The sequence below is a fragment of the Saccopteryx bilineata genome, chromosome 9 (assembly GCF_036850765.1).
Source record: "Saccopteryx bilineata isolate mSacBil1 chromosome 9, mSacBil1_pri_phased_curated, whole genome shotgun sequence".
Lineage (NCBI taxonomy): Eukaryota > Metazoa > Chordata > Mammalia > Chiroptera > Emballonuridae > Saccopteryx > Saccopteryx bilineata.
This window is the reverse complement of record NC_089498.1, coordinates 40,536,546-40,641,246: the sequence shown is the minus strand read 5'-3', so window position 1 is coordinate 40,641,246 and position 104,701 is coordinate 40,536,546. Positions and strand designations below refer to the sequence as shown.

General features: G+C 44.5%; 1 protein-coding gene and 1 non-coding gene across 3 annotated transcripts; one reads left to right on the top strand and one right to left on the bottom strand.

Annotated features, from left to right (window-relative positions):
- Positions 1-3,131: 3,131 nt before the first annotated feature.
- ZCCHC14 (zinc finger CCHC-type containing 14) lies at positions 3,132-85,519 on the bottom strand. Of its 2 annotated transcripts, XM_066243055.1 has the most exons (13): positions 84,312-85,519; positions 46,563-46,686; positions 34,319-34,392; positions 21,460-21,531; positions 18,599-18,708; positions 16,440-16,534; positions 16,306-16,357; positions 14,635-14,914; positions 11,454-11,545; positions 10,671-10,798; positions 9,094-9,234; positions 7,545-9,011; positions 3,132-5,935 (listed from the first exon to the last, which is right to left on the bottom strand). In XM_066243055.1, exons 1-13 carry the CDS (start codon positions 84,870-84,872, stop codon positions 5,880-5,882), a joined length of 3,252 nt encoding a protein of 1,083 aa, XP_066099152.1. In that variant the 5' UTR covers positions 84,873-85,519; the 3' UTR covers positions 3,132-5,879. The 2 variants fall into 2 exon arrangements, with proteins under 2 accessions (XP_066099152.1, XP_066099153.1); XM_066243056.1 differs by lacking the exon at positions 21,460-21,531.
- TRNAV-GAC (transfer RNA valine (anticodon GAC)) lies at positions 74,477-74,554 on the top strand. The gene has a single exon. It is a non-coding gene; the product is annotated as a tRNA-Val (tRNA).
- Positions 85,520-104,701: the final 19,182 nt, after the last annotated feature.

The window sequence follows — 104,701 nt, the reverse complement described above, 5'->3', positions numbered from 1 at the left end:
TTTAAAAAGTTACCATATTTCTAAGAGTATTTCAGTTATCACTATTAGGTCAAATAACCATCAAAATTTCCCCAGTTAAGTGCATGTCAGTTGTAAAAAGAACAGTAAAAGGAGATATATTCCCTTCACAGATATTAATGTCAGAAGTTAAAACATTTTCCAACTACAACTAGAATAACCAATGCTTCCTACTACCTGCATGGGGTTCATTATTTATTATATTCATGGGAGTATAACAAAAAGATCACATACCACTTTATAAATTACATGTAGCAGGTCATGGATTTTCCTTTCTGTATTTAGATGTGTATGGAATACTTGTATCAGTTAGTGGAAATTATTTACTGTAATGGAGGGATAATGCAATATTACTGCACATGGGTCCTTAATTTCTCACCTCCAATCTCCCGTCACCTACTCCTGCCGCTGCATGTGTCTTGTCTCCGTGGCTAACTTGTAATATGTATATTTTTAATTATGTACATTCTTAATCAGCCGGTTTTGTTTAGATTGTACGTCATTATATCTGACATTCTTGTAACTACTGTGTGATCAATAAGATTCCTATAAGAAATTTTTTTAAAAACAAAAAGACCATGCTGAAAGGGGTGGGTGGCTTTTATCCCATGTTAGTGGGTGGTCACTCTATATTTATAGGATCTTGAAAACAAGTACATTTTTAATGAACTACGGTGAATAAAGGCACAACTAAAAACTGTCATCGAAGCTCAATTTAATGGATCCATTTGAGACATGCAATCCTGCATACTTTCTGTACTAGCCAAAGCCAAACAAGTAATGTCCTTCCTAACAAGAAGCACCCAGGCTGTCTTTTCTGTGCGGGAAAGCAGTTGAAGGAACACCCACCTTTGAGGGTCTCTGCCTTGTCATGGGCACTTTCTTCCCCTTGATCAAGGTTCTGCCATCTGGTCTCATCCTTACAAAACTAAATTCTCCTGAGAACTTACAAATATGCCACGAAGTATGAGAAGGATAGATGTGGACCTAGGTGTTTTGTGGGAATAAATACTTGAAAACTTATTGCTCTGAATGAACACCCAAGTAAAACAAACACAAGGGTACAGTGTGTGAGATGTATGGTCAGGAAGGCATTACATGGCTTATAATACCTCAGTTGACTGTGGGGAGCTGCATCAGGTGAAGCTATAGTACAAACACCTGGCAAGTAGTGGCCAGCATTCCTCATTTGGAAAACTAGACCTGGACTCAAACCCAACTGAAATTGAAGTAGGCACTGTAATATTTGTGGAAGAGTACAGGGGTGAGCTGAGGAAATGCTCTGCTTCCCCAAGTTCATCACATGTACACGTCACCCATCTCCAGAGGCCTGACCCAGAGGCCCTGGAAATAACCAACCCGAGCAAGATGTTCCATGTCAGGGCTACCAGCAGGTTCCAGGAAGGGCTAGCTGTGTCTCCTGATGTTATTTACCCAACAGTAGCCTTGACCATGCCTGAAGAGACCAGAGATCTTGGGGACCTCTATGGAGAAAGGCACCAGGATTCTCCCTGCAGTGCTTGGCACTGCCAAAAAATGCTAACCCTGGGCATACTCAGACTGCTACCCTCCCAAATCCAGTGGACAGCTTTAGATGGAAAGATGCTTAGGTCTATTAATACCAACCTTGATTATTATGAAACCTAGAGTTGTATGTAACATTTTTAACCTCTAGTCTAGAATTCACACTTCTGTCCATACCATGGACATTTTTTTGAAAACCTGGAAAAACTTGATAGAAAACATTTAAGATCAAGTATCCCTTTTGTGAAGCTAAAAGTTAAGAACTGTGATTTATCTGAAAAGATGTATGTTTCATATTTTGAGACAAAGACCTAATAAAATGAAACGGGATTTTTTTTCAATTTTTATTTTCAGTACATTAAATTTACTCATAAAAACATTCTAAAAATGTACAATTTTTCCTTTTTAACAAAGTATAATAAAACATAAAAACCCCAAAAACAGAATACTTGACATTTACAATTCAAAATCAAATTAGCAGAATATTAAATATTTACAAAACTATATTTTTAAAAAATATTTATAAAGTTACATGCAAATTTTGAATTGACATAAAAGAATGGCTCAAAAATGGGAGACTTTTCCTTCATTCCTAAAAAGAAAGTATGTCTGAGTATACGAGGTCTTCAGTTTCAGTACCAAAGCCTTTGTCTTTGTGCACAGAACTTACGCATGTGAGGGGCTTGTTACAATACCCAAGACTGAGAACAGGCACTCTCCTCCCTCCATTAACAGTGTAGTAACATTGACCTTTGGCCTCAACCAGCACAGTATGTAGTTGTGTGAATGTTGATTAAAGATCCTTTCAGAATCTTGAGACTTTTCTATAATTGAGCCTCTTCAAAACCCGTGGCTTTAAATGTCACCTGACTCATTCTTTGGGAGTCATCTGCACTTTGGAAAGGATGGCCAACAGGATCAGGTTCCACAGGCCCATCCTCTGAGACGGGTGGTCAAGCTGAGCAGGGACATGGTTTCCCTTATAACCTTTAAGACTCTTCAACATGTAACACCATCAGCTATCAGTATGTAAAACTAGCAAGGCATTAAATAAACCACCACAAAAGCAGGAAGAGTGACAAAATGATAGGGAGTGAGGAGGGTAGGGCGCAACCAAATCCCTGCTTGGTAAGTGCTCACTAGAAACACTGGAGTGAGTGGATGAGTGCAAGCCTCGGTCAGCCTGTGCTCCGACAGGAAACATGTCATTAGGCAAAGTTACTACCACTGCTACTGCACCTCCATACAAAATGTGTAGCGTAAACTAACTATGCTGACTTCTTGCGATAAAGGACCTATAGAATTCTAAATATAGTGAACTAAAATACTCAACCTACTAACTACTATATTAACAAGCTGACTCCTGTAATCTTTTAGAGATTATAGACGATGCCGGTTTTTTTAATACCCAATCACATATCTGCTTTCAAACAATAAATCTATTTTTATTAGAAGTGCTACCTCCCATTTCCTCAGTGCTCTTTAACAATTAGAAGTTTTAACATTTAAACACTTTACAATTTTCAGTATTACCATTAAAAGTAAAAATGAAAAAATAGGTAGAAAATTGAGTGTTTTGCTTTAAAAAAAAAATTAAATAGTTGTTTCATCCCAACATTGTATTCTACTTTGATCTGTACATTCCACTTTCCCCATTCTTGGAGATAAAAATGGGCTTAGAAACCTTGATATGACAGACTACACAAGGCAAAGTGGCTGGTGCCACACGTAGCTGGTTGCCACAGCACTTGGAAATAGCCACGATTTCAGGAAAACGACTAAGTAGTTGAAAAGATCAGTCTGATCTGTGTTTTTAAATGGTGAGGACATATTCTGAGGAAATGCAAAATACTCTTTTAGGTTTACTGACTTTGGTTGCTTTTGGGGAGAAATTCACCAGAGATAATGTTGTTAGCAAACAGTCCCAAGTCTGAGTATATGATTCACTTGGGAAGAGATGTGGCATAGCAGCTTTGTGTCCTATGTATCTCATATTTACATTTTACAATTCTCAACTTGGAATGACCTCAGTGGAAATGTCACACCATACACACACTTTCAAAGAAACGGAATTTTTCTAAGACCTTTCATGACTGGAACACAGCCACACAATGTCTGAACTTATTTACCTCAATTTGAATGTCATTCTTCAAATCAAAGTTGGTTTTAATTTCTTATTGTATTTAATGCTAACCTCTAATACTTATCAAAATAGTTATAAGGGTAGTAACAGACACTTATTCCCCAATACTGACCATTAAAACAAAAAACCTAAATATCATTTTTTTCTTTTGTTATGAGACAGTTTTCAACAATTTCACTATGTTGAAATAGGATTTATTTAAAATATTTCTTTGCTTAAAAAACCCAAAAATTTAAAAGTTTGGCTTTCAGCACATATCCAGGCCACTATAAAGGCCTTCAGAAATATTAAAATCGTAAACATCAATAAACACTCTAAGTCTTCCTTTAACATGACAAGTTCCAGTCTAATATTCTTTAAGGCAAAGTTGTATCAGTTCTCATTATTTTGACATTTCTGTAGTGTTTATAATTTAAGAGATCAATGTAACATTCCCCAGAAAAGCTATTGTAAGCATCCCTGTTGCTTAAAAACTATGTAATAATACTGTGTGCCAGGGAGAGAATACAGAGGTCTGTCAATTCTGCATTGCATAGAAATAAAACTCTACTAAAATAAAATTCTAAACTCTACTAAAAGCCTTTCATTAAAAAAAAATGTAACAACTTCCTGTTTTAGTTTCCATGAAGCCAGGAGACTGATTCAAAATTCCAAGCCTCACATCATAATGCCTCAAATTCTAGGGTATTCTTTTGATTTAATCAATTTTGCTTGAGGCTGATTGTCCCATTTTAAGAATAGTCTAAATATTGTGATTTCCTTTTTTAAAATAACTATCAAATGGAAAATCCCTGGGTGAGAGGCCTTAGCAATCAATATTTTAATACTGAAGGCTTTAGCATTTAAAATATTATTTAAGTGGAAAATTCCCTTTAGTCTTGAAGATTTACATCCCTAAATTTTAGACCAGAAAGCTCCCACTGCAATGGGGTGAAAACTGAGAGCTACATGGTGAGGATTTTTATTGATTTCTGACCGCAGTAAAACTAGACTTCTGCAGATCCTGTAGATCTGTCCTGTTGGTGTGGTCTCTTTCAGAGTCTTAACACTTTCTATTGTAGTCTTCTAGGTTATTTTTAACAGAACTATTAATACACAGCCTAATACAAAAGAAGTTGACAAAAAAATTTCAAGTCTTTTGCTGATAAATTATAGAACTGTATTGTTGTTGAAATGCATGTCTCCAGTGTGAATCCATTAGCAGTAAGCCTTAGGGTCCTTGAGAAATCTATGAGATTTCAAAAACTTGCAAACTTTTCTAAGGATATATAGCATCTGTCAGAGCCAACTCACAAAGGCTGTGCTGCTAGTGTGTGTCTGCAAGATTTCCTTCGTGGTAGAAGATGACATGACTAAAAGCTATGGAAGGGCCGATAAAGAACATCTTCTCAAAGCTTTGACAACTAGGAATCTCTGGGACTTGGACCCTTAAAAATTAAGTTGTTGCAAATAACTATTTCTACCTAATAATGTAGTTTATCTACCGAAAAAAAAAATTTAAAAACCTGAAACTGCTATAAAGTGTTTTAAGGAGGGAAGTAAATACTAAAATCTCTGTTGTGTACTAAGTCACGTAGCCTGCTGGTGCCAACTCTTTAAAAACAGATTCTCTGAATGTCTTGCACTGACTGGTCTCGGAGTTTGTCTCCCAGAACTGCAGAGATTGACGTCAGTTTACATTCTTCTGTAGTGCAATCCTTAAAAAGCCCAGAAATTAGTGCCTAACCACTTTAGGAACAAAACAAAACAAAAACAAAGGTGACATTTCCCCTCACCCGGGGGATGTCAAGAGTCCGACTGGTGGAACTCCACTTGGAGAACTCCAACCTTCAGTTTTCCATTCCGATCTCGCGTAGCTGCCCTGGAATTACGTATGAGCCTAGAAGGACCAATTACAGCAATGCTCTTCCAGAGACAGGAGGTCTCTGCATTGTAACCAAGGGTGGTGGTGGCCCATTTCACCTGCTGTGGAGATACCCACTAGGCAAGTCCTGACATCAAGCTCCAATCTAAAATTTTGGCAATAAAACTGAGTTTGATGCACTCCTACACTAGGTTTTCTATCCAGTCTAATAAAGTAAAGCACCTTTGGATTAAAAATATTAAGCTCAACAGCAACTAGACTTCTCAGTTTTGTATTTAATTTTCCTTATGTCTCCATGGCTTAATAGTGTTCTGTTGCCAGAGAAAAATATCAATCTGTAGAGTCCAGACTTTCTGCTGGAGGGGCATATTTCAACCTAAAAGTACCTAGAAAGAGGGAAAAAAAGAGATCAAATTTGAATCACTGTAGAATTACCACAAACAACCGATCTGTCCAAAGTTATTTCCAGAGTCACTATCAAGACTCAGGTGCTGGAAATCTAGATCACCTGTTCTAACCACTGCCAACCCCTCTCCCACCCCAAAACTGGATGCTATTTTAATAGTTTATAAAATCAGACAAGGGGTGATCAGCCTGGCCAAGTAGCTTAGTTGGTTAGATCATTGTCTTGATACACCAAGGTTGCAGGTTTGATCCCTGGTCAAGGCACATATAAGAATCAACCAATGAACGAATAAATAGAAAAACAAATCGGAAAAACTGGTATTTCTCTCTCTCTCCTTCCTCTCTAAAAGTCAAGTAAAAAGTTAAAAAAAAAAATCAGATAAGGGGAAGAGTTACCAATCCATTCCTTTACTCTTTTAGGAGCTCTTTTTCTGGGACTGACAACACACAGCTGGTGGGCCATCCAAGCATGCACCCTCCAAGGGCTGCGTGATCTGGGCTCGCTGCTTCAGGAGATGCAACATCATCTCTATCGACAGGGTTGGCAACAGTCCACAGTCACCCCCACCTGCCACCAGACCTAAAGAGTCTGAGCTGTTTGTCTTTTTATTTTTTAGATTTTAATGATTTTGAGAGAGAGAGAGAGCAGGGAAAGGGAGGAAGAAAGAGAGAAGAAGAACTCATACTTGCTTCATTTTAATTGTGCATTGCTTACTTCTCATATGTGTCTTGACAGGGCAAGCCTAGGGTTCTGAACTGGCAACCTCAGTGTTCTAGGTCAATTCTCTATCTACTGTGCCACCACAGGTCAGGCTGAGTTGTCTGTCTTGAAAACTCTCCAGGTGACTAAGATACACAGGCAGTTCTGGGAATCACAGGTTTAGAGCAACCCTCACACCTACAGATATCAAGCAACTTTGCAAGGCTGCACAGTGAATAGTTACAGAGCTGGGACCAATTTTCCCAATGCCCAGTTTAATCATCTTTCTAAGACCAACAGAAAGAACAAACCCATTATAATAAATACATCAGACATACACTTGAATTTGACTAAAGGAGACAAAAGAGAATGAGTGGGAAAAGGGGGAGATGGTAGCACAGTGAGGATGCTATCACCCATGGGCACCCTAGAGCGGGGAGAGCAGAAGTGGGGACACTGACTTCCAACTGCAGTGTGTGGACTAATGTGCTATGCCCTAGGCTTTCAGTTAAAGGTTGGAGGGTGGCATAGTCAATCACCCATACCTGCTCCCCTGCCATATGGCAGGAAGTAACAGACCAAGGAGCCATCAGGCCAGATCCCCTCTCCACTGCCAGCTCATTATGTTCTAGAATAAGGAGCAGGCTGAAATCATGAAGACAGTCGTAGAACAAAAGTAACCCTCCTTTTTAGGGACTTCACAGCCTACCAAAAATTTCATGCTTTTTCAAAGAGCATTTGAAAAATAACTTTTTCCTTTAAAAAGAAGAAACTTGACTATTATTTCCATGAACAGTAAACCTTGCCTGCACCTCTCTGGGCAGCGCTGCACTGCTAACCAGTGTAGCCCGTCTGCCTCCGCAGCGTCGCCGGCCGCGGCCCGCCTTTACCTTGCCGGTTGAAGTCCATGGATGGCTGCTTGCAGTCCTGAGCACGGTGACCGGTGGCCCCACAGTTGTAACATGAGAGATTGCCGCTCTTTTTGTGACTGGAACCATTGCTACTGCCCACCAAGCCCTGGGCCTGGTACACACCGGCCGCCCCTGCCATGAAGCTCTGCATGGGTGGGACAGCAAAGGTAGACTGTCCGCCCAGCACGGGCTCAGCAGGCACGCTGCTGCCATAGGGCGAGTGCATGACCGGGAAGGCGCCACTGCCATACTGCTGGGTGCCCACATAGCCACTGCCGCACACAGGACTGAAGGGCAGGAAGGGGAAGGGGAAGACGGATGGGCCCGAGAACGGGTGCTGGAAATAGTTGGGATAGCTGACGGTCAGGCCTCCAGAGCCACAGCTCCCGCTGCAGCCACAGGACGTGCACACAACGCAGCCAGGTGGCGGCCCGGGGGAGGGTTGCTGGGGCGCTGGCGGTTGCTGATGATGGTGATGGTGGTGGTGGTTCTGGGCAGAGGCAGGAATGTTCCCAGGGGAGCCGCTGCCACTGCTGCTGCTGCTGCTGCTGTAGAAACTGCTCTCAGGGACTGAGGAGAGCGCAGGGCTGGAGCTGGGGGCTGGGCAGCTGGGCACAGCAGCCATGTTTGGGAAGGGTGGGGAAGGGTGGCTACTGGAGGAGGCAGTGTTGCTGTTCCCACAGAAGCTGCCCTGCAGGGGGCCCACAGGCACACTGCTCATCGCAGAGAAGGCAGCTTTGGTGTTGGCTGTGTACAGAGCAGTCCGCGGGTTTATTATTGCAGGGGGCACACTGATCTGCACATTAGAACAGGAAGTTTGCCCAGAAATGGCAGAATCCGCAGGGACAGAGGAAGACACCAGAAGTTTGATTGGTGGCCGAGCCACATGGAAGACCGTGCTGGATGTCCCCACAGCAGCAGTGCTCGTCTCCACCACCAGGGCCGGCTGCTGGGCCGGCTTCATCACCCTGTCCAGTGCAGATGCATGGACAACTTTGGTGCGGGGACCAAAGGAGACAGTGGGTGACACGGAGCTGCTCTCAGCAATCCCAGAGAGGATCGGCATGGACTGATGGGGGGCAGACGTGGGTAACACATCCATCATGGCACTGCCAAAGCTCTTGTCTACTTTGATGCCACTTCTTGGTCCAGAGACTTTATTCCTTTCTTCTAGAGACAGCAACGAGTGCACAGAAGACGAGAGGAGCTTCATCTCCGTGCTTCCCCTTTCCGATTTGTGCACAGAATTCAGCATTCGGATGGGTGCTATGTGCGGGGTTGCAGCCATCATCTGCGGAGGCAGGGGGTGGTGGCCTGACGGGTTGGAGCCTGCCTCATTCTGCACAGGGAGAACCTGGGCCGTGGGTCTGGCAGAGCTTGAAGTGAAATGATTCAGTAGCATGACAGGCTTCTCTTTATCGGAACCCTCCAAGTGCACCTCCACACCTACAGATGGAAACAGAGGTCAGCACAGCTCCACAGGCCAGGGCAGAGGAAGCACTACGCCAGCCACACCAGGCCTCCTTACGTCTGTCGTTCTCCTCAGCACTGTCTGAGCTCTCTTCCCGGGCCTGCACTCCCATCGGGCTTGGTGAAGAGCTGGAACACTCTGAGGAGCTGCCTTCCCGGGCTGTCTGGTGAGAGGGCTGCTCCACTTCCACCCGCAGCGCTGTGAAGCAGGAACAGGTAATAGTTTCAAGATGCACCCGAGTCCATGCGCTGCAGGACTCCAACAGGGCTCCCTCTTCACCCATCTCCGTGAAAATCTACAGCACCCTAATTTCTTTACATCAGCCCCAAGAAGGCAGGTAATGATTATTTCCATGTTTAGACAAGGCTCTAACAACATTCTGAGAGAACAAACTGCCCACAGTCACACACCTAAGTTACACAGCAGTACAAACACAGTAATGCTCTAACGTCTCCTTGTTCAAACACTAGGAAGTAAGAAGAAACCGCTCCCAAACCAGTACGTTGCTACAAAAATAGTCATCCACAAATGCCTCATTTCATGAGATTGAGGGACCTAAGATCTTTTTAGTCAAACGGCACTTAAAAGATACACTGGCAGCCCTGGCCCGTTGGCTCAGTGGTAGAGCGTCAGCCTGGCGTGCAGAAGTCCCGGGTTTGATTTCTGGCCAAGGCACACAGGAGAAGCGCCCATCTGCTTCTCCACCCCTCCCCCTCTCCTTCCTCTCTGTCTCTTTCTTCCCCTCCCTCAGCGAGGCTCCATTGGAGCAAAGATGGCTCCTTGGCCTCTGCCCCAGGCGCTAGAGTGGCTCTGGTCACAACAGAGCGAAGCCTCGGAGGGGCAGAGCATCGCCCCCTGGTGGGCGTGCCGGGTGGATCCCGGTCGGGCGCATGCAGGAGTCTGTCTCTCCCCGTTTCCAGCTTCAGAAAAATACAAAAAAAAAAAAAAAAAAAAAAGATACACTGGCATTTTTTTCTTTCTCAGTTTACTTACTCTTGCTTGGTATTTCCACTATATAAAGAAAACAACACAAAAACTCATAAACTCAAAAGGGGTCTTCAACCTTTTTCTGAGAGGGAGAAACAGAGAGGTGGCGGTTGAAAAATTACGTCCCCAGGCCCCAGCTGGATAGTTTGGCTGGTTAGAGCATTGTCCCAAAGCACAGAGGTTGATAGTTCGATACCCAGTCAGGGCACATACAGGAACAGATTGATGTTCCTGTCTCTTCCTCTCTCTAAAATCAGTAAAATAGAAACAAAGAAGAAAAGAAAAATCAAGTCCCCAGAGCAGGAAGTCTGGTGGTTAGACATTAAGAGGAATTTCAAAATAGGCCTGCTAGGCAATGACCTAAACACGATCCCTGTGCCCCATCTATTTTATATATTTCCTGCTCCTTCCCTCTCACTGTCATAGTTTTTTTGCCTAACCAACTCTTCACGTGAGCCACCAGTCTCCCAACTTCTATGCCAAACACCCTTCTAATTTCCTACAGTAGAGACTATAAAAACTAAAATACTGAATAGTAATTATAAATACTAAAAAATGTATATAGCAAAGGGTATGTTATGAAGTCTAACAATTATCAAAACAAAGATGACAATCCACGTGTCAAGGCTGACCCAGCTCTCACCCACCTGCAGCGTGGGTGCTTCGCACATTCTGTATGGGCCCCACATGGCTAGTGGGGGGGACACGGGCCACTCCACTGCTGGTGACTGGGTGTGGAGCTGAGGGGTTCAAGCATCGCTTCTCTGACTTCTCCCTGTGCAATAAGAAAGCATGCAAACAAGTTTTTTTTTTGTTTTGTTTTGAAAGTCCATTTATTACAGCTGGGGACAGTGAAAAAGGAGGGCTTAGGATAGGAGAAGCAACAGGAGAATCTAGGCGGGGCTGCTTTGGCTCTCTAGAAATGTTATAGAAAAGAAATGAGCGAAGGTGGGGCTGCTAGTGACTCACTGCAAAGTCAGAGAAAAAAGGGCCTTGGAGACAGGTTCAGGGGGTTTGCTGCCCACTGTTCCCCTGGGGGTTTGCAAGTCCCATGGGGGCCCCTAGAGTTTAAAAAATTTTTAGAAGTACGTGCCTGACAAGGACATGGGTGTGCTCCAACGAGGGCTGCAAACAAGTGAGTTTTAAATTCTGCTATAAAACTTTTCATTTCACATACTCTGCGCTTAAGTACTTATATTCCAAATAAAGGTTATTTTTATCAAAATAATCTCTAGGGTGGAAATGAATATGTTCTCACTACAAAGGGTCTTTCCTAGCAAACTAGAGCCACATTCATAGAATTCAAAAGTATTAAGGTTTGATAAGCAATCGCCAGTCACTGATATGTAACAAAACTCCAAGTCCTAGTATCTACCTGCTCAGCATGTCAGAAACTAACATGAACTGATATTTCACAATTTCAAACTTACTTCTCCAGCTCCAGTTGAGTCTTGAGTTTTTTCTTTGCTCCCATGGTGAGGGATTCAAATTTGTTTAGATCTTCTTCGGTAAGACTCAGAAACTTCCATAGAAGAAAGAAATGACAAAGTTACTGAGAATTAGGATTCTAAAAATACAGAACTTCAATTCTACCTCTAAGATATGTAAAGAGACCAAACTTAACTATACTGCTCACAAAAATTAGGGGATATTTAAAAATGAATATAAAGTGATTAAATACCCCCTAATTTTTGTGAGCAGATAATAAAAGACTTGGGAACACTAAAACATTTACTTGCTGAATGTTTTGGTATCCATTGTTCAAAATACAGTGTGTCCGTAAAGTCATGGTGCACTTTTGACTGGTCACAGGAGAACAACAAAAGACGATAGAAATGTGAAATCTGCACCAAATAAAAGGAAAACTCTCCCAGTTTCATACCTATTCAGTGCAGTTTGATGTCGGCTCATGCACAGATTTTTTAGGGCTCCTTAGGTAGCTATCCCGTATAGCCTCTACAGACTCGTCACTGACTGATGGCCTACCAGAATGGGGTTTCTCCACCAAACTGCCGGTTTGTTTCCTTCAACTGCTTATCCCACCGAGTAATGTTATTCCTAAGTGGTGACGCTTCATTATAAATGCGCCAATGTTCACATTGCACTTTGGTCATGGATTCAAATTTAGCAAGCCACAGAACACACTGAACTTTCCTCTGTACCGTCCACATGTCGACTAGCATGGTCGTGGGCTGCTCCGCTGTATACACGGTGTTACGTCATCATCTGCGCATGCGCACATGCTGCCACATCATCCTACGGAAACTGGGAGGGTTTTCCTTTTATTTGGTGCAGACTTCACATTTCTATCGTCTTTTGTTGCTTTCCTGTGACCGGTCAAAAGTGCACCATGACTTTACGGACACACTGTACAAGACGCTCACTTTGCGTCTAAGGGACACAGATGGCTTGCTGAAGACCAGGTCCCTGAAAGGTCCATGCTGTCTGTGCAGGCAAGGTGACAACAGGGATGCAATTTGTGGAAGTGCCCCCTTCTTCCCTGAGATGCCCCCCTCAAATGCAAGCATTTATCCTCCTACAGACAGGAGGACAGTTTCTTTTAACAGCTCTTTCCTTGAAATCTAGGACAACAACTCTATCAGGTAGCAAGCGATCCAGAAAAGCAGAGGCCATCGGAACTAACCTGGTCTTATACTACACAAACAAACAATACTCTGGTTCTCAAGACAATCCATGGCATGATTTGTGACTATAGCCATTTTAATCAACAGATTAAAACTTTTAAAACTGAGCATGACCAGTGTTAGTAAAATATGTTATTTTTAAAATCTATGAATCCTGTCTGTCCTGTGATGACACAGTGCATAGCATGTCGACTAGAATGCTGAGGTCACTGGTTTGAAACCCTGGGCTTGCCCAGCCAAGGCACATACAACAAGCAATGAACAATAAAGTAGAGCAACTAGGGAGTTGATACTTCTCGCTCCCCACCCCCACCTCTCCTCTCTCTCTAAAATTAATTTTTTTTTTAATTTTAGTGAAAGGAGGGGAGGCAGAGAAATAAATTCCCACACGCAATCCAACCTGGATCCACCTGGCAAGTCCACCACGGGGCAATGCTCTACCTCTCTGGGGCCTCTGCAATTGGAGCCATTTTTTAGAGCCTGAGGTAGAGGCCCATGGAGCCATCCTCAGAGCCCAAGACCAGAACCAATCGAACTATTGCTGTGGGAGAGGAAGAGAGAGAGAACGAAAGAAGGGGCGGGGGAGAAGCAGTTGTTAGCTTCTCCTGTATGTCCTGACCTACGGTAATCAAACCTGAGACTTCCACATACTGGGCCAATGCTCTAGCACCGAGCCAACCAACCAGGGCCTGTAAATAAAATCTTTAAAAAAAAAAAATTTATGAATCCTAAACTGAGACTATTACAAATATACTTAAATTTCATTTTTTATTATGTTGTAAAAACTGGATTTCTAAAAGGAAATTTTTACCTCGATAAAAGCCACCAAGTCATTTTATCCAACAGGGGGAGCTCAGGGTTCAAACACCAGATACAGGTCTGATTTAGTTGTTTGTTTGTTTGAAGATTTTATTTATTAATTTTACAGAAAGTTGGAGAGGTAGAGGTACAAGAAGTATCAACGCTTAGTTACTTCACTTTAGTTGTTCACTGCTTGCTTGTCACATGTGCCTTGACCAGGCAAACCCAGGGTTTTAAACTGGCGAATTCAGCATTCCAGGTCAACACTCTATCCACTACACCAGGAAAGGCCAGGAAGGTCTAATTTAGTTTTATCAGTGATACCAAGACAGGAAATTTCAGAATTTAACAGTGAAAACAATACTCATCAGAACTTTCTATTGTAAAAAAAATAGTAATTTCTATGTAAAACTGCTTGAAAGGCCTAAAATTCACCTATTCCTTTAGCTACATGACCCTAATTCAAGCAAGATCGTCAGAGAACTACTTACTGGGACCAAAGTGTTTGGGCCTTTTATGGAACTAGCGTTCTGGAGCTAAGCCTCAGCACAAGCACAGGCCTTTATGTTGAAGGCCATCTCAGACATGCAGCAGTGTAGGCCCAGAACTCGCTATTTCTACCTGACCAAGAGAGACTTAAGGTCCTTTACATCACAGTTTGAAAATCCCCAAACTATCTTTTTTTTTTTTTTTTTTTTTTTTATTCATTTTAGAGAGGAGAGGGAAAGACAGAGAGAGAGAGAGAGGAGAGACAGAGAGAGAGAAGGGGGAGGAGGAGCTGGAAGCATTAACTCCCATATGTGCCTTGACCAGGCAAGCCCAGGGTTTCGAACCGGCGACCTCAGCATTTCCAGGTCGACGCTTTATCCACTGCGCCACCACAGGTCAGGCCCCAAACTATCTTAAAAAGCTGTCTGTTTACAACCAATCCTGTTCCACTTTTCACTTCAGCCGTTGGCAGCCTTCAAATTCCAACCCACTGGGTCCCATGCAGCAAGCACGTGGGACCTGGGGCATGCATCTGTAGGTGTTAATACCAAACACTGTGATATCCCCATCACATACAGGTTAGAAACCCAACTCAATTTCTCTAAGAATGAGATCAGAGGAAAGACAGGTTACCTCAGAAGCAAACTCTACACTGCCTGCTTAGTAACCAACATACCTTCTCCATTGTGAGCTGTTTAAAGACAGGGTAGTATTTGTGCAAACGCAGTTTCCTCAGCCAATCTAAAATCCCATTTTGCTCCTGGGTTTGAGGGGTCTGCAGACTGGAAGGCATTAAGATAGTGGGTGAGGTCTCCATCTGGGTCCGGTAGGCCAGCGCTGAGCCCCCGCCCCCTGCATGGGAGCAGTGGGGCAAGGTGGCTGCCCCAGCTGAGTGCTGCACATGATGCTGAGTGCCGCTCTGAGAGGACGGGATGCCAGCCACTCCACACACCGGCCTGCAAGGACAGTGGACAGGTGGTTTCAAGAGACTGTACCCTCCACTGAAGATCACTGTTAGAGGTCTGCATGAGCCAGTCTCTACGTCCTGGACTGCATGTGCACTCATATCTACTCCTAACTTTAGGGCCTGTTCTGCTACCTCCCCACCCCTGCCCGCACAACCACACTGAAGTCTCATGTCTGTAGGTGTGCCTGTGTGTATGTGTTTATACACACATGCTTAAGAATATGTATATCTATCTGTGTATACATGTATACATACATATGTGTGTGTGCCACAACCAGACTTCTGGCTGTGCTGCTTATTTTTTTCCTGTTAACTTTTACACAGGATGACAGTGACAATCACAAATTAAAACTCCTAAATTTTTAATAGTTAAGTTCTTTAAAAAAAATAATAAATCCTAGAGGCCCTGGCCAATTGGCTCAGTGGTAGAGCGTCGGCCTGGCATGTAGAAGTCCCAGGTTCGATTCCCGGTCAGGTAACATAGGAGAAGTACCCATCTGCTTCTCCACCCCACCCCCTCTCCTTCCTCTCTGTCTCTCTCTTCCCCTCCTGCAGCCAAGGCTCCACTGGAGCAAAGTTGGCCCGGGCACTGAGGATGGCTCCATGGCCTCCACTTCAGGCACTAGAATGGCTCTGGTTGCAGCAGAGCAACACCCCAGATGGACAAAGCATCACTCTCTAGTGGGCATGCTGGGTGGATGTCAGTTGCGTATGCAGGAGTCTGTCTGACTGCCTCCCCGCTTCTAACTTTGGAAACAACAAAAAAAGTAAATCCTAGAAGCTAGAACAAAACACATTCTGCTTTCTGCCTTTGCCCCTTACACCGTAAACTATAAAACCAGATAAATTTGCTATGCGCTATGTGATACGCAGTCAAGAAAGCACTTTCAAAGACCTCATTAAATGCCTAGCTCTTGACACACTGAGTGTGCTCATACTGTGACATTTGCCCATTAAAGTGTCAGCTGTCAGACAGGCAGGCAGCCTGTTTGTCACCTGAGCACTCCTACAATTGCTATCAGACCTCATAGAACAGAGCCCCCTAAAGCAGCACTATGGAATCATAGGCATACTCACTTGCTAAGAGCTTATAAAAAAGAAGATTCTCAGAAATTCTGGCTTCCAAGAATGTACAGGGCCCAGAAACTGACATGCGCAATAGGTGTCCTTGGGAATCCCAATTCCAGTAGCTCAAAAAACAACTTTGTCTTCTTTTTTTTTCGAGAAATCTTAAATTGGATTATCTCTATACAATTCCTCTCTCAACATTATTCAAGACTAATATCGAGAATAACTTAACTCTAGAAAACAATTACTTACACACAAATAAAAGTAACAATGCTGATTTGAAAGGTGTTGGTTACATGGTAGAAGTCTCACCTTCCAGACACGCCCATCAGGGTACTGACTTTGAGGGAAATGCTGCCGGGACCTGTGAGTTAAAATAAATCTCATAAAATTTACAGACAATAAAAGTGTTCTTCTTGTTATTTAATCACATTTTACAAACTCACTTGGACTTTGAAGCTGTTGAGTGGGAGATGAAGTGCTGAAAAATTTCTTAACATGGTCATTTTTCAGTACATGAGAAGGTAATGAAGCCAAGTACCTAAAAACCAAACAAAGGGGTTTGTCAACATTACAACGGTATGATCAAAAACTGACTGGGAGGCTCTGGCCAGTTAGCTCAGTCAATTAGAGCATCTCTTTGAAACGACAAGATTCCAGGTTTGATCCCTGGCCAGGGCACACATGATAAGAAACCAATGAATGCACAACTGAGTGGAACAACAAATGAATGTTTCCCTTCTCCTTTTCCCTCTCTCCTTTCCTCTCTCTCTAAAAATCAATCAATAAAAAAAAAATTTAGGCCCTGGCCGGTTGGCTCAGTGGTAGAGCATCGACCTGGCATGTGGGAGTCCCGGGTTCGATTCCCGGCCAGGGCACACAGGAGAAGTGTCCATCTGCTTCTCCACCCCTCCCCCTCTCCTTCCTCTCTGTCTCTCTCTTCCCCTCCCGCAGCCAAGGCCGCACTGAAGTAAAGTTGGCCGGGCGCTGAGGATGGCTCTGTGGCCTCTGCCTCAGGTGCTAGAATGGCTCTGGTTGCAACAGAGCAATGCCCCAGATGGGCAGAGCATCGCCCCCTGGTGGGCATGCCGGGTGGATCCTGGTCGGGCGCATGTGGGAGTCTGTTTGACTGCCTCTCTGTTTCCAACTTCAGAAAAATACAAAAAAAAAAAAAAATTTAAGCCCTGGCCAGACAGCTTGGTCAGTTGGAGCATCGTTTCCGAGTGAGGAGGTTTGCTGGTTCAACTACCTGGTCTGGGCACAAACAGGAACAGCTCTATGTTCTTGTCTTTCTCTCCCTGCCTCTCCCAAAAAAAAAGGAAAAAAAATGACTGGGAAAGAAATTGTTTTTTCTTTTTTTAGCGTGTGCATGCACAAGAAAGAGAGAGAGAGAGAGAGGAAGAAAGGAAGAGAGAGAGAGAGAGAGAGAGAGAGAGAGAAGGCAGGAAGAGAGAGGCAAAAAGGGAGAGGCAGGAAATGAGATGAGAAGCATCAAGTCGTAGTTGCTTCACTTTAGTTGTTCATTGATTGCTTCTAATACATGCCTTGACCTGGGGGCTCAAGCCAAGCCAGTGACCCCTTGCTCAAGCCAGCAACCCTGGACTTCAAACCAGTGACTTCTGGGGTTAGGCCAGCAACCATGGGGTCATGCGGATAACTCTATGCTCAAGCTGGCAACTCCACTCAAGCTGGTGAGCCCGCACTCAAGCCAGTGACCATGGAGGTTCAAACCTGGTACCTGAGCATCTAAGGTCAATGCTTTATCCACTGCAGCACCACCAGTCAGGCAAAAAATTTTCATTTTCAATTAAGAGAAACATATATTAGAGAAAAAAATAAACAGAAATGTATTAATCTCCATTTGTCCTGATTTAATTCAATTAACCCTTATGGTTCATATTGTTTCCCCATACCCTTTCCCTTACTTCTACTGTTAATACAATGTAATGTTATATGAATCAAGCTTTTCAGAGTCCACAATACGGTCAGTGAGCTAATGTGACCACAATCAATGCCATAATAATCACAGGCACTTGTAGCCACTGTACTGCAACTAGGTCTCAGATGCTACTATGCCAGTGCCCATCCTGGAGCACAGGCGGCAGGGGGTCCCTCCCTGCACATTTACAACACCAGGATCCAGGGTCCAGAGACACCTCACCTAGAAGACTTTTTATTAGGCCTTGGAACAGTCTTAACTTTCAACTATAGGGAAGAAATATACTGCTCACAAAAATTAGGGGATATTCCAAAATGAACATGAAGCGATAAAATATCCCCTAATTTTTGTGAGCAGTGTATATAGATACAATTTTATAAGTACATTAAAATTGCATTAAATGATAGCATATATTTTGAAATTCCTTTGCTCATATCCTCAAAATCTCACCTAGGTCAAGTCTTCATAACTGATGAAAATCACTAGAAACAAAGTATAGACTCAAACCATCAAGAGTAACGTGTAACCTCAAAGAGCTCCTCAGACAACCAGGCAGCTCGTGTCTGACCCTACGGGCCCTGCCCACACCGCAGATGGCCATTAGTCACCACCGTGCCACCGGCAGGGCTGCTCCATATGGCCCCAGGGTGGGGGAAAGAGCTTTACCTCAGGTCTGCTTCCAGATCCATGTGGTTTCGCTCTACATAAAACGAATCTGAGCCAGCTAAGCAAGGAATGAATTTCTCCATATTTTCTTCAGGATATAGCTGAGATAACTGAAAGAAACGAAAAAGCACAGGATGTATGTCAAAATTCATTTCATAAAACCAGAACTCCTCCGAGAAAAACTTGGGCAGGTATTAGATGGTGACCTCTGCTGGTATGATACAAAGTACATTCTATTAGCAGCTGTGGGGTTCTATATCCACTTAGGATGTAGAAAGCTACAAAACATCACACTTCCATGTAATATCAATAAAAGGCTTGATATTCTACATAATCGTACTTTTCCTTGAGCCCATCAGAGAGCTGAATTGCAAGGCCACCACCTGAACTGAATTTCAAGAGAGGCCCGTCCCTCTGAGGAAAGACAGGACACATGAACTGTCCCAGCTGTGGCACAGCATCAGGTGGCTGCCATATGAACAGGTAGAAGATATTGGCCAAGACGGACACATTCCCACAGGCTGAGTGTGGTCCACGCACCTGTCAGGCAGGAGTCCCAGACACAGGGGGAGTGTATACTCATTCCCAAGCTTTCCTTCACAGGGAGGACACTGGAGAGAACCTCCCCAGGTGGCATGGGTGTGGGCTTGGCTCCACCTGGGGGCCAGGCAGGAAACTGTGCCTTTCCCTGGAGCCTTCACTCAATCCAAGACAAAAGCCCTTAAGTTGCTGGGGGTGGAGGGAAAGACAGCTCCTGCTCCCAGAGCCCAAGCAAAGACCCCAGGTTTCTGGGGATGAGGCAGAAACAATACTTTCCTGCCTCTGGGGGTGGCGTAGAAAGTCCTTCTAGCACCAGGCCATGGGGAAAGATACCCTGCCTTGGAGAAAGGTAAAAGCAAAAAGCCCTCTGGCCCTGAGGCAGGGACAAGAAGCCCACCTGGGTTGAGGATCCTGCACCATCACAAAGTGGAGGTCAGCTGCTGCTGGGGAACAAAGGGGCAGGGATACTGAGAAAGCCTCTGCCAAAGGCCTTGGGCCTGGGCCTAAGGCTGGACCAGGAAAAGGGGAATCCCTCTCATTCCTACCCCAAGTCTATCACCAGGCAACAAGTAACAGCTGTCTCCTGAGGTGGAGGGGTGTTGAGGGGTCAACAGACACCCCCCCCCCCCCGCCCCGTGCCACAGCCACATAGGACTGCTGAAAGCTTAATGTGAAGCAAAACCATTGAGAAGCATCTTCCTATACTCCAGGCCCTGCTTAGGGCTCAAGGTACCAGCAGTTCTTTGCTGGAGAAACTTGAAACCTGTGGTACACTGAAGATAACCACAGTAACAACAAAACCCAAACCCAACTCAACTCCTGAATGGATCACCTCAAGAACTCCACCAATGGCCTGATGGAGCAGCAGCATGCCCATCCAGTATAAGACTATTTCCTGTGGACTCTCATTTCTAACATTCCATCAAAAGTTGTAAGGAATATTCTAAGAAAAAGGGAGAATAAAAAGCTTGTGAAGATCATCATCAGAACCTGACTCAAAACCCACCCAGCTGCTAGAATTATCTCTCAGACAGGGACTTTAAAATAACTATGATTAATATAATAAAAGATTTATTTTTTTTAAAAAAGAACAACATACATGAACAATGGAAAAATTTCAGGAGAGAGATGGAAAATTGATTAAAAGTCATGTCAAATGGAAAAGCTAGCAAAAAAAAAAAAAAAAAGGAAAAAATCCAAGAAAACCATGGTATCAGAGATGAATAATTCCGCAAATTCAACAGGCCAATCAGCAGCCCGGACAGAGCTGAGAAGCAACATCAATCAACTGGGAGGGAGGGCAATAGGAACTATATGCACTGAAAGAATGAAGAGTGAGAAACACAATAAGCACCTGAAAGCTATGGAGACTGTCAAAGATCCAAGTACATGTAACTGAAGTCCAAGAGAAATGCAAGCAAGCAGGGCAGGAGAAATATCTGAACATATTATGGACAAGATTTTTCCAAAATTAATCAAAGACAGCAAACTAAATATCCAAGAATTCAAGAGAACCCAAAGCGGGGTAAATATGAGCCACTGTAAACACCCAGACAAAAGACCAGAGCATGGGTCAAAGTTTCTGCCAGCATCTGGGAATCCAGGAAACACAAGAGGCTAGGCACAAAGGAGAAGAAATTTCCTGTTCTAAACGTGACAGAGGAAAAGTGGACTCCAATGAGCATCAGCAATCCTAGAGAGCATAGCACTGTGGTGTTCTTCTGTGCTTGACAGTCCAAAAGGACAAGCAGAATCAAACAATTTCCTGTCCAAGCTTCTAAAATAGGACCCATAAACAGTATTATATCCTTATTTTATAATGAAAATGTCAGACTCACTTTGGAGACACTTTATATACATATAAGTATGTATGTATACATGCATGCATGTACATGTGGTATGTAGGTAAAGAAGTGTTTATTTGTAGTGGAATCTTTCGTTTAAATATTTGTGAAGTCAACTTAAAAAGGAAGAGGAAAACCCAGTGCGTAAAGCAGGAAAGGTGGGATGAGCTGAAGTCTCTGACCACTGAGCAACCAGAGCAAACCAAATCCTCTCAGTCATCTGTGCAATCACACCTTCTGCCTCATCTCATTTGCAACAACTGCAAGGCGTACATATTGTAGCAATGAAGACCACATGTTTACTACTGTGCACCGTGCCACACGCAGACCTTGGACTTCCTGCGGACAGGCATGAATTCCAGGCACTGCACGCACTACGCTAGCTGAAGAAAGCCATCCACTGAAATTACTCTGCAGTATTACCAACGACAGGGGAACGAGCCTTCTCATTTTTAAAAGAGCCCTTAATCACCTTACCTTTGAAATAAATTCAGTCACTTCAGAGGAAGATTTGGTTACTGATGTTACTGAAGAGTCAGACCACAAGACCTTAAAAATAAACAAACAAACAAACCTTAAAAACAGACACCACATATGTAATTCTCAGCACACTTGTCCAGGCATTCTTGCTGGCGCAGGTGCCATGAACACAACAGGCCCTAGTGCACCCTGTGAATGGAGCTTTTACACATCCCTTGACTTATTAGAGAAAGAGCACTCACTGAGGTCCAAAGCTTAACTTTGTGTTTTGTGCAATTATTCAAATATCACCAAATTACTCAAGCACAGAGTCTAAGGCTTACTCCTCAAACTTCTAACAAGTCACTGACAATTATAACAACCTGATACCAGTATACATCATCCTCAAGTGGACCTCTACTTCTTAGGTCAGTGCAGTACATGACTTTGAATATAAATCAAGAAGTTACCAGAAATCAGCTCATGCATCCACACAGTAAGTGCTTATATGCACTCCTACCCTCAGGAATCTCATAGAATTAGGGGCCCCATGGGAACAAATCCATGGCAACAGGCCAGGTCATCAGTACTAAACAGCAGAGAAACTCTTCCAAGGTCAGGGAGTGTAGGAAGAATGTGGAGAGAAAACATCAGAAGAGCTTTCTGGAAGAAGTTCTACAATGCCTGGTGTGTCAAAGACTTGACTATACACATGCCTGTTTTTTCTTGCCTACATGTATGACAATGGGTAGTTTTATTTTGTTACTTCATAAATGCAAGTCTCTCCAAATGGACTGTAAGTTCCCTGGGGCAGAGGATTGGGTCTCTTTCCAGTTTTCTCTTAGTGCATCTCACAATGTATCCACCTGACATGCTAAATGAGCATGAGGGGCGAGGGAGATGGCACCTGTGAACATCATCAGAGGCCTTTCTGCATGAGAAAAGCATGAGCTGAATTCAGAGGGGAAAATAAGAAGTCTGCTAAAAGAATGAGACAGACAAAAAGGACAGAATGAGATGAGGAGGAAGGGGCCAGAACAAGGACTAAACCATGAAATAGGAACTTAACCATAAGTCCAGAAGAAGCCATTGGAAGAGTTCAAGCCAGGGAATACACTGCTCACAAAAATTAGGGGATATTTCAAAATGAATATGAAGCAATTACAAAAAGTATTTTTTTAATTAAACAAGAACATCAGAAAAGCAAATGACAAGTCAAAGAAAGTTGTTTGATTATGCAAATGAGATGCAAAACCTACTTTTACTTCATTGGTGAAAATGCACTATACAAAAGGCTGAAAGTACCGGGGTATCTGCACGTTCCCTGACCCCTTAATTTTTGTGAGCAGTGTAAAATGACAAATGTATTTTGTCACCAAAAAGAAAGCATTATATTACCACTGATTTAAAGCAAAGCTTGGAGATATTAAAAACTCTTTTTGCACCCCCTACCCACCCTCACAGTGTGTGTGCTGTGGGTCTCCTTTGGCCTGGAAGCCTTGAAGAACTTCCATCTCCCCTCATGTCTGCTGAAATTCAGTCCCTTCTACTTTAGTAGTTGTCATACCACACAAAAATTACTAAGGTGCCTGTTTCATCAAGCACCCATTAAATACAAGCTCACTGAGGAAAAGGACCTTCTTTTATCTTTGGAGTCCCAACACCTACAGGAATTCACCAACAAGGCAAGCACTGGCATTCTTTGAACAAATGTGCCCTGCCATCTAAAATCTACCTACACTAACATGAAAATACCCAAACTGTTTTTGTCTAAAATAACCAAATGTTATAACAACATTAAAAAGAAGTTTGGTGGTGGGAGGGAAACAAGCTGCTACCCACATAAAACACAAGTAACATCTATGATTAAAGGTGAAAACTTTCTAGTCATTAGATGTTTGGCTCAAAGCACTGTTGACATCTTGTCGTTTTCAAAGGAAAAGATGTGGAAAACTTATCTTTTCCTTACAACTCTTACACTACAAGAACAATCTGTTTCTAGTTTGAATCTTTTTTCTTTTCCATCCACAGTCGTATCACATGAATGCATCCTAAGCCAGCTAAAACAGGAAATCCATCAACCAAAGAGTAAGGGTAATGTGGACAGACTATTTTATATTGAAACAGACAGTCTGCATCCCCAACAATTACATACTTCAAATAGGTACAAATAGCCTAAATTGTCTGCTCCTGATGTTTTTCATTTAGTTCTAAATGGAGCTGATAGTACAACAGAAGGCAGACAGGAAGCAAGGACAGAAAATACGAGCTCACTTCCAGGCTGAATCCAGCACCAACATGCTATGCAGATGATGCAGGACTATGTCACCCTCATACTCTCTGCCTCTGCCTCACCTGCGAACTCATTCCCTACCACCAGATGAAGGGACAGGCTACAGAGGGTCTTGGATAGGAGAGAAAAGCCTTGTGTCATGTTACATGCTAGAGACATCCATAACCCATCAAATCTAAGGTGGCATTAATGGTAGGCTACCCCATTATTTTACATACCAGGAAAACATGCTGCCAATCAAATTATGGCACAGTACTTCCCTACCACTGACTCAAAGAGCTACTTGGCCTTAGTGAAACAGATTTCCCACATCTTAAGCATACACAAAAAGCAAAATATGTACAAAATAGATATATACTTAAGATTTCTTCACACTCAAGAGTCTTATTCTGACTTACTTTCCACCTCAGTTGTCAACAATTGTGTTTTTCCACTCCAAAGCATGTGGAGTGTCATTTTCTTCATCCTACTCAGGAATGTGCCCAGCCAGAGGCCCTGCCACTGCTCATGCCACATCCCTAAGGTGAACAGGAGACCCAGTGCCACACCTACCACCAGACCTCTGAGAAATCCCAAGCCAACCACAAAGATGGGCAAAGCAGTCACATAGAACAAGGCAGCCTAGAGGAAGTACAGACCATGCATGGAGAAGGAAACTTTTAAAAAATGAAACAATGAATATTCTCAATGTACTAAGAGAAGAAAGCATAGCCAAGAACAAGATGCTACATAAAGGGCTGTCGCATAACAAATGTTCTTTGAAATTAAAAATAGGACAGCAAAAGTGAAAAATTCAGTCAAAAAGATGGAAGATGGGGTATCATCCATAAAGCAATTTTTTAAAAAAATCCAAAGGGAAATAAAATAGAAAGGGGAAAAATAAACAAACAAAAATCCCCAGAGGACCAGTCTTAAGACCAACATGTAGATAACAGATGTTCCAAAACAAGAAAACAAAAAATAGAGCAGAGGAAATCAAAAGGAATGATTCAAGAAATAGTCCCCAAATTAAAAAATGTGAGGGCTTTTTAAATGTTTATTTTAGAGAGAGAAAGGGAGAGAGCAAGAGACAGGAACATCGATTTGTTCCTATATGTAGCCTGACCAGAGATCAAACCAGCAATCTCTGTGCTTCATGATGATGCTCTAACCAACTGAGCTATCCAGCCAGGGCCAATAGATGTGAGTTTTTAAATTAAAGGGCCCACTGAATCTCAGCATATGATAACCACAGACCTAGACCCAAGCATGTTCGAGAAATGTGCAAAAACTTGGAACTAAGAAAATCTGAGACTATTAGACTGTAAAACAGGTCATAGCCCAGGATCAGGAACCAAAACAGATCCCTGATTCCTAGCAGCAACACGGCAAGACAGTCAATAAGCAGTGTTTTCAAAGTCCTCAGGGAAAAAATGCCCAACCTTAGAACTGTATTCTCAATGTCAGGGTGAACAGATAAAAGCCCTTTCAGACATGAACAGTCTCATGAACTGTACCTCCCAAGTACCCTTTCTAAGAAGAGACCAGAGTACTAAACCAAGACTAAGTTAAGACAAAAGGTGACCTAAGACCCAAGAACAGGGGACCAGAGCTGGGAGAGAGGAAGAACTTCCAGGTTATGAAAGGGGACCCCACGATGAGAGTTCCGTATGGGGCTGAAGACCTTGAGTCCAGATCAAAGCAGAGCATAGCTCCAAAGATGCTGGACTCGGAGGGGAGTTTAGACAACCAGGAAAAACCTCAGGGGTAAAGCCTTTTTGTAAGTACTTGTCCCTAAGCACAACAAACAAAAACACACAACTCCAGGGAAAACACAATGTTGGAATGGAAAAGCACTAAGCCCATATCATATGGCTCCAATATTAACAATCTTCACATTGGCACACTAATTATACAGTCACTAAGGCATATCCCAAAAGAAAACAGTTCCCTGTGACTCCTGGCAATGACTGCAGAATTGCTTGACTCTCTAAACTCTGCATATGTATATATGGTGACTACATATATATATGTATGTATGTATAACAAAAACAATAAAATAGTCACCAAGTTTCATCCTTTGCTAACAGTGATAAAATATTCAGAGCAGTTAAGATTGTTCTGAGATGAAAAATGTCTAGGTTCTTAAGGAAGAATGGCATAATAAGAATGTTTTATTATTCATAGTGTTCTATAGTTCTTTTTAAGTCAGTCAAGCTTTACAATCTAGTGGATGTTTAAAGGATTTAAGTAATCTCTGATTTTTTTCTCCCTCTCTTTCCTTCATGTGTAATAAGACACCATTTTTTTAGTTTTTTAGTTATTCTAGTTTCTCAATAGTGAATCTGGAAAAGCTGGTAAAATCTGGACATTTCACATGCACACAGTTACATGTCATTTATTCTGTCACTTGCTTCCTGTATACTGATTTGGTTTCTACAGTAACTAATAACTAGCAATTACAACTTCAGCAAAAATAAAACCATTTCCATGGAAAAGAACAGGAAACAAACTCCTATGTGTAGTACATTTGAGTATCTTGAAATCATCTTGATCAAGAGTTAGGTCTTCCTATAAAAGAGCAATCTTTAATTTGTATCCTGGAAAACAGTGATACACAAAAATTAAAACTAGAGATAAACAAGGCTAAGAAAATTGGTGGGCAGAGTCACTGATTTCTCTCTAAATAACTGAAGGCTTTCAAAAAAAAGTATTACATTGAGTCTTTCTATACTATTAGCAACAGACTGTCACATCTCATTGAGGTATAGCAGACACAACTAGTAAGATTTTTTTTTATTGTTCTGGTCACAGTATAATAGCTATTTATCTCCATAATAAAAAGGACTACTTAATCTTTATTAGCTAGGGTTCTATAGGCAAAAGGGAAGGTTTGTATCTTAGGCAGGTTCATTTTTTTTTTTAGGTTTTGTTAACTTATAACTGGATTGAACTGCACATATTCAAGGACACAATTTGATGTTCTGACATAGTATATACCCATGATGAAATCATCATGTCAATCAATATAATGAACATATCCTTCACCCCAAAACTTCCCTCTTGCTTCTACCCAAGAAGCCACTGATCTGCTGTCACTGTGGTTTGAATTTGCTAGAATTTTGTGTAAATGGACTCTTTTTATATGCTCTTTTTTTTGGTGGTGGTGGGGGTCTGGTTTCTTTAACACAGCATAATTGAGTTTCATCCATATTGCTGAGTACCTACCATTTTTCCCTACGTATAAGACGCTCCCATGTTAAGACACACCCTAATTTTGGGACCCGAAATATGAAGAAAAAAAAAAGTATTACATCAAGTTACTGAACTCAAGTTTTACTCATCAGAAAATCCATACAACTCATCACTGTCAAAACTCCCATCCATTAGCTTGTCCTCATCTGTGTCTGATGACAAATCACTGTCTTCATACACTGCCTCATCCTCAGTTCCATCTATGGTATTTGAAATGCCACAACCACTGTATAAAATGCACCCAATTTTTAGACCCCAAATTTTTCATAAAAGGGTGCATCTTATACATGGGGAAATACGGTAAATAGTTCACTCCTTTTTACTTTGTGTGCTTCACTGTATGAATACGGTACCATAGTTTGTTTATCCATTCTACTGTGGAGGGATATTTGGGATGTTATAAACAAGGCTGTTATGAATATTTATGTATAAGTCTTTGTATGAACATATACTTTTGTTTTCTTTGGTTAAATACCTAGCAGTGGAACTGATAGGTCCTATTTCAGGGTTATGTGTAACTTTTTTAAAAACTGCCATGCTGTTTTCCAAAGTACTTATACCATTTTATATTCCCACCTGCAGTGTAGTAGGAGAGTTTCAATATTCCACATACCTGCCAACACTTGCTATAGTCAGTCTTTTTTATTTTAGCCATTCTGATATAGGTACCCAGTATTATCTCACTGTAGTTTTAATTGGTATTTTCCTAACAACTAATGATGTTGAATATCAGTTCATATGTGCTCTTTGCCATATTCCTTAAAGTATCTGTTCAAATCTTTGGCTCATTTTTTATTGGGTTGTTTTCTTATTATTGAATTTGAAAGTTCTTTTATGTATTCTGAATACAAATCATTTCTCATATATATAAATTGCAACTATTTTCTCCTAGTCTGTGCCTTGGCTTTTTGTTTTCTTACTAGTACCTTTTTTTTTTTTTTTTTTTTTGTATTTTTCTGAAGCTAGAAACGGGGAGAGAGACAGTCAGACAGACTCCCGCATGCGCCCAACCAGGATCCACCCAGCACGCCCACCAGGGGGCGATGCTCTGCCCCTCCGGGGCGTTGCTCTGTTGCGACCAGGGCCACTCTAGTGCCTGGGGCAGAGACCAAGGAGCTATCCCCAGCGTCCGGGCCTTCTTTGCTCCAATGGAGCCTCGGCTGTGGGAGGGGAAGAGAGAGACAGAGAGGGAGGAGAGGGGGAGGGGTGGAGAAGCAGATGGGCGCTTCTCCTGTGTGCCCTGGCCGGGAATCGAACCCGGGACTTCTGCATGCCAGGCCGACGCTCTACCACTGAGCCAACCGGCCAGGGCCCTTACTAGTACCTTTTGAAGAGCAAATTTTAAATTTTGATAGAAAGTCATATAATATATGTCTTTTATGCATATTTTTGGTACTGTATCCAAAATAATCTTTGCCTTAAGTCACAAAGTTTCCTTCTATGCTTTCTTCTAGAAGTTTTGTAGTTTTAGGTTCTATATTTAGGTCTAGAATCAATTTTAAGTTAATTTCTGTATAAGAGGTGAGATCTGGCCAAGGTTCATTTTTGTGTGTGTACAGATGTCTGTTCCAGAATCATTTGTTGAAAAAAATCCTCTTTTCATTGAACTGCTTTTGAATCTTCATCAAAAATCAAGGGCCATTTACATCTGAGTCGACTTCTGGACTCTGTTCTGCTCGATGTCTCTACCCTTTCAGCAACGCCAGTGTCAGGATTCCTACAGTCTTAAAACCAGGTAGTATGAGTCTTTTAACTTTTTTCTTCTTTTCCAAATCGTTCTGACTACTCTGTAGTTCTTTCTGTATCAATTTTAGAATCAACTTGCTGATTTCTATTGATAAAACAGAAAAATCCTACAGCCTGACTAGGCAGTGGCACAGCAGATAGGAGCCTCGGCCTGAAATACTGAGAACCCAGGTTTGAAACCCTGAGGTCACCGGCTTGAGTGCGGGCTCACCAGCTTGAGCACAGGGTCATCAGATTGAGCGTGGGATCATAGACATGATCCCATGGTTGCTGGCTTGAGCCCAAAGGTCGCTGGCTTGAGCAAGAGGTCACTGGCTCGGCTGGAGCCCCCTAACCCCTCTTGTCAAGGCACATATGAGAAAGCAATCAATGAACAACTAACATGCCACAACTATGAGCTGACGCTTCTCATCTCTTTCCCTTCCTGTCTGTCCCTCCCTTTCTTTCTCTCTCTCTCTCGCTTAAGAAAAAATGCTATGGGACCTTGTTTTTGGGGGGGAGGTCATTAAAACGACAGAAACCTTAAAGATATGTTGTCATCCTCTTGTCCCGCAGCACACCAGTTCTCCCTCATCATATAGCTGTTGGATCTGATAACACAGAGTGAATGTGGTCTAAGGCCAGAGCTACAAAACCATAAGGTGGTTCCACTTTCTTTACATATCAGTAATACAGACCCATATCCTATAAGCAGCCACTTAATTTAAGAGTAAAAGACTACAACTCATCAGCACATAAGCACACAGTTTAACAGTGTGTTTTATAAATAAGATAATTTTTCTTTAAATGTTGTTATACCTTGCCTTTGAGCCTTGAATACTATCCAACAAATGCAGTTTGGACTGTAAATTCCTTTAGTCATATTTAAGTTTACACCTCAAAAGAATAGTTAGTTGGACAGATGGATAGTGAAGGACTATCACTTTTCTAAACGCAATACTTTTTATCAGTTATCACCTCAGGAAAAGTCAGCTTTCAGACCCTTCAACTTAACCATTGGGGTAAAAACATTTTCTTCTGTTTACTTATTTTTACTTGAATTTATTAGGGTAACGGCAGTTAACATAATTATACAGGTTTCAGGTGCCCAATTCTACAACACATCTCTGTACACTGTATTGTGTGTTCAGATCTTCAAGTTAAGTCTTCATCCATTACCATTTATGACTCCATGTGTTCCTTCCTCACCCCTACTCCACACTGTTATCTACATCCAGGAGAGGTTTTTTTGGTCCTTTTTAGCTCTATCCCTTTGCCTGCCACCCCCATCCCTCATAGCTGTCAGCCTGCTCTCTATGTATGTATGAATCTGTCTCTATTTTGCTTGTTAGTTCATTTTGTTCATTAGATTCTACATACAAGTGAAATCATGTTACTTGTTTTTTCTCTAACTTATTTCACTTAGCATGATGTTCTCCAGGTCCATCCATGCTGTCACAAAAAGATTTCCTTCTTTTTTATGGTCATGTAGTATCCCACTGTGTAAATGTACCATGACTTTTTAATCCACTCATCTATTGATGGACACTTGTGCTCTTTCCAGATCTTGGCTATTGTAAATAGTGTTGCAATTAACATAGAGATACATATATTCTTTGAAATTATTAGTGTTTCAGGCTTCTTAGAGTCAAAAAGCAGTTCCATTTTCAATTTTTTGAGATAACTTCATACTGCTTTCCACAGTGGCTGTACCAATCTGCATTCTCACCAACAGTGCATAAGGGTTCCCTTTTCTCCACACTCTTGCCAACACTTGTTGTGTGCTGATATATTGATGATAGCCATCCTGACAGATGTGAGGTGATATCTCATTGGGGTTTTAATTTGCATTTCTCTGAGGATTAGTGACATTGAGCATCTCTTCATATGTCTATTGGACATCTGTATTTCTTCCTTAGAAAAGTATCTATTCAGGTCCTGGCCAGTTGGCTCAGTAGTAGTGCATTGGCCCAGTGTGTGGCAGTCCTGGGTTCGATTCTCGGTCAGGGCAAATAGGAGAAGCACCCATCTGCTTCTACACCCTTCCCCCTCTCCTTCTTCTCTCTTCCCCTCCTGCAGCCAAGGCTCCACTGGAGCAAAGTTGGCCTGGGCGCTGAGGACAGCTCCATGGCCTCCGTGCCAGGAGCTAGAATGACTCCGGCCACAATGGAGCAAAAACCCAGATGGGCAGAGCATCGCTCCACTCCCTGGTGGGCATACCAGGTGGATACTAGTTGGGCGCATGCAGGTGTCTGACTGCCTCCCCACTTCTAACTTTGGGAAAAGAAAGAAAGAAGGGAAAGAAGAGGAAGGGAAAGAAGGGGAGGGGAGGGGAGGGGAGGGGAGGGGAGGGGAGGGGAGGGGAGGGGAGGGGAGGGGAGGGGAGGGGAGGGGAGGGGAGGGGAGGGGAGGGGAGGGGAGGGGAGGGGAGGGGAGGGGAGGGGAGGGGAGGGGAGGGGAGGGGAGGGGAGGAAGAAAAAGAAAGGAAAGAAAGGAAAGAGGGAGGGAGGGAGGGAAGGAAGGAAGGAAGGAAAAAGAAAGGGAGGGAGGAAGAGAGAAAGAGAGAGAGAGAGAGAGAGAGAGAAAGAAAGAAAGAAAGAAAGAGAAAGAAAGAAAGAAAGAAAGAAAGAAAGAAAGAAAGAAAGAAAGAAAGAAAGAAAGAAAGAAAGAAAGAAAGAAAGAAAGAAAGAAAGAGTCTATTCAGGTCTTTTGCCCCTTTTTTAATTGGATTGTTTGGTGTTGAGTTTTATAAGTTCTTTATAAATTTTGGATATTAACCCCTTATCAGATGTATTGGTTAATACGTTCTCCCATTCAGTGGACTGTTTTTCCATTTTGTTGATTGCTGTGCAAAAACTTTTTGATTTGATGAAGTCCCATTTCTTTATCTTTTTCCTGGTTTCTCTTGCCTGAAGCGATATAGCTTTAAAAATATTGCTATAAGAAATGTCTAAGAATTTACTGCCTATGTTTTCTTCTATAATTTTTATAGTTTTATATTTAAGTCTTTAATCCATTTTGAGTTTGTTCTTGTGTATGGTGTATGGTGTATGGTGGTGGTCTAGTTTAATTTTTTTCTTTTTTTTATTTATTTATTCATTTTAGAGATGAGAGAGAGAGAGAGAAGAGGGGGGGGAGCAAGAAGCATCAACTCTCACATGCGCCCCGACCAGTCAAACCCAGGGTCCCAAACCAGCGACCCCAGCGTTCCAGGTTGATGCTTGATCCACTGCACCACCACCAATTGGGCTAGTTTAATTTTTTTGAAGGTTATCTGTCCAATTTTCCCAACATCATTTATCGAATAGATTGTCTTGGAGTAAAAGCATCTTAAATCTAACGCCATGTGACAGTCATCAGTGTCCACACCAAGCAATAATCCCTAGTTTAGTGTGGCAACCTCAGAACTGTGAACTGCCTGAAAGGCCAATGGCTCTAGGCTCCTTTTGGAGTTGTCCAGTTTGCTTTCAGAGGACTCAGGGCACAAGTCCCCACCTCACCAGTCTGCTGCTGCCTCTCTCTCCTGGTCATAATCCCCTCCTCCTCCAAGAGGCTGTGAAAGGCCAGGTATCTATTTTGCCAAAGCTCATTTCTTTAGCCAGTAGCTACAGGCAGTTGTGTTGTATATAGTTTCTGCATATCATGCTGCACAAGCCCAATTCCCTCCAACAAGTAACAGGATTGAAGATGGGTAAATCAAGGGCCATGAGGAGTCAACCACCCCAGACACATTCCACGCTCAGCAGTTTCTTGAATGAGCAGTCCCTATGAAGGCAAATGAAGCCTCCAGGAGCCCCTCAGGGAACACTTAACAGCAAAAGGCAGAAAGTGGAGTGGACTAGACGACATGTCCAGGGTCTGAGGACTTGCTGAGCTCCCAATGCCAACTAGGCCTAGAAGACACTGGGATTCTGAAGTTCTCTGGTAGCTGAAGTTTGGGTTCTAGTCTCAAGATTTAACAACCTCCAAAACCTAACATAAGTCTTCCCATGTATTTTGAAAAGGTATCTATAGCTTAACAACTGATACTCAGAATGCAGAACCACCCAAATCAAATGAAGATTTTATTCTTTTAGTAGAAGTATTTAAAGTATTCTGATGTAGCTACACTTTTTGAAAAACTAGTAAAATGACACAGTATATATACTAGATACTAACTAGTAAATTGACATAGTATATTTATACTAGACACTAACTAGTAAACTATGCTTAGTATACATGCTAGATACTAAGCAGAAGCTTTTATTCCTGAAAACATTCCCCAGTAATACAGAAGGCAGGCTGTCCTTATCAATCAGTATTAAGGCACATGGTCAAAGAAGAACCTCACATTAACATGCTGGGCAAGTAACAGAACCTCAGGGGTATGGCCACACAAATTAACTTCCCAGCAACTTCCACAGCTAAGTGGGACCTAGAAACTAAGTTCTGGTCAATAAAACATAAAAAATGTCTAGTAGCTGCTTTAGGTATATCCTTTACAAGAAAAAGAAAGCTTTCCTTTCTTTTCATCCTGCCTCTTGTTACATGGAATGAACAAGGAGCCTTAGCTGCCATATTGGGCCATGAGGCTAAGGTTTCCCTCCTAAAGATATCAAAGTAGTCAACTGGAGGGAGCATGGACCTTGAGAATTCTAGAGAACATAAGCGCCATACCCACACTAGGTCGCCTCCCTGTATACTCCAATGTTGTTCAAGCCACCGTTACTGAGGATGTCTAACCTTAATATATAGTATGTCTCAATTTTCATGATTCTCCACTTTAGCCAACTTAAGTAACCAACTACCAGCAGCTGAGCATGTCAGTCTGGAGAATGTTCACCATACAGACCAAGAAACTTGTCATCTATTGCAGTGGTCCCCAACCTTTTTTGGGCCACGGACCGGTTTAATGTCAGAAAATAATTTCATGAACCAGCCTTTAGGGTGGGACAGATAAATGTATCACGTGACCGAGACAAGTGTCAAGAGTGAGTCTTAGACGGATGTAACAGAGGGAATCTGGTCATTTTTTAAAAATAAAACATCGTTCAGACTTAAATATAAATAAAATGGAAATAATGTAAGTTATTTATTCTTTCTCTGCGGACCAGTACCAAATGGCCCATGGACCGGTACCGGCACATGGCCCGGGGGTTAGGGACCACTGATCTATTGGGTAGAGGAGAACAGCTTTTATCTGCAGGCTTTCACTATATCCAGATCATGTGCCAAGTGCTCTGATGAGGCTGTCCATTTAATTCTCCTCCAAACCCTCGTCTCCTTTATTGCCTGGAGGTGCGGGGGCAAGAAGTTCAGCATTTGTCTTCAGTCATATGGCTAACAAGGACAGAACTGGACTTTAAACTGTAGGCCGTTCCAGAGCCCAGATCCCTCCCCCTCGTAGAAGCCACTGAGTTCAGGGAGTGAGCACCCCACAGGCCGAAGCCCAACAAGCTCAGTCCTGGGAGTGGCCCACCCACGGCCTAGTCTTAGCTTTCTATCTATATCCCACAGCAATGGCAGTGCTTTGCAAAAAAAACCCCATCTTTTATTTAGGTAAATAAAACTATCAATTCATGGTAAGTACTATATTTCCTTCCTATCCCTTAGAGGAGAAAAGGGAAAAAAAACTTAGCATCTTACCTCAAAGGAACATTCAACATTTCTTTCATTTTTTTTGTGTGATAATCCCTTCAGGTCTATCTTTTCAACACTCACTGTAAAAGTAAAAAAAAAAAAACACACAAAAACAACAAACAACAAACAAAATTATAAAAATGAAATAAAACCTTGAAGTACATATCATTTTAGCATTTTATAGTTTAGCAATTTTCAAAATAAGGCTTTCAATGCCCAATGCTGCTCAGTATCTTCTGCGGTGTGTTCACCTGGAATGAGAAACTTAAGAGGAAGGCAAAAAGCTGTCATGCTCAGGAATGGAGGGTGAATTTAAAAGTAAAGCAATAAAAACAGGCAAAAATAAATACAAATCATAGAAAAGGAAGAGAGCAGTGCTTGAAAAGAGAACATAAGTTTATTTGAATTCACAAGAGTATGAACTCTAATCATTACTGAAAATTAGTTATGTGATCTGTTCCAATTTCTGAAAAACTAATGTTCAACGTTTTCCACTGTTACTGTTTTAGACACAGCTGCGCAGAGCCTCTTATTGGATCTTCTCGTCAACAGAGCACGGTCTCATCCTTCTCTGACAGGGCAAGGCTGGCAGTGAATAGGGCAGCAGTTAAAAAAGAAATTCCTAATACTGCCTCTAAAAAAACATAGTGATGATTTTCAGACTGGCTGTACAGATGGACAATGACAAAAAAAGGACAAACTACCAGTACAGATAGAGTTCTAAAGTCATCAGTCTCTTTATACCACCCTTCTCATATACATGGGCACATTTTTTTCCTCCTCAAAAATAAAATGATACATTAGACATACCTTCTTCCATTACTTTTCACTAGTTTTACAAGACACATAGCAGTATTCTATGAAGACTTCTACAGAACTTATCAAAACTACTGTTACAAATCCTGCATTCTCATTCTCCTGGGCTGCCACACAATGTTTCCCAAAGTCTTCTCCAAGGAACACCAGTTCTGTAACATGTTCAGGGCCACTCCCAAAAACCTTCACGATCAAAAAGTTTGAAGGAAAATATGGAAAACTCCTTCTTGTAGACTGTCCATGCACATCAGAATACTAAGGCTCTGAGAAGTCCCGCAACAAAATAAGTCTTTTTATTAACAAGTCCCCAATCCTTCTGACCACAGATCTCTTTCTTACAGTAACATGTATGAACATCCCAGAGAAAATGCACTGCTCCATGCAACATGCTTTGGGGAAGGTTCTAGCCCTGCACCACCAATACTGTAGCCACTAACCACATGCGACTAGTTAAATTTTTATTAATTATAATTGAGTAAAATTAAAATCTAATTGCTCAGTTGCACTAACCACATTCTAAATGCTCAATAGCCACATGGGGCTAGTAGCCACCACACTGGACAGCATAGACACAGAACATTCAGTCATCACAGACAGTTCTACTGGGCAGTGCTGTTCTAAGCTAGGGGCTGGCAAACTACAGGCTGTCCTCCACCTGTTTGTGTAAATGGTTTTATTGGCACACAGCCACACCATTTGCTTACATATCATAAATGGCTGCTTTCCACCCCACAACAGTAGAGCTGCCGTATGCCTCCCAAAGCCCGAAATATTTACTCTCTGGATCCTTGCAGAAAAAAATTTTGCTAAGCCCTGCTCTAAACCAACAATCGTTCATTCACCAACATGATTTATGAAGTTCCTGTTGTCGACCAGGTCTTATATTAGGGGTTGGGAATATAGCAATGAACAGAACAGGTGGGTTTTTGTACTCACACAAGTTATGGTCTAATAGAGAAAAGACCCTTCACTTGCTAAATTATCATCTCATAAACCTCCCTAATTTTGTAGAGTTGCATCATGGTCAATATGCAGTTGGTTTAGAGTATTTTAAGTTTAAAACAGCACGTTACAAAAAGGAATTACTCTAAAAAATAAGGACGTTTCCTTCCTTTCTAGCAAAACAAAGGAAACACCACATTTAGAGGTTGTACATCTCCTTATTTTCACTCAAACTACTCACTGTTCCTGTCTGACTTCCTTAGACTGTTAGCAAATACAGTTTTGTTTCCCTGACCAATATTTTTAAAACCCTACCCACAATGACATCACACTAATTTAGATATTTAACCTTTTTAAACATTAGATTATATAAAGTCAATGCATCCAGAAAAATGTAGTCAACATTTTCCATGGCCACAGAACACCAATGTTTACCTAAATGTCCCAGAACTGAGTGCTATTAGGATTTAGGGGGAAAAAAAGGAAAAACAAAAACAAAAACAAAAAACCTCATCTGGCCTGAAAGCAGGAAGTGACTCATATCTGGACAGGAAAATGTGAAAATCAGATGAACATTATTCAGCTGTTTTCAAATAAAAGAGGCATTTGAATTCCAAAACTGAAATGTTTGTGAGGACTCTTCAAAAGCATCAGGCCAACCGACATGGTGCTTTGTGCCAGCTCCCTCAGTCAGTGCCTCCATCCCATACAAGGAGCTGTTGCAGTGGATTTTGTCACAAGTGCAGCTCCAGACCAAATAAATGGTTTAAAAGTTCTGCGAGTTTACTCCCAGTGACATCCTCTCCATTTTGCCCTCTCTCAAAACACCACCCGCCATCACACAGGACTCTGAAAATGAGAGAAAGGGAGCTTGCTGGAATGGAATGATTTTCTGTGTATCAGTAGTGGCGATGGCTAATGTGGAGGGCGAGGTTAATGTGGGATGTTTAATGAGGTTTCAAAGATGTTTAAGAATGCTCTCCATTTTGGAGCTATATTCAAGACCATAATTATAAAAACAAAACCATAATAAAATAAAACACTGATAATATCAACTGAAAGATTATAAATTGTATGTGAAACATGATTATAGTTGTTTAAAATGTAAAAGAAGAACAGACTAAAAACAAATGATCAAAACTGATAGGAATAATTGACTGGTGGTGAAATTATGGGTAGCTTCCCCCAAATTTCCGTAATGTGGTTTCATAATTTTAAAGTATAAATCTATATGCATACAAATATTTATTTGCAATCTATTTAAAGTCTACTGGTAGATAAAATGAGCTCCTTTCCCTCTCACCCCCGGCCAGTCCTGCAGACTGTGCCATCTATCACACAGCAGTCCCACTACTTTCTGAAGGGGACAGCAAATGTGTGAATTTTAGGAGCTAAGATATCAATCCATTACCAGAAGGAACAGAACAGAGTGAAAGGCAACTCTGAAGACAACATTTGTATTAACTAGAAAGACTTAAAAGACTGAAAGGGCACATTTCTATGTGGTTGGGGACAGTCAGTCACAGCCCTCTGGTGGACTGGGAAGGACAGGAACACCATCTGGGAGATACCTGGAGAATGAGGAGAAACAGGGTTGGGGTCTAGACTGTGCATAGGCATGTCTACATAGGACAGATGCAGCTGGGACAAAAGAATATGAGGCTAGACCATGAGATGAGAAAGAAAAGGGCAACATACTTTTTCCTTTTAAAATTTTGTTTTTTCAAACTTTTTTTCTTTTCTTCATTCAAGATGCACATTAGAAATGCTCAAATCTTACTAACATGTTAGATCATACAGTCTTTAATAAGTGTATAATTGCATTAAACTGTTTTTATAATTAAATCAACATTTAATTTTTAAAGCCAATACACTAATAAATATAACTGAAACAAGAGGGAGAGAAGTTTGTATAGAAGAGAAAGAACAAATGTGAAGTACTAAAAACCCAGGCAAACGGCTATAAGACCTGAAGCAGAACCAGGCAACTACATGGGGACGGAGGCTGGTGAAAAGTCACAGACGGTTTAGGACAGTGACTGACCAAGAGCCCACAGCAAGCAGGTGCCAAAGCCAGGACCAGGAACACATCAGCCTAGGGAGCTCCTGGATAAAACTGCCACAGCCTGAGGGCCACCTTCACTACCCAGTGTCTTCAAACAATTTACAAGAGCCAACTGTCATATCAGTGCTTACAAGACACCTATAGATGATGGTTTTAATATGTTCCAAGAATGAGCCACTCTTTTGAACCATTTTCCCTTTCTTAAGTCTTCCGGAAAAAACTGGGTGGCTGGTAGTTTTCTGCCAAAGGTGTCTTTTACTTGATGTATCTTTATTAAGTAGTTTAATTCTATATGCCCCAAAACAAGAAACAACTTCAAAAGTCACCAAAACTACACTAAAATAAATCATAGTAAAGAGGGTATTATTTATGATTGAGGGAAAAGACTTTAAAAATTACTTTCTAGCACAAACTCCTACTTCTCCTAAGTTCTATACAGTAAAACTCAAGTCCTTGATACTTGAAATAAACTAAATCAGAATAACATTTAAGATGCTTACTACTTTAAAGTTTTATTACTGAAATCTAGTTTTCATTTAAAAATTGAAAAGCTGTATTCTTAAAAATTGCAGTAGAAGAATAATGTTCCTAACGTATCAACTTCCTTTCTCACCCTCACTTACCTGGCTGTGTGAATGGGGTAATTTTTAGAAGCATTTCTTCTTTCAGGGGCTGTTATACTATGAACAGTCACTACTACACTGATTAAGCTGATCCTTCTTGTCTACATCTTTTTAGGATCTATATCATGTTATAGTTAAGAACCCCATCATATATTTTCCTGATCTTTTTTTTTTTTTATCATCTAGCTACCTTTCAATGTTTGATTTGTTAGTTCTCCAGAAACAGATAGAAACAATAGTGCATAATTGAGAAAACACAACAACACTAAAAAAAAGATATTTCTAAAATAGTAAAAACAGAAAACATTTTTCATTTGAGTGGTTAGGGATAAGACCCTTGAATTTTGGAGCCTGCGGAACTTCACTTATTTATGTATCAAGGCAAACGTTTTCTTTAGCATTGATCTGTATTTTGCACAGTACCAGCCATAAGTGATAGATAAACTACCAGCTCAAGTGGTAATGCTTGAGCTAGGCTACAAAGGAAAGAGTTCATCTGGGTAGAGCAACATGGTGACCCAGGCCCAGGAATGACAGCACACAGTGTTTGAGGAGGTTCAGTCACAGCAGAAGCCAGGACACAAAGAAAGGGGCTACAGGAGACCTATGCAGAGAGGGGAAGACAGTCACAAAGAGGCAAGGGACCAGCCCACCAACTCCACAATAGGCACACAGAGAAACTTGAACCTCCCTGCAGGTCAAGGTATATCCACAGGCTCACAGCAGTCAAATGGGCTCAGTCTGAAACGTGACATTTTCCAGCTCAGTGACCTTGAGCAGCTATTTAATCTGTGAACAAAAAAATAATAATAGTTCCTACTTCATGGGGCTGTGGCATCAAGTAGGTAAACATATGCAAATTGTAGGGTGGCACCTGGTGGTGGTCAGTGCTGTATGACATAAGTTGGTGCCATCAGTGCTGCTGACAGGCTTCCTAAATAGGGGACCATCATTCAACATGATGCACAGGTCCCTGCTCAGAGAACGAGCTGGAGAGGTGAACCCAGAGGTGGCAGAGAAGATGGAGGCCTGAACCAGCATGGAGGTCCAGTGATAAGAAACCAGGACAGCTTTACAGGGCAAGACCTGCCAGGACTGTGAGGGCGGAGGCCCCTCAAAGAGGGAAAGAGAACTCTCATGGACTTCCAGATTTTGCCCAAGATTGATACCTAAACACTGTTATCAATTATGAATTTTGGAAACTCACTTTAGCGAGTGGCAAATAAAAGTAGTGGTTGCATTCTAGGCATACTGACTGAGGTACCAATGAACCATCTAGGTGGAAATAGCCCACGACTGGTGGGTTCATAAGGATTTGAGGTTCAGGAGAAGGGTCTTAGCTGGACTCACAGATCTGAGGTCATCAAAAGATGGACAGTGGCTTCAGCACAGGCTCAGAAAGGACTACTCGGACAGTGTTAACTGGGGGACCAGAAAAGAGCCTAGACAACACTGTTGTTTAAGGAGCATAAGAAAGAATTGCAAAGAAAACAAAAGCGAACAGAAAGGCAGGAGAAAAACCAGGCCAGTGTGGTGTCAGACCTGTGGAGCATGCCACACCAATGCTGTGTATGTCTGATATTCCACAATTTAAAAAATGAAAAGACACCAGGGGAGGACAAAGTCTAGAGGGGGGTGATCACAAATGCTAGATGAAGATAAAAGCCCACCTGTCACCCAAGGAGTCATTTGTGACCTTCTATGAGAGCAGCTTCAGAGCAGAGGATACTGAGTCAGGATGCAGGGCTCAGGAGTCACAGAGAACCTGCTTTTCTTCCAGGAACTAGACTGTGGGTGTACAGCACACATGATCATACATGACAACTATGTCAGGTTGGAATAACTACTCCAATGGTTAACAACTCACTTGGAAATGCATCAAAAAATGGAATGTCTTGATGAAAGGAGAGATGCACAGATAAGGGAGTGGCAAGTAAAGTAAAATGAAATTGTGAAATCTAGGTGGTAGTGATTCACTGTAAAATTCTTTGAACTTGGCCCTGGCCAGTTGGTTCAGTGGTAGAGCGTCGGCCTGGCATGCGGGAGTCCCAGGTTCGATTCCCGGCCAGGGCACACAGGAGAAGTGTCCATCTACTTCTCCACCCCTCCCCCTCTCCTTCCTCTCTGTCTCTCTCTTCCCCTCCCACAGCCAAGGCTCCATTGGAGCAAAGTTGGCCCGGGCGCTGAGGATGGCTCTGTGGCCTCTGCCTCAGGCACTAGAATGGCTCTGGTTGCAACAGAGCAACGCCCCAGATGGGCAGAGCATCGCCCCCTGGTGGGCGTGCCGGGTGGATCCCGGTGGGACGCATGCGGGAGTCTGACTGCCTCCCCGTTTCCAACTTCAGAAAAATACAAAAAAAAAAAAAATTCTTTGAACTTTACTTTGTCTGAAAGTCTTCATAACAAAATGTTGAATAAAGAGGCAATAGGGAAATTAAAATTATCAAGTCTTCTCAATTCCAAATGTACACTAGAATTCCCAATACAACCCAAGGAAAAAAGATATTACTAGTATTTTAAAATTTAGGTTTTATTGTAATTCTTATCTTATTAGAATTCATGTTCTAGTACTCTGGGTTGAGCTTTGTTTTACCAAAAGTACATGACTTTTAGTGTAGTTTTTAAGTTACCTTTTATCAGAAAAATGCTGCATGACAAAAAACCTCAGTGGCACACACAAAAAAGCATTTCTTTAGGTTAAAAAATCTGTTTTAAACTATAATATGCTAAAATATCTATAGATATAACCTACATAAACAAAAGCTTTTTGGAATCAATTTTTAATACAGCAAAAGGGTTCTGAGACCAAAAGGTTTTAGAACTTCTGGTAAACGATTTCCTGTTAAATTCAATGAAATTCTTTCAACTGTCTTATAAAACGATAATTTTAAAAATAACTACTCAGCCCTGGCCGGTTGGCTCAGTGGTAGAGCGTCGGCCTGGCGTGCGGGGGACCCGGGTTCGATTCCCGGCCAGGGCACACAGGAGAGGCGCCCATTTGCTTCTCCACCCTTCCCCCCCCTTCCTCTCTGTCTCTCTCTTCCCCTCCCGCAGCCGGGGCTCCATTGGAGCAAAGATGGCCCTGGCGCTAGGGATGGCTCCTTGGCCTCTGCCCCAGGCGCTAGAGTGGCTCTGGTCGTGGCGGAGCGACCCCCCGGAGGGGCAGAGCATCGCCCCCTGCTGGGCAGAGCCTCGCCCCTGGTGGGCGTGCCGGGTGGATCCCGGTCGGGCGCATGTGGGAGTCTGTCTGACTGTCTCTCCCCGTTTCCAGCTTCAGAAAAATACCAAAAAAAAAAAAATAACTACTCAAAGGCCAGAGAAAAAAGTTACAGAACTTCTTTCACTTAGAATATTATTAAAAGTAATTTCTACCTCACCATATACATTATAACCGTCCCCCTAAGTTGTAATAATAAAAAATATGAGTGTGTGGCTTTAGGAAGACTCAGAGCTTTCCCAATGTGTGTGCAACAGTCCTGCACAACATTCCTGAGAAACTCAAGGCCTCAAAAAAAAATACACAGTCAACTACTTGTTGTTGAAGCCAGAAGTGGGCAACTACTATAGTGTTCTCTTTACACCAGTACTTGAAAATCTTTACAATAGCCTGACCAGACTATGGTGCAGGAGATAAGAGCATTGGCCTGGGACACTGAGGACCAAGGTTCAAAACCCTGAGGTCGCCAGCTCACAAGCTTGACTGTGGGGTCGCAGGTTTTAGCATGGGATCATGGACGTGACCCCATGATTGTTGGTTTGAGCAAAGGTCACTGGCTTGAAGCCCAAGGTTGCTGGCTTGAGCAAGGGGTCACTAACTCAGCTGGAGCCTCCCGGTCAAGGCACATATGAGAAAGCAATCTGGCCCTGGCCGGTTGGCTCAGTGGTAGAGCGTCGGCCTGGCGTGCAGGAGTCCCGGGTTCGATTCCCAGCCAGGGCACACAGGAGAAGCGCTCATCTGTTTCTCCATCCCTCCCCCTCTCCTTCCTCTCTGTCTCTCTCTTCCCCTCCCGCAGCCAAGGCTCCACTGGAGCAAAGTTGGCCCGGGCGCTGGGGATGACTCTATAGCTTCTGCCTCAGGTGCTAGAATGACCCTGGTTGCAACAGAGCAACGCCCTAGCTGGGCAGAGCATCGCTCCCTGGTGGGCGTGCCGGGTGGATCCCGGTCGGGTGCATGCGAGAGTCTGTCTGACTGCCTCCCCATTTCCAACTTCAAAAAAATACAAAAAAAAAAAAAAAAGAAAGCAATCAATGAACAACTAAGGCAATAACAAGGTGATGTTTCTCATCTCTCTCCTTTCCTATCTGTCCATCTCCCTCTCTCTCTCTCAAAAGTCTTTACAATAAATAGTGTAGAAAACAGTAATACTTTCACTTTTTAGTATGTCCTTTTAAGCACCACCACCTTGATTTTCATCTTCTGCCTTATTCAGTCTAACATAAGTAGTGAAAGCATTAGCTCTGGGTTGAAATCCCAGCTTTACCTATCTGTTACTTATCTGTGACTCAGTTCTTCCATTGGTAAAATGGGAATTATTTTTAGAATTAAAATAATTTTTAATTTGTGGAATTATTTTTAGAATTAATTAGGTATAACGGAGACACCACAAAGCTCTAAGGAAGATTGTGGGTTAGTCTATGCCAGAGGTCCCCAAACTACAGCCCGCGGGCCGCATGCGGCCCCCTGAGGCCATTTATCTAGCCCCTGCTGCACTTCCGGAAAGGGCACCTCTTTCACTGGTGGTCAGTGAGTACTGTATGTGGAGTACTGTATGTGGTGGCGCCGCAAAGCGCAGCATCGCTCACGTACAGTACTACTTCCAGTGACGCAGGACGCACATGTCACAGCTCCGGAAGCATGTCACATCACTTGTTACAGCTAGCAGTGACAAATATGGAACCGGACAGTGACCATCACATTAGCCAAAAGCAGGCCGATAGTTCCCATTGAAATACTGGTCAGTTTGTTGATTTAAATTTACTTGTTCTTTATTTTAAATACTGTATTTGTTCCCGTTTTGTTTTTTTACTTTAAAATAAGATATGTGCAGTGTGCATAGGGATTTGTTCATAGTTTTTTTTTATAGTCCGGCCCTCCAACGGTCTGAGGAAGAGTGAACTGGCCCCCTATGTAAAAAGTTTGGGGACCCCTGGTCTATGCAGTAAGTCTGACCAGAGCAGTCAGGGTTTCAGACTGTCCTAACTACTAACCCCTAAGCTTTTACACAAAAGAAATGGAAAAGTTTGAACTTTTTATAAGCTCTATCAGTGAAGACTTCCAAATAAGCAAAGAAAAACCAAAACACAGGTGGGTGACCAGACAATGAGAAAACTTTATAATAATACTTCAAGTGACTTCAGACTTCTAGAATAGCAATAACCTAGGGACCCCAAAGAATATTGTGAGAAGTGTGACTAATAAAACCAAGTTAACTTGCTTGCCAATTTCTGGATGAAAGAAACTATAACCTGCAGATAATTAATGATGTTCTGGCACAGGTGCTACTAAAGCTGGCTCACCATCTCTCTGGACACCAACACACACAAACAAAAGAGTGACAGAGAAAATAACCACATATTGTGCAATTATATTTTTTAAAAGAATGAGGGGGCCCTCAGTGGATAAGAGTGTTGGCCCTGTATATGGACCTCCCAGGTTCATCAGAGCACACAGGAGAAGCAACCATCTGCTTCTCCCTCCTCCCTCTCACCCTTCTATCCCTCTCCAGTGGCTTGACTGGTTCAAGCGTGACCTGAGATGCTGAGGATAGCTCCATTGGAGTGCATCAGCCTCAGGTGCTAAAAATACCTCACTACTGGAGCATCAGCCACAGATGGGGTTGCCAGGTAGATCCTGGGTAGATTCCATGCAGAAGTGTGCCTCACAATATCCCCCCCTTCTCACTTAAAAAATAAGGGGGGTAAGGGGTTCTTGATAATTATGTCTTGAGAAAAAAATACTGTGGTGAAGAAGAGGCAAGGCCTTCTGATCAGGAGGGTACAGGGCACAGGTTCTATGCTGGACGGTCGGAAGAAAAAGGGAGCAACACCCTGCCAGAGACACTGCTCCCCAGATGATACACAGGATGGAAAAGGACAAGAGTACTTTTAGGGGAGAAAGTGTCTATGACTGAGTTGAGGCCCAGCTGCATCCTGAAAATGATGGTCCCCGGAGTGGAGTATATAAAACAAGCTGACTGCATTCCCAGGGCTGCTATAAGGATTTCATTTTAATACCAGGCCCTGGCCAGAAGCAGTGGATACAGTTTCAGCCCCACATATGGACGTTCTAAGTTCGATTCCAAGTCAGGACAGCCATAAGAAACGACCATCTGCTTCTCCCCTCCTCCCTTTTCCCCTTCCGCAGACAGTGGTTTGACTGGTTCGAGTGTGGCCCCAGGTGCTGAGGAAAAACTCAGCTGGTCTGAACCGGTCAGCCTCAGGTGCTAAAAATAGCTTGGTATCCAAGCACTGACCCCAGATGGGGTTGCCAGGTGGATCCCGGTTGGACTGCCTGTAGAAATATGCCTCACTATCTCCCCTCCTCTCACCTAAAAAGAAAAATACCATAACATGGTGACATATACATAAACACTATGTAGGATTAGAACACAGACATATCCAGCATATGACCCAAGTCAAGGATAAGTGGCTTGGCTCACTATGGTCTTGTCAAAATGGGGCTTTATTTTTTAACATTTTATTTATTGATTTTACAGAGAAGTATCAACTCATAGTTGTTTCACTTTAGTTGTTCATTGATTGCTTGTTGCATGTGCCTTGACCGGGCAAGCCCAGGGTTTCAAACTGACAACCTCAGCACTCCAGGTCAATGCTCTATCCACTGCACCACCACAGGCCAAGATAAAAATGGGGCTCTATTTTAAAAACAAAGTCTTTACTAAGCATCTGTGAGGTACAAAGCTCTGTGCCTGAGACAGGAGTTAGATGAAGAACAAAAAACACAAACCAAGCAAGCATGACTCCCACCTTAGCACAACTCAGTTCTAGGAGACACACAAACAAAAGGGGGAAGGAACAAAGACAGCTGAGTGAGGGAGGGAATGCTCTCTAGGGCCTCATGATGACCATCCAAGTCGGGGTCATCCTGACCATTCCGACAACTCTGCAGACTTGAGCTTCACTGTCGAGCCACCTAGTCCTACACATCAGCTTCACTCTCCTGGGAAGTCTCTCCCACCTTCACACAGTTAATCAACTGTACTGCAAACCAATTCTGTGCCTGTCCAGTTGGCTGCAAAAGTCAGGCATGTGAGAATCAAGGCTCACAGCTTCATCTGACATGTGCCCAACATCAAGTCCAAAACTGCATTGCCCAATAATGGCATCTGTGGGCCACACTAAACTACTGCAAATGCCATTACAACCGCAATGGGGAAAAAATAAAATTTCAGGTCTTTAGTTGCGTAAACCACGTTTCAAAAGTGCTCAAAAGGTACATGTGGCTGGTGGTGACTGAGTTAGTGCAGTTACAGAACATTCTATTATATGAAGTTCTTGAGGATAGTGCAGCTCTAGAATTTAGGACTCATTTTGGTGTGTGGTGGGGAGGAGGGTGTAACAACTTTTGTTTTTCCCCCCCTAAATAAACATCAATATTTGAGATTTTAACAGCCAAGATACATTCAGGTATTAACTTACAGAATTTAGAAAAATAATATACCTTACTATGACTACTAGTGTTTATGAAAGATCTGAAAGCATTTAACAAAAGACCATAGCAAGATCTTCCTTCTAAGCTCTAGTACAACTCCTTCCCTTCAACCCTGCAGGTGGACCGACTCACCTTTGGAGTGTTTTCCTACAGTCCTCTTGGGCAGTGACTCCTCAGTGGAATGTGCTGATGTACGCAGTGCATGCTCCAAGCTATTACTGACACTGGTGACAGGGGTTTCGGTTCTTGGAGTGACCTAAAAGGGACAAAAATATAATCATCTTACTATTTTCTTCCATTTGATTCATATGGAATGATATTCATGGTTATTTAAGTCATTTATGTTTAGTATAGTTTCAAATTTTTCTATAAAACATGTCATAAAAGCACCTCCTGTGAAAGACAAAACTTTCACCAATCTACTACTCACTGAAATTTAAAAACAGCCCAGAGAGGCCCTGGCCGGTTGGCTCAGTGGTAGAGTGTTGGCCTGGCGTGCGGAAGTCCCAGGTTCGATTCTCGGCCAGGGCATACAGGAGAGGCGCCCATCTGCTTCTCCACCGCTCCCCCTCTCCTTCCTCTCTGTCTCTCTCTTCCCCTCCCGCAGCCGAGGCTCCATTGGAGCAAAAAAAGATGGCCCGGGCGCTGGGGATAGCTCCTTGGCCTCTGCCCCAGGCACTAGAGTGGCTCTGGTCGCGACAGAGCGATGCCCCGGATGGGCAGAGCATCACCCCCTGGTGGGCGTGCCGGTGGATCCCGGTCGGGCGCATGCGGGAGTCTGTCTGACTGCCTCCCCGTTTCTAGCTTCAGAAAAATACAAAAAAAAAAAAAAAAAAAACAGCCCAGAGAACCTTAAGCAAACATGGGATTAAGCAAACACAGAGCCACTCTAGTGCCTGGGGCAGAGGCCAAGGAGCTATCCCCAGCGCCCGGGCCATCTTTTTTTGCTCCAATGGAGCCTCGGCTGCGGGAGGGGAAGAGAGAGACAGAGAGGAAGGAGAGGGGGAGCGGTGGAACCACAGACACTACTCTCTTGCTGTAGTAGCCTTTCTCTTTCTTTCTTTCTTTCTTTCTCTTTCTCTCTCTTTCTCTCTCTCTCTCTCTTTAGTGAAAGTAGGGGAGATAGACTCCTATGTGCACCTCAACCAGGTTCCACATGGCAACCAAGCTATTTTTAGCACCTGAGGAGGATGCTGGACAGAGCATTCCTCAGCACCCGGGGCCAATGTGCTCAAATCAATTGAGCCATGGCTGCAGAAGAAGAGAGAGAGCAAGAAGGGGGAGGTAAGGGGATAAGTAGATGGTTGCTTCTCCTATGTGCCCCAACCAGGAATCGAACTTAGGACTTCTACATGCTGGATCAATATTCTACTGCTGAACCAACCCACCAAGACCAGCAGCAGCATTTCTAATAGCAAAAAGCTGAAAACATCTTCAACAGCTACCAATACAGACCCAACCAAATCACCAACAGTGCATCCAGATGAACTACGTACAGTCATAAAACCACCATGAAAGCTCGTCAACATATAGGAAAATTAAAATGCACACCACAGCCTATCTGGTGGTGGCAGAGTGCATAGAGCATCAACCCAGAACACCGAGGGCCTTGGTTCGAAACCCTGAGACTGCTGGCTAGAGCATGGGATCACCAGCTTGAGTGTGAAATCATTGATATGATCTCAACATTGCTGGCTTGAGCCATCCCCCCCAGTCAAGCAAGTATGAGAAGCAATGAATAAACAACAAAAGTAAAGCAACTATGAGCTGATGCTTCTCATATCTCCTCTCCTCCTCTTTCTCCCTTCTTGTCTTTCTCTCTTAAAAAATAAAATAAAATAAACCACAAAGTACCATCCCCTCCCCTTCTCTTCTTTGGTTAAAAGTAAATGTATTTGTGTGTAAATAAATTGTAAAAGAGCCTGGAAGAATATGGGAAACCCTTCTTCCTCTAGTAAACAGAGGAATGAGAGGAGGGAGGAAGGAGGAGAAAGGAAGGAGGAGAAAGGAAGGAGGAGGGAGGAAGGAGTGGAAGGTAGAAGGAGGAGCGAGGAGGGAGAAAGGTGGGAGGAGGAGAAGGAGAGGAGACTTTCCTGAGTGGCATAAGAAGGATGCAGTAACTTCCCCTCCCCCTTAATAACAACTTTGTATTTAAAAATTTTAGAGCCAAAATATATTTATGACTTGTAGGATTTGGAAGAAAAAATGACCAATGCTTTAACTTCTTCAGAGTCACAACTAAATGTATGTCAAAATTTCAAAGAATAGGCCCTGGCCGGTTGGCCCAGTGGTAGAGCGTCGGCCTGGCGTGCAGAAGTCCTGGGTTCGATTCCCAGCCAGGGCACACAGGAGAAGTGCCCATCTGCTTCTCCACCCCTCCCCCTCTCCTTCCTCTCTGTCTCTCTCTTCCCCTCCTGGAGCGAGGCTCCATTGGAGCAAAGATGGCCCGGGCGCTGGGGATGGCTCCTTGGCCTCTGCCCCAGGCGCTAGAGTAGCTCTGGTCACAACAGGCGACACCCGGGAGGGGCAGAGCATCGCCCCCTGGTGGGCGGGCCAGGTGGATCCCGGTTGGGCGCATGCAGGAGTCTGTCTGTCTCTCCCCACTTCCGGCTTCAGAAAAATACAAACAAAAAAAAAAATTCAAAGAATAGAGGAAAGTCAAGATTTTAAAGTTTATCAAAAAAGGCATGAGTTTTAACAGGTAGAGAGAAACACTACACTATACACATAGTAAAGGGGAAAAGGAGAGTGGCTTTTGGTCCTGATTCTGATAAAGAGCTGACTTGATACAGTACAGATTCCTGAGTTCTCTAGCCTTCATTCTCATTAGTTCACTTCACTACCTAGAGATTAGGTGGGAGCTAATCAAAAAAACCTGTAAGGCATTGTAAGCACAGACCCCATCACCCACATAAAGGTCTAGACAGAGATGAGGGCACTGAGGCAGAGACAGGAGCAGAGGTCAAAGCAGGGAATTGGGAAGAGATGATGAAGATGGCTCCCACTCCTCCAGGGCAGAGCTAGCGTTTACCACATTAAATGCAGAACAACATCCAATCAATCATGCACAGAAAACTGCAGTAAGACCACATGCCAGGTACACAACAAACTCTCCTCCTACCTTTGTCAAAGCCACTAGGAGCAGAAAGACTTCCCTGCTTTGTGCAGTCAAGTCTCAATGTGCACGCACAGCACAGGACCTGTCCTGTGCTACATGACCACGCAAGAAAAGGAACTCATCACAAGTCTAAGTAATCTGGAAGTTAATGTAACTCAAGAAATGCCCCTATCAATCCAATACTCCCTCAAAAGGTCAATTCTTTCAATAACATTATTAAGATGTTAGTTATCAAAACAATTAAATTTTAAATCACTTAATTTAACTAAATTGGATTGTTTCCTTTAGATTTGGCGGTTTCTTTTAGTGTTCCATGGTCAGAGAACTCCAGAAATGAACTTCTTTCCTATTAACATAACAGAACCAATGAGTATCAAGGAATTACTAAAAAAAAAAACAAAATTTTTAGTTCCAACAGTTATATTACTATGGGAAACAACTCAGGAAGTTGACGTTTATCACTATATAATAAACCACAGCAGATTCCATCCTACTTGGCCTGACTTAAATGAACCCCAATGCTCTCTTAGCTACCCTGATAAGTAATTCTAAATCTTGGTCCTAAGAAGTGGCCAAGTTGTCTAGATTAGTGACAAACCTCTCCCACCTTGAGCTCACATACACATGACTGCTGCGTTCTCTACACATACTGCTTGCCCATTCTGAAACATCCCCAACAGCCAAAGAAAACCAGCATCCCAACTCTTAGCCTGCAGAGAGGAGGACAGAGGAAGGCAAAGGGTGAGTAGAGGAGAATGTACTATAGTCATGATGTTTAATGTATTTAATACTGTAGCCAGGAGAACACAGATTATGAAATAAAGAGAGTTGGACCAAAAGGGCGGTTTTCAATCTTGGCTGCACAAGGAACCCCCAAGGCACTGGAAGAACATACACCAACGCGAAGTCCGACACACTCTAATTAAGTCAGAAGTTCTGGAGTGGGGCAGGGACACTAGTTGTGGTTTTCTTTTGTTTTGTGAGTTAAACTCCCCAGGTGATTCTAATTGCAGCCAGGTGTGAATCACTGACAGCCCCACATCCAGGTTTATGTATCATCACCATGATCTTGTTAATTCTCAGCAAAGTCAAGAGAAAACCCAGAGAGAACAGGAAGTTCCTTCTGAGAATTAACAGGAAAAATTAAAGGGTATAAAACGATTTGCCATGCTACAAAGAGAAAGGGGGGGGGGAAAAACCTGAGTTACCCTATCAAAACATATACATTGACTGACCAGTGGTGGCAAAGTAGATAGAGTGTTGACCTGGGATGCTGAGGTCCAAGGTTTGAAAACCCAAGGTTGCCAGCTTGAGCACGGGGTTGTCGACTTGAACATGGGGACATCAAAATGATCTCATGGTCATTGATTTGAGACAGAAAGTCATTGGCTTAAAGCTCAAGGTCACTGGCTTGAGCAAGGGGTCACTGGCTTGGCTTGAGCCCCCAGGTCAAGGTACATATGAGAAGCAATCAATGAACAACTGAAGTGAAGCAACCATGACTTGATGCTTCTCATCTCTCTCCCTTCCTTTCTCTTTCTCTCTTAAAAAAAAAAAAATGCATTGCATATGACATAAATCCATGAAAGAATTCTTTAAAATTATCACTAGAAAAGAAATATTTGTTTACCTTGGTATATTTCTCTCAAAGCATCTCTTCTTAGTTTTTCAAATGTTCACTTTTTCATAAAGCCCTTATCTTTTACTTGGCTCTTTTGTTTACACTAAAAGCGGTCTTCGCTTGCATTTCCCAGAAATGCTGTATTTTGGGGTTATTTTTGGTTAAGTTAATTTTGCCCATGTGACCTACACATTCAACTCAGATGCTCTCTGACTCACACTTACAGCAGAGCTCCAGTCATCAGCTAGATGTGCATGACAATGAAGACTTGATCAGTTCCAAATGTCGCTTTCTGCTACTGCTGAGGAAGGTAATGAGAAAATGCTCTTTAAAGACAGAGCCCAACTCAACCTTGATGGATGTTACCCAATAAGTTTAAAGTCCTTTTTTATGCAAGGCCCTTGCTTTATTTTTAAACGAATACTCAGTATGTACCCCGGTAGCTAACCATTCTTTGCATCTTCAGTCAGCCTCTCCTATGAGCTACAAGGGCCTGGTTCCTGCCGTCTCAGAGCTCCCACTTTTCCACTCTGCTCCACTGCAGCCATGGGGGGGGGGGGGTGACACGACAGGACACTCAGCAGCCACATTCTGCCTGGAGGCTTACGCCCTAGCTGTGCCCTCTGCCTGGAATGACCCCCTCACTGCTGTCCCATCTACACTCAAATGTCATCTTCTTAGCAAAGCCTTCTTGAAGCTTAGTGAGGCAGAGACTTATTGTCTGTTTTGTTCATTGCTGTATTCTCTGTACTTCAAACAGTGCCTGAAAAGAAATAGTCACTTAATATGTCTCTGTAAAATACATGACTGTATCACCAAACTTTAATGAAATTCAGAATTAACCTAACCAGAACAAACAAACAAACAAAAAACAACTACCCAAATCTATTTCAAGGTAAAATTTCTATTATCTAAATTATGTTCTACACAATCACTAGAGTACTGCATCAAGTCCAATAAAGGACTGACAAAGCTTAGGCCATGAATGAAATCAGACTCTAAAATGTGCTACTCGTCACAAGGCACACACTCTATTCTGTGCTTCTGCCAAGAAAATGATTTTGGTCTGACATTCACCACACATCTAGAAAGACAGTAATGGGCTCTAAAGTCCCACCACCTGGACTCTAAAGCTCACACCTTGGCTCTGAGAGAGCCAACCCTCTGATTATTACAGCTGTTTAAATCTCTATTTAAACAGGCCTAGACTAGGCCTCTGCTTCCAAACTTTAATATGCAAAAACCCTTCCAGATCTTGTTAAAATGAAGATCTGATTCAAAAAGGTCTATGGTGGGGCCTGAGATTCTGCATTTCTAACCAGCTACCAGGGGTACCAAAGTTGCAAGAGTTTTTCAAGATAAAGGAGCTTGCCATGGTCAGAAGATTCACACCCTCTTTTTAAGCAAGACGTAAAAAATCCAGTGCTGTGTAAAGAATTAGATCAGATGAACTCAGACCCCTTCCGTGGTAAGGTACAGAGAAGGCGGGCATGTGTTAGACAGCACTGACTCCCACTAATTCTCTCCCTCAGATATTTATACTCCTCCTCAGTCCATGAATCTTATGAAAGAGATGTAGCATTACACAGGCTACTTTAAAGCTTTGTGTTTAAAATTCACTTTAATATTCATGGACCAGCCTGACTGGTGGTGGGGCAGTAGATAGAGCACTGACCTGGGATGCTAAGGTCTCAGGTTCAAAACCCCAAGATTGCCATCTTGAGCACAGGCTCACCAGATTGAGCTTAACTATGGAAACACTGACAGCATCCCATGGTCACTGGCTTGAGCCCAAGGTCACTGGTTTGAGCAAGGGGTCACTGGCTTGGCTAGAGCCCTTTGGTCAAGGCATGTATGAGAAGCAGTCAACAAACAACTACAAGCTGATGCTTCTCATCTCTCTCCATTCATTTCTCTCCCTCTCACCCCACACCCCATCCCTGCCCTGCCCTTAAAAAAAAAATTTATGGGGGCCGTGGCCGGTTGGTTCGGTGGTAGAGTGTCGGCCTGGCGTGGAGTCCCGGGTTTGATTCCCGGCCAGGGCACACAGGAGAAGTGCCCATCTGCTTCTTCACCCCTCCCCCTCTCCTTCCTCTCTGTCTCTCTCTTCCCCTCCCGCAGCCAAGGCTCCATTGGAGCAAAGTTTGCCCAGGCGCTGAGGATGGCTCTGTGGCCACTGCCTCAGGCTCTAGAATGGCTCTGATTGTGGTAGAGCGACGCCCCAAGATGGACAGAGCATCACCCCCTGGTGGGCATGCCGGGTGGATCCTGGTCGGGCACATGCAGGAGTCTGTCTGACTGCCTCCCTGTTTCCAACTTCAGAATAAGAAAAAGAAAAAAGGCCCTGGCCGGTTGGCTCAGCAGTAGAGCATCGGCCTGGCGTGCGGGGGACCCGGGTTCGATTCCCGGCCAGTGCACATAGGAGAAGCGCCCATTTGCTTCTCCACCCCTCTTTCCTCTCTGTCTCTCTCTTCCCCTCCCCGCAGCCAAGGCTCCATTGGAGCAAAGATGGCCTGGGCGCTGGGGATGGCTCCTTGGCCTCTGCCCCAGGCGCTAGAGTGGCTCTGGTCACGGCAGAGCGATGCCCCGGAGGGGCAGAGCATCGCCCCCTGGTGGGCAGAGCGTCGCCCCCTGGTGGTCGTGCCAGGTAGATCCCGGTCGGGCGCATGCAGGAGTCTGTCTGATTGTCTCTCCCCGTTTCCAGCTTCAGAAAAATACAAAAAAAAAAAAAAAAAAAGGAAAAAGAAAAAAAAAATTTATGGACCAGAACCACAATTTTTAGAGGAGTCTTAATTATTAAAAATCTATTTCATTAAAAATCACTTAAAGTTATCCAAGTGGGATGTGCTAACACAGGGGTCGGGAACCTTTTTGGCTGAGAGAGCCATGAACGCCACATATTTTAAAATGTAATTCTGTGACAGCCATACAACAACTCGTGCACATTACGCATTATCCAATAAAAATTTGGTGTTGTCCCGGAGGACAGCTGTGATTGGCTCCAGCCACCTGCAACCATGAACATGAGCGGTAGAAAATGAATGGATTGTAATACATGAGAATGTTTTATATTTTTAACATTATTATTTTTTATTAAAGATTTGTCTGCAAGCCAGATGCAGCCATCAAAAGAGCCACATCTGGCTCACGAGCCATAGGTTCCCAACCCCTGTGCTAACATGTAGTGGGCTAAGGAAGAACCCCAAACACGGACAAATAAGCTGACTGGAGCCGTCAGTCTCCAAAAGTCACCCTCACTTCATGCTACTAAAAGGCATTTAAAACAGCTCCCAAAATGGCAATAAGCACCAAAGCAAGGTTTTTAACTTTCTGGGGGGGGGGGGGGAGCGCCTAACCTCTAGTGGCACAGCAGATAAAGCATTGAACTGAAATGATGAGGTTGCTGGTTCAAAACCCCAGGCTTGCCCAGTCAGTCGAAGCACATACTAAAAGCAACTACTATGAGTCGATTCTTACCACTCCTCCTCTGGTCTAAAATCAATAAATAAAATTTTTAAGAAAATCAAACACAAAACAAAAACCTACAGCTGTTTGATGAAGCCTACTGACTCTCCTAGAAATATGTGTTAAATGCATAAAATACACAGGATTGCAAATAAAGCCAATTATACTAAAAACAGGATCTTAAAGACAAACTTCACGGTTTTGTTTTTGTTTTTTGCAACAGAGACAGAGAAAGTGAGGACAGATAGCGACAGAGAGGAAGGGAGAGAGACGAAAAGAATCAAATCTTCATTGTGGCACCTTAGTTGTTCATCAATTGCTTTCTTATATGTGCCTTGAAGCGGGGGTGGAAGGGGGGAAACGGCTACAGCAGAGCGAGTGACCCCGTACTCAAGCCAATAACCATGGGGTCATGCCTATAATCCCGTGCTCAAGCCAGCGCCCTCGGGATTTCAAACCTAGGCCCTCTGTGTCCCAGTCTGACGCTCTATCCACTGCACCTCCGCCTGGTCAGTTTTTTAAAATTTATTTTTTGGGGTAATACTGGGTTTAGGTGCACAATTATACAGGTTTAGGTGCACAATTTTACAACACATCATCTGTACACTGTATTGTGTGTTCACTCCCATAAGTCAAGTCTCCATTCATCACCATTCATGCCCCCAAATCCTTCTCCACCATCCGTCCCCCACAATCACCACTGCTGTCCATATCTCTGAGTTTCTTTTTTGTCCTTTTTTTTGCTCAACCCCTCCACCCCCCTCACTGTACACCCCCCACAGCTGTCACCCTGCTCTGAGTCGGTCTCTATCTTGCTTGTTAGTTCATTCTGTTCATTAGATTCCACATGAGTGAAATGATAGGATACTTGAAAAGACGAACTTCTTCAACACACTTATTAGCAAGCTGGTGTCATATAATCTAAAGTAATAATGAGCACAAAGGATATCTTAAGATGCCTCATCCACTGCAATATGAAAACATCTGATTTCTGTTGGTGACAAGTCACAAGCACTGTTAGCACCACAGTGAGTTTCTTCCTGTTTTCAAAATGGCAGCAAATGCTATGTTTCCAATTAGAGGCCAGAGAAAGTAAAGCGTGATCTTCCATGGCCTTTGGTAGTGTAAGGGCATAGCAGAGTTGGCCAGTAAGCTGCAGATGGGAAATGGCACTGAGGGCATGGGGAAAGGTGATCCCTTCTGGACCAAAGTACCAAGAAACCACCACTCAAAAGCACTCCAACCATCAGTGCCCTCCTCACTTTTTTTTTTTACCTGAATAGTATATATTAACATAAGCACTGTCTTACAAAAATGAGCACTGATAGGAAAATCCTCACAGTTGCACTTTAGAGTTCAGGTGTTTTTCATGGAAGAAAAAAGTGTCTTTTTGATGCTACAAGCAGCTTCTTATATTGCATCAAGTTTGAACCACTTTACCTAATTTTTAGAACTCTTCTAGTTTTCCATCCTTATTTTATTTATAAAGTCTTATTTTCACTAATCCTAACGACACTTAACAGTCACAAAGAAGCTCGGTTTCAATTTTGCAGGTAACGTAGCATTTGCCGCCATTACAAAATTAGGCAGAAAATAACAGCTCTTGTGACTTTGCAGTAGTTCTCAACTGGGGGCAATGCCCCCAGGGGATATGGCCATGTCTGCAGACATTTTTGGTTGTTATAATTGGGGGCAGGACTCTACTGGCATCTAATGGGTGGAGTCATGGATGATGCTAAACATCGTACAGAGCACTGTACAGGCCCTCAAAGAATTTCTTGGCCAAAACCTCAACAGTACTGAAGTTCAGAAACTCTACCCACACCCAATTCCTTTTCTCCACTATAAGCTGTAAGTTTTTTAAAGCAAAAGCAACCTTTCTAACCAGAACTCTCCAAACCTAGCCCAAATCAGAGAAGGTCTATAGGTGGCCTTCCTTAATTATCTCATCCCTCCCACCGCAATCCCTCTAAAACAAATGCAATGCTTAATTCTGACTGGAAGTATATGCAGGATTGTTTTCCCTACCCCAAACTTACCCTTTACATATATGCCCTCACAATGCCCAGCCAGGCCCAGCAGGGCATGCAGCATGCACTCAAATGTTCAATGTGTAAGTGATGTATAGGAGGTCTTAAGAAAAACCTGCTAGCCCTGGCCAGTTGGCCCAGTGGTAGAGCGTTGGCCAAGCATGTGCAAGTCCCAGGTTCAATTCCCGATCAAGGCACACAGGAGAAGCACCCATGTGCTTCTCTGCTTCTCCACCCTTCCCCCTCCCCCCCCCTTCTGCTCCTGCAGCCATGGCTCGAATGGCTCGAGCAAGTTGGTCCTAGGCACTGAGGATGATGGCTCCGTGGCCTTACCTCAGGAGCTAAAATAGCTTTGGTTGGGAGCCTGTCTGCCTCGCCACCCTTCACTTAATAAAAAAAAAAAGTAAAACCTGGTAAAGCGATGGCTAATCTCTTAAGGAACCCAAGTTTCAATATCTTAGTGATGCTATAATTAATTAATGATTAGCAATAAGAAAAGAAACAAAAGGAATGCAGTAGGCCAGCAACAGGACAGCCCATTTGTTAACAAAGCAATGGTTCTGTGGGCAGGCCCTCCATCAAGAATCACTTGGGGCCCTGGCCAGTTGGCTCAGTGGTAGAGCGTCAGCCTGGCGTGCAGAGGTCCCGGGTTCGAATCCCGGCCAGGGCACACAGGAGAAGCACCCATCTGCTTCTCCACCCCTCCCCCTCTCCTTCCTCTCTGTTTCTCTCTTCCCCTCCTGCAGCCAAGGCTCCATTGGAGCAAAGAAGGCCCGGGCACTGGGGATGGCTCCTTGGCCTCTGCCCCAGGTGCTAGAGTGGCTCTGGTCGCAACAGAGCGACTCCCCGGAGGGGCAGAGCATCGCCCCCTGGTGGGCAGAGCGTCGCCCCTGGTGGGCGTGCCGGGTGGATCCCCGTCGGGCGCATGCAGGAGTCTGACTGTCTCTCCCCGTATCCAGCTTCAGAAAAATACAAAAAAAAAAAAAATCACTTGGGAATGCCTACAGACAACCGTATGCCTTCCCCTCACACATGAAGTTAAAAGTCCAATAATCTACCCTCAGACATACCCAAACACATTCAAAATCACACCTATACAAGGTTTCCACTATAGCGAAGTATATACTAGCAAAAGACTGGAAACAAGCACCAATGGAATCTAGGCAGCTGAACACAAAAGGAAAAGTGACACGAAAAGGCTGTTAAGATATGAGTTAAGTTTAAAAAGCAGAGTGCAGCCTAACCAGGTGGTGATGCAGTGGAGAAAGCATCGAACTGGGACGCAGATGACCCAGGTTCGAAACCCCTAAGTCACCAGCCTTAGCACGGACTCACCAGCTTGAGTGTGGGGTTGCTAGCTTTGAGTGTGAGATCATAGCCATTACCTCATGGTCGCTAGCTTGAGCCTAAAGGTCGCTGGCTTGAGCCCAAGGTCTCTGGCTTGATCAAGGGGGTCACTCACTCTGCTGTAGCCCCCCAGACAAGGCACATATGAGAAAGCAAATGAACTAAGGTGTCGCAATGAAGAACGGATGCTTCTCATCTCTCTCCCTTCCTGTCTGTATTTCCCTATCTGACCCTCTCTGTCTCTGTCACAAAAAAATAAAAACAAGTAGAGTGTATACTGCATGCCTACGATGTAAATACTTTGTAAGAGGACATAAGGAATAAATAATTAAAAATTTATTATATGTTTATAATGTACAAATATATTATATATTTATAACCACATTTTGTATAGTTCTTGTCATATTACTTATTCAAAGTGCTTACATATATATGCATCTATGTGATGGCTACAGTACTCATTAACTCCACTTTAACAGTAAGGACTGATGCTCATCGAGAATTTCTGCAAGGTCATCTGACCAGTAGGGAGCAGTCATACAGCTACAGAATCCCATGAGTTGGTGCGGATTCAATCCAAAGAGAGGAGTTTTAGACAGCCACCAGTTTTTGATCCATGCCCCCTTCCCTACAATCTGGGTGTGTGTGTGGGGGGGGTACCTTCTCTTCTAAACAGACATTCCACTTAAAAATGGACTCTATCCCTAGCGTGCGGAGGACCCGGGTTCGATTCCCGGCCAGGGCACACATGAGAAGCGCCCATCTGCTTCTCCACCCCTCCGCCACGCCTTCCTCTCTGTCTCTCTCTTCCCCTCCCGCAGCCAAGGCTCCAATGGAGCAAAGATGGCCCAGGCGCTGGGGATGGTTCTGTGGCCTCTGCCTCAGGCGCTAGAGTGGCTCTGGTCGCAACATGGCGACGCCCAGGATGGGCAGAGCGTCGCCCCCTGGTGGGCAGAGTCTCGCTTCATGGTGGGCGTGCCGGGTGGATCCTGGTCAGGCGCATGCGGGAGTCTGTCTGACTGTTTCTCCCTGTTTCCAGCTTCAGAAAAATGCAAAAAAAAAAGGACTCTATCATGACAAGTAATCACCTATTCTAAAACTAGCGCCCAACAGCTTGAAGATTATTTAATTATTTGAACTACAGTTAGACAAAATGCCTTAAAGCAGGGGTCTCAAACTCAACTCAGCATGTGGGCTGCAGAGCAAGATCACAGCTGTTCGGCGGGCCGCACTAGGTCTACAAAAGGCAACTGTTACGCAACACTTTTCTCACTGCAGTTGAAAACAAAAAAAAAAAAATCAGTACAACAAGCACAATCGTACATGCAGTTTACTCAGTGTCACAAAACGACCAGAAACTGTAGTTCGCATCACAACTGCTGTTAACTAAGCTAATATCTAGCTAGGACGCTAGAGAAATGAAAAATACAAGTAGGCCCCTAGGCTTACTTAATTTTATCCAAAGTATTTTGAACTTCGTGGATTAGTCTGCGGGCCGCACAAAATTGTTCGGTGGGGCCCGCGGGCCGCGAGTTTGAGACCCCTGCCTTAAAGAGTCAATGCTCATAAAATGTTAAAAAGGGAGCAACATCATCCCCCAACTAGCAAGTGCAAATTGGTACAACTGTCTTGACAGCAACTAGGCACATGTAACAATCATTCATTACCATCTGTACCTTTGGGTCCACTAATCCTGCTAAGTGGCATCTATCCTAAGAATATAACCAGTGATACAAAGGTATGTGTGCAAGGAGACTCATCTTAGTTTCAAAAAAAGAAAAAATAAATACCGTATTTCCCCATGTATAAGATTCACCTTAATTTGGGGTCCCGAAATTTGGGGAAAAGGTATCACATAAAGTTATTGAACTCAAGTTTATTTATTATAAAATTCATACAACTCCTCATCACTGCCAAAACTCCCATCCATTAGCTTGTCCTCATCTGTGTCAGACGACAAATCACTATCTTCAATAATGAGTGCAAAAACAAGTGCAAAAAAGCAGGAAATGCAAGTAAAATAATCTACAACCACTGTAATATGATGCATCCAGTTTTTAGATCCCAAATTTTTTGGGAAAAGGGTACGTCTTATACATGGGATAATATGATATGAACAACATACTCAGCAAGATTAATATATAAATTAATTCACATCTATACACTTAAATATAATTATTATGCAGTCTTTTAAAAATAATTCCAGAAAGCATAAGACAGAAGGAATGCTCACACTTAGATAAATGAAACAAGGTAGTATTTTTTTCTGGGTCATTTATTTTTATTTGCTTTTTTAAAATTTAAGCATAGTTGGTATACACAGTATTATATTAGTTTCAGGTGTACCATATAGTGATTTGACATTTTTATACCTCACAATAGGGTCACCTCACTAATTCTAGTAATTATCTAATCCAAATCATGTCACAATATTATTGACTTTATTTCCTTTAACCCATTCCCCCCACGTATACAGAAACAGTCCTTGAAAAAATAAAATGTGGCCCTGGCCAGTTGGCTCAGTGGTAGAGCGTCGGCCTGGCGTGCAGAAGTCCCGGGTTTGATTCCCGGCCAGGGCACACAGGAGAGGCGCCCATCTGCTTCTCCACCCCTCCCCCTCTCCTTCCTCTCTGTCGCTCACTTCCCCTCCCGCAGCTGAGGCTCCACTGGAGCAAAAGATGGCCCGGGCGCTGGGGATGGCTCCTTGGCCTCTGCCCCAGGCGCTCGAGTGGCTCTGGTCGCAACAGAGCGACACCCCGGATGGGCAGAGCATCGCCCCCTGGTGGGCATGTCGGGTGGATCCCAGTAGAGCGCATGTCTGTCTGCCTGCCTCCCCGTTTCCAGCTTCAGGAAAAAAAAAATACAAAAAGAAAAAAATAAAATGCACCATAATATTAACAGTATTTATCATTGCTGGGGGATTATTTTTTGTTTTCCAATTTTCTTGCAAGGAACATCACTATTAGAATTTAGAAAAGAAAATTAGAAATAAAGTCTGAATGTAAGTACCTTTCTATAAGCTATGAACAATATGAAAGTAAAATAGAACAACTTCTAAAACCAAAACTGCTCATTTTCTTGACAACTGTCCAGCAGCTCCCTACCAACCTGAGCATTCTTTTTTTTTTTTTAAGAGAGGGGAGGGACAGAGAGGAATAATATACTAGGGCATGAGGAAAGGCTGCCTGGGCCATCCAGGAGCAAAGACAATCGATCCTCTGGGAGCCATGGCTAGAATGAATGGCATCTGGCAGTTTATGAGAGAGGTGGGACTGGAAAGACAGTTGTTTCTTTTTGTTTTGTTTTGTTTTTTCTTATGGGAGAGAGGGACAGATAGGGACAGACAGACAGGAATGAAGAGAGATGAGAAATATCAATTCTTCATTGCGGTTCTTTAGCTATTCATTGATTGTTTTCTCATATGTGCCTTGACGGGGGGGGGGGGGGGGGGGGCTACAGCAGACCAAGTAACCCCTTGCTCGAGCCAGCGACCTTGGGTCCAAGCTGGTGAGCTCTGCTCAAACCAGATGAACCCGCACTCAAGCTGATGACTTCGGGGTCTCGAACCTGGGTCCTCCGCATCCCCGTCCAATGCTCTATCCACTGCACCACCACCTGGTCAGGCCCAACCTGAGCATTCTTAAGGAGCTGTTGGAGCCTGACCAGGCGGTGGCGCAGTGGATAGAGCGTTGAACTGGGATGCGGAGGACATAGGTTCAAGACCCTGAGGTCGCCAGCTTGAGCACGAACTCATCTGGTTTGAGCAAGGCTCACCAGTTTGGACCCAAGGTCACTGGCTTAAGCAAGGGGTTACTTGGTCTGTTGTAGCCCCACGGTCAAGGCACATATGAGAAAGCAGTCAATGAACAACTAAAGTGCCACAACAAAAAACTGATGATTGATACTTTTCATCTCTCTCCGTTCCTGTCTGTCCCTATCTGTCTCTGTTTAAAAAAAAAAAAAAAAAAAGGAGCTGTTGGAGGTGCTGAGCACCATACACAAGATATGAGAGATGCTGGCCTCATGGGAGAACAAATAAGATAATTTCAAAGAAAATAAGGGGAAAGGGTGGGGCATGATTCTTGGTGGTTCAGAAACAATAGCAGAGCTGCAGTCTAACTGGAAAAGGAGCTAGTCAAGCCAAGAACTGCAGGAAGGGCCTTTCAGGCACAGGAACAGAAAGGGTGGAGCCTGGAGGCAAGAAGAGCTGGACAGAAAGACCCTCCTGGCTGAAGCTTACGAGTGCCAAGGAGGCAGCAGGGCCAGGTACCCTCAAGTAAGAACATAAACTCCAAAGTGTCTACAGGCAGAGTAATATATTGAATATTTTCAGTTTGTTTTCCAAGTAACCCATCTCTACATGGGAAAGAATAACATCTGTTAAATACTTTTAACTCACTGGAGGAAAAAATACATAAAATCAAAAAGAATGATTTGTAAGCATTTTATTAAAATAGTAATTACATGTCTCTAAAAACCAGAACAAGAAAATAGATCGTTTAATAGTGAAAGCTATTTGCTGACTTAGGCCAAGTGAAAGCCAATGCTAACCAAAATCCATTTCCATATCAAAACATTCCTTTTAATATTTCTTATCCAAGAGCTCTATTCATTAAAAAAATAAAAGATTATTGCTCAAAACCTCAGCAAAAGGCACCAAGGACTTAGCTAGATGAACACCAGCAATGTGACTATAAAGCTAAGGTCTTCTGCAAGCAGCCTGCAGAACCGTGTAGCTTCCACCACCAGGAGTTTCTAGCCCTAACTGTGCACACCTGAGCAGCTTTTACAAATCAGCTTCCAGGACACCAGAAATCAGGCCAATTAAACCAAAACCTGGGGTGTGGTACCCCAGTACCAACAGCTCTGAAAGGGTCCAGAAAAACTGCTCCAGAGACTCTGCAGTGCAGAACCACATGGATTTGAGTCTAGAGGTAAGAGGCAAAAGCCTTGAGTTGACTAAAGACAATACTTCCCCTAAGCTATCAATGGGCTTAAAACAGCATCTTAATCAACTTCCTACGGTTGTAAAAGGATTAAAGTACCTAGTCCCTGGCAGGGGTCCCCAAACTTTTTACACAGGGGGCCAGTTCACTGTCCCTCAGACCGTTGGAGGGCCGCCACATACAGTGCTCCTCTCACTGACCACCAATGAAAGAGATGTCCCTTCCGGCAGTGCGGGGGGGCCAGATAAATGGCCTCAGGGGGCCGCATTGTGGCCCGCGGGCCGTAGTTTGGGGATGCCTGCAAAGTTTACAGAGCCTGTTACATAGCAGATGCTCCCAGTTATCCAGCCACAGTTATCCAGGCTGGTGACACAAATGAGGAGCAGGGTTGTGGGGAAAACAGCTCTATTAGTCTTGCTCGCTGGTTTACTGGCTGCAAGCACTTTGCCTGATTAGTGCATGAGCACATGGCAGTGCCACGTGTGTGTTCAATGTAGGGCTATAGGTGCTTGCTTTCCCTCCAGGGCACTTCTCCCAGATTGCTCTCCCGCCACTGCAAAGTGAAGTTTTCCAGCTCCCTTGACCTTCACTGCAAAAAGCAAATTTTCCTTTATTAGCTCTTTCCCTTCTTTATTTATTCACTCGCTTGTCTTTGTGAGCCTCCAATAAATGGGTATGGCCCTACACTTTCTGGCTCTGCAGTTCCTCTACCATCTGCCCAAATCCAATGCAAATCTGCCTGGCCTAAACCACCAGCATTACAAGGGGGTAGCAAGAAAGGCTTTTGTTTTTTTAATTTATTAATCTTAGAAAGGAAGGGGGCCTGACCAGGCGGTGGCACAGTGGATAGAGCATCAAACTGGGATGCGGAGGACCCAGGGTCGAGACCCCAAGGTCACCAGCTTGGACCCAAGGTCACTAGCTCAAGCAAGGGGCTACTCGGTCTGCTGAAGGCCTGCAGTCAAGGCACATATTAGAAAGCAATCAATGAACAACTAAGGTGTCACAACAAAAAAGTGATGATTGATGCTTCTCATCTCTCTCTGTTCCTGTCTGTCTCTATCTATCCCTCTCTCTGACTCTCTCTCTGTCCCTGTAAAAAAGAAAGGAAGGAAGGAAGGAAGGAAGGAAGGAAGGAAGGAAGGAAGGAAGGAAGGAAGGAAGGAAGGAAGGAAGGAAGGGGGGGGCTGATCTGTTGGCTCAGTGGCAGAGCATTGGCCTGGCATGTGGATGTCCCATGTTCGATTCCCAGTCAGTGCACACAGGAGAAGTGAACATCTGCTTCTCCACCCCTCTCCCTTTCTTTCTTTCTCTCTCTCTCTCTCTCTCTCTCTCTCTCCCTCCCTCCCTCCTGCAGCCATGGCTCGACTGGCTTAAGCGAGCTGGCCTCGGGCACTCAGGATGGCTCCATGGCCTCCACCTCAGGTGCTAAAAACTGGCTCCGGTTGCAACAGAGCAAGGGCCCCAGATGAGCAGTGTATCGCCCGCTAGTGGGCTAGCCGGGTGGACTCTGGTAGGGGTGCATGTGGAAGTCTGTCTCTCTCTGCCTCCCCTCTCATTAAAAAAAAAGAAAGAAAGAAAAGGGGCGGGGATAGAGACAAAAACATCTATCTGTTTCTGTATGTGCCCTGGCCAGAGTGGAACTGGCAACTTCTGCGTATCTGGAAGACAGTCCAACCAACGAGCCATCTGTGCAAGAAAGGCTTTTGTCTGAACAGCCACACTACCCAGCCTTCATTCAAAGCTTTATTTAAACACAATTCCAACAGGCCGAGGTATATTCTCCTAGAGCAGAGCAAATAATAAGACTGTAAATTTAAGGTGGCAGAGGGAGAGCCCAAAGATATCAATGGTTGCTAGAGAAACATACAATGTTAGCAGTAAGAAACCACAAGTAAAAACCATACAGATGCTTTTATTTTTAAATACACACACACACACACACACACACACACACACACACACACACACACACAAAATAATTTTAGAGAAGGAAGAGCCAGGAAGGGAGAGAGAGAAAAGCATCAACTCGTAGTTGCTTTCACTTTAGTTGTGTACCTATTACTTCCTATATGTGCCTTGACCGGGCAGTGCCACTTCACTTGTCTCCTGGTTCAAGCCAGTGGCCTTGGGCTTTTCACACCAGTGACCTTTGGAATCAAGCCAAAGAGCTTTGGGATCATATGAATGATTCCCCGGCTCAAGCCAGTGACCCCACGCTGATGAGCTTGTGCTTAGAGAGGGTGACATGAGGCTTTGAGCCAGAAACCCTCAGCATTCTGAGTTGACACTTTACCCACTGCACCACCACTGGTCAGGTCATACAGATGCATTTTTAAAAGCAGAAGCTTAAAAGGCACCTGATCAGGTGGTGGCACAGTAGCTGGAATATCGACCTGGGATGCCGAGAACTCAGGTTTGAAATCTCGAGGTTGCCGGCTTGAGCGGGCTCACAAGTTTGAGTGCCAGGGTCGCAAGCTTGAGTATGGGACCATAGACATGACCCCATGGTCGTTGGCTTGAGCAAGGGAGTCACTGGCCCCAACTAGAGCCCCCAGTCAAGGCACATATGAGAAGTAATCAATAAACTTCTAAAGTTCCACAACTACAAGTTGATGCTACTCATCTTTCACCCTTTCTGTCTCTCTGCCTTGCAATAAATCAGGAAATAAAATGCACCACCACAGCCTGACCAGGCGGTGGTGCAGTGGATAGAGTGTCAGACTGGGATGCGGAGGACCCAGGTTCGAGACCCCAAGGTTGCCAGCTTGAGCGCAGGCTCATCTGGTTTGAGCAAAGCTCACCAGCTTGGACCCAAGGGGTTGAGCAAGGGGTTATTCAGTCTGCTGTAGCCCCACAGTCAAGACACATATGAGAAAGCAATCAATGAACTAAGGTGTCACAACGAAAAACTAATGATTGATGCTTCTCATCACTCTCCATTCCTGTCTGTCTGTCCCTATCTATCCCTCTCTCTGACTCTTTCTCTGTCTCTGAAGAAAAAAAAAAAAACACAACCACATAAGAACAAACAACCCAACCTACATAAACTCCGAAGGCAACACTATGTTTGACGATAAAACAATACATTCGGCCCTGGCCGGCTGGCTCAGTGGTAGAGCGTCGGCCTGGCGTGCGGGGGACCAGGGTTCGATTCCCGGCCAGGGCACACAGGAGAAGCGCCCATTTGCTTCTCCACCCCCCCCCTCCTTCCTCTCTGTCTCTCTCTCTTCCCCTCCCGCAGCCAAGGCTCCATTGGAGCAAAGATGGCCTGGGCCCTGGGGATGGCTCCTTGGCCTCTGCCCCAGGCGCTAGAGTGGCTCTGGTAGCGGCAGAGCAACGCCCCGGAGGGGCAGAGCATCGCCCCTGGTGGGCGTGCCGGGTGGATCCCGGTCGGGCGCATGCGGGAGTCTGTCTGACTGTCTCTCCCCGTTTCCAGCTTCAGAAAAATACAAAATAAAATAAAATAAAATAACAATACATTCAAGAAGACAGTCCCTCCCCCTTCATGAAAAACTTAAATTACGTGACCATGTAATATCAAAAAAGTTTAACACTGTGTAATGCTGGTGGCCAAGGCCAGGCAAGTCCACATTGGATTCAGGCAGACAGTAGAGAAACTGCAAAGCCAGAAAGCGCTGGGCCATTCCCGTTTAATAACGTCTCCAAACAGCAGGCAAGCAAACAGGCAGGGGAAAGCCTCTTCTCACAGAAGCAAGCAAATGAACAGTAAAACGACTCCTCACAGCGGCAGGCAGATAATTTGCCATCCGCAATCTGAAATCCAACCTGAGCGTAACCACCCATAGCCTTACATAGACTATGCACATGTGGTGCTGCCAAATGCTCACACACTTATGAAGCAAAGTGCTTGCAACCAGTAAACCAGCAAGCAGGCCTAACACAGCTGTTTTCCCAACACACCAAAAACAAGTTCAGATGCAGAGGCTGCGGATGCGCCTTCTCTACCATGCAATTTCAAATGGAATTTCATCCTGTGAAGGTCACAGCCCAAGGCATGGCAGGTGAGGCATTCATGTAGGCTAGTTTTACCTCCAGAACTTTTGACAGTGCACAACTACACACAATATTGCTGTTGTGCACATTTTGACCAGAAGTATGTTTAAATACTGAGATTTTCTTTGAGAAACTGGCACACTGTCTAACCATAATAAGTAAACTGTGCTATAATGACCACTTTGGTTCCCAGTATAATATTCAACTGCCTGAGATGAACCATTCAGAGCAGTTAGCACATTAAAATGGTTGCTTCACGATCCCTGTGGGATACTAGCCATGAAACAAATTCAGTTGCAGAACACTCCGATCCAGGAGGGGAAGATGAGGTACTGAAATAAACTAGAAATGTGTGGGAAACATCAAAGGTCCAGAAAATATCAGTGAAACCAGGCCCTTGGGTTTTATTTTTTACAGGAGCCACAAATTCCATTCAGTGAGTCTTAACTAGATGCCTATTATGAGCAAGGCAAAGCTGCTCAGAGTCAGAAACCAAATCTCTTTTATGGTCAGCCATGCAGGGAAAGATCAGGCCAGAAAAATGAACAACTGGAATAAACAGAAAGAAAAAGACTCTGGGTGCAAGAAATTCAAGATTTACCTCCTACAGTAGATATAATCAGACTCTACATCCAACAAGTAAATGTATTTGTTCAAATGAACTCCACAACTACAAGAAAAATGGAGTCCAAGCCTGCCCTTTAAAACTCCTCCAAGTTCATCCACACACCTGATTTTCTATTATTATTTAGCACCTACAAAGTGCCAGACCTTAAAATTGTCTCACATTCTCCAAGCAACCCTCTAATTTCAAGATACCAGGCCAGCTCATTTCTTTTCCTCTGCTGGAGACTCTTAATCCTTTTTATTAATTTTAATGGGGTGACATTAATAAATCAGGGTACATATGTTCAGAGAAAACATCTCCAGGTTATCTTGACATTTAATTATGTTGCATAACCATCACCCAAAGTCAAACTGTCTTCTGTCACCTTCGATCTGGTTTTCTTTGTGCCCTTCTCCTCCCCCCCTCTCCCTTCCCTCCCCCCCTCCAGTAACCACCACACTCTCGACCATGTCTCTGAGTCTCATTTTTATATCCCACTATGTATGGAATCATATAATTCTTAGTTTTTTCTGATTTACTTATTTCACTCAATATAATGTTATCAATGTCCATCCATGTTGTTGTAAATGATCCAATGTCATTTCTTATGGCTTAGTATTCTATAGTATATATGTACCACATCTTCTTTATCCAGTCATCTGTTGAAGGGTTTTTTTATTGTTTCCATGTCTTGGCCACTGTGAACAATGCTGCAATGAACATGGGGCTGCATATGTCTTTATATACCAATGTTTTTGAGTTTTGGGGGTATATACCCAGTAGAGGGATTGCTGGTAGACCCTTAATCTTTATAATGCCAAATGTCAGTTAGTGTAAAACCCTCCTTCACAGCTACACTTCTTGAGAGAAGTGTGTTGTAGAACACATATTGGCCTGACCTGTGGTGGCACAGTGGATAAAGCGTCAACCTGGAAATGCTGAGGTCGCCAGTTCGAAACCCTGGGCTTGCCTGGTCAAGGCACATATGGGAGTTGATGCTTCCAGCTCCTCCCCCCCTTCTCTCTCTCTCTGTCTCTCCTCTCTCTCTGTCTCTCTCTCTCCTCTCTAAAATGAGTAAATAAAAAAAATTTAAAAAAAGAAATAGAACACATTCAATATTTACACTAACACTCAGATTATATAAAAAGCAGGTGATTCTACTTTCAATAATGGCTGAAGAGTCACACCAATTTTCATGCAGATAACCATAAACGCTGAACAAAGCATAAAAAACAATAAACTGAACACAACCAAAGCGGACAAAACTAGAGAGAGGTCTACACTTGGAAAGAGAGATTTGCACTGAGTTTCATATCCTGCACACTCATTCCCATGAGAAAAAGGAACAGCTGAAGCTCAGACAGAACCCCAATCTTACAACTTGAAAATCAGAATCACCATTCTGGCAGACAACAGTGACTAGAAAGTGAGGGGGAAATTCCAAAAAGGAGAGCTCCCTGTAAAAGGGAACACCAAATTCTGCATACAAATTCTGCCCACATCTCCAAGTGAGCCTGGAAATAGGCATGCCTAGGGCAGACTCCAGGGAGCTAAACTAAAACCAAACAACTGAACAGAGATTGCAGCTGCTGATTAAATTAACACAGGGAAGATAGTTCTGGAGTTCCCAGACCAGCCACACTTACTGCCAGCTAAACAAAACATCAATACTCTCCAGGAAGACAAAACAAAATCCAGAGTTTCTACAATGTCTCCTTCACAAAATCCTAGAAGCAATCCATCGTTCCTAGACACGTAAACAAAAACCATGATCCTACAAAAAGTAAAAAGAGACCAAGCAAAAGATAAGCCACATGCCAGAATCAGAGAGTATTAATCCTTTGAGTAGTGAGTTTTTTTCATGCTCGCTGACCCTGGGAGTAAGTTGTTTTTCAAAAAATAAAATTAGTTCCGGTTACAGTTTTATTAACTTAAAATCATGTTTGTTTGATAACCAATTTATGAAAACAAGAACATACATTTGCCTTTTTTTAATGTTGCCTTACACATTTTTATTTATTTATTTATTTATTTTTTTTTGTATTTTTCTTAAATTGGAAACGGGGAGGCAGTCAGACAGACTCCTGCATGAGCCCGACCAGGATCCACCCGGCACGCCCACCAGGGGGCGATGCTCTGCCCATCTGTTGCAACCAGAGCCATTCTAGCGCCTGAGCAAACTTTGCTCCAATGGAGCCTTGGCTGCGGGAGGGGAAGAGAGAGAAAGAGAGGAAGGAGAGAGGGAGGGGTGGAGAAGCAGATGGGCGCTTCTCCTGTGTGCCCTGGCCGGTAATCAAACCCGGGACTCCTGCACGCCAGGCTGATGCTCTACCACTGAGCTAACTGGCTAGGGCCGCCTTACACATTTTTAAAATAAATCGATCACAGTCTGGATGGTCAGGAGGCATGACGACATACATGAATGTTCGTACTACACAAAGGGTTAAGTGGCTGTTATAAGGAAGCTCAAGAACACAAAGGAAAATATCCTCACAATGTATAAACCAGAAAGGTATCTCAGGAGGTAACAGAAAAAATTTAAAAAGTAAATTTAGGAAGCAACCAAGATATCCTGCACTAGGTGAACAGATAATGAACTGCATATATCCAGACAATGGAATATTATTCAGTGATAAAAAAAAAATGAGCTGTCAAACCATGAAAAGACATGGAGGAGTATTAGATGCATATTACTAGGTGAATGAAGCCAATGTGAAAGTAGGAATGATTCCAACTACATCACATTCTGGAAAAGATAACACTATAGAGACACTAAAAAAAATCAACGACTGCCAGGGGTTTGGAGAAGGGGCAGGATGAATAAACAGAGCATAAAGATTTTTTTTTTTAATTTTTAATTTTTCTGAAGTTGGAAACCGGGAAACAGTCAGACAGACTCCCACACGCGCCCAACTGGGATCCACCCGGCATGCCCACCAGGGGGCGATGCTCTGCCCATCTGGGCTGTTGCTCTGTTGCAACCAGAGCCATTCTAGCGCCTGAGGCAGAGGCCATAGAGCCATCCTCAGCACCTGGGGCCAACTTTGTTCCAATGGAGCCTTGGCTGTGGGAGGGGAAGAGAGAGAGAGAGAGGAAGGAGAGGGGGAGGAGTGGAGAAGCAGATGGGCGCCTCTCCTGTGTGCCCTGGCCGGGAATTGAACCCGGGACTCCTGCATACCAGGTCGATACTCTACCACTGAGCCAACTGGCCAGGGCCTAGAGCATAGATATTTTAAGGACAGTGAAAATACTCTGTATGACACTTTAATAGCGGATATATGTCCTCATACATTTGTCCAAACCCATAGAATGTACAACACCAAGAGTAAAAACTCTAATATAAATTGTGAATTTTGGATGACTTTAATATTTAATCTTAATGTTTTAAACCTAAAACTGCTTTTAAAAAAAATCTTAATAAAAGATTTTAATGGAAATTCTAAAATGAAAAAATGCTATTTCTGAACAAAAAAAAATCTGGCTGAGCTTTAACTGCAGTTTTTCAATGAAGAGAAAAACAGTGAATTTCAATACAGATAGACAGAAAATATCCAGTCTGAAAAAAAAATTTTTTGAGGGAAAATAATAAACCAAACTTCCAGGACCTGTGGAATTATATACAAAGGTTCATTATCCCTGTAGCTGGGGTTCCACTATGGAGAAATGAAATATGGCTAAAATTTCCCCAATTTTGGTAAAAGATAAATTTATAGATCCAATAAGTTCATAGTACACCAAAATAGATAAATTCAAGAAAACACTTGGTAAAAGGGGGATGAATGGTGATGGAAGAAGACTTGACTTGGAGTGGTGAGCACACAGTACACTATACAGGTGATGTGTTATAGAACTGTGCTCCTGAAACCTGTATGTCAATGAAAAAATATTTTTTAAAAGAAACCCCTTGAACACCACAGTCAAGCTGCTCTACCACCAAGACACAAAGACAATCCTGACACCAGTCAAGAGAAAAAATGCATATTTAATTCAGCAGAGTAACAAAACAAATGATGGCCACAAGATCGTTTCAACTTCTTTAAATGCTGAAATGAAAAAAGTGAAAACACAGAATCCCATATCCAGAGAAAAGACCCTTTAACAATAAAGCAACTGAAGAAAAGTTTTCCAGACTGAAGGAATATGGTAACAAACTGGTCCTTCAGTAAGGAATGAAAAGCACTGGAAATGAACATATGTGGGTAAAGATGTATTAAAGACTATCTTTTCTCCTTAATTTAAAAACACTGCATTCATATTAAAGGAAAAAATTATATACTGTGGGGCTTATAGCATAAGTAGAAGTAATACATATTGATAACCATGTCATAAAGGACAGAGAAGGTAAATGGTTACAATTGCAAGATTCTACATTTTAGGTAAGGTGGTATATGTCAAGAGACTATGAAAACTTAAGAATATAAACTGTAACCCAGGGGTCCCCAAACTACAGGCCCGCAGGCTGCATGCGGCCCCCTGAGGCCATTTATCCGGCCCACCGCACTTCCAGAAGGGGCACCTCTTTCATTGGTGGTCAGTGAGAGGAGCATACTTCCCACTGAAATACTGGTCAGTTTGTTGATTTAAATTTACTTGTTCTTTAAATATTGCATTTGTTCCCATTTTTTTACTTTAAAATAAGATATGTGCAGTGTGCATAGGGATTTGTTCATAGTTTTTTTTATAGTCCGGCCCTCCAATAATTTGAGGGACAGTGAACTGGCCCCCTGTGTAAAAAGTTTGGGGACCCCTGTAACCCCTAGAGAAACCACTAAAAATAATGCAAGAAGGCAAGCACAATTCAAGCCAATAACTAACATGAAATTCTATGATTACACTTAAATGAAATTCTAGAACAGGCAAAATAAATCAATGGTGAGGAAAAACTGGATCAATCAATCAATAAAAGCAGGGGGTTGGGAGGAGGGTGAAGTAAGAACTGACCAGAAAATAGCATGACAATTTCTGGGGTAACAACAGTAATGTTCTATTCCTTTTCTTAAAGGTGATCCTGATTTAGACCAGGACCTCAACACATACTTGTTTTTAGAAAGGGTGGGAAGGGAAGGAGAAAGAGAAAGGAAAAGAGGAGAAGGGAAGAAGAATGGAGAAGAGGGGAGATGGGGAGAAGGGAGAAAGAAAAAGGAGAGAGAGGGAGGGGGAGGGGAAAGAGAGGAGAGGGGAAGAGGGGGGAAGGGAGGAGGAAGAGAAGGGGAGAGGAAGGAGAAGGGGTAGAGAGAGTAACATCAATTTGTTGTTCCACTTATTCATGCATTCATTGGTTGACCCTTGCATGTGTCCCAACTGGGATTGGAATCCACAACTGAGCTACCTGGCCAGGGTTCATGGTCTGTATCTTTTTTTTTTTTTTTTTTTTTTTTTGTATTTTTCTGAAGCTAGAAACCCGGAGAGACAGTCAGACAGACTCCAGCATGCGCCCGACCGGGATCCACCCGGCATGCCCACCAGGGGGCGATGCTCTGCCCACCAGGGGGCAATGCTCTGTCCCTCCAGGGCGTAGCTCTGCCACGGCCAGAGCCACTGTAGCACCTGGGGCAGAGGCCAAGGAGCTATCCCCAGCGCCCAGGCCATCTTTGCTCCAATGGAGCCTCGGCTGCGGGAGGGGGAGAGACAGAGAAGAAGGAGAGGGGGAGGGGTGGAGAAGCAAATGGGCGCTTCTCCTGTGTGCCCTGGCCGGGAATCGAACCCGGGACTTCTGCACGCCAGGCCAACGCTCTACCACTGAGCCAACCGGCCAGGGCATGTTCTGTATCTTAATAGTGGTTTGGTTACACAGGTTTATGTATCTATCAAAATTTAAATGGTACACTTAAAATATGTGCATTTCAAAAAATGTGTTTTAACTTCAAATTTTAAAAAAACTGAGAGCTTATTACTAAGAATTATTAACTAAAAGTTACTGAATAAATTAAAAATGAAAAATGAACAATTGGGGACGAAGGTGGTGGAGAGAGGAATTACGTCATAAGAACAATGGATTTCAAACAAGAAATCAGCAGCAGGCCCAGCAGTGGCTGAGTGCTGGCAATGCGAACAAAAGCTATGAATGACATCACACTTCCTACTTCCACAAATTACACAGAATTAAGGCCTCCCTTTTTCTTCTCCTTTCGTATTCTTCAGGTTTTTCCTCTCACTTTTGATGACGTAGGAAAAATTTTTTTAAACATAAAAATAGCTACTTACAAATGTCACCTTTGGCAAATTACACACTTAACCTGTTTTCTCACTACCAAAATGGGGACAAAAATATACTGCTCACAAAAATTATGGGATATTATATAGCTTCACATTCATTTTGAAATACTGCCTAATTTTTGTGAGCAGCGTAGAACCTAACTCATTGAGTTGTGAGGACTGAATATACCTCTGAATCCCTTAGAACAGTGCTCTGAACACAGTAAATATTTGAAATGTTATCTATACCTGTTTCTTATTTCATTTTTTTATTAGTAATTCTAAAAAGTCATTTTGATTGGTCAATTAGCTTCCCCAATACAAATATTAACAGTAGACTGGTTTATGAGCTTCATTCCTAGTCTTTAAAATAAAGAAAAACAAAAATCCCACACAAGAAAACAGTCTCAGAAATACCAGGCCTTTCAACAGTACCCATACAAGAAAATTATCAGGAAACTGGAGTCAGAAGAATCCACCCTTTCATAAGTGGTGCGTAAGTCAGGAACAATATTCTAGTATATTTTCTTTTCAGTATTCTGATTGTTGTGTCCAGGTAGAGTATACACACCACACAGTGTTTCCCACACAACTTCAATATTAGTTAAGTTCAAAGCATCTCATCAGTTTTATTAACTTTATTATAGCTAGGTTGTTGGCATTATTTCTAAAGCTTTTGCAGTTTATTAAAAATGCCCAGGCCCTGGGCATTTTTGGCTCAGTGGTAGAGCGTCGGCCTGACGTGCAGAAGTCCCGGGTTCGATTCCCGGCCAGGGCACACAGGAGAAGCGCCCATCTGCTTCTCCACCCCTCCCCCTCTCCTTCCTCTCTGTCTCTCTCTTCCCCTCCCACAGCCAAGGCTCCTTGGAGCAAAGATGGCCTGGGCGCTGCCCCAGGCGCTAGAGTGGCTCTGGTCGCAACAGAGCGACGCCCCGGAAGGGCAGAGCGTCGCCCCCTGGTGGGCGTGCCAGGTCGGGTGCATGCGGGAGTCTGTCTGACTGTCTCTCCCTGTTTCCAGCTTCAGAAAAATACAAAAAAAAAAAAAAAAAAAAGCCCAAAGGAGCCTGACCTGGCAGTGGCGCAGTGGATAGAGCGTCGGACTGGGATGTGGAAGACCCAGGTTCAAGACCCCAAGGTCTCCAGCTTGAACAAGGGCTCATCTCGTTTGAGCAAAAGCTCACCAGCTTGAACCCAAGGTCACTGGCTTGAGCAAGGGGTTCCTCGGTCTGCTGAAGGCCCGCGGTCAAGGCACATATGAGAAAGCAATCAAAGAACAATTAAGGTGTTGCAATGCGCAACGAAAAACTAATGACTGATGCTTCTCATCTCTCCATTCCTGTCTGTCTGTCCCTATCTATCCCTCTCTCTGACTCTCCCTCTGTCTCTGTAAAAAAATAAAAAAAATAAAAAATAAAATGCCCAAAGGAGAGAAGGGGATTGTTTCTCTTCCCCACAGATTACTTCTCTTCCTTTTTTGAAGTTATTTTTTTAGTCAAGATTTTAATATTTCTAGAAGTAAATTCTACTATACATGTTTTAGACTGACTATGAATCAGTGAGAAACCTAAGGATATTATAATTTCTTTTTAGTAAACCTACTGAAGCTCTTATGCGTTAGTCCCAAATAATTAGGTGATGACTTGACAATGCTCCCTTCTTATAATTAATCTTGATATCACTGTTTAAAGTATAAAAGAAATATGAATTAAACTTTAACTGGGATGATTAAGTCATTCAGTTTATTGCCATTCTACAACAAATTAAAATATCTAGGCTTACCAAGGCTTACAATTTCATAAACATTAAAGTAATAAATTCAAACAGTCTTACTTTTAGAACTACAAATACTACTCCTAATCCACATGGATAGATAGCAAAGGAGACAGTCTACTACAGAGCATCAGAAGACGATACACCCTTTCCCAGCTCTAGGTGTCCTTGTCCATAATTGGTTTTGTCATGAGGTAGTATAAAGCCCAACTATCATGTTCAAAGTTGTTCTCCCAATGAAAACGTTTGTATGTCAGCTCTTGCAAAATAAGTAGAATATCAATATTAAAATTCACTAATATCTATAGCTATGAAATGCATAAGAGAAATGGCCATTGGATAAAGGCAGTTAAAGAGCCTGAGTTGACAACAGATGTTACTAACCGGCACTAAGGAAAAAAAATGTGGCCCTGGCCAGTTGGCTCAGCGGTAGAGCGTCGGCCTGGCGTGCGGGGGACCCGGGTTCGATTTCCGGCCAGGGCACATAGGAGAGGCGCCCATTTGCTTCTCCACCCCCCCCCACTCCTTCCTCTCTGTCTCTCTCTTCCCCTCCCGCAGCCAAGGCTCCATTGGAGCAAAGATGGCCCAGGCGCTGGGGATGGCTCCTTGGCCTCTGCCCCAGGCGCTAGAGTGGCTCTGGTTGCGGCAGAGCGACGCCCCAGAGGGGCAGAGCACCGCCCCCTGGTGGGCAGAGCGTCTGCCCCTGGTGGGCGTACGGGGTGGATCCCTGTCGGGCACATGCGGGAGTCTGTCTGACTGTCTCTCCCCGTTTCCAGCTTCAGAAAAATACAAAAAAAAAAAAAAAAAATGTTTTCACTAGGATGGCCTTTCATAAATACCCAACACCTTCCCCCTTCCACTAGGTCTTCACAGATGCTCAGGACACAGTCCTTTTTTGGGTGGCAGGGACCACTAGGCTTTAGGATTGAAAGAGAAAGACAATCTCTGCACTCCAGTAAGTCAAAGTCTGGTGATGGAAATTTAAAGAAACCTATCATAATGCAGTATGCTAAGTTCTAAGACAGAAGGAAGCAACAGAAGGCTTGGTATATATGAGCCAAGAAGTCGGGGCTGAGGTGCATCAGGTAGGTAGTAGGTGTCCCATGTGAGAAAACAAAATCTGCAAAGGTTCAGGGGAAAGAGAAAACACAATGAATATGAAGAACTGCAAGTACAGACAGAGGTGAATATAAACAGGCAACGGACTGATCACAAAGGCCGCAGAATACCATGCTGGTACATCAGAGAATAAGAATCTTACAGGCATCTGACCAATACCATTCCAGTGACACGATGCAAACTGTTCAGAGGCTAAGAGTGGGGCCAGCTAGACTAGTTGTTATTGTAGACTAGATCTAAATCAGGGACACTACAAAGTGTTATAAATGACTAGACCCAAGTCAAGGTCAGAAGTTGCATATGTTGCAGTTATTTCTAAAAAAGAGTACGGTACCAAAGTTTCTTAATTAAAAAACAACAAAAATGAAATAGAGCAGCTATAAAGTTGTTTCCTATTGACTTTAAACAATAACATCAGCTTGCCTGACCAGGCAGTGGCGCAGTGGATAGAGCGTCAGACTGGGATGTGGAGGATCCGGGTTCGAGACCCCAAGGTCGCCGGCTTGAGCGCGGGCTCATCTGGTTTGAGCAAGGCTCACTAGCTTGGATCCAAAGTTGCTGGCTTGAGCAAGGGGTTACTTGGTCTGCTGTAGCCCCCTGGTCAAGATACATATGAGAAAGCAATCAATGAACTAAAGTGCCACAACGAAAAATTGATGATTGATGCTTCTCATCTCTCTCCGTTCCTGTCTGTCTGTCCCTATCTATCCCTCTCTCTCTCTCTGTCTCTGCAAAAAAAAAATATATATATATATGTCTATATATATATTACATTTAAAAAAAACAATGACATCAGCTTAATTCTAAAAGGAGATCATCACTCACTCGCATTCCAGTGTGCATTCTTGACTCAGGGGAGCGTTGAATTACATGAGGTTAGGATTGTGCTTGTTCCCTGAGGACTAATATTATCTATTCTCTGGCTCCCTGGCAAATCACCCAAAATCTAAGTCTATCTACCCAGAAGTGTGCCATATGTGTAACCACCATGTCAACTGTGGTGGGGATAGGTTGAGGGAGAAAGAAGGACAGACAGAACAGTGACCTGGGCTGTGGCCATGTTGATGGAAAAAAGAAAGAATGTTTAGGACTTGGAAACAAGCTGGTTGGAGGGATAAAAAGGCAGGCAAACTAAGAATGGTGTGGGTTTCTTACTGGAGGTATCAGGACAAAGGCAGAGTGGTACAAGGTGGGAAGAGAGAAACTTACCCTTGGATCGACTGAGCTACCTGGAACCTCAACGCTAGAGCTCAGGTCGACTTAGGCACACAGGTTTTGGATTCATCAGTGAGTGGCAAAATCACAGCTGAAAACATCGTGAATTATAAGGTAAAAAGAGAAGGGAAAGGACATCATCAAAAGGGCAGGAAAGCAGAAGAGAAACTGAAAGCGAACACTGAGAAGCAGGAGGAAAATCGGTGGTGCCAGAGGACTAATGAAGGATCTCAGTGGACTGCCCAGGCTACGCCCAGATTCCTTTAAGCAGGAATCTGGGGGAGGCACCACAGCAGCCACAGGTTTTCTAAAAAACCTTCTCTCCTAGGCATTCCACTGTATGTGGAACCCACAGAACAAGTGAAAGATAAAAAAGATAAAGACTGAAAAGTATCCAATGACAATGACAAAGAAGTCATCCAGATAGAAACATCAATAAAACCTAATGCAGTCTAGAAGTAAACCCAAATATATACGGGGAAATGCAGCACATGGTAAAAGATATTTCAAATCTGGGAGGGAAAGGATGGATTATTCAACAAATGACACTGGGGTAACTGGGTTGTCATCTAGAAAATATAAAACTAGCTTTGTATCTTACACCATAATAAATTCCAGATGGACCTGTTAAATGTAAAATAAGAAACCACACAAGTTCTGTACCAGAAGAAACCACAGGGAATGTCTGTATAATGTATAATGTATATGCATAATAATATGTACAATGTATAATGCATTTATGATTATGACACAAAACCCAGAAACCACATATATATATGTGTGTGTGTGTATATATACACACATATATATATACACACATATATATATATATATTTTTTAACTGCATGGCATAGTCCAAAGGGAAAGGGAAAAAACCTGGAAAACAAATATTTGCAACTTTTAAAGACAAAAGGACAAATTCCTTTAAACAAAATATTCTTAAAAAACTATAAAGGAAAGATCAACAACTCAACAGAGATGGGCAAGGTATATGGAGAGCTTGCCAAAAATAAATAAAAGGTTCACTTGAAAAAATGTTCAACCTCACTCAGAAGAGGACAGCAAAATATAAGGTCTACTGGAAAGTTCTGCCCGTTTCTATCACAAGTTTCGACACGTAAGCACATGTTTATTTGGCGCATGTGTGCCTCTCTATTTTTATCACTTAATGTATACATACTGACATAGCAAATTAACTAAAACAAAGTTGATTCACGTTAGTCTTATGTGTGAAGCAATACTGTACCCATGGCTACTGGTAAAGTTCATTTACGCCACTAATTTTTACGAATTTCTACAAGGAAGAAATGCTACAGAAGCATGTAGAAATTTATTGAAAGTGTTTGGTGAAGGTACAGTTTCTGATAGGACATGCAGAAGATGGTTCAAAAAATTCGAAACAGGTGATTTCAACCTTTCTGATAAGCCACGTTCTGGGCGACCATCTTTGATCAATGACAATGTTGTTAAGACCATGTTGGAGCAAGATCCTTTTCTGACAACATCAGAGATCACAGAAAGGCTTAATTCAGCTCAGCAAACCATTTCGGACCATATTTGGAAGATAGGATTGGTGTGGAAATATATTATTTAATCAAGTTTATTGACGGTAAGAAAAATTTGTATTTTGTTTTATTCCAAAAACAAACAGAACTTTCCGGTAGACCTTATAAAATTACATTACACTGAGATGTGCTTTCCACCTAATCAAACACAGAGATCTGGAGAAGGGGGCATAGGCCGCTAACTAACTCAACATACTGACGGGAAGGTATACAAACAGCCAGCCACTCATACATTGCTGTGGGCATTCCAAAAGGTGGATATCAATACCTAACGTCATTACAGAAGTACAGACCACTTGATCCGCCATCATTCCCACTTCCATGTTTCTAGTCTACTAATACACTTACTGAAATATGAAAGGCCATGCATGCTATTTGTCAAATGTAGATGACACATACACAATATATCCAAGACACAGTTGTCTAGAATGGTAAGGTAAGAACAAAACATCTGTCGATAGGTACTAATTATATAACATACTCATACAGGGAAGCCATAAGTTAGAATGAAGAAGCTCTAGGACTGATTCCCTAATGATCATCAGGAAACACTGCAAAGAGAAAAGGATAGCCTGACCAGGTGGTGGCGCAGTGGATAGAGCGTCGGACTGGGATGCGGAAGTACCCAGGTTCGAGACTCCGAGGTCGCGCGCGGGCTCATCTGGCTTGAGCAAAGAGCTCGCCAGCTTGGACCCAAGGTCGCTGGCTCCAGCAAGGGGTTACTCGGTCTGCTGAAGGCCCACGGTCAAGGCACATGTGAGAAAGCAATCAATGAACAAACTAAGAAGTCGCAATGCACAACAAGAAACTGATGATTGATGCTTCTCATCTCTCTCTGTTCCTGTCTGTCTGTCCCTGTCTATCTCTGCCTCTGTAAAAAAAAAAAAAAAAAAAAAAAAAAAAAAAAAAGAGAGAGAAAAGGATAGACCATTTGGGGAGTAAGACACCAGTTATCTATTTGTTAATACATAGAGTTTCTCTGGAAGATTCTATAAGCACAAAGAGAACAAAACTGGATGGCTGGGGAGGAGGAAGAAACTCAAAGGAAAACCACCACCTACCATACTCCTGCACTGAGCAGTTTAAAATCATTGTTTCGGCCCTGGTCGGTTGGCTCAGCGGTAGAGCGTCGGCCTAGCGTGCGGAGGACCCGGGTTCGATTCCCGGCCAGGGCACACAGGAGAAGCGCCCATTTGCTTCTCCACCCCTCCGCCGCGCCTTCCTCTCTGTCTCTCTCTTCCCCTCCCGCAGCCGCCGAGGCTCCACTGGAGCAAAGACAGCCCGGGCGCTGGGGATGGCTCTGTGGCCTCTGCCTCAGGCGCTGGAGTGGCTCTGGTCGCAACATGGCGACGCCCAGGATGGGCAGAGCATCGCCCCCTGGTGGGCAGAGCGTAGCACCATGGTGGGCGTGCCGGGTGGATCCCAGTCGGGCGCATGCGGGAGTCTGTCTGACTGTCTTTCCCTGTTTCCAGCTTCAGAAAAATGCAAAAAAGAAAAATTTAAATCATTGTTTCAACACCCCCGTGGGTGATGAGTATACAACATAATTGATTCTCCAAATGACAGAGATGTTTTCTCTAAATCCATGTACTCTAGTTGACCAATGCCACCTTGTTAAAATTGTCTAAATTTTTTAAAAAAATCAATCTTGGGAAGTAGTTGCTATGTGATCCCTACCACAAGAACTCTGAAACACAAAAGTGGGAGAGCACAATTCTCTAAATATATTGAAAACCAATAAACTTACATGTTGAAAGGGTAAATTTTATGATATAGCAATTAATTTCAACAAAGCTGTTATTTTAAATTGAATTTTTTGAGTGACACTGTCAATAAAGCTGTTATGTTAAAAAATAGTTTGTACCATAGCACATTATCACATAGAGAAGACTACAAAGGATAAACAAACTTTTCTCAAAACTATGGCTTTCTATTTCAATAAAATAGACAGAGGTAGTATAAGTCCAAACCAACCATTATTGTCACTATTTCCCATCGTGCCTTAAGGAACAGCACACCTACAGTCCTTGTCAGCTAAGGAATAGAGTAAAGCTAATGCAATCTACCACTAACTTTAATGATATGAATACTTCTCTTCCTTAAAGTAAAAATGTCTATTTTACATACCTTACACTTCTAAATTTCTTCTTTAAGTCCTCAGAGATATAAGAATTTTAAAATAACATAATAAAGAGTTTTGGAAAGGGAAATGCAAGTAATGCCTATGTCAGAAAATACAATTTCTGAAAAGAAGTATCACTTTAAGTAGAATAAAGAATAAAAGCAGTCAATATTTTTATCTCTAAAAGATAAACACAAAGTCTCTAGGCTCAGAGTTTAAAACAAAATATAAGTTTACAAAAGAAATAAAAACAGAGCTTTAATGGGTCTGCTTCTTAGGATTATACTAAATGATAGAGTTAGAGAAACTAAGGCAGCAAAATGCTTAAAGGCTAAATTTCATCTGACTTGCCTACTCCAAGCAACAGAAGGGTTCATCAATGTCAGGCCTGAACTTAAAAGCAGTAAAGGAACAGAGTCAAATAAATGTGACTGAAATTAGGTTAGCAGTGACATAGGGGATATTGGGAAAACTAGATACCATAGCTGTTTGGAAATATGAAAGAAATGGCCCCAAGGTTATTCATTATAACCTCATTATTGAGAGTCAAGTAGAATTCTCCAATTTCCCAAGGATGAACAAAAAACTATCAGCTCTGAGTATACAAAAATCAATTTATAAAACATGAACACTCTGAAACATAGACATTTCACTCTATAATAATGTGCCTTGCTCAAGTTAGCATTTCTCTAAAAAAAAAAAAAAATAAGGCCAGAGGACAGAAGGAAGCCCTTATATCTGCTGGGCACTTCACACGTGATCTCATGTGACCATCTAAAAATGAGGCAGGTAACTTACCCCTCAATAGGGGAAAACCAGAAGAGGGAAGACTCTGGCCAAGGTCGCCCAGTTGGTGAATTCAAATACCATTTGGGTATAGGAGTAGGGGGATAGATTAATTAGCCCCTTCATTACACTGAAAGGGATTTCTGACAACAGAAAGGTTCATAAATATTTTTGTTCTCGCTTTTAGCTTACTGCCCCACCTAAATAATGACCACCATCTTCTGCTTTTAACAGTGATGCATCTGCACACACAAAAGATCCTCTTTAAGACCTGAACATGACTGGAATCACAGCCATGGACATTTATCAGTGTGTGGCATTTAAGCAAGGACTTATAGCATGTGAATCTGACCTTAAGGAACTAAAATCCCATGAATAGGTGACACTCCATTGGTACCCAAAAGCTTACTGATCTCCCTACAGACCACCACATTCTCTGGGTCCCTTTCTAGTAGCCAGAATAACATTTTTCTGCCCAATGTACAACATGGGTGGGATCTGAACACACTTAAAAAGAAAACCACAATCTTGGAGGTCAATGTCACCAAAAAGATAGGACATACATTAAAACCAAAGCAAGGACCACAACCACTTCTTAGAGGAAGACACTGAAGAAGAAAAGCCACAATCCAGAGTTGCAAAATAGCTCTAAAACCACTAGCAGCAAATCAGAGTATCGAACATTTAACTAAAAAGAGCTTAGACATTGTCAAAGAAAGACATTCAGCACTACTGGTCCTGACTACAATCACTTGCTTCTCAAAGTCAGTGTGTGATCTAAATACAACACACTTAGTCAAAGAAAAATCTTTTTTCTCAGAGCACAGTTTTGACACTGGGTCCCAAGGGGTTGTTAAAAATAAGTTTGAACCCCAAACACTTTTTTTTTTACATAATTTCGAAGCATTAAGACAAAAGTTCACATTTCTAAGAGGATGACCATGATGCCCTTCCTGTTTAATTTGGAGACTGGAGATCTTTAACTCAACCTAGCATTCCTTAGGAGACTGACACCCTGGACACTCTTGGACTCCAAGCCAGTCTGTGATTTGTTTCCACAAAGGAAGGTGGGCCTTGAGAATTATTTCATGTGCTACTAGCTATTACAGTAACCTGGCTCTTAAACACAAACAACAAATACACATTCATAAGCACACATATAGTGACACATATATATGCATACACATTCATCTGTATGTTTAAACACACATGCACTCACAAGCACAAGAATACATGTGAACATGCGAGTCCACACGCTGCGGTCCTCCCAGCCCACCCACCCACTCAGGAAAATCGACACCCAGGCCCGGGGCCCCTCATGACACCCGTGAATGCCTGTTGTTAAGGTTCTAATTTAGCGCATTCACATCTCCATCTCATAACGGCTTTCTTTTCTAGTAGTACACACCATATTTGGAGAAGCCAAAGCGATACAAAGTATAACTGTTATCTGTAGCCCAAGAGCCCGATTAAGGGGACAAAGGCCTTGGCGCTTCCGTCGATGAGGTGAACGGACCACACAGGGGCCGCGACCTCTGACTGTCACTGTAGGTCTAGGGGAACCATGAACGTGGCCCTCCTTGACTTTTCCAGACCGACCCCGGCGAGATAAGTGCAACAGCCCCAAGGCCGCGAGGTGCCCGACGGGGCTTGAGTGCGGGGTTTGCGGGCCCGAGTGGAGGCAGGGGCTTAGGATACAGCGTGGAGGCTTAAAACACAAACGCAGAACGGAAGCTTGGGGCGGGGGATTGGGCTTGCGAGGTGGCGGCTGAGGGGACAGGATGGAATCTTGCGGTGCAAACAGGAGTTTGGGATTGGGGTGGGGGTTTGGGACCCCAAGTAAGACCTTGGGGAATGAGTGGGTGGAGTTCTAAGAACTGGAGCGGAGGCTTGGGTGTGGGTGGGGTTCGGCAGAGCGGGCTGGGGGCTCCGGGCCCTCCTCCCGCGTGGGCACGCACCTTGTGGCAGGACGGGCAGGTGGGTAGCGCACTCTTGCCTCCGTGGCCGCCGCCGCCGCCGCCGCCGCTCAGGCTGCTCTGAATCTGCGTGAGTTCCTGGCGCAGAACCTGCTTCTGATGGAAGCTGAAGGCCGGATGGTTAGAGGCCATGGTGAAAAGCAGCAGGAACTCATCGCCCGTGCGGCCCTCGTTGAGCTGCAGCCCGTAGTTGTGGATGATGGAGTCGATGTGCGTGAGCGTGCGGTAGAGCACGCCGGCCGCCTCGCGCTGCTCCGAGCCCAGCAGCGCCAGCGACACCAGCAGCTTGCTGCGCACCACCTCGTCCGTCAGGTTGGTGAGGCTGCCCAGGTCGGCAGGGTTGTTGGCCTTAATCTCCGAGTCGCGCAGCGAGTGGTAGTCCTTGCGCGCCAGGTCCTCGAGGCACGAGCCGAGGAAGCGCAACTCGAGCGGGATGCACAGGTCCAGCAGGCCGCACAGGAACTCCACGCGCTGCGGCGACGGCAGCTCCGAGAACCAACGGTACACGCCGTCCCTTTGCAGCGGGCAGCGCTTCTCCACCATGCTGCCTCCCGTGCCGCGCCGCTGCCCGGGGCCGGAGGCCGCCGCCCGGGGCCGGGGGCGCGGAGCGCGGCGGGCGCGGGTGGGGGGCGCGGCGGGGCCGGGCGAGTGAGGGCGGGCGTCGCGGGCCGGGCCCGGGGCGCGCGGCGCGGGTGAGACCTCCACCAGAGGCTGGCGGCCGGGCGCGCGCGGGTAGCTTGGGGGGCCCGGGGCGGCCGGGGCGGCCGGGGGCGGCGAGCGGCCTCGGGCCCCCCGCTCACGGGCGGGCTCTTGGCCCGAGCCCGTCCCCAGCGGCGACCGGTGAGCGGCGGCGGCGGCGGCTGCTCCTCGTCGTCGTCGCCCGGGAGGCGGCCGCCCCCATCTCCCCCCGCGCCGCAGGGTCTGTCACTGCGGGCCACCCCCCGACGGAGCCGCCCAGGCCATGTCGTCGTCGTCGCTGCCGCTGCCGCCGCCGCGTTAGTGCTGGCCGGCCGTTACTAGAACGGAGGCCGCGGACGGGCTCCTCAAGAGCGGTAGTGGAGGGACACGCGGGTGCAAAGCGCGAGCGGACGGCGGAAGGATCTGCGCCGGCACTCGCGCGGCCTCGCGCCCAGGCTCCGCGCGCGGCGGACGGATCCAGGCTAGCGCCTCCGTGTTCGCGGCTGACGAGCACCGGGACGAGGCTCAAGTGGGCGGGGTGGGCGCCTCTCGCGACAGCCGGACCGGCAGGTCCCGCCCCACCCGCTGATTGGCTCCAGCTGCCCCTTCTAGGTCCGTGATTGTTTCGGATCCCCAATCCCTCTTCACTCCCGCCGCGGCCACGCCTTCTCCGGGGTGTCAATCACGCTAGACTCGCCCCTTCACGGCCAGCGGAGTCGATTGACCGGCGGGGCCGGAGGGGCGGAAAACCCGGGGAGGATTTCTGGTTGCTTTTGTTCCCACAGATTTGCGTGGAGCATTGTTGTTGGTGAAAGCCGGGCGTCCGATCTGTTTTATTCCTGAGCGTCACAATAGAGAGATAGCGGGTATCTTCGAAAAGTTGCTGGAGCAGGGCTCCGGAGATCCGAGCGCCCATTCCTCCTCTGCCTGCTAAACTGTGTGACCTTGGGCAAGTCGCTTGGCCTCTGAGCTCTGGGCGCCTTCTCAGCTAGTTAGGGGTAATAATAACCGCCCCGGGGGCTAATGAGCAGGTTGTGAGTTCGCAGAGGGTGGGTGGCCTCATTTCTGAGGCTTTGACCTTCCTTTTAGAAATTATAGGAACAAGCTTTCTTCGTTAAGTAAGCCTCTTTTCAGTGGGTTACTACGTTAGCTCAGGAACATAGAGGATGCAAATACACCCGCCAGTGATCACAGAGCAGGTGAACTACCCTTAGTGTTTGTATTGGCAGGGGATTATGGGCTGGAGAAGGGTGGGGCACCCAACCACCTTTAAATTCTGCAACTGCAAGCAGCAGCCCTACCTAAATAAAACTGAGACTCAGAAACAAGAGAGTCATTCCCCCCTTGCCCTAACTGTAGATAGAGCCTTTCTTTTGATGTCTTGTGCTAAAGAATGAGTCTGTTATCTTAGCAACTCGATGGAGGCCGGGTGTGTGCCGTGTTCTAAGCCCTTGTGGCAACCATGAGCAAAGTGGTGCCCTCACTGCCCTCCAAAATTTACAGCTTGGTTTGGACAATACACAAAAGAGAATTATTGAATAAATTAATTTCTTCGGAACATGGTCTAAGGGACTAGAAACTTCCTAACAAGACATTTTCCATCCAGCGTTGGGACTTCCAGGTTTGAACACAGACATTGCAGAATCTCAATTGATGGGAAAAGAAAATTTGCTTTCCATCCCTCTCTACACCTTAGACAGATTTTTCCAGAGCCATTGTGGTGTTCTTGGCCAGTGTAAGAAGAAGCAAGAACAAAATATAACTTCCTAAGGGTATTAAATGCCCCGGATAGCAGGAGTGAGGCTAGGTCCAGTTGGGTCTTCCTGTCTTATTCTTATTTCCCCAGTGCAGACTAACTTCCACAAATAATTGAATTAATCATTGTTCTCTTTGACTCCACTTTTTCAAGTGACTCCAAGAAAGTAGTCACATTCCAAAACCTATGATATGATGGAGTGAAGAAACATGAAAATCAGGAGAACACTTCTGCTTTCTATTGATAAATGAAGTTTCTAAGAACAGAAAGATCTTGGGATCTGTTTCTTATCAGCATTGGCATTTCCTCAAATCCTGCCCAATCTGGCTGTGAAACCCTCAAGCTTTGGTGCCATGCCAATCTGAATTTCAATCCCAGCTCTAGCTCCCTGGGGGACCTTGACCATTCACTCAACCCCTCAGAGCCTCAGTTTCCTCATATGTAAAAAAAGGAACCACCCCCGACCCCAACTGACAGTGGAACTCAGAGATGGGAACAGGAACCCTTTCTAGCTAGCACAATTGAACCACAGAAGTCACTGGATCAAGAGTCCCAGCTTCTGACAGCTTCTTTGCTGCATTTTTTTGTTTGTTTGTTTTTTGTATTTTTCTGAAGTTGGAAACGGGGAGGCAGTCAGACAGACTCCCGCATGCGCCCGACCGGGATCCACCCAACATGCCCACCAGAGGGCGATGCTCTGCCCATCTGGGGCGTTGCCCTGTTGCGACCAGAACCATTCTAGCACCTGAGGCAGAGGCCATGGAGCCATCCTCAGCACCCGGGCCCAGTTTGCTCCGATGGATCCTCGGCTGCTGGAGGGGAAGAGAGAGACAGAGAGGAATGAGAGGGGGAGGGGTGGAGAAGCAGATAGGCGCTTCTCCTGTGTACCCTGGCCGGAAATCAAACCCGGGACTCCTGCACGCCAGGCCGACGCTCTACCACTGAGCCAACCAACCAGGGCCAATTTTTGCTGCATATTTGCTATTTAATGTCTGTACTGGGTTGACTAGTTCTCTCCAAAAGATCGTGTCCGCCCAGGACCTCAGAATGTGACCTTATTTGGAAATATGGTTTTGTGGATATAATTCAGGTAAGAATCAAGATGGGATCATGGCTTACAGTAGGCCCTAAACCCGATGAGTGCATCCTTCTAAGAGATAAGAAAGAACAAGCAGACTCTCAGAGGAAAAGGCCATATCAAGATGGAGGCAGAGATTTGAGCCAGGGATGCCTGGAGCCATCAGAAACTGGAAGAGGCAGGAAGAATCCTTCCATAGAGCCTTCAGAGGGAGCAGAGCAGTGCCCACACCTTGACTTCAGACATCTGGCCTCCAGAACTGTGAGAAGATAAGTTTTTGTTGTGTTAAGTCACTAAGCTTGTACTTATTTGTTATGACAGTTTCAGGACACATACTGTGTCATGTCTCCCTCAACTTCAGTCCAGCTCAATTTAATGCAACTCAGTAGATAATAATTGTTATTATCAGGATCAGACCCCACTAAGGGTTTGAGAGCCTCTAAGGAGAACAAGATCTAGCCCTCACAACATTAAGGAACTAGCGGCTTGAACTCCCTACCCTAAAGTAGATGGGCCCTCTTTCTGCAGGAGCTGTCCTTTCTGCACAGTGTTTCCTGCCCTAGGAAGCAACCAAGGGTCTCCCAGAGGACAGGGGTGGACACCCACCTGTCAGCCTTTCTGAACACAATCTCTAGGCCTCGCCCTGAGGCTGGACTTGCTCTACCTCCCAGCCAGGGCTCCTACTCTAAAACGGACTCCATCTTGTGGATGTTTAGAGCTTCCCACTTTCCCTTTCTCTGCACAAGGTAACTCCTGGCTTCAATATTTCTGCATCTCGGCATTGACATAGTAAAAGGGCTGGGGGCCAATGGAGGAGGTTGGGGAGGGGAACACAGGGTAGGTCAGAGGGTAAGGCATTCCTCCTCAGGAGCAAAACCAAAGCTATAAAGCCACTGGTGAAAGGCAGGACTGTGTGTTTAGATAAGGAGAGAGTCCTCATACAATGCTGAATGGGCCATACTTGCCTTGTGCATAACTCAGGGTCAGGAGCTGTCCAAGCAGTGGGCCCTGCTGTTGGGGAACTCACAGTCTAGGATGGAACATAAATTAATATTATTTTTTAGAAAGAGAGAGACTTGGAGTTGACCACAAATTCTCCAAACAAATAATTTTGCAGTGGAGATAAAACTTGCCTGGGATTACTTATTGTGTCTGAATTAGTGATACCACAGTAGGTGGTGACCTGGCTAAGACCAGATTGTCTATCTGGACTCCAAGTCCAGCTCCGCCCCTCAATCGCACACACACCCTATAGCCTTGCTTTTCCTTTCTCATTTAGAATCAGGCAGTCCCTGGCTGCGTACCTCAATGGTAGAGTATTGTCCTAATACATCAAGGTTGCTGGTTTGATCTCTGGTAAGGCACATACAAGAATCAACTGATGAATGCATAAATAAGTGGACCAGTAAATCAATATGTCTTTCTCTTCCTCTCTTTCTTCCCCTTTCTCTCTCTCTCTAAAATCAGTAAATAAAACTTGAAAGATTTAGAATCGGGCAGAGAGGAGAAGCCTGAAGACCAGGCTGGGATTAGGAAAATGAAAACAAATAAGACTAAGACATGGATTAAGACAAGGGTTCCTTAAACAGTTGGAGCTAGAGGTACACACACAGGCTTCCTGCTTGGATTTGCCACTTATTTTTCCTTGGGAGTATATAATCAGGATGTATGCGGTCTCAAGAAGTATGGACTTACTGAATTTCATTTTTACAGTTTTCCTGTAACCCTGCTTTCCTGTGACTGAGAAAGCAAAGGGACCCCAAACCTCTAATGTGGAAAGCTTAAGAAGCAGGTCCCTGTGCTTACTGATGGGATCCTTGCCCAGTGCCTCAACCCCTGATAGCTTCTTGTGACTGCCATAACCCCATGTGACTGGTCCTGCTACTACTATCATTGTTCCCATTTCACAGACACTCAATGGTCAGTCATGGGCCCAGGACCATGCAGTTCATATGAGTTGGAACCAAGTTCTAACCTAAGTCAATTGCCCAGACTCTGTCCCTCCAGGAAGAAAACACAAAAGTAACTTGTCATTTATTCACTATTTCTGCAAACCAGAGTCTCCAAAGGTGTCTGTCACATGCCAGTATTCCTAGCCGTGACTGCTGACAAAGTCCACGTGGAATCGTAAGTGGGCAGTTGTCCCAAACTGGGCCCAGGCTGTTGCTGCACAAGCACAGACTTTCCTCCACGCAGACCTGCTTCCTAGAGTGTCTTTGGCTTTGGGTTAGATGTGCCGTTTCTCCAGAGAGAACTACCTGGGCTCTTATTTAAGATGCAGATTCCTTAACCTGATGCTAGATACTGGGTCAGACACCCAGGAGCAGGGCCTTAGACTCTGCATTTGCCAGTTTCCTGGTGATCCCCATATCCTAGTTTGAAAACTGCTATTGGGGCAGAGGTCATGCTTTCAGGCTTCTAATGTACTTCTCTGGATCAACCAACAGAAACAACAATGATCAGAGTTAAGTTTGTATTATATGCCTACCAGCCAGAAACTGAGGCTTAGGTCACACAGCTAATGGCTTGTGGATTCTCATCGTTAAGTTCTGCAGCCTATTTCTGTTGTATATTTGTTTTTCACATTTCTATGTTGCTTATACCACAGTCACGAAATACTCTGAAAGCCAACAATTAATGCACCGCTGCTCTCAGTTTTGTGTGTTGTTTGTTTACCATTTTTACCATGTAAAAATGCCCAAACTCAAGGAACAGGGTGGTAATTCCTCATATTCTGATTGCCCAGCTTCAGAAGGGATGACATTCTGCCATTCCTGTTTCATCTCCTTCTCACTGCAAATAATTGTTTTTTTTCTGCTTATGAGGTAATAATACATGCTTCTTGTAAAGAGACTATATCTCACTAAAAAACAATGCAACAATCACAAATAATCTCACTTCTCAGTGATAACCAATGTTAACATTTTGAAATAAGTTTTCTAGACATTCTTGTATTCATATATATTTATGCACACTTAGTTTTACAAAAATGAGATACTCCACAAAAATAGGATTGTACTCTACATTTCATGATCCGTTTTTTTTCCATGTTACCTATCCCAGATGCCTGTCCATATCATGGGTTCTTTTATAAATCATGGCTTTCAAAGGCAGCCCAGAATCTTGTTTGGATGTATCATGATTTATTCAACTAATCCCCTATTGTTTGTTGGACATTCAGGTTGTTTCTGTGCTCTGTTGATTGAGTTTTGCCAAGGACCAGTGTGGCTAGTAACCATCCAGGTCCTGAGTGAGAACGGTGTGGAATGAAGAAATAAACTCCGATAAAAAAGGATGGGATGAGGAGGCCTCTGCAAGCTGATGGCAAGCCAGAGCAAAAGTAAAGCCCCGCCCCAATCTGCTTTATTATATAGTGCAGAGCCATATGCAAATAAGGAAGTCTCTGATACAAAGTCACACATCTGAGGCATAAACAGAAATCCCACTACCATGCATAACTGAAATCAACCAACATCAGAACAAACAAAGGGTGAGAGGAAGGGCATGTAAATTGTCTCTAGCAACTTAATCAAACAAGTGGGGATGGGTCTAGTAGAAACACTCCAGCATCACAGCTAAATGAAGGTGTGGGGAACACCTCCAGCAACCCAAGAAAGCAAGTGAGGTGAGGGATTGGGCAGACTGTCAGCCCACTGCCAGTCCCCCACACCTGGGTCTCCCAAAAATTTAAACCTCAAGGACCCTCTCAGCTTGCAGTCTACAACAGAGTTTCAAAAAAAGGTGAAAGATTTATGCGATCCGAAGAGAAAGAGCATCAGAGTTTCAAAAGACAGTTCTGCTTACACTAGAATTTGCATCAGACTGAAACCAGATCCTCCTCTGGAGAATCCTGCTTGGGTGTTCCAGAAGTATCAAGCAGAGATAAAGATGGAAGGACTAGATTGCTTCCCAATGCCATCCTAATCAAGTCTTCACAGCTTGGTTTGAAACAAGACACAAGACATACCCGTATTCAAGTACAGGTGAAAAACACATTCCAAAGGCAGGTAACATTTTGTTTCTGTGACAAGGTGTAACTCAAAATACGGAAAGTTTCTTTTCGAACAAACATGCCAGAGGTCACCTAATCCAGTTACTCTCTTTCCTTCAAAGCAGTCACCCTGCAAGGCAGCACTCTCATTGCAATTAAACTGGGATTGCTTGAAAATACACTCATGAACTCCTCTTTTAAAACTTGTCTCCAGAGGCTGGTGCAAATCTTTTTTTTTTTTTTTTCCGAAGCTGGAAATGGGGAGAGACAGTCAGACAGACTCCCGCATGCGCCGGACCAGGATCCACCCGGCACGCCCACCTGGGGCCACGCTCTGCCCACCAGGGGGCGATGCTCTGCCCCTCTGGGGAGAGGGGCCAGAGCCACTCCAGCGCCTGGGGCAGAGGCCAAGGAGCCATCCCCAGTGCCTGGGCCATCTTTGCTCCAATGGAGCCTCGGCTGCGGGAGGGGAAGAGAGAGACAGAGAGGAAGGAGAGGGGGAGGGGTGGAGAAGCAGATGGGTGCCCTCCTGTGTGCCCTGGCCGGGAATCGAACCCGGGACTTCTGCACGCCAGGCCGACGCTCTACCACTGAGCCAACCGGCCAGGGCTGGTGCAAATCATTTTTGAATGTAGTATATACTGGAAAGTCTCCATGCTTCAAGATGAATTGATATCTGGAGATAGCCTGTGCTGATGAATTACAAACAGTAGAGTCTACTTTACCTAGTTTGAGCAAAAACATTGATTAAGTTATAATAAGGAACTCAGAATCCCGGGGTGAGGGGGAGGTCTAAGAGCCAGGTGTGGATACCATTCTTATATCTTATTAAAAATAAATTGCCTGTTCATGTTCTTTGCTTGTTTTCTATCAGGTTTTGAGTTTTTGTTTCTGTCCATTTAAAAGAATTCTTTAGATATTTGAGATATTTATGACAAGTTGAAAATATTCTCTCCTAGTTTTTCAATTGCCTTTGACTTCATTTTTGGTGGTTTTTTTTAATCTTGAAGAAGTTGCTTTTATTTTTATGTAGTTAAATGTATTGATGTCTTACAGTTAACCCATGTTTCTTCTATTATGTTTATGGTTTCATTTTTTCATATTTAGATCCTTGATCCATTTAAAGTTTACTCTTTTTTTATAAGCGAGAGAGAGAAAGATAGGGAGGGAGGGAGAGAGATGAAAAGCAACAACTTCAGTTGTTCATTGATTGCTTCTCAGAAATGCCTTGATGAGGGGTCTTGACCCCAAGTCAAGCCAGTGACCTTGGGTTCAAGCCGGCAACCATGGGATCATGTTGATGATCCCACACTCAACCCAGCGCCCCCACGCTCAAGCTGATGAGCCTGCGCTTACGCTGAATGAACCTGTGTTCAAGCCAGTGATCTCAGGGTTTCGAACCTGGGACCTCAGCATCTCAGATTGACACTCTATCCACTGTGCCACCAACTGTCAGGCTGAAGTTTACTCTTATGTAGAATATGAGGTATTTGCTTTTGAAACCCAGTTTTGTTAAATGTATTAATTAAACGAGGCATTGCAAATTAAAATGCTTTTGAAGAGCCAGAGAGTAATGACTGAAACGAGATGGTTGAATAAAATGAGTAGCAAGGTCTGTAGCCAACCAGAATTTAAACTTAAAAAACAATAACAACACTCTCACAGTGGGTATATTATTTTCCTAGGGCCACTGTAACAAAGTACAAACGTGGTGGCTTAAAACAACAGAAATTTATTTTTTCAGTTCTGGAGGTTAGAAGTTTGAAGTCAAGGTGCCAGCAGGGCTGGCTCCCCTGAGGGCTCCGACAGAAGCTGTCCGGCCTCTCTCCCAGCATGTGGTAATTGCCAGTAGCACTTGCCTTGCAGTTAGTTGCATCACTCCCATCTCTGACTCCGCTTTCATGTGGAATTCTTTGTGTGTGTCTGTGTTCAAACTTCCCTCTTTCAAGGAAGCTGATCTTCCCAGAATTCATGAACAGTCTGCACAAGATGGAGTCAGAATGGACAGGTCCACTACGTCAGACCCGGCCATGCATGACTAAGGGAAAACAGGCAGGGACAATATGCATGCACTCCCGCCTTATGTAACCTTCACTTGTGTAACCTCTAATCATGGCTTGGTACCACTTTTGTGTTATTTACTATAAAACTCCTGCATGCTGAAATAGGCAATTGCCGCCATAGTGCATCTGGCTGCTACTGCCACCCTATAAAGCATGTATCATCTGCCTACAGATCCAAGCGTCTTCTTCTAGCTTCCGGCCCCTTGTACCCTTCCATTCCTTGCCTCCGAACTTGGACCCAACACTTGGCATAGTTGGCAGGATGGGGTAAGTGTCCACACCACCCCACCAGAGGACATGTGGCCTCAGACTGGGTTATGGTACCCCGTGGCTACGGTCCTAACATCTTGGACCCCTCCTGAGGAGTGGGGTGAGGTAGATGGGAGCCTGCAGGCTCTAGAGAAGGCTCTGCCAGTCCTTGAAGACACAATTCCTGAGAAGTCTCAGGTTGCAGCTGGCCAAGTTGGCCGGCTGTTCCTCACAGTCTTGAAGTGGCTGCATGAAAGCACTCTGGCTTGTGAAGCTCAAGTGGAAGATCGGTGGCTTGCAGAGGAATGGCTGGAAATCCGTGTATGAGCTCTCAAGCAAGAGCTTTCTCCCATCCAAGTACTAACCAGGCCCGACCCTGCTTAGCTTCTAAGATCAGACGAGATCGGGCGTGTTCAGGGTGGTATGGCCATAGACAAGAGTTTTCTTGTCTGGGGAGGTCCTGGAGTCTCTGGACACTGGTGAGCTTGGGAACGGGGCAGGCGAGGAAGGTTCCACCCTGGCCCAGAATTCCATGCACACCTGATGGTGAAGTGGAGGCTGAGCATGACCAGCCTCTAGCTCAGCGGGGTGGTCCATAGGGCCACCTGGCGGTGACATAATTTACCTCATACACTACTTACACTCCCACTGAGCTGTTGGGAGCTCAGGAAGCAGAGCTGGCAGTGTCTGGGGGAGCCCATCCTAGCTTGTCTCCTTTGTTTATGGGACAAAGGAGCAGACAATCTGCAGTTATCACCTGATGAAATGGAGAAGTTGGCCTTCATCACCATACATCTGTCCTTGAGACAGCGACTGCAGATCAGCCGGCACCTGGGAGGTGCTCAGGATGATCACTCGCTGATGCACTGGCTGATGCCAGTCCATACAGTTTGGCATGATGTTAAAGAACTCCCCAAGGGGGTAACTGAGTGGACCACCTACATTGATCTGGTGCAGTTGATCTAGGAGATGGGTATGCACCAGAAAATGTTTAATTTGAACACCCAGGGGCTGGATGATGAGCACTTTATCACCTGCATGAAGGACTTGATCCTGGCTTCTGCGCCATCTGCAGCGTTTGGGTCTCTGGCAGCCATCCTCACCCATAAGTGGATTGACACATACACGAGGTAACAATGGCCATGGTGGGCTTGTGCGACGTGGAAACAGAACAGCACCTCTCATACAGCAGAAGGGGGAAACAAAGGTAGCTCAGGCAAGCCCTAATGGGGAGGGGTACCAGAAAGTCTCCCACCTGCAACTGTGGGTTGATTTATTAGCAGCCAGGGTAGAGAAAGACAAAATAGAGCAACAGCCAAATGATGTCCTGTTGGCCTTGTGGCAACAGCTGCCAAAGGAGCAGAGGTTCCAGAAGGCCACCAAGTATGGAGCCAGAAAGGCTTCTGCACACTCTATACAGATCCAAGACTTTCTGAGTACCCCTGGGGAGGATTTTGCCCTTCTTGACTAGGGGTCCGGCCAAGGTACCCGGCTAGGGGAGAACCCCAGAAGACCAGAGGCCACATGTTGAATTAACTATTTACTGGTCCCCCTGGGAATATTCAGCATGTCCTGGCTTTGGTGGACACCAGTGCAGACTGTACAGGTGTCCTGTTATATGGGAACCCAGGGAAGTTTTGGGGCCCATAGCACACATTGATGGTTATGGTGGCCAGCAGTTCGAGTGCGACAAGCCATGCTCGCGTCAGGCATTGGGCGTTTGCTACCGCAAGCATACACGGTGTATGTTTCCCCTATACCGGAATATATTTTGGGGATGGATGTTTTGAAGGGGCTTACTATTGCCAATATGCAAGGAGAATTCTGCTTGCAAGTACAAGCCATAAAGCCAGTCCTAAGAGGCCACCCACATCACAAGGCTGTGATGCTCCCCACCCCCAGGTGAATAGTGAAGGTGAGTCAATATCATTTGCCTGGGGGATATAAGGAGATAGGATGGACTATCCTCCAACTAGAGAAAGCTAGTATAGTGTGGCCTACGCATAGCCCCTTTAATTCCCCAGTGTGGCCAGTGAAGAAGCCTGATGGGACCTGGTGCATGACAGTTGACTTCTGGGAATTGAACAAGGTGACTCCCCCACTTCATGCCACCATTCTATCAGTGCTGGATTTAATGGACAGGTTGACTCTGACTTTGGGACACTAGCACTATGTAGTGGACTTGGTCAACACTTTCTTCTGTATTGACATCCACCTGGAGAGCCAGGAACAATTTGCCTTCAAGTGGGAAGGGCGTCAATAGACTTTTGTTGTCTTGCTGCAGGGCTATTTTCACAGCCAGACCATCTGCCATGATTTAGTGGTCAAAGATCTGGCCCTGTGGGCTTAGCCACCCGTGGTGGCCCTCTTTCATTATACTGATGATATAATGCTAACCTCTGATTCTCTTACAGATCTAGAGACAGCAGCAGAGAGTTTGAAAAGTGCCTTAGAAACATGGGGCTGGGCCGTCAATGCCAACAAAGTACAAGGACTGGTTTATCTGTCAGGTTCTTGGGAGTTGTCTGGTTGAAACCAAGGTAATCCTTAGAGCAGTAATAGATATGGTCCAAACATATCCTCAACCACAGATGGTCAGTTACAGACCTTTGCAGGGTCTCCTGGGGTATCGGTGTTGTTTATTTCCCATCTAGCACAGACCATTCACCCTCTCTGCCAGCTGTGTCGGAAGGGGGAAGTCTGAGGTTGGACTTCAGACTCAGAGCAAGCCTTTACAGATGCCAAGTGGGCAGTGGCCCAGGCACAGGCCCTACAAGTAGTTGGTGCCACTAAGCCTTTCCAGTCAGATGTTACTGTATCCCCTGACAGGTTTAGACGGGACCTATGACAGAAGACCAGGCAACAACGCACCCCAATAGGCTTCTGGCTTATGGAAAGGTGCTGAGAATCACTACTCCTTGGTGGAGAAACAGTTAGCAGCTGTCTATGCTGCCTTGCAGGCCTGTGAATCCATTACCTTGCAGGGGCAGGTACAAGTCCACACTGCCTACCCCACAGCCAGATGGGTGCGCTCATGGGTGTCTGCACCCAAGTTGGGCATAGCTCAAACCCCTGCTCTGGCTAAATGGGGTGCCTATCTAGAACAGAGAGCTGTACTGAGGACTAGCCCTCTGACTCAGGAGCTGCAAAAAGTGTTGGGCCCCAGTACCTTTGCATAGTTGCCAGATGCTATGCATGGGGTTGATGTCACCCCCAGTCCCTATTGTAAAGGGATGCCTCCCTTATGGCTAGATGCCTGGTATACAGATGGGTCTAGCCAGGGGAATCCTAGCAGCTGATATGCAGTGGCCGTCCACTTGGACATGGATAAAATGTGGGCCAAATCAAGGACAGGGCAAAGCAGCCAGTGGGCTGAGCTATGGATAGTTATCAGTAAGGAAAGTGGGCCCCTACATATTGGTACGGACAGCTGGGCCATGTATCAGGGTCTTACACTGTGGCTCCCACAATGAAAGCAACAGAAGTGGCTTGTGGGGCACCGCCCAGTCTGGGGGCAGGCTATGTGCCAGGAGTTGTGGGCTCTGGGTCCCACAAAACAGGTGTTTATTTACCAATTGAGTGGGTATCGTCCCCTCCTAAGCCCAGGAAATGATGAAGCCAGCACCGTGGCACAGGTACGTAGTCTCCGCTTCCCCACAACAGACACTGCCAGATGGTTGCATACTGGGGTATGCTAATCCCAAAACTGTGTTACAGCCCACTGTTGGGGACTCGAGGTGGTCCCCCTGGACACACTATAGGTAGCACGACAGCTCTCAGCCTGTGCACAGACACACCCCAAGAAGTTTGGGTTGCAGTCCAAGAGCAGGCAGGTATCCTGTAATGTAGCACCTTTGCAACATTGGCAGGTAGATTTTGTAGGACCCCTGCCCAAAGGTGAAGGCCATGTTTATGCCTTGACTGCCGTGGACATGACCGCTGGCTTTCTGTTTGCATACCCTGCCAAGAAGGCCACACAGGAGACAACTATACAGGCTTTGGAACACCTCTGTGCCCTGTATAAGTGTCCCTTGAGCATCGCTAGTGACTGAGGAACCCATTTTGATAGGTGCTTGGTACAAGCCTGGGCTGAGGAGTTGGGTGTGACCTGGCAGTTCTATGTCCCCTATAGGCCCCAAGCAGTAGGAATCACTGAATGGATTGTTGAAGGAAAAGTTACAACTGAGGCATGATCCCCACCACCACCACCCCAGCTTGAAGGGGTGGGCACAGCATTTAGATTCCACTGTATACCAACTCAACAAGCAGCACTCAGACACATGGGGTTGTCTTAGATAGACAGGATGCTACAGGAGCGACCCCAAGCCCTGCATTTGAAAGTAAGTACAGAGGATGACTTGTTAAAGCCAAGGAATGGCCCTGTGGGGGCCCTGCTCCTGCCGGCCTCCTTCTCTCTGGAAGAGGGGAGGCCCTGTGGTCACAGCCATGGATAGCCACTGAGTCTGGTACTTCCTGGATTGCCTTAGTAAATCTCTGGGGACCGGCCTACAGTATCAGTTACAAGTCTCCCCCACTCTTGTCATTTGGCCTCCGATGCAGACAGTTTCTGCCCCACAGCAGAAGAAGGGTACCTTATTGAAGGGCACCCTCGCTGTGGCTGTTTGACCTGTCCCCTGTATACCAGGTTTGTTCCCTGTTCCTACAACAGGAATCCCCAAGGGGGAACTGGTGTGGTATCATCGATCAGAACATCCCCCACTGCCTGCTACCATCTCATCTCGTAGTAAGAAAGCTTGCATCCTGTCTGAGGGGCGTGACCTGCCTTTAACGGTGTCTGTTTCCTTATTGTCTTTCTGGCCGGGATGATTTCGGCCAACAGCATTGTGTTGGGCGCACACTTATGCTCAAGTATACAATGTGTCTCATTGCTGGGTGTGCACTGAATTGTCTACGGGTGCCACCAGTGGATTCCTGTAGCATATCCAACTGGCGACCATGGACAACTGGTCCTGGCTAGCTACTCAAGACCTATCCAACAGGTGGCCTGAGATGCAGCGTGCCACTGAAACACAGCTACGGCATAACTACCACATCTGTGGCCATTTATAGGATATGCAATCTGGAATGGGTGGGGCTGGCTTCTGGGAGAGCAAGTAGAACTCTGTTCAAAAGCTCCCCATTGCATAGAGCAGCAATGGGAGACAGGACATCGCAGAGCTGGGTGGATCCCAAAAGAGCTAATATCGCTTTTGTAACAAAGCCTGGCCACTAATGGAATGGTCAAAAGCACACTGGCACCAAACCAGTGGACATGGTACCCCCAGGTTACGTGTGGGTTTGCAGGGATACGGTGGCCATATCTCCCCACCAACTGGACTGGGAGGTATACTTGGGGAACATATTGCCGGGCACGTTCTAAAGGCCCTACTGGAAATCCCACACAATTGGGACAAGGTGTGCCACCACTGGCATAGAGAGAAACATACTGCTTGATGGTTTTATTCTTTAGCTGTCTTTTTCCCGGGGCGTGGAGGGGAGGGGCTATAAAGTAGAGTTAGAAGTGACGTTCTTAGCTGAGCACATAGCCCGGGCTTTAGATCAAACCCAGCAGGCCCTAACTCTGATGATGGATGAAACTATTCAGATGCATAAGGTGGTGTTACAAAATAGGATGGCCTTGAATCTGTTGACAGCTACCCAAGGAAGTACGTGTGCTCTCCTCCATGTAGAGCGTTGTGTGTATATACCAGATAATCAAAGAAATGTAACCCAAGCTCTGCAAGGGACAGATACTGAGGTGCAAGCTATACGGGCCCTTTCCCACGACCCTCTTCAGACGTGGTGGAATGATCTAACGTCCACCTGCAGGTGGATTGCAGTTTCTCCGGTTCTCGTGGCCTCCTAATAGTAGGCTGCTGCTCCCTATACTGTTGTTACGGCCTATGGGCTCAAGGAGCAGCACCCTGGGCCCGTGTACCCTCCCAAGTACAGATTGTTTAAAGGGTGGGCTGTGGAAAAGTTGCTCTCCCCAGAATTGGTAAAGAGCCTGCACAAGATAGAGTCCATGTGGACAGATCTGCTACATCATACCCAGCCATGCATGACTAAGGGAAACAGGCAGGGACAGTACACATGTGCCCCCGCTGCCTTATGTAACCTTCATTTATATAACATCTCTGTAATCATGGCTTGGTGCTACTTTTGTGTGATTTACTATAAAACTCCGCTGCTGACCTAGTACTACATCTGGCTGCCACCACCACAGCCCAATAAAGCATGTAGCATCTGCCTACGGCTCAGCGTGTCTTCTTCCAGCTCCCAGCCCCTCACACCCTTCGGTCCCTTTCCTCCAAACTCGGACCTAACACCTCTTCTCACAAGGACATCAGTCATTGGATTTAGGGCCCACCCTAATTCAGTATGCCCTCATTTAACTCTCCATATTACATCTGCAAATAAGGTCACATTCATATGTTTCCAAGGGGACACTATTCAACCCAGTAGTGTGAGGGGAAGAGCAGAACTGTCCAAAGCTCCTGTGGCCTGCACGCTGACAGCTTGGCGGCCCTTCGTAGATATCTTATGTTGCTCTCAGAATGATCTCTGCTTAGTGAGGAAGAATCTCATGTGTTTGTTGGGAAACTCAATGGATGGCCTGTCCCACAGCTTAAAGAAGACAAGTTTGTTCAGTATGAATATTTGGGTTTCCCAATGGGGATCAGGACTCTGTTATGTTTTTCCTTCACTGTAAGAGGTGAATTCTTACAAATTCCTCTGTGCCAAAAGAGGGCCCATTTTATACCAGGAAGGAGGAAGAGAGTGCCTTCCCTGCCCAGAGGTCCAGAGGAGGGGCTCTGTTTGCAGCTAACCAAACAGAGACCTCCCAGGGTAGGCAGAATGCTAAGGATGCCTCCTAGGTTTTCCAGCCCATGGTTGTCAAACACTAATTTAGGTGCTACTGTGAAGAGATTTTTGCCAAGGTCCAAGGTCAGGTGAACTTAAAACATGGAGATGATCTGGGTGGGCCTAACCCAATTAGGTGAAACTTTTAAAAGCAGAGAGTCTTCATTAGCTAGTGGCAGAAGGGGACCCGGAGATATTAGAAGGGTCAGAATGACATGACACACTGTTGCTGCTTTGAAGACAGATGGGACCACATGGAAAGGAATATAAGTGGCTTCTAGGAGCAGAGAGTGGCCCCAGCCTAAAGCCAGCATGCTCCTTAGACCTACAACATCAAGAGAATAGATTCTGTCACAACCTGAATGAGACGAGAGCCTAGCTGCGCAACACCTTCATTTTCACCTGAGACACCTAAGCGGAGAACCCAGTGAGCCTATTCAGATTTCTGGCCTACAGACTGTCAGATGACACATGGGCATTGTTTTAAGCTGCTAAGTTTGTGCTAACTTGTATGCAGCAGTGGAAATGAACACTCCTCTACTCTTGGTGAATGAAGTTCTAGGGCTGGAGACACTAGATAGGGGAGAAACAGAGATTTGGGATTAGGCAGTTTCATTTCTTTATTCTGTTGTACCTCCAGTCATATGTTCAACCATTTAGTTTGCAAGAACTTCTGTTCCCTGCGCAAGACATAAAGTGGTTTAAGACGTAGATGGAAATCAGACACATGTGCCCTCTTCTTGTGGTTAACTAGTTATGAAGACCAGGGAACCAGATGGGTCTAACCATACTTTATCCTAGCATTCTATAGGTTGCTAGGACTAGATGGAATCTTGGTAAAGTCTTTTAACACAGTTCATTCACCCTCTGGGGTAATGTTCCAGAAAAGTGCATTCCCCTCCAGAAAAAGAAGTAAGCAAGCAGCCAAAGCATTTGTACATCACAGCCCTGGGTCCACTTGGATAAGTTACTTTCCATCTTTTAGTAGCTCTACCTCATAGAGTCAAAGATGGTAAGTGTAAAAAACTGGCTTGTAGCAAGTACTCAATAAATATAAGCAGTTGGGATTATGATCCTCAGGTGTAATACTTATTGCACCTCCTTCCCTGATATCATGGTTGTTAAGCAGTGTGACTTCAAGCAGGGCTCCTGAGCGGTTTCTCATCCCATCGCAAAGCTTGAGGACTAGAGAAGGGACTTGCAGCTCTGGCTTCATATAAGCATCAGCTGGAGATGGTTAACCACTGCCAGTACTGGGCCAGTGAGGAGCTGAGCCACTGCCTAGAATGATAGCCCATGGAGCTCTGAGCATCGAGGGAGCAAGTGGATGTCGAAGGCCTGGTTTCAGGTGGGAGAAGGATTTGATGCTGAGCAGATCAGTGTAGGATTTGAAAACCGTTTTGTCTCTTGTAGGTTTTGGGACTCATGTCGAGGACGGGATGTGAGGAAGGAGGAGAATGGGAACACCCTTCTTCAGGCAAGGGTGACCCAAGGCCACACGAGTGGGAAGGGGGTGGTGAAGGGTGCTGTCTGATCTTGAAAGAAGATCATGGAGAGAGATGGCCCTTTACCTTCCCTGAGGAAGAAGACAGAGGGCTGATGTTGTCTCTCTCGTGTGTTGAATTGTGTCCCCCCAAATATGTGTTGAAATCATACCTCCTGGTCCCTGTGAATATGGCCTTATTTGGAAATAGGGTCTTTGCAGATGTAATAAGGTTGAGATAATGTCATTAGGGTAGGTCCTAATACAAGAGGACTGGTGTCCTAAGAAGAGACACAGGAAGTCTATATGAGGGCTGGAGTGATGCAGCCATAGACAAGTGACACCCAGGGCCACCAGGAGCTGGAAGGGACAGAAAAGATTCTCCACTAGTGCCTTCAGAGAGAGGCAGCCTTGCCAACACCTTGACTTAAGACTTCAAGCCTCCAGAACTGTGAGAGAATCAATTTCTGTTGGTTTAAGTCCCCTGGTTTGTGATACTGCAATAGGGCAGCCCCAGGACACCTATCCAGTCTTTGGGGCAAGGGCTGGGAATGTGTAACACTGCTAATAAACTTTACCTGAAAGCCACTCCCAACCTGGTCTCTTGCTACAGACTATAAAGATTGGAAAACAAATTTTTTACGTGCCAAATTCCCTTCCATACAGGAAAGACCCTGTGATCCAATACTCGCCTGTAAGACCCAAGCAAGTATTCCCAGGTGTTTCTGAAAACATCTGCTTCCCTAACAAAAGGGGCAATGTGTCAGGCATACCTCTTCACCCTCTCCATCTGTTGGGAAAACAGCTGTGTTAGGCTTGCTTACTTGCTTGCATTTTGCATGATTAGTGTGTGAGCATGTGGCAGAGCCACGTGTACATAGCCTGTGTAAGGCTACAGGTGGTTTGACTTGGCAGGTTGCAGATCGCCTGCCTGCCCGCCCCTGCAAGGGATTGTTTTTGCTGTTCATTCACCTGCTGCTATGAGAAGTGGTTTTCCCTGCCTGTTTGCTCGTCCGCTGCTGCGAGACTCTAATAAATGGGTATGCCCCTATGCTTTTCAGCTCTGCAGTTCCTCTACCATCTGCCTGAATCCAATGTGAACCTGCCTGGCCTTGGCCACCAGCATTACATCCTGTGGTGGGATTCAGCTGGTTCACACCAGTTTGGCAGAACTGATACCTAATTTTTTGTTGATTTCAGCAAACCAGTTGTTAAAATGGCACTTGTAATCAAGGTTCTCTCTAAGGTGGGCGCCTGGACAGCCACCCAATGTGGAAATCACATATTTATATTCCTTACTCTTTTTTATTTGGGGGGTACAGAGAGAGAAAGAGAGAGAGAGAGAGAGAGAGAGAGAGAGAGAGAGAGAGAAACAGACAGGGAGAGAGATGAGAAGCATCAATTCTTCATTGCGGTTCCTTAGTTGTTCATTCACTGCTTTCTCATATGTGCCTTGACTGGGGGGCTACAGCAGACCGAGTGACCCCTTGCTCAAGCCAGCGAACTTGGGCTCAAGCCAGTGACCATGGGGTTATGTCTCTGATCCCACACTCAAGCCAGCAACCTCAGGTTTTCGAACCTGGCTCCTCTGCGTCCCAGTCCGACGCACTATCCACTGCACCCCCTCCTGGTCAGGCTCCTTGCTCTCTTTTTTTTTTCTTTTTTTCTTTTTTTTTTTTGTATTTTTCCAAAGCTGAAAACGGGGAGTCAGACAGACTCCCGCATGCGCCCGACCGGGATCCACCCGGCACGCCCACCAGGGGGAGATGCTCTGCCGCAATCAGAGCCATTCTAGTGCCTGAGGCAGAGGCCACAGAGCCATCTTCAGCGCCCGGGCAAACTTTGCTCCAGTGGAGCCTTGGCTGTGGGAGGGGAAGAGAGAGACAGAGAGGAAGGAGAGAGATGGGTGCTTCTCCTGTGTGCCCTGGCCGGGAATCGAACCCGGGACTCCCGCACGCCAGGCCAACGCTCTACCACTGAGCCAACCGGCCAGGGCCTCCTTGCTCTTTTTTAATGTTCATCTGTGCAACAGTGTATTCTAAGCACCCATAGTAATGTTCATACCATCCTCAAGTAGTGAAACCAATAGGAAGCTACGATAAAAGCGAAGAAATTGCAAGTGAGAATGCCAATTAAGAAGCAATATGGAAAGATCTTAAATAACAGTTTTATTGTTTTTGTCAGGTATTATTTAATATTTTTATTAATAT

Excerpts from the sequence above, each read along its gene's own strand:
- ZCCHC14 (XM_066243055.1), bottom strand. The coding sequence starts at position 84,872 with ATGGTGGAGAAGCGCTGCCCGCTGCAAAGGGACGGCGTGTACCGTTGG. Across the intron at positions 34,393-46,562 it reads TGTAGGAAAACACTCCAAAG|TGAGTGTTGAAAAGATAGAC; the intron begins GTGAGTCGGTCC and ends TTACTTTTACAG. Across the intron at positions 16,358-16,439 it reads TCAACAGCTTCAAAGTCCAA|GTCCCGGCAGCATTTCCCTC; the intron begins GTGAGTTTGTAA and ends TTTAACTCACAG.